Source organism: Microcebus murinus, chromosome 16, assembly GCF_040939455.1.
Source record: "Microcebus murinus isolate Inina chromosome 16, M.murinus_Inina_mat1.0, whole genome shotgun sequence".
NCBI lineage: Eukaryota > Metazoa > Chordata > Mammalia > Primates > Cheirogaleidae > Microcebus > Microcebus murinus.
Window position 1 is genome coordinate 19,014,246 of NC_134119.1, and position 144,179 is coordinate 19,158,424.

Here is a 144,179-nt window from a genome sequence, read left to right on the forward strand (position 1 = left end):
GTAATTACAAGAAAAACTCATTCAAAAATAAGACTGTAGCAAAAATAAAATCATCTGCTTATCACAAATTACACCATTATGAAAATAAAAATGTAAATCATAGACTGGGAGAAACTATGTGCAATCCCTATATATAACAGAGAACTCATATCCTGAATAAATAAATAATTTCTACAAATCAATACTAAAATAAAGTGAATCCAATTAAAAGAGGCAAAATACTTGAACAAATACTTCATAAAACATAGATGAAAGGCCAAGAAACACATGAAAAAATGATCAATGTCATTAATTTATCAAAGAAGTGCAACACAACATTTTAAGGAGATATACTACACACACATATCAAAATATTCAAAAATATAAAGACTGAAAGTATTAACTGTTGACATGTGGAGGAGTAATTGGAAATCTCATATATTGTTAATGAGAGTATATATAATCACATTGGAGATTAGTTTGACAATTCTTAATAAAGTTAAAAATATGTCCACCCCCTGGCTTAGCTATTCCACTTCTAGGTGGATATCCAGGAGAAATAAATGCATGAAAAAAATGACTTCTACAGGGTTGTTCATAGCAGCTTAATACACAGTAGCATAAAATACAAAACAAAATGTATGTCCGTCAACATGCAAAAAGATAAACAAATTGCAGGAGGACAATACAATGAAATACTGCTCCGAAACAAGAAGCAACAAACTACTGAGAAATGAAATATCATTTTTGAATATATATACATATATATATTTTTTGAAAAAAGATGACACATGCAAAAGAGTATATATACTTAGAAATCCGAATAGTGATTGTCTCTGTGGAAATGTGAGGTGATTGATTAGAAAAGGAGATGAGGGAATTGCTGGACTACTAGAATATTCTATATCTTTATGTGGGTGATGGTTACAGGGGTGCATATATTTTCCAAAATTGATCGAACTATATACCAGTACATTTTTCTATATGCATATTATATCTCTCAATAAAGTAGATGTAAAAACACTGGCAATATTTGTCATACATAAAAAGGTTAATCTTTATGACATAAAAGGCCAATAGAAGTTTTTCTTTGAAATATCAGCAACACAATATTAAATTGATTGAAGACTATGAATAGGCATTTCACAAAATTAAATATAAATGGTCTATAAATTTATGGAAATTTACACAACCTCATTTGTCTTAAACAATAAAAATTAAATAAGTAACCATACTCACCTCTCAAAATAGCAACAGCTGAACAGTGATAAAAATTTAAATATTTGCCAACATACTATCTATGAGCATGTGGAAAAATCCTAGTCTCATGCTTTATTTGCAGGAGTCTAAAACTGGTAAGCTTGGCACACCCTCATTGTAGTTCATCGTAGCAATATCTTTCAGATTTTAAAAAGTCATGTTTAAAACATGAATTCCGTTTCTAGAATTTTCCTAGATGTTCTCTCATAATTGAATCCAAAGAAATATGCAAAGAAATTCACTCTCCATCACTGTATAAGAGCAAAAAATCTGGAAGCAATAAAAATAACCATCTGCAAAGGAATAAGTAAATTAACTATGGTATATCTCTAGACTTTGGAGTAACTACCACATCATTTTAAAAAGTGAGATAAAACTGTTTGTGCTAATATGGAAATCGCTCCAAGATACAGTGCTTAGTGAAAAAGTGAAGTGAAGGACAGTATGTACAATATGCTCCCATGCAGGGAGACCACCTTAGGAAATACATGCAGATGTCTTTTGAAGTTGGTTACTCTGGAGAGTAAGACTAGGAACTAGGATGGGTGAATGAAAGACTTAAGCATCATTGCATACCATTTTATTCTATTTTAACTTTGCTTAAAATAGAAGATTTACAGTAGGGCTGTAGAGCTGCTAATGAGACATTTTTATAGTATTTTCATAGACAAAAAAAAAATAGCATTGAGCATCAAGCTTGTTGTTTCAGATGGCACAGAGATTTTTTTTTAACCAATTAATAATGGTGGTTTCCACGAGTAAGATGTGCAATGTTTGGGGGATGGGCACGCTTGAAGCTCTTACTCGAGGGGGGGAGGACATGGGCAATATATGTAACCTTAACACTTCTACCCCCATAATACACTAAAATAAAAAAAAGAAGTAAATAAAAAAAAATAGTGGTTTCTAAGTTTCCTGATCTAATATTATCAACATTTTATATGTAAAAGAAAGCACTAACTATGAAAGAAGGGTTTATATTGTATATTTATATATAACTAACAGATGAAGAATGAGATCTGTGATAAAAGCAAAAATAACTGCAAATTATATCCCTCTCCCAGTTTCCTTGGCCCTTTTCAATATGATTTTGTAACTCTTCTCATCAAATCGTGATATCTATTTCATCCATTGAATCTGAAGTGGCCTTGTGACTGTTTTGGGCCAGTTGAATGCAGTAGGAGTGAAGGTATGACAATATTTATTGTAGGCTTCAAGACCCCTTGCATGCTTGAATCCTTCTCCTTGGAACCCTGCCAAGATGCTAGGTGAATAAGACCAAGATAGCTGGCTAGATGGTGAGAGACACATGGCTTGGCCCACTTGCCCCATCACTCCAGCTGTTAGACAACCCATCCAAGAGGTAGAGCTGCCTAGAGAGAACCAGCAACTGGCCACAGAATGCAGAAATGAGTCCATCAACAGGAGAACTGCCCAGCTGTTCCTAGCTCTAATTGCTAACCCACATAATTGAAAGCTAAAGTAATATTTGTTATTTTAAACCACTAAGTTTTAAGATGTTTTATTGTGCAATGAAAGCTAACCTATACAAGGTCTAAGGCATCTATATTTTAATCACTATTATTTCCTCTTTGTTCATTTGCTTCATTTCAGTTCAATGAGCACCCACATGTCTTAAACATTGAGTGAGGGTTTATGATTCCATGCTTACTCTCTAAGTGGTAGTAATTCAATTGATACCTCATAGTTGACACTAAGGAATCTAGACTCAAGTCTGTCTCTGCTGTGTAATTTGAGAAAATTTCCTAGGCTCTTACAGTCTCAGATTTTTTCATCAATAAAATAAAAATATCAATAGCATTTGCATTACTGGTTTGATATGGGGATTAAATGAGTTAATATTTACATTGCATTTGAAGCAGTGAAAAGCAATTAAATTAAAAAATTGTTAATATCTAAAAACTGGAAGAGTTTCCTTTTTTGGCCTAGAATAACTAGACACAAGTTTCCAAGCTAGACAAAGGAATTACTACTCTGAAAGGGTCTATGGATAAATAATTACTAATGAGCATTATAAGATACTCTTTGATAAAAGCAAAGCTCCAAAATGACAAATGCTGGTGTAGATGCAGAGAGAGAGAGAGATAGGAACACTCATACATTGCCGGTGGGACTGCAAACTAGTACAACCTCTATAGAAAGTAATACGGAGATACCTCAAAGAACTAAAAGTAGGACTACATTTCATCAGCAATTCCACTACTGGGTATTTACCCAAAGGAAAAAAAGACATTCTATAGAAAAACACCTGCATTTGAATGTTTATAGCTGCACAATTCACACAAAGATGTGGAAACAACCCAAGTGCCCATCAATACATGAGTGGATTATTAAAATGTGGTACATATATACCATGGAGTTCTACTCAGCCACAAAAAAAAAAAAAATGGTGAACTAAAACCTCTTGTATTCACCTGGATGGAACTGGAGAGCATTCTCCTAAGTGAAGTATCGTAAGAATGGAAAAACAAACACCACATGTACTCACCATTAAATTGAAACTAATCAACCAACATTTATGTGCACATATGGAAATAGCATTCATCAGAAATCAAACAGGTCGGGGGGAGGAGAGGATGGGTAAAATCACACCTAATGGGTACAGTGCACACAATCTGGGTGATGGGGACACTTATAATTTTGATTCAAATGGTAGAAAAGTAATTTATGTAACCAAAACATTTGTACACTGTAATATTCTGAAACTTAAAAAAAATAACAAAAAAGAAAAAAAATAAGGTACTGTTTACCTGTGGAGCTTTTGTCCCCCACTGCTGTGAGTGTTGGTTGCTTACAGCTCACCACTGTCCTCCTTATCCTGAGAATTGCCCTTGGTCTGCAGGAGTTGCCTCACTGCGAACTATCTGGGGAGTTATATGCAATTTCAGTCTGCAGCTGACTGATAAGAGGGGAAACATGCCCAGCCTTTTTGCTTCAAGGTGGGACCCAGTCTTTTCTACCCTTCATACTCCAGGGCTCCCTGTGGGACCAGGCTAAGTCCAAAGCTGAGCTCAACCCCCATCTTTTCTGGGCTCCTTCTCTGTCCTATCCTACTTCCCTCAATCTCCTTGTGGTAAGAGCACTTCCCAAATTAATCTTTTGCATGCAAGTCCCCATGTCAGCTTCCAGGGAAGCTGGCCTAAAATAAGTATGAAATGTTATTTTCTGACCTTGCATCAGCAGCCTGTCAGGGAAGTTCAGAATGATTTAGCAAACCAAATTTGAACAATGACAAGATAATAACATACTAATTATAGCAGCTACCAGGAGAGGAGATGCTCTTTACGAGACCACCAGGGAGAAGAATGAAGTGCAATGCAAATGCAGCCACTTTGTCTCACTTCTGCCTATCTGAACATTAAGTTCTGTGGCGCAAAGTACCTGTCTTCTCAGATCACCCCAGTGGGAAGGCTGGGCCTGTGGCGATTCTCAATGGACTCCTGTTTGGGCTCAAATTGGCTGCTCACTTCTTGACAGAAACCGTGATCTTGAAAGTGATAATTTTGACCCTGTAGAGTCTCATGGGCAAGGTCTTTCCCATGTGAAAGATTGAATCACAGCGGGATACCTGGTCTTATTAGTTTCCCTGATTTGAGTCATTTTTCTCATTTATCAACCATTTTTAAGTCACAAGTTCTAGGAGGCAAACAACATCGAAAGATGTCCCCGGTTTCAGATACAACCGTGTTCAAACTGGACGGGGTGTCTCACTGAGGAAAAATAGAGGCCCATCTCAGGATTCTAAGGCCATCCATCTTACTGCAATGTGCATGGAAGTGACTAGGGAATCCTGTGAGAATTCCTGTCTCCGAGCCCCACCCATTTCAATGCTGAAGCCTGAGCCTGCTCCAGAGTACAGAGGAAGCTCACACAGCAATAGCCCCCTCATCCCAGCGCCCACAAAAGCGGATCAAATAACACCACTGAGGCCTACAGAAATTAACGTAAACTTCTGGTTTTAACAAATTTGCCTAAAGGGTCTGTTCTAGTAGGTTTGGGCTGGGTCCCAAAAATCTGATCTCTATTAATAATAAGCTAAGCTCCCAAATAATGTCATAATTCAAGGAGCAAGGCTCAAGGAAAATCTTTTTTTCCAAGCCTGAGTTTCTTATTTCCCTCTGGGCCTCTTTCCCATGGGCTTTTCTTCATTGTAAGAATGAGCCCATTTATTCATTTATTTATTCACTGTAATGAACCAGGCACTTTTCTAGGCACTGGGGAATCTATCAATGAATAAAACACTCACAGTGCCTGTCCTCAGGGATTTGACATCCCAGTGAGGAGGTAGACAATAAACAGGTAAACAGGAAGCGCATGCACAGTGAGTAGCAACAAGAACTGTGTGGTCCGATAAGGCAGAGAAAGGATAGAGAGTGAAGGGGCAAGGGTGCTACTTTAAGGAGGTGTGTCAGGAAAGGAGTCTCTGATTAGGTGACATTTGAACAGAGGCTTATGTGACCTGAAGGCATGTGTTATGTTCCTGAGGGAAGAAATTTCAGAGGGCACAAACAGGGTGTGCAAAGACCCTGAGGCAGGAGCATGCTAAAGGAACAGCAGAAAGACTAGTCAGGTGATGGGAAACTTGGTAGGTGCTGAACTTAGGTGACAGAGGGCTAGATACATATGACCATAATAATTTACTTCAATTGAATTGAGGAGTCAGTAGAGAGTTTGGGACAGAGTAGAACATGACATGACTTTCGTTTTAAAAGAATCACTCTGGTTTTTTGTGCATAGACTATAAACGGAGAAAGAATGGAGAGCCACAGATCTAATGCTGTTCTTTGTGCACACTGGACTCCTAGCAGTGAAGGGCAAAAGAGGTGAGAGTCTAGATAAATCCTTCCCTTGGGGCAGCAGATTTTTCCTGTGGATTGAATGTGAGGAGTGAGAGAAAGTCAAGGACAACTCTAGAAGCTGCATGTGAGCTACTGGAAGAATGGACTTGCTATTTACTGATGTGGAAAAGACTGCAGGGGATACAGATTTGGGAGAGTAATCAAAAGTTTAATTTTGGCTGTGTTTGGTTTGAGATGCCTTTTTAGCTCTCACAGTGGATACACTGAACACACAGTTGGAAAAATGAGTCTAAATTGAGGGTGTGGGAATTTTGGGATGGGGAAGTAATTTTGAGAACCATCCAAAAATAAAGGGACTGGATGAGATCAAGTAAGGAGTATTAACAGAAAAACTGTCCTGGAGGGAGCCCTGGAAAATTCCTGCATTAGAGGTTGGCAAGATGACACAATAATGCACAGGAGAGAGAGGAGGAATAGCCAAGAGATAGGATGAGACCTAATCAAGAGTGGCGTCCATGAGCGAAGAGAAGTGATGAGGAGTTGGAAAAGTTGTAACACTCAGCCATAAAAAGGAATGAAATAATGTCATTTGTAGCAACATGGATAGAACTGGAGACCATTATCCTAAGTAAAGTATCTCAGGAATGGAAAACCAAACACCATATGTTGTCACTAATAAGTGGGAGCTAATAGATGGGCACACGCAGGCACAAGGTGATATAAAGGACATGAGAAACCAAGAAGGGAGGAGAGTAGATGGGTGGGTGTGAGATAAAACTTACCTGTTGGGTACAATGAACACTATTCAGTGATGGGCACATCAAAAGCCCTGACTTAAACATTATACAAGTAATAAACATGTAAAATATACATGTAATAAAAATACTTGTACCCCCTTAATGAATATTTTGAAATTTATAAAAAGAAATTAAACAAAAGATGTAGCAAAGCAGCATGACATAGACGAAACTTCCTTAGCTAAAAATCAACAATCCGGAGTTCTCTGCTCGAATTTATTTTCTCTACTTTTAGGAAAATGGATCCTAAAACTCAGCCAATAACAGAATAAAGATATACAAAAGACTTTGTACATAACCCAAACAAAGCACAACTCTGTGCCTGACCAGGCATCTACTTGCAGCTGAAATCCTGTATTTCTTTTATTTATTGTCACAGTATTATACAAGAATTGGCATTTAGAAAGATTGCTTCTGGGCCTCCTAGAGTACATAAATGATCAAAGATTTAATTATTTGCCCAAAATAGAGTCATGCATTTTAGAAAAGTTGTTAAATAATTAATGCTGATATTTTAAGAAGGGTTCCAAGGCATCCATTTGCTGTAATGTAGTACAATTGGGAGATGAACAGTGAATAAAGACTAAGTGCTTCTTGAATTCTTATCCCCTAATTCTCTCCATTTATTTTCTAAAGTCAGCATTTGTCTCTGTCACTCCAAAGTTAAATAAAGAAGGGAGGATTTTGAGGTGAGTTATTTTTATTGCCACAGGTAGACAAAAACAATATGTGATTTCCCTATTTTCTTTGTCTAGTGGTAGTTATAAGCTAGAAAGCAGAGAGCCACACATCAGAAATTGTGAGTCCATAAGGATATTGTTTAGACTTGAAATGACATAAAGGTTAATAAAAGTGAGCTGTAGCAGCAGCCAGTATTTATGATTATTTATTGGGGCAGTGTTGCTCTTGACTGAGCCCCCAGCTGCCCTTACACTCTGCATTCCCTCTTTTCTTTCTTGGAGAAAATGTTTTTGCTCATCTGGCTTCTCCATCCATTCTTCGGTGGAGTTGTGTTGTCCAATTCAGTGTCGAGCTAGAGTCAAGCTTCCAGACTGTAGCCTTGAAAGAAGCCTTCCTCACACCTTCACATACCCCTATTCCTCCCACTCACTCATGTGAGGTCTAGATCCACTTTCCACCAAGCCTCACTGTATACCCAATGACTCCGTCTTATCTTCACCTCTCATTTTTTTATAATGAATAAAGAGAAAAATGAATATCCAATCCACCAAAACTCAGAGAACTTTGAAGCTCCTGTGTTTTCTCCTTAGATGACCAAGTCTTCCTCATGTCATGCCAGGATGGCTCCTTTGGTTGCACAAGTTAACAGCCACCTCTGGGCTATTTCAGATTCAAAAGGTGTGGCAGAGACATTGGAAGAGGGATGCAGAATTCAGGGGGAAAGATGAGAGTGGAGAGGGAAGGATGGCGGGAAGAAGGAAAGGCGATGGGCCATTTATGTTGGGCTACTTTAAGATGGACTATTCAAAAAGGACTACTGTGGGTTGTGTTTCTGACTTTGTATGAGAAGACATAAACCAACTCTGTTGTAAAGAGCTGCAGGATAGGTTCCCCTATTTGTTGGAGATTTTATGTTGTAACTAAAAGGCAGAAGAGGGCAAAGATGAAGTGAGGATTCGGAGGAACACAAAACTTATCTGCTTAAATATTCTGAGTGAGAAACATGGGCTTTGAAAGATAAATATATGTCATGAATACTAATACAAAGCAAATGAAATAGTGGGGCAGCATCAGGTTACTATTTACATACTTCCTCTTATGCTCAGTCAGCACTTTCCCGAAACCCATCTGTCCTTGGTGTGTATAAAAGGATGATTAGTTGCTTAAATACTTTGAAGATATTAGAAGAAAGAATCTCAAGAAACAAGTTCATGTGGATAGACATAGAGTTGTTAAGGACCAGAGCATGCATCAGGACACATTTGTTCATGGAATATGCATTTAGGTAGCTATAGATTTTCATCTGACCAGTGCCTGGCATTTTATTCTTTTCCTCTCATCACTACTTCCTGCTCTTGTTTTTCTTCTTTGTAAAAGTATTCTCTACAAGCAGGATTTTCTCTCATGCACTACCATATCCCATTGCCCCTCTTTTACTCAAGGGCATGCTTTGGCAAAGATGGGTATTGCTTTTAGATAAGGGGATTAAGATTCCAGGCATGGTGGGGCAGAGAGATGGTCTGATGTAGGACCCCAGACTTGGCCACTTACTAGCCAACTCAAGCACGTATGAAGACTTGGAACTTTGATTGTGGGCTCTCAAGAAAGAAGGCGGAAATCCCAACCTCAGAACTGACCCACAACTGGTGGTCACTGAGATACAACCCTCCATCGCACAGTCTTATTTCCCACGGTCTCTTTTAGTTCTGGGAGCCTGCCCTCCTATTTCCATGCTTGACTTAATTTCTTTTCCTTTCCCATTTTCCTGCATCACTTGTAAATTTCTTTCCTCATTTGTAAAGTGAAAATGACAATGACAACCGCTCATGATTCTGAGGGGACTCAAATGAATAATTAAGTGAAAACGCTTTGTAAAATGTAAAATAAAATGCCTTGCTTGGTAGGTGTTGTAATCATTATTATTAGATAGTAAAGAGTGTGAGCCAGTTTCTGAAGTCACTTAGGAGGCAGAGGTGGAACTGAATACAGGGAGGTTGCAGATAATAGCAGTAGTTACTTAATTAGGAAGCACAGACAGATGGACACATTTTTCTGATTGTGCATCATGAAAACTCTCCAAGAATAGGACAACCTGAGAGACCCCCTGCCTCCTCTTCTTCTAGAAACTCTGTCATCCTTTAACAATCCCCCTCCTCCCAGATACAGCCTTATTGAGAGCTAAGATTTGTGTGTATATTTCCACTAAGCTAAGTGGACATTTGGCAGTTATTGCTTACTTTCCTCAATGCCTCCTGCCAAATTGAATTGGAGTAAAAATAAAAATAGCAAGGCCTGAATTATCTGATTTGATTTTTCAGAGCAGGTTTTTTTCTGAGCAGGTTTTCCTGAGCAAGTTAACTGACTATTCAAATGGAAGCTAAACACATTATGCTGCACGGACGGGCTGAAACAGGACAATAATAGGTGTTGGGATTATCTGGCTTCCTGATTATCTTTCAAACAGCAGTCTTGGAGATGGGTAGCCTCATTAACTCAACCTCATCAAGACTGGTTCAGACAAACATGCAGACTCCCCACCACCCAGACTGTGGCCCTGTGCTCTCATTTTGGTATCCATTTCTAAGTTTCATTCATGCACTAGAGCATGATAAGATTTCCTCTATACCCTCTGTGCTGGCAAAGTGTTTCTTGCTTTACGTGCTGCCATAGTGGCTCCTTTGAAGATTCCTCTGAAATAGATACTGATAAAAAGTATCAACAGATTGGTAAATCGAGGCTCATAGCTTTGGCTCAAATTTAGTTGCCTGGTAGGTGGCAGAGCTGGTGTTCCAATGCACATAGCATGAGTGTGCATTGGAACTAAACATAGCACTAAAACCAGTGCTCCTTTTATTTTACTTAAAAATTTCATGATTCTTAGTCTCTCAAAGTTCCACACCACTATGGATGATCCATGACTCTCTCTACCTCCTGATTCTTGGACTGACTTGACCCCACAGATATCCATATGCATTCTACCTCAACTTGGATCTTTTTCTTATTGATATAGCATACTTTCCACCTCTCTAATCTTGCTCTACTCCCTATCCTGGCTCTTTACTCTTTACTTGTATATGTGAGAAATCTTAGTTATTAGGTCTCTCCCTAATTAGTATGGGCACCTCCAGATGCTCATGTGTAGATTTGAGTGCACGTGTTTGTCCCCAACTAGCTGTGCAGTTCTTGTGGGTAAAAAGTGCCTCATGTCTTATCTATCACTCATACCATTTATTATAATATCATGCACATAATTTGCACTTACAGTGTATTTTTTTGAAGCCAACTAATGTAATTAAATAAACAAAGGAAGAGGAGAACGCTCTTTCTAACAAAGTGTGGTGCTAAGGGCTGCTGGCATGGAGTACGGTTGCACGCATGGCCTTCCACTAGTCATTTTTGCTCCATCACGATGGAGAAAATGTTTTACTTTCCATGACTTCAACTTTACCTATAATTCTTATTGGCCTCATTAGCCTTGTGCTGGAGTTGCTGATTTTCCATATTGACCTTTCCAAAATGAAGTTTGTGTGAGACTGCACCTTGGGAAAGTATGAATGTTATAGCTTCTTTCCACACGGAGACATGAATGATCATTGCAATTATCCTTAGGGCCCTGGCAGAAATTGAGGCTGTGTCTACACAGAATCAGGCAAGGTGGAAATTTTCACAATTTGATTTGTATTGTTTTCCTGGGATAACCATCTTGAGACTGAATTACCTGAATTGTTTGCCATTCATCTGTTTCTTCATTCAGTCTAGAAATATTTATTGAGTTCTTACGACACGGTAGGCACTGTGCCTAAAATGGGATATAGCAGTGAACAGACAGATAGGATATATTAACTCCAGTTTCCGGGCACTAATATAGTGAGGATCTGACCTCCTTGGAGGATTTAGTGGCCTACTCTTTTCCTTATGTCCTGCCTGTGAGCAGAGCAACCTAGGAATCAGCTAAGAAGGGAAGATCATCTGTGAAATTCTGTCTTCAGAGCTGCTGCCTATGGGCATAAGGCTCAGCACCCCAACAGCAAAGCTTTATTTCCCCCAGATTTTGCCTTTGAAGCACTTCTTGCATGGGGACAGTTAATATCCGAAGCATAGCCTAGATGACTTTAAACAAAGCATGATATTTCTGAGCTGAAATTCACTCTAGCTGGTTCTCCTACACGTATGTATATTGAGTGTGTGTTTGTGTATATATGTATGTATGTGTGTATTTGTGTGTTGGGAGGAGGTTAAGTGACTTTCTCAAGATCACAAGTCTGGTTAGGGGTAGAGCTGAAATTCAAACTCAACTCCCAGTTCCATTTTATTTTTATATTCTGTCTTATGTCAGACCCCTAGTTATTCAATTATATATACATTGCACCTTAATATGGACTTTTAGGAGCTTCTATGGTCCTTCGTCAAACTGTCAAGACTTTATATGAATATTTACCAACTATATCATACTTGTTATCTTTCATATCTAAGATGTGCTCCTTCTACTTTGAAAGCATGTGATGTCTTCTTCTAGATTTTGCATTATCAGTGACTGCTAGATTTCTAGGCTAGTCCTTGGAGTTATCAATAACCTTTAAAAAAACAGAATAAACATAATTCAATTATATGCCAGGAGATCAACCACTTTGCAATTTCTAAGAACCTTTTCTTTCTCCAGTCCTTATGTTCTTCCAACCTTATAGGTAAGAAGCAAGGCACTAAGAAAATAATAAACAAAAACTAATATCAACTGAGCATTACTATGTTCTAGATTTCATGCTAGCTGCTTCTGCACATGTTTATTAGCAATCCTTACAAGAACTCTGTGAGCTTCTCTTTGAAATTTATATTTTATAGATGAAGAAACAGAGGGTCAGAGAATCTAGAGCATGTATACAAAGCTTGTCTGACTCCTCTACCCATGCTCCCTTACTTTAATCTACCCTTGTGATCTATAAATGCCTCACTATGTTCAGCAACCTGCCAGAGCCAGGACTGGAATGGGGCTATATGAATAGGTAAGGTTATGATTGAATTTTGAGAAAGATCTGAAAGATTTCTGGATTATAGATAGCTTTCATTTAGCCATTTTTCATCTCCCTTCCAACTGTGTATGACTAACCCTGCAAACCAGAATGAAATTATAGGGATTAGATCAAGTAGTATAAATGGATTCTTTTGTGCTCCAGGCAAAAACAACTAACCATTCCCATGATTTGGTATTCTGGATGTATCACCTTTTCCTCCTATTCCTGAGGCATTAAAGTAAGCCTTTGTAGAGGTTCCAAGGGTGCATGCATCTCAGCTTCTGCTAGCTTAGGGTTCTAAGAATAACAGACACATGAGGATGCCCAGACAGTCTTACTGAGGCAAAGAGGGCTTGGGTGGTAGGTGTGAAGTATAATGTGGTGAATCTCTCTGACCAAACAATAGCTTATAACTGAGACTTAAATCTTCCATAACAAAGTAAACATGAAGATTGCAGAATACAATGGCATTCTGCATTGACAGAGTGCTTGCACTCTGAAAGACAATATTGTTCGAAATATAGTTTAAAGACCAGTAACATCAGCATCACTGCAGAGGGGAGGAGTGTTAAAGATGCAGAATATTAGGCTTCATCCTAGACTTAACACATTTCAGCCTCTAGGATTAGGATCAGGGAATATCTAGTAATAAGTTCATTGAATGACTCTGATGCATGCTGAAGTTGAAGAACCCTGATCTAAAGTATCAACAACCAATGGAACTGTCAAAAAATACTAGCATCTATGGCTGCCACTGAAAAGGCATCATCTCTGCTACCAGATAGCCTCCAGACTAGCAGAAGAGCTAAGACCAATACACTCAAAATAACACTAAAATCTGCAAACCACCCCCCCCCCAAAAAAACAAAAATGTGTATATAAGCCAAGCCAAGCCACAGGTCTAACTCCTCTGATGAGTCAGTTTGCTAAAAACCTCAAGCTGCAAGGCTAAGAGATTTTAGCATTTCCTTCTCTTTTTACAGTGTCAAATTATACAATTTAAAAATAAAAACAGATTTTGCAATTCCAAAAAATATAAACAAACAGAAAGGACACAAGCAGTTCTCAAATGTCATATGTCAAAAGGTTGCCTTTGCTATTTGCAAAACCGAACACTTCTTTCTTTTTTTTATTTTACTTTTTTTTTAAAATTTCAGAATATTATGGGAGTACATTTTGGTTACATAGAATGCCTTTGCCTCACCCAAGCCAGAGCTACAAACATGCCCTACCCCTATACAGTGTGCTCCACACCCATTAGTTGTGAATTTACCCACCCCCACCACCCCTCTTCCACCAGAGTGACACCCAGTGAATATTACTTCCATGTGAGCACCTTAGTGTTGATCAGTTGATACCAACTGATGGTGAGTACATGTGGTGTTTGTTTTTCCATTCTTGTGATACTTTACTTCAAAGGATGGGCTCCAGCTTTATCCAGGATAATATAAGAGGTGCTAGTTCAGCATGGTTTTTTGTATTTGAGTAGCACTCCATGATATATATATATATATATATATATATATATATATATATATATATATCACATTTTATTAATCCACTCATGATGGGCACTTGGGTTGTTGCCACATCTTTGCAAGTGTGAATTGTGCTGCTGTAAACATTAGAGCGCAGAAGTCTTTATTATAGGATGTCTTTTTTTCCTTTGGGTTGATGCCTAGTAGTGGGATTGCTGGATCAAATGGTATTTCTATTTTTAGTTCTTTGAGGTTTCTCCAAATTACTTTCCACAGAGTTTGTACTAGTTTGCAGTCCCACCAGCAGTGTAAGAGTGTTCCTATATATCCACGCCAACATGTCTGATCTCACTTTTTTTCCATTGTCAGTACTCACTATACCCTAGAGTTTTAGTTAACCCATAATATTCTCAGAGTACTAACAGCAATAGTGAGCTGAACTATGCACTCCCCTCTCTCTCCTGCCTTTGAGATCAAATCATTCAGGAACCCTTCTTGGGCTCCCATCTGCCACGTATCTGGCCCAGGGACCCTCCAGTGATGATGACTTGATGGAACAGTGTAGCAGGAACATCTGAGAGTGAGTGAGAAGCCTCAGGTTTGAAGCAATGCCTGAGACTTGTTGGTTCAGGTGAATTATTTTCTTCCAAGGACCACAGTTCATCTACCTCCCAATCTATAGTGACCGTCTATTGCTCTGTTCAGAAACATTTCTGTTCCTGCCTTCTCATGCATCAATAAAAACATTACAGACTTTCCTCTACCTTCTTGCTGTCCTGAGCTCAGCTTTAGTTTCTTTATGTCCACAATGGAGGAGATGATGGTGAAGGAAGAATGAGATCCACCAGTGATGATGGTTTTGAGTACATTACCTCAGTGGGGGAGTTGGACTCTTGCTTCAGCTTTGCTTCTGTATGAAGTGCTCAGTTTAGCATCTGGCACAAAGTAAACTGTCATGAAATTCTAAATATAGTATTGGTGCTGTAGGCAATTATGATAGTACTATGAATGGTAGCTTTTGTTTGTGTGGTAGAAGCAAATGGCAATCTCTGATGTGTAAAACTATTTGCTTTTCACAATGGAACAACAAACAGGGAGTGATACATTCATCCTATTTCCCCCCCTTTTCTCATTTCTCCTCTCAGCCCCTCTGAGAATACAGATTATCATATAGGTGTAAATGGCAATCTCTAAGTAACTGAAGAATGGCAATGTGTCTAAACTGAAGCAGGAAATAAGGTGTTGTTTCTGGAGTCCAGTCCTGGAGCTGAAGACAGCAGTGGTACCAGAGAAGGAGAAGAAAGAAAGGGATGAAGTGGAGAATAGTTAAGTATGTTCATTGAATCAAAAAGTGGGTGAATTGAGTTTTGACAGTCTTTTCCTCATTTGGTGTTTGTGAGGAGGCAGGCATTATTGTCCCCAGATTCATATGGAAGACACCTGCTGATCAAGTCAGTTGCCCAAAGTTGCACAGGTAGTAAGCACAGAGCTGCAGTTTGATCCGGGTCTGAGTGCCCCAAAGGCTGCATGCTTTTCACCTCTTCTCTCTTCCTCTTCTCCCTTGCTGCCATTGTCAGGGCCTCCCTTGGATTGTAAAGGGACCACTTAAAAAACAGAAACTCAAATAAAGTCAAGGGGATATCATAGATAGAGCTTGGATCTATTGTAGCCAAGAGAAAGTGAAAAGTAAAACAAAGAGAAATAATATGGAAGGTACAAATGGTAGATCACAAGTCAGAAATGAAATTTTCTGTGGTCAATCTGTATACATTATCCATCTCACAGAGTAGGAAAATGCAATCTCATCACTGCTCTTATAGCAAGAGTATGAACTCTGTGAAACGAAGAAGCACATAACATACCACAACAAAATGCCCTTCTTCTAGGTCATATGTGTAGAAGTAGAAGCTGACCTGGTGTTTGCTGTTATCCCAGACCCTCAGTAAAAATTCCTAAGGCTTGCAGAAGAGAAAAACAGAGTAATAAATCAGAGGCATTTGTGTAACTTTGCAGCTGCATATAGTTAAAATTTTACTATGTTTGCTCAATTTAGAAAAGAATGTAATGCAACCTTGGCTGATGTTGCTTGCTTCTGTTAACTCAGCTTGCACAAAAATTGTTAGTATTGTTAGTGTTATTATCAGGCCAGGGGGATGGAGGCTGGGCCCAGGCCCCCACGGCATGAAAAACATGATGTAATGTTACAAGATAATATTTCAACTGCTGTGAGTAAAGTCACGTAGCCCCTAACTTAGAAGGGTAAGCAAACCTCCCTGCTCCTTCGGGTAGGGCTTCTCTCTGTACCTGCCATCCTGGGGAACAGAGATGGTTGCTGGCCAGCTAATAAAGACTCACAAATCATTTCAATTCAGTCTGAGGTGGTCATTTCTTGTACTCCATACCATAGCAATATGTAGAGCTGTGAACACTCTTCCAAAGGTTTAAGGAATCATGGCCAGATCTGTGTGTGTGCTGTCTCACACGTAACAACAACCTGCACTTGTCATTGTGAATCAGTCCCTGTTGAATGAATGATACCACAGAAAAAAAAACCTGCCCCTGACAAAATGTATTGGACAAAACCAATTTAACAAGATGGCTCCAAAAGTGGACACTGCTTCCTGTTTGCTGACAGCACTGAGGACCCTGCCAAAAGATGAAACAATGAAATTTTGCAATCACCCTTGATTTGACCTAGAAATGAAAGACAACCATTATACTGTGGGCATCAGAGTCATTGTGTCTCCTCATTTTGCACCAAGGACCAATGCATTCAACTTTCTCCCTCAGTAGATGTCTGAGAGAGTGCTCATGGCACAGTTCTTTTATAACACTCAGAAACAATATATTTTCAAACTACTTTCAATTTGTGGAGTTAAAATAGATACAGAGGATTACTGTGTCCTTTATATTGACCTTGGCCTACACAAAGACGAAGTAGAAACAGAAGAAAATTGAAAGAAAAAAATGAGACAGATTCTTGCCTCTGGAATAAATGAACAAATGGCTTTCCCAATGCTACTGAAAAATATTATCAAATTTTCTCAAAGGGGTTGAGCTTCCACTTTGAGTAGAAGTTATGAGCTGCCTAAATCCAAAACAATTTCCTCTCTTCCAGGCATAGGAGAGCTGCAGAAACTTGGGATGGCATAAATGTACAATAGTTATTTGTTTCACAAATAGCTATTTTCCTTATCCAGTTCCATGTGTTCGAAGTCACCAAAACATCACTTTCTGATTTAAACCATAATTGCAATGTACATATGGAGTTGACGGCAAAATGTAAATTGTTTCTTCACCCTGAAGGCATAAATGTGCCAATAAGTTGTCATTCCTCAGGAGCTAAGTTTTTTAATAATTGTTACTTGAGTTCAGTTTTTCTAAACAATACTCTTGTTAATTTATATTTATGTAAAATATCTGTACCATCATGTGTTTTATTGAACTAGTTGAAATCCAATTTTTTTAAGCATGGTTTTCTCTTACATGTTGCTTAATGTCAACTTCTTTTTTTCTAATATTAATTAAATTAATTAACATTCAATGTTTTCAAAGTTACATATAGTCTGTTGTTATTTTTGAAGAATGACTTTCTGGTTGCCAAAAGTCGTGGTGCAGACAATGTTTCAGGGCTCAACTAGTTTTTCCAAAAGAAATCTTTAATTAATCATCAATGTTGTTGTTGATGACACTATCATATCCTGATCTCAGGTTTGATCTATTTGTAATTTCCTATAGCCACACGTCATTACAAGCTATTCTGAAATATGAAGGTACCCTCCCAGTGGAGGAAAAATGGCTTGGGTGGTTTTGCAAATCATAAATGGTGTCACCTTTACGGTGACTTCATAGGCATCAAGCCCTGTGTGTTTACTGTGGGAGTCACCAGACAGACTATCATATCCTGAAGTTAGAAAACCAGACAGAAACCAATTTGTCCACGCTAGTCTCCATGCAGGTTTGCAAAAGTAGGAGGCGGCACAGGGAGATCTAGCTAAAACTGTCTTCTAGACAGTGTCATCCTTATTGTACAAAACATCTCTTTAAATTAGATTCCTCATCACCTCCAATCAGACATACAGATAAGACCATTTAAATGAATTGTTCTGGCTGGTCACTGGTCATAAATGTGACTCCACACCTGGAGATGCATGCCACCTGCTACTCAAGTAGCTGAGAGCTTAACATCTCTTGTCAACAAGTTGCCCAGCTTGGTCATAATTATGGAAGGATGCAGAATGTTAAAATATTCTTTTTCCTATGAAAAGAAATTGACACAAATAGTAACAATTCACAGCACATCATCTGTTCTTGACAAGCCTTCATAATAGATCAAAAAATGTACATATTTTTCCAAAAAATTAGAGGATGCAGGATTGGGATGTGTGAGTAAATATGTTAACTCATTTTAAGCTGGTTGCCACATTCAAATAGCACATGCCACTCTAAAGGAAACTGAACAATAATTTAGCACAGGTCAAATAAAAGATCCTCTTGGAAAAAGATTATGATAGACCTTCTCTCCTACAACAGTCTTACTTCAATGACACATGTTAGTTTTCTCCTCTGGGTCTATGGTTTAATTATAAAATGAACTATACAAGTGCCATTCATCTCAACTAAATTTATTTCTATCTGAATTAGGTATGGCTTTAGCCAAACGTAGTGGTACAAGAAGTAATAGTATTAGTAATAAAACTAAAAATAATAACAACAGCCATAATAAAAGCTACCATTTGTTGAGTATCTTGTATTGTATACCAGGTACCACAATAAGCAGCTTGTGATATTACATAGTGTAACCCACACAGCCACCCTGAGAAGAAAGTATCATTTTTCCCATTTGAGATATGAGAAAACTGAGGTTCAGTCACACAGTTACTAGAGAAAAGAAAGGATCTCTGCTCATGTCTTTTTACCACATTTTCTCTAATAAGGCTCAGAGGCCCACATGTACTACAGACTTCATTTCACAAAGAAAATTCAGGAACTCCTTTGGTAGGTATTTGCTATTCGTTTTTATGTGTAATAAAGAAATTATATGCTGCTGATAACCCTGGTAATGTAATACCTAACCTTTCACATTCTTCCTTGATTGCCATGCAAAGGATTTAAAAAGAGATTATTTTAGAATAATTACTGATCAGTAATCATCTCCACACAACACAAATCACATTTGATTCCCCATTAAGACAGACCAGGAGAATGAGAGGTTTTCACTCCAGAATGCTTTTTTACTGCAATCAGGTTAATTCTATGTTTCCATTCCACTGGGCTTCTGAATTTAAACATGGGAAAATGGGAAAAAAAATTCTATATAGGGGATTATAATATCCCCAACCATGGGTTTTTATCCACTAGTGAAAAAGTGTTTAGCTCTTAGCTTTCCAAGTAGAGAACTATTCCATTCAGAAGTGTCACTTTCCAAGAAGAAGAAGGAGTCATTCAGCAAATAGGGGTAGGTATTTTATTACTGCAGGACAGCTGTTTACTTTGATCCATTCTAAGGCTCAGACCTTCACAAACACAATCTGTCACATAAAATAATTCATACAGAAGAACAAAGAAACAAATGTCAAGCCACCATAGTTAATCGATGTCATTTTGTAATAACTATCAGCAACCCAGCAATGTATAGAGATATATCATTTTTGATTTATAAATGTAGTAACCTTTTAAGATGATTGATATATCAATGATTCTTCTATGGCCCCACTTGCCAAGATTTAGCTTCCTGTCTTTTATTTAAGTAATACTACAGCTTCATTCAAGCATCATAATCTTAATCTAGGAGATCTATGATTTTTACCTGTAATCATCAGGTTTATCAACACTACCACTATCCAATATTCCCCTCCAAAATCTGATTTCCACTTATCTTTTTTCCATTATGAAGAGAGAGTAGCCATCTTTATGAGTGAAGAACATGTCTCTCCATCTCTGATATAGACAGAATATCTGCTCCTCAAACCTATGAGAAAGACCAACTTCTTCATGTTCTCTAATGTACCCTTTCTCCATATCTGCAATGGCCCTCCCTTTCCTGTCCTCACAAGAAAGTGTCACTTGCATGGATATTAGAGTTTAAGTCAGGTTATTACTTTGTCTAGGGCCATTTCAACTCATTACTTTTTCCTTTTTCATTTTAGCTTGATGGTAACACAAGTGGTTTAGTGATTGCACAAGTGTTTAGTTTATAATTTTCCTTAAATTGTGCAAATACTTTTTCTGTTTGCTTCATCAATTTTATAAAGAATACAGAAAAGTTCTTGCAAAAATTTAAAGACAATTGAACATTTGTGTACCTACCACATAAATCAAGAAATAAAATGTTGACAGCACCTCAAAAAACCCCTGGGTGCTCCTTGTCAATGGGATTTTTCTCCCTTCCCTTAAAGGTAGCTGATCCCCTGATTTTTGTGATAATCATTTTCTTTAAGCTTTATCTTTCACTATGCAATAAATGTCCTCATCCATGTTAAATAATTTTAAACACTCAAATCACATAGTGAAAGTTTTATAGAAACAGGTTTATATCACAGATATTTATGGTATATGGATAATATGTCAGACATTAAATAAGGAGTTAGGGGCCGGGTATGGTGGCTCATATCTGCAATTCCAGCATTTTGGGAAGATGACACCAGAGGGTTGTTTGAGGCTAGGAGTTTGAGACCAGCCTGAGCAACAATAATGAGACCCCATCTCTACAAAAAATAAAAAAATTCAGCCAGGCATGGTAGTATGCACCTGTAGTCTCAGGTACTTAGGAGGCTGAAACAGGAAGATTGCTTGAGTCCTGGAGCTTGAGGCTACAATGAGCTATGATCACACCACTGTACTCCAGCCTGGGCAGTAGAGTGAGACCTTTCCTCTTAAAAAATTTTAGCCAGGGGTATAAAAATTAGTAAGACATAGTCATACTTCCTAAAACTCATAAGGCAATTTTACTAAAGTTCGTGAGGGCAATGTTTTTGGTTCATCATAACTACAATCTAATTCACCCAAGGGGAATTGAAACCAGAGAAAAACAAGACATGGCAAGATTTTTCCTTGCTTTGTCTCAAGTCAACACATGGGCTGGTCACCGTGTTACTGAGAAAAGAGAATGATCAAGTCTTTCCCTAGAAGATGGAGTGGGCAGGCAAGAGAGGAATTGCCTCATGTAAGAATCTAAGTGCATTATCTCTCTCCAGCACCCTAAATGAGGCATTCACAGCTCATTACAAAGGCAAGAGGAAACATAGGTTCATGATATGTAAGGAAAAAAAACTTTGGGGAGAAGCTTTTTTATTAATATTCTAAGGGCCAAACAGGTATTTCATTCTTTACATTTCGTATATGGAAAATAAAGACAATTCTCAGAGAATTCACTGGGACTGTGTTTGTGGAACATTTGGCACAATGCCTGGCACCCAGGATGCTCAGAAAGTGCTAGCTCAGCCTTTAAGAGGTGTCAGTTCCATCACTGGGGCCAATCTTGAATCAAAAAGAGTAAAGTCAAGCTAATGGAGACAATAGATGAGTCAATGGCAGGATATCGTGCTAAGAAAGGCCAGCGCTCGGGCTCCTATAACTTGCTATATGTTGCAAGGACAATTTATAACATTCAATTCATTACAAAAAAAATTATGTACAAATTGAAGAGTGAAAGGTGATGAACAGTAAATTATTATTTCTGTTAAAGACAGGAAAAGTCTTCTCAAGACCCCTTTACCTGTTTCCCTGGAGTCGGCTCAGACACTATCCCAAAATCCAACAGCCATTGTTACTGTACCACAAATGCAGTATTGTGTTAAACTCATTTTCTTTTTGTACTGTGGTACTGAAATGATATTTATGTCCTTTATTATTTCCTTTTTAATGTGTTAAACAACATTTATTTTTAAATTTTCTTTCATTGATGTTAAAATTTTAGTATAACAGACCAAAATTCAGATTTGTGGTTGGACACAGTTGTGTTCAAATCCTGAATTCATTGCTTCCTAACTATACTATGTGCACAAATTCCCTATGCTCTGTGAAGGAGGTGTAATAGCAATGCCCACTTCATAGTTATGTTGGAAGAGTTAAATGTAGTAATTTATGCCGTGCATTAATAATAAGTGGTGGTTTTTGCTATTATCTCCCTGATTTCATTCTAAGCACCTTGCCTGCATAGACATGCGACATTCTTATTCAGTTATTCTCAGAGCCAAGCAGAGTTCGCTGATCGAACCCACCCAGTGGATCTTTGCTGATTGATTGCTGCAATGGTGCACTGATCCTATTCTAAGCTGCTTTCTAATATGACACTTCCTAATTTAGAGAGTCAGCTACAAACATGGCATAACAATACACAGATGGGGGAAATGGGCAGGGGACTTAGAGAAAGTGCTATGTGCTCTGGTGATTACAAAGCAAAACCATGCTGCTTATTAAATAAACGTGTCTAGTTGACAAAATGGCCATCCCTGACTTTGACAGAAATGATCGATGAAACTCATCTCCTATAGAAAAAAAATGCCCCAATGAAAGGCAAAGTCTGATCCTAATAATGTTTAGCTGGCTGAGTTCTTTGTATCTGTAATGGTTCTGTCAATTAAAGATGTTTTGGCCAAACCATCTACATAATTCCTCAGCAATGTGATCTGTCAACCCACACAGCAGGAACCCTGATCCTAAATATTCTAGTAAAAGAAGAGGGCATGGCATGATGGCTGGCCAATTGGATTTCAATGATGATGATGCAATGAAAGAGCAAATAATAAAAATATAATATTAACTGTAGATTTTGAGTTCTAGAAAACTGTGAATTATAACAAATAGGATCTACAGGGTAAGGTTGGAGCTTTGGCTTTTGGATTTTTTTTTTTTTTTTTTTTTTTTTGGAGACAGGATCTCACTCACTCTGTTGCCCAGGCTGAAGTATAATGGTATGATCATACCTCACTGCAGCCTCGTACTCCTGGGCTCGAGTGATCCTCCTGCTTCAGACTCCCAAGTAGATGGTACTACAGGGGTGCACCACCATGCCTGGATAATTATTTTGTATCAACTTTTTTAGAGTTGGGAGTCTCTCTACATTACCCAGGCTGATCTCAAATTCCTGGGGTCACACTCTCCTCCCACCTCAGGCTTTTGAGTAGCTGGGATTACAGGTGTAAGCCTTGTGCCCAGCACTTTGGCTACTGTACGAGTTGAATCACTATCGAGGAAAACAACCACAGGTTTAGAATCTTTAGAGTTTGTGATCCTAACACCTTGGAGCTGCTGTCTAGTAATTTTCATTAGGTAATCCATTGTAAATCTCATCTCATCATCTTTCAGTTGGAATTTGCTGCCAATTGTTAGAATGGAAATTGCTCTTCTTATTGCATGGAAGTACAGGTACATTTATCAGGAAAAATGATGTTCTTTAGTAAATAATTCTAAACTTCCCAGTCCCCTATGTTTTCATATTTCTAAGTGGTTCCCTTGGGATGTTATGTAAATATTTCAATTTTATTGCCATTGTCCATAAAACATTTAAAACCCCTAGGGATATGCAACTGTTGTAACTGAAATAACATAATCTTTGACTTTGGCATCAGAAGGACATGAGATCAGATCTGCCTCTGCCACATCCTAGCAAAATGGCCTACAAAAATCACAGGGTCTCCTTGACAAGTACAGAGGATAAGCTTTTGAGAGAATTTCTCTAGTGATGTTCAGAAAATATGATTATTGGAATATATCAGGTATTCTATAAATGTTAGTTTTCCCTTAATCTGGAATTGATTTTGAATAAATTTACCAGCCCTGTTGGGGAAATCAGTTTCGTTGTATTCCAATTACAAACTTGTCTTGGGGTACAAAATGTAATCACCCACCTCTGATTCTAAACTTTTTTTAATAGGCTTGGTTCCTTGTGTTTGTTAGATTTCACAGGAAAATCAAATTAACTCTCAGTAGATAAATACTAATCAAAAACAAAGATATTTGTTAAAAAAAATATGCCTAGCCCAGCACAGCTTCAGTTATGTAATAGGACCTCAATGAATGTTTATGGAAAAACTAGATCTTAGCTGAGAATTCCACTCTGAAAGATGAAATTTTCAAAGATGTTGAAGGTTGGCAGCTAACTAAAATGTGTGTATAGTTCTCCATAAGTAGAATATGCATTTATATGGTAAAGTTCTGGGGTAAACATTATTTTAAGTCACTTTAGCTTTTAGTCATGCTTTGTTTGACTACTATCCACAGATTAACTATACACAACCTTATTTCAACACAAGGGGGAGAGATGTCCCATGATATTTTAGAAAAAAACTCAGTTTGGAACCGAAGAAAATAATAATGCAAATCTTAAAAGCTTGACTCTATAGAAAAACAGTCAAATTTTCAAATCTATATTGAACAAAGCTATCTCATTAAAAATAAATGCATAATTGTATGCAATAGATGAAGTTATGTAAAAGTGTATTTGTAACCCAAATATCTCTGGAGAAAGGAGCCTTGTGCTCAGCCTTTTATTTATTCATATTGATTTGAAATTTTATTGAGCACAAACTATAATTAGTGAACCTCTCTAATTTTATGTGTTACATAACATAAAATCATATTGTTCTGTAGAAGTTCTGTATTTAAAATGTCATCTGTTAAAATCTGTATATTCAGGCATCGAGAGTTTTATTTTATCAAAACCATTTATGTCATAACCTTTCAATGCATTAGCTGTTAGCTGCATTGACATCATCCGTACCCCTCAACTCCTGGAATGAAAGCAGAGGGCTTTTCTCATTTTCTGTGTCAAAGGCTTTCAGCTTTTCTGGCTAAGGACATAAATGAAGGGTGGTAACAAGGGTGGTTTAATATTAACATCATTTAAAATCAAAAACACTTCTTTGAAAAGTTATCCTGATTTCAAAGTTTTGCAAGTAATTAAGAGCACGAACCTGCTTGGGGCTCCATGGACTGTGGTTCTAGTTTTTATCACCTTCCATCTGGAAGACAGATGAAGTCAGCCATGGGTACATAAAATTCCTGATAAATTAATTCTTGGGGAGACTTAGACCAAAGTGGGAACTGTTGTTCCATTTCTGTGGCAGTAAGAAAAATTATGTTTTTCAGTAGCATCGAAAATATGGTAAACACAGAAAATGGCATTAGTCTTATTTTTAGGCTCAGATAGACCAAGAGTTCATCTCTTTTGATAGAATTCTCTTTTACTTTCTATTCGAATACCAAATTCAATTAAAATGAATTGTGTACAGATGCCACTTTCTGATGGGTCTTATAATCAAAAGCTCTGAATGTAGTACCGTTGCAAGTATCAAATCATGAAAAACAACCCTGTTTGTGAGACACATTAGTTACCCTTGTCAATTAACCAATGCCAGAATTTCTTCTCAACTCTGATTACTTTGAACATAGATAATGAATTTTCCTTCCAATTTTTGTTCATTTCCTCCTTGCTCTATAGAAAACTATCGATTTCTATTTACGTGTTGATTTTATCCTTCATTCGATTTGGCTTTAAGTGAAACTTTTTCTGATTGTATTACAACACAGCAAAAATACTAGGAAAAAGAGGGGTCAGGGCCACTTAAGTTTATGATGTTTTGGTGTTCCACTCTTTGAATTAACCATCATGATTAGTAAAGTGAAATAGTGGACTTCTCACTGCTTTCCCCCATCCCATCCTCTCCAGCTCTTATTGTTACAAACACTCAGAAATGATCTCTGTTGCAATCAACACAGAATTGAGGTTTTTGGAAGTAGAATTTAAACTGATGATGAGAAAATTGGGTTTACTTCTACAAATGAAAACAAACCTAAAACCACAAAGCAACCCCTCACATATACTCATGTGCACGCGCACACACACATAGCATACATTCTTCAAAGTGATTTGTAAGTGAAATTATTATTTATTTTTTTATTCCATGAGGATTTTCACATGAGAAAGGGTGGTTCAAGGTGAGAAGAGACCTGTGCTATCCAGGAGTTGAAGCACCAGAGATGTGTACCAGATCTGGGATGTGATGAGGCATCCAGCCAATGGGCTTAGTCTCTTGGTCCATCCTGGTACTACACAATGTGACCCATTATAGATTCATGCATTAATGACTGCAATAGATCGTGCCTCATGCTATGATCTCAGTGCTTGTGTTCTACCAAAATTCACATGCTGATATTGAATCTTCTGGCACTTTGATCTCAGACCTTCAGCCTCCAGAACTACAAGAAATAAAGGTTTGCCATTTATAAGCCACCCAGCCTATAATATTTTGTTATAGCAGTGTGAATGGATTTAGACACCCCCTTGTGTCCACCACCCTTTGTGATGGACTTTGCCAGCCCTCCTATCAACAGGTCTATCTCCCTACATTTGAATGTGGTTTGGCCTCAAGACTTGCTCTGACTAGCAGATGGAGGTAGAAGTGATGTTATCTACCTACCAAGGATAGGCATTTGGAGACTTAGAGCTTACATTTTTGCCCTCTGGGAACCATTTCTTGAGAATATCATAGTGAGAAGCAGCCCAGGATGAAAGACCACATGGAGAGGGATCCTCAGGTGCTCCAGGTCCCAGCCAAGCCAATGCCAAGCCAACCACCAGGTAAATGCCCCTGGACACGTGAACCGAGGTGACACACAGAAGAGTCACCGCGGGAACCCCCAGAAGTGTGAGAAGAATCAATGTGTATCTTTCTTTAACTTTTATTTGGAAATATTTTAGATTTATATAAAAGATCCCAAAGTAGTATAGAACATTTCCATAAACCTCTTACCCTCTTATGGCATGGTGAAACACAACCATAGTACATCTGGGAGAAGAAACCCAAAGGCACCTAATACAGCAACACGTAGAGGTACAAAGCAGGTAATAATATATGTTAAGTAAGATGTTTTGAAGGAGTCTTAGAGATGTTCACTTTTGATAGTGCCTTGAAAGCCCAGTTCTATGCACATCACAGTTTCAGAACCTCTTGATTAGTGCTTTTCCCATGCCTTTGAATATTGCCTTGCCCCATAAGCCTGGAAGTGGATACATCAAGAGCCTTCAGCTATGGCCAACGGGGTGATACAAATTAAAGACCTGGCAGGCTATGCAAATCCACGTCCTTCCCAGCATATATGGAGAGTTAACTAGTGATTCTCTGTGTCCCTCCCCAGATTACCTTTGGTTCAGCTTCCCGGCAATGACCAGCACAGCCAGACATTGGCCAAGTCCAGTGTCTAGCTGTCCCAACATATCTTGAGCTAGGCCTTTTTTTAAAAAGTAAGTATATATAGGCACAAAATTGAATGTTATATATATGTTATCACAATAAAAATGAGAAAGAAATGCAGACACTATTGATCAGTGCCTAGCATAATTTTCCTAGCTTTAAGAAAATGATTTCAACATCATCCCATAACACTGTACAATTATTCCTTGACATGAAAATAATTCCCAAAGCTCTCTGGGCTGTGTGTGTTTGAGAAGTGGTGACCAAAATATAAGTAAGTGGAGATGTGGGACAGCTTCTACCAGTCCCTGACTGTGGCTTGCTACTTAATTTACAATGATCTAAAATAATATTTTAGAATGGCTGTTACTAGAAATTAGATTTTGATAATAAATACCATCACTAGATATATCCTTAGGTTTTGTCAACAGTGTTTTGTTGTCAATTTGAGGTCTTTAAGGAGCCATCTGTATTTTTAAAATATGTTAGAACCTTCATAAGTTATCTTCCTCTTTAAGTTTCTCAAGTAGAAAACTATTACTGCATTTGTGTTTCTGGAAAGTGTGGATAAAAGCCATAAATCATCACAGATCATTCAAGAGGGCGTCAAGAGCTTTCCAGTGGTTAATGTAAAAAGGAGATGGAACTTAGCCAAATAAGGGAGAGCTTTCTGACAGATTTGTCTAAGGAGAAAACAGGAAAACAAATTTAATAAATGTCCTGTTACTAGAGAGATTTTAGGCATAAAAATTTTTAAGAAACAAGAGCTATGTTAGCCTCTACAATGTAAATTATACTAAAAGTTCCCCAAAATAGTATATTCAGTTCTCTTTCCAGACCCTTTTGTCAACTTCCAATTGCCCAGAGGATCATTAAAAACACTCATTGATCAACAAAGCTAAGATTATTAGACTTATTGCAGTGAAGTTGAATACCACCTTCGTGGCTCTTAGTGGTGTCTCAGTAGGGGGAATTAGAGGGAAAATCTGTATGGGGTTTTAGGACTGGGGTTGGCTGATCTTAAGGTGGGTTTTGGAAGGTGGGAGACTACTGAAAACTGGGCAGAGTTTATGAAATAATAGCTTTGAATCACTGTGCAAAACTGGTGAAAATCGTGAGGAAAGTCTTGGTAAGCACGCTATTTATTAGTCATAATATTTAAGTGATTTCAGTTGCTGACAGTCTTATCTTTCTGAAAGAATTATTTTCTGGAGCAAGTAGCTATGTTATTTTGCTTGTTTTCAGTACTGTTTAACATACATAGAGAAAAATGTCCCTGGCCTCAGTATTATTTAATCCAGAGACAGGAAATTATGTTGATTTCAGTTCTCATTTCCTACCCTGCAATTCTGTATTTCTCTTCCTTGATACAGCAACATTTTTAGGAAAACGATAATAATGATCAATCTCCCTTTTGGCTTTCAAAATCATCTGTTGGTTACTTAATATAAAAAACCAAACATTTTCTTCCTTACTTTGTATTTGATTTTGTACATTATATAGTGACTAAGGACATGTGGTCATTTAGTTAATATGTTTTGAGAGCACATTCTATATCATCTGAAGGGTTAGAAAAAATAACCAAAAGAAATTTTGTGACCTAGAGTCATAAGGAAAATACTGTAAGACCCTAAAGTCTCTGGTACTCAGTTAACACATGATTTTCACAGAGTTGAGTGAGGGTGTTTTGTTTGATTGTTTATTTGCTTATTTTTAATGCGAGGCTGATTGGATAAATGAGAATCATAGAGGTGACTTCTACATGTTCCGGGCCATCTTGATTCCTGTTATGCTCAGTTTTAGCTTCAATATGTAAAAAGCTTAGAAGTTATCACTCCTGTCCTTAGAGCAAGAAAAAAAAACAAAGAAACTAAAAATCAAAGCATTTTCTTGGAAGCAGCGGGGAATTTTGGTCCCAGGTCAAACCACTTTACCAACTCTGGAAAGACAGGCAAATCCAAAGAGTTACAGCCAAGGTCTATTTACCTGCAACAGAAGTGTTTGGAAACATAAAGCGGTAGGAAGACTTAGATGGGAATGTTGACGAACTGCTGAAAGCTGAGTGTGGAATAGAGTGGGAATGAAAAACTCCTGAGGCTGTAAACTTAGGGCAGACCCTACACTTTCGTGGGTTTCACCTCCCAGAAACCCACGAAGTTCTCATGGTGAAGACTTGAGAAAGACCCCCCTCGTGGTCTGGCATGGGAGGTGGGGGAAGTAAACCTTGTGAAATACACCCAGAGCAGACTCCATGGTATGGCCTACTCTCCAGGAAAACAGACTTTGTTAGAGCCTTATCCCAGCTAGAAGGAGAGCATTTCTCCCTCTCCAGTCTTCTCCAGCCTTCTTGTCTCACCTAAGGAGGAGAGAAAAGATAAGAAACATTTATGACAGTCACAGACCAGGACACAGGTCCACTCAAAGATTGAAATTTAATTACAAAATTATAGAATGTGTCCTGTACACCACAACGCACAATGACACCAACAGCCCTCCAGTATAACAACAACGGATCACAGCAGAGGCACTGCAAGGAGCGGGTTGTCTCTGAGGAGGAGCATTTATGAAAGCCCAGAGTCAACAGAAGTGACAAAAGCAATATAGCTGCAGCAAACATTAAGCACAGCACAACTCCTACTCAGATTTTAACATAAAATCTCCCACAAAAGGCCTATTTACTTCAACTTACATTACCTGAGACTTCATACTTTCAATAAAAATTTATAAGCCATGCTAAAAGTTTATATGCATTTGTGTGTGTGTCTATATACATATACACATATACATATACATGTATATAGACACACATTTATGTTTGTGTGTGTGTATGTCTCTCTGTGTCTATCTGTCTATCTGTCTGTCTCTCTCTCTATATATATGAAAACACAAAGCAAGCATCTGAACCAGAGTCAGATATGATGGGGAATAAGAATGACTATGATTAGTATGTTAAGAGCTCTAGTGGAAAAATAGGCAATATGGAAATATTTTAAAAATATATAGATAATGTAAGTAGAGAAGACAACTCAAACAAAGAATTAAAAGGAAAATGATAGAAATCAAAAACACTGTAACAGAATGCTTCCGATAGGCTCATCAGTAACTTGGCACAGTTGAGGTAAGAACCAATGACCTTGAAGATATGTCAACAGAAACTTCCCAAACTGAAAAATGAAGAGAAAAAAGAATTAAGTAAGAAACAATAGCCAAGGACTATGGGAGAATCTCAAAAGGTATAATATATATGTAATATAATACTAGAAAAAGAAGAAAGAATGGAGCAGAATAATAATGTGTAAAAACTTTGTATAATAAGTGTATACTTTAAAGTACAGATTCAGGAAGCTCAGAGGACACAAAACGGAATAAATCCAAACAAAGCAAACCAAAAACTCTATATCTAGAAATTCCATATTAAAATTGTAGAAGCCAAAAGCTAAGAAAAAAATCTTAAGATAAGCCAGAAGGGAACAAAACCTTTCACCTACAGAGAAATAAGGATAAGAATTACATTGTACTTCTCCTTAGAAACCATATAATCAAGGAAAGAATGAAATGAAACACTTAAAGGCTTAAAAAGCAACACCACCACCACCAACCTCGAACTTGTACCCAGTGAAATTATCCTTTAAAAGTGAAGGAGAAACAAGATTTTCTCAGACAAACAAATATTGAGGTAATTTGTCAACATAGACCTTTCTTGCGAGAAATATCAAAAGAAATTCTTCAAAGAGAGGCAAATGATATAGGTCAGAACCTTGAATCTACATAAAGAATGGAGGAGCATTATTAGAGAAGGAATAAATGAGGTAAAATAAAATCTTTTTATTTTTTATTCTGAATTGACCTAACAACTGTTAGTTCTAAATAATAATAGCAACTATATATTGAATGATTATAACTATGGGTAAGTGAAATGAATCAAAGCAATGCAGCACAGGAGAGAGGAATTAGACATACTCTTCTATGAGGTACATGAACTACTCATGAAGCAAACTAGGAATGGGAGAGAAAAGAGTAACTTTACAGTGAAGAAATCTAACAAATACCGCCAGGTGATCAAGGTTAACATCAATAATGTCACATTAAATGTCTGTGCTTTTGATATGATGTGATGGGAACAGCACTTTTTCCCTGTAGTCTTCCTCCCAAACATCCATAACCCCAGTCAAATCATGAGAAAAACATCAGGCAAATCCCAATTAAGGATATTCTACAAAATACTTGACCAGTTCTCCTCAAAACTATCCAGGTCATCAAAATCAAGGGAAGTCTGAGGAATTGTCACCACCAAGTGGAGCCTAAGGAGACTTGACAACTGGATAGAAATTGGGATCCTGGATGGGAGCCTGGAACAGGAAAAAATGTTAGGAAACAAAACAAAACATTACCACCAATAACAAATAAACAACCAAGGAAATATGAATGAATTATGTACTTTAGATAATAATACTTTATCAATATTGGTTAATTATTTGTAACAAATGTATTGTACTAATATTTAAAATGTTAATAATGAGGAAAACTGAGTGTGGAGTGTATGGGAACTTTCTGTATTTTATTCCCAGCTTTTCTGTAAATCCATAACTGTTTTAACAATGTTTATTAGAGAAGCAATCCCAGTCTTTGAGAATAATTCTTTGAGTGAGCTTAGACTGGGTCCTTGGGAAAGACATACATAGTAGTGAAGTAAAAGAAAGCTACTATCATCCAGGAAGTCTGAGCAAATTTCTGTGATGTCCAGTGACTTGTACAGTTCTTTTAAAGACCAGTGACCTTGTACTAGTGAGGTACAAGGATTACACCAACATTTGGACAAGTGTGTCTGTATACCTGTCCTTCAGCTTTGGAAAGGTGCGGCCACTTGGTCACAGAAAAATAAAATCCTCTAATTCTTCAATCCTAGGTCTTCAGTTTAAATGTGGAGATGAACTTCAAATAACCTTGAAGCAGCACTACCTGGCTCATTTACAGTGGCTGTCTATTAATGCTGACATTTCCTTTGAAAGTCCATTGTCTTGCTTCAGGCAATAGGGCTACTAGAAAAAAAAAATAAGAGAGAGAGAGGCAAAAAAGGGAGCTTGAAATTTATGACCTTATTGTGCTTATGAAATTACAAAAAGGAGCCAGCCTTGTCCATACTGGCCACAGACAAGTGTAGCTATAACTAAAATTTACAGGGTATATAAAAAGAATCACATCAGCAAAGTGCTGTAAATCCTGGCTGCCCAGCCACCCCAGCAAACTCCTAATGGATCATCATGCCCTCAAGTTTAAATGGGTGTTCTTAAGAAGCAAAGGTAAGCGACAGGTTAGATACATAAGCAAACAATGATATCATTTCATTTTCTGAATTTAAAGTGGGTGGGATGGAAGGAATGATTCGGTTAGGGGAATTGAGTAGATGTCTGCAGAGAACTTTCACTCAAGTTCCTACTAGATGCCACACTTTGAACAAGGCTTATAGCATTATAGGACAGTAAGATAGAAAAACACATCCTTGGCATCAAAGAGGCCACTTTTATGTATGGAGAAAATATGATACTCCTGGCAACAAAATGAAATGACTCCTCTGGGAGAAGTAAGTCCAGTGCTGAGTGAGCCAAATAGGTGTTATATGGTACCTTGAGAAGTTTGTATTTTATGCTGAGGGAATAGGAGGTTACTGAAGACTGTAAATGATATGACCATTTTTAAAATTTAGAAATATTATTTTGTTTTCAGTGAGAAAACAAGTTAGGAGGCTATTGCAGTTATCCAGGTGAGAGGTGCATAAAAGCTTCAACTAGGTTAATGGTCATAAGGATGGAGAGGAAGGACCCATGCAATGTTGTTATCCTAGTACTTGGGCTAAAATGGGGAGAGGAGAGTCAAAAGTCATCCTCAGTTCTCTGGTTGGGGCAGCAGGATAATCTTGGTGTATTCAGTAAGTTGAGGAGTAATACTGAAACAGCAGTGTGCCTAGAACTGGGCTCTGAGATGAAGCATTGCCTGCAGAAGTTGCATGGAGAAGTGTTCTCAGGGATACATATCCAGGGAAGTGAGGAAGCCAATTATGGGTAGAAAGAGAATCTGATACACAATGTGGTTGCAACTGAGGTCTCAGCTGGTTCTCCTGAAGCTCTGAAGCTAGAATGAGCCCTTCAGAGTTGACTCTAATTGAGATAAGCAGGCCAGGTCCCTGTATACCCATATCGGCCCATCATTTGTCCCAGACTACCCCCTGGGAAGAGGCATATCTTTGAACAAATGGATTTCCTACAGTCCAGGGAAATTCCTAGTAAGTAATACAGCTGCAGATATCCCCAACAGTAGGGGGCTAGCTGTGTTGACCCTGAAAAGGGGACCTGAACAAGTATTAATACCATAGTATCTACTGCAAGGTTATATTTTTTTGGTGGGACTAAGAGTTAAGAAAGTTATTAATTTAGGGGAATACAAAGTTACTAGACTCCAAATTCAAGAATGGACAGGATTAATTGTTCTTTGAATATAGCAGCCAGTAACTACCTGAACCAGTTTTAAACTGGCCCCCATTGATACCAGTATCCAGAACCACACTTCTATATCTTGAGGTGGACTAATCTGCAAGATTTCCAGGTATAGATGCCATGTTTGTACAGATAAGCATGAGCTTGGAATAGAGATCAGAATTGGGAACAGGTCGTTGTAACCATCAGGTCATGGTCAGTAGCAGACAGTAGCTGGCGCTCTGAGAACAGAGACATTTCCCAGGAGAATCCAGGAAGTGAGAAAGAGAAAAAGGTCTGGAAACCTAAGAAGCCACCATCAATTGCAACATTATTTCTCAAGTGTTAATGTGGATAGGAATCACCTTGGGGTCTTTTTAAAATGTAAATTCTGTAACTCAGTAGATACGGTATAGGATCTGAAATTCTACATTGATTTAAAAAAGACTTCCAGGTGTTACCAATGTTACTAATCTACAGATCACCCTATGAGGAACAAGAAGTTAAAACAGGGGAAGAAGAGAAGACCAAAAATATATAGAAGGAAGGAAGATCCAAGAAGCTCAGAGGACTATTTGCTCATTGACTATTTGTTGCCAAAAGGCAGTGCTAAACCCAAGAAGCACAAGCAAGAAATGCATTTATTAAAGAATAGGTAGACATTGGAATGAGCAAGCATCTCACATACATACATACATTCATACAAAAGTGTGGAGGACAGAGTGCCTTTGTTTGGGTTCTGCTGAAGGCAGAGTGTGAGACTTGAGGGCAAGTAGTTCACTTGGGAGGTGATACCACGAAGCAGGAAGAATAAGAATAAGAAAGAAAAAATTAAAATAGTGTACATTATCAAGGTCACAACTATTGAACATGGACTTCTGAAAAGTTTAAAAAATCACTTTTAACGTGTCTACCAATCCATCCACCAGTTCACATTGGTGGAATATTATCCTCTGGAGGCGTCAACACCCTACACTTCTACCCTGCCCTCCCTAGAGGTTCAGAAGAGGCACTGAGAGAAGGGGCAGGGAGATGCTCACATTCCTGGTTGGAGATTGGATGCTGCCTGTGGAGATGAGTCTGACCCCATGTGGAAATGTCCACCACAGCTGCAGCTTTAATGAGATGTGGAAGGAGAGATGGAGGCAAGGTACTGAGGCATGGGCCACAAGGGGATATAATTTGGTGCATCTGTAGATATTTTTTGAGACTGTGCACTTCTCAGCTTCCAAGTCCAGAGGGCTAATACAAAATAGTGGTTTACTGGGGTTGCCTACTAATGGGGTTCACAAAACAGTACCCTAAAATGAAAGGCTCAGAAGCAAAAGTATTTCTTTGACTTTCTCCTGCCCTGCCTCTCAGTCCCATTCTACCCTGAGGCTAGCCATAGAAACTAGAATCCCTCTTCCTCAACACAGTTCATGAAAGCCAGAACCCCTATTCCTGAAAGCCAGCCATAAAAATCTGGCCATAAAGAAATCATCTGACCTGCCTTATTTGATTGTATATCATAAGACCCCTATTCCAGGGAGGGCTCTGCCCCACACCTGGAAGGAAGGAACGCATGCTCGAAGACACCAAGAAGAATCATCTAGATAGACAGGCTTTGCTGGGTTTCCCCACTCAGCCTGCTAGCATTAGATCATACCTTTTTGTCCAATCATATTTCTACATGGCTGCCCATACTTTGTTGAACCTAAGCACAAAAATGGACAACGTTTCCTGTATCTATGAGTCCTCATTCTGAAGGCTCCCCTGTACACATGTTAAAATAAATTTGTACGTCTCTTTCTCCAATTAATCAATCTGCTTCATGTCAGTGATTGTTTTCAACCAACCTTTATGGGGCCAATGGCCTCGGTCCCTACAGATCGGCATATTCACGGCAGGATCACAAAAGCTGCCTTTTTCTTCTGGAAAGCTGCAATGAAGAGATTCCAGGAACCTGATCTGCCAGCAAAAGGAATAATAATCTCTTACCGATCAGGCTCTGGTTTCTTCTCTCTCTCTGCAATCTGGTTGAGCAGAAGGTAAAAATCACTGTTTATCTTCTCTGCAGGGTTTTGAATGATGGCAGAAAAGGGATTTGTGTGACTAGTCTTAGGTTGTAGTGATTCTGGTATATTTTTCGGTACTTTGTGGTATGAATATTCATATTGTTTGTTCCCTTTTCACTCAGAAATAGTCTTTTGTTGTTGTTGTTGCTGTTTTCTTTTGTCTTTGTCTCTCTGTGTCACTCTGCCATAAAGAAGGGTAGAACACAAGCCCAGAACCCCTAAAAGCCCACTGTTCAAGCCAGCCCTGCAGACTATTAAGACAAACTTTGGTCCCCAAAATAACAACCAGATGAGGTTCCCCTCTGCTCTCGTCTTATGTCCTTGAGAGCTTGTCTTGTGACCAAGTGGGGGTACTTCCTCTTGGTCTCCACCGTCTGGGGGGTGCAATTTTTCAGAAGCAGGTCAGGTGGCCAGTCTGAAAAGACTGGAGTCTCAGACACATACTCAGCATACTCTTCATACTGAATGTGTCAAGCTCTCGGTGGAGTCTTTGTCTTAAAAAGTCCCAACCTCTTATCATTTTTGCTATCTTCAGTCTATTTCTGAGAGTAAAGTTTTGAGAATCATGGGACTGCCTCCTCTATGCCATCTCCAGGAACACCTCTTCCCTCTAAACCTGGAAAATTACCACCTGGGCTTTCTATAAGAAGGCTTATTGGATTAAATCACTCTTAGAATAAATACACCATTAAAAATTCTAATTATCAGTGGCCAGAAAATGGATCCTTGGAACAAGACTCCTAAATTAAAAAAAAAAAAAATGGATTTTAGAGATCTATTATTCTAAATAATTGTCTTATTTGTATTGATAGAAAAATTAAATTAAAAGGAAGACACATTATGGTGTCATGGCTAGCCTTAAACATGCTCTGTACAAAATTAAAGAGCAAAAATCTGACAAAGAAAAAAAATCCTTTGTATGCTAACCCTGTAGGAATAACTGCCTCTGTGAGAGCAGTAGCAAAGGCCAGCCTTCCTTGGGGTCTAGTGGGTAAAACTCTGTGCTTTCATTGCAACATCCTGGGTTCAATTCTTGGTCACAGAGCAACTCTGTTTTAGTAATTTTTGAGGTACTAATTTATTATTGATCCTTTTCCCTTCCTTGGACAGCCATTGATTTCCTATTGTCTTCCATCTGTGGGAGGCATATGACACTTTTGGGCCTTTATGAGAAGCTGGTCAGCTGAGAAGCTGAGACCCCAGGGAATATGGCTGGACAAAAACGTGAGTTGTATCTCGTTTGTGGCTAGTGAAACTTTCCTTTCTTAGAGCTGTCTTTGCGGTATTTCTGCATCTTGTGAAAACTGCTCTCCACCTCTTTGGAGACACCTCGTGTGTCCTTGGCTCATGTGCCACAACATTGGTTAAGCTTAATTTTAAAGGCACATTTAATTAAAAAAAAATAATAATAAATGTTCAAAAGTCAGAAATACCAGCTAAAATCTGCTCCTATTTACTTTTACTCCTCTCTACTCCTTCTTCCTTTTCATCATCTTTGGTGACACATGAAAAAACCTAGAGGGGGTCTTCTACTTTCATTGTGATGTCTAAAGAGTGTTCACAGATTCCTCTGTGGTATAAAACTCTGCTCTCTTTTATATTATGTTATCTGATTTCTGTGGCTTACGGGGAAACCGGAAAATTACTTTGTATTGTGAGAAAATTTGACCTTGGTGTGTGTCCCGGCTAAACAAGGATAACAGTGTTACCAGCTACTGACTATACTACAGGGAGCTTCTGATTTCTTTGCACAACAAAAAAGGGTGTGGTTTAAACACTTAGAGAAATGTCTTTGCAATGAAATGCACTCACTATAAAAGCCAAGATGTGACCTTCCACATTCAGCTGATTATTTTAGAGATTATTTCAAAACTTCCTCTAAACTAATCTTTGTATCACTTTATAAAATCTTATAATAAATTCTTAATATTTCAGGTTACTTTGGAGTTCATTTCTAATCTTCTTCTTGCACACCCAAACCACTTCTTAAAAGAAAGTTTAGATTCTCTCTCTCTTTGTGCTTTGAGATGTAAATTTGCTGTCTGCTTTCTCTAAAGCCCAGTGAGGGCTTCTCCTGATAAAATATAACTTTCTCCATTCACAATGGTATAGTTTAAATCCAATTGTCCTTTTAAGCTAGTGAATTTTGCCTGTTTTATGGCTAAAATTCTAAAATCAAAACTATAAATAATTCTTTGTGTATACATCTAAATGCATTGTGTCTACATAGATTGCATATGTCTACACATAAGTTTATGTATTGTCTACACATGGTACCAAATTAACTTAACAAAAGAGCACTAACAAATTAAGCAACTAGCCCAAATGCCTCTCAAGTTCACATGACTTTAGTAATAATCTTTGCTGAAGATAGTTGTAAAATTATTGGTAAAATAAAATAAAACATCTTTTGAATTTAATTTAGACATTTTCTGTGAGACTATTGGTCAGACAGGTTTTAGGCAATTTTTGCTAGATGTCTTAAAGTTATAAAGTTATTACTTCTATAATTTTTTTGATAATTGTTTGACTGGTTTGTGAGCTTAAGTTTTAGAGCCATTGAATTCTAAGCTCTAAACAAATGACCATGTAACCTGGGGACATGCAGAATTCTCAGTGACCCACCTGTGGCTCCTGGTGAGGCTGGGAAGGGTTGGACCTTATCTCCACAGCTTTCAACCCAGTCCTAAACTCTACACTTGATATACAAATTCAGGACCCAGATGGGCTCTGCATTCACACCCATGCTTGGTTGTCACATGGCTACTTAGGACCCAGGATGACTGAGGAAGACATTAGTGAGTGTACTTATGTCATAGTTTCAAGATTCTTTTCAGTAATTTAAAACATTAAAGCCACGCTATGTTCAGTTAAGTAACAGATAATCATAAAATGCCTGAGTCATTTTTAGGTAAATTAAAATACTGAAATAATCATGAAATGTCAGTTTAAGCTTGTATACTTCAGCATCTTATTTTAATATAATATAGGAAGCTAAATATATTTATATCTGCTAATAAAAAATAAGTAGGGACTAATAACAGTTCAAGGTTTAACTTCCTAGTTTTTTTTCACTGAGAATAAGGGGTACTTAGTGTTAGGGTGGTAAGTCTAGGTATTCATGGCATGCGTGGAGAAACAATTCTCATGCCAAAATTGAGATACATCAAAGTTAAAAAGTTTATTTTACCTTCTTAGAAGAATAGAGAGAATGAGAGAGTGAAAGAGAGGGGGAAAAGGGTGGGAGGAAGAGAGGAAGGAAATAGCGTGGCATCCCAAAGAAAGAGAAGGGTACCAGCAGTGAGGCCAAGTGGTTTGCTGATTTTAAGGGAGATGAAGAGAAAAACATAATGATGGCTGTCAGTTGATAACAAAAGTGCCAGCAGGATGTCAAAGTCCAAGAGTTGGTTCTCTGGCCTTTCCTTGGAGAGGGATTATCACAGGAGATGGGACTCTGTCCCCAAGCTATGGTTGAGGCTGTAGCTTGTTCTCCTGCTGTTTACTCAGGAACTCTGTAAAAGCAGATTCTCAAAAAACAATTTTGAAAGAGAGAGATTTACATCTCTTTCCTCTCTTTTCTGTCCATTCAGCTCCTTTCAGAAGTTGTGCAGAACAGAACTCCTGCAGGGTACCTATTAGTGAGAGAACTCATAGGATTGATCTTTAAATGTAACTCGGAAATTGTGGGATTAGGTATTTTCCTGTTATTTTTGCAAGGCTGCCCCTTTCACTAGGTGTTAACATTATAATTAATATATGTAATTAAAACTACTAGATATAAGAGAATTTTATGTGCAAAATATATGAGAAAATAGGATGTATTTTTTCGTTTTTTAAAAAATGTTATGGAAAAGCATAAGAATATGTTTTTTCTTAAAGAAAAAGTCATCTTGCCCAGTTTAGAAGTTTTAAGGATTGTTTTAAATTAAAATAATTTGAAAAATGGATAAAACCAAACAGACATAAAAGTTGTTAAAACATGATAAAAATTGTAAAAAATTATAAAAGCTTATAAAAATCTTATCCAGTGGCAAAACTGATTAAGATTAGATAGATTGGTTTATAAGGTTTTATTAAAATTAACTTTTAGCATTAATAATACACAAATGCAGAGATAAAATTTGGTTTGAACAAGATTTTCACATAATATTAATAGAGATAGGACAAAATTTTTTGTTCAACTTTTGAATAAACTGCAAAAAAAAGACAGAGAAAAAGACAAATTCAGTTTGCCTTATGCTGTCTTTAGTAGGACTTATGATTGAGAAACTGAGTCTCCTCTCTATCAGAGAGTAAAAGGTTTTGCTAACTATTATTTTATAATGACCTGTGGTTCTATTTTGTGACAGCAAGTGTTTTAAACCATTGATAGCTAACAAATTCCCCCCCCCCAAATTTTCTAAATTCAGCCTTTTTGACCTCATCTTATGAGAAGCATTGTCAAGCATGAAATGGTATTTAACTTTCTTTGGATTATATTTATATAAATTTGTTATGAATATATAGTTCAAAATTGTATAGAATTTCTAAGAATTCTATGTCTTGATATATGTTATCAGTAATAATTATGATTATTATATTAAACTGTTATCTGCCACAGAAATAACTGAATTTCCTTGTCAATTTTGTCTTTATTCATGAATATTTTGAGACTTTTTGCTATCCATAGAAAATTATTGTTTTACCTTGGTTTTTCTCAAAAAAAAGCAGTTTTTAACTGGCTACAGTCCAAAATTTGCTTCTTCCTTAAGCAAATTTATAAAAAGAACTCTGACAATTACTCTGAAGCACAGGTTTCTGATAACTTCGGATATTATATTAATACCACTGGACTAACACAAGCTTCCAGGACTTTAATTAAGAAGCGGATGTGTTCATGTGGATTGCCAGCCCAACCTCGAGCAGACCAAAAATTAATACATAGGACTTAATGTAGAGAGGCCCAGAATAATTTTGATGACTCTTTTTGTTTGAAACATTGCTGATTCTTTATGTTTTGTTTTCTAGAAATCAAGAAAACATTTTTTCCTTCTTTTGAGTTATTTATAGCTTACAATAAACTGAAGTATATTTTTGTGAGCAAAATCTGAAGCATTTATCTTTATCTCTCTACTGGATCTGTCCAGCATTTGAAAACTGTTTATGACATCTTTCTTTTATAGGAAGACACAATTGGAGACTGGTTATTTTACCAAGGCTTTGATTGGAATGGCATATTTTCAGATATGCCCAGACTGCTTTGAAGAATTAAAGTTGACTTTATAGAGCTGATAAAAAGCCCTTTGGAAAGACTGAACAGGTACCTTGTCCTTTACAAGGTTTCCTGATCTGCAGGTAAGTAAAGAATGCCACTTTCTGACAAGCCCAGGAACTCGAAGTTATTTGGGGACCTCAAAAAAACAGGACTTTGCTTAGTTCATACAAGTAGTGCAGAAAGTCTGATGGCAAATCCTTGGTTTGGCTTTCCAAAAGCAAAATTCTAAGTCTGAGAGTCCTTATTAAAAAGTTTCAGCAAAGCCAATTTTAACAGAGCCAATAATTATTCTTATTGCATTTTATGCAAATAATCAGGCCAAGTATAATGAGACTAAAATTTATTTTGCAAATAAATTGATTGTAGTATGATTTGCCTTTGGCAGAAATGGAGGTCTGGAGAGAGAAAAATTATGTTTCAGAAGAAAACAATAGTCCACTTGTTATTAGATTCCAGTCTTATTCATTGTTTTTGAGTTTTTTAATTTTTTACCTACAATTTGGTCTGAATCCTAAATTCTTTTCTCGCTACAAGTCTCCAAACATTTTCAATTTTTTTCCCATTTTTTTCTGACCTATAATCACTAGAAATTAAAACTGTGCTTTTCTTAAAGCTCTGCAAGCTGAAACTAGACAGCTTAGACTTAGGGAGAAGTAACAGCAACTTTGTATATATGAATGGCCCTGGTCCTTGCTAACATGTAGACTTCTCATAAAATTCACTGGAACACTTATTGCAAACTGCAAAACAGAAGAAATCTGATTTCCTCTATTTGTTCTCACTTCATCTACAGCTACGTTGAGCCCAGCATGTAAAAATCTTTTCACTGACTGCCCTCTGGACCCAAAAACTTAACAATTCACCTTTTCATTTGTTTCCATAGAAATGCCTCTTACTAAATATCTGATTACTCAAGTAATATAGAGGCCTGGCTTTGGTGGAAGCCCATATGCGATACCACTGCCTGAAATGAAAACCGTTTAACTGGGCTGGCCTAGTCTCAGGACTGAGAGACTGGTTCAATGGCTTATAAGAAAATCCACCAACTCAATTTCTGGACTGTGAAACTTCTTGGGGAAGTGTCATACTGGGAAATGGTGGAGCTTAGGAAATAGTACCCCAAAATGAAGGTTTTAGAAGCAAAAGCTTTTCTTTGACCTTCTCCTGTCCTCCTGCCTCTCAGTCCCATTCTCCCCTGAGGTTAGCCATAGAAGGGGTCATAAGACCCCTATTCCAAGGAGTGCTCTGCCCCACACTCAGAAGGAAGAAATGCATGCTTAGAGAGGCCAAGAAGAATCATCTATATGCAGGCCTTGCTGGGTTTCCTCACTCAGTCTATTGGCATTAGATTATACCCTTTTTGTCCAATCATATTTCTGAATACCTGCCCATACTTTGTTGAACCTAAGCATAAAAATGGACAATTTCTCCTGTATCTTTAAGTCCTCATTTTTACCTTGGTTTTTGTTGTTGTTTTTGTTGTTGTTGAGACAGAGTGTCACTCGGTGTCCCTAGGTAGAGTGCAATGATTGTAGGTCACCACAAGCTTCAGCTCCTGGACTGTTAGCCATCCTTGTGCCTCAGCCTCCAGGGTGGCTGGGACTACAGGCACGCGCCACAATGCCTGGCCGGGTTTTGTGGTCTTTGAGTCGTGTGTGTGTGTGTGTGTGTGTGTGTGTGTGTGTGTTTCTTGTTTCTAGGGTATAGAGATGGGGTTTCACTGTGCTCAGACTGGTGTTGAAGTCCTGACCTGCAGCTATCCTCCCTCCTCTGCCTCCTAGAAAGCTAGGATTACAGGCGTGAGCCACTATGCCTGGCCAAGTCCTCATTTTTTAAAGCTATCATGTATACACATTAAAATAAATGTGTACATCTTTTTCTTCAATTAATCAAACTGTCTCTTGTCAGTGATTTTTCAGTGAACCTTTATGGGACCAAGGGTCTTGTTCCCTATAACACTAAGAGCCAAAACAGTCTAAAAACGACTACCAGCCTGTTATCTCCATGCAAATAGAGGCTCTGTAAATACTTCCCTGGCATTCTGTTCTTCCTAATTAATCGGCCAAGCTAAACCTTTGTAAGCAGCATTAAAAGAGGTAAACTTCAGCTTGGTCCCTGCCAAAATCATCACAAGTCCTGAATTAGTCGGATGTGAATTAATGAGCTTTTAGCGGAGCTTGGTTTTTGTCAGACATATTGATCCTGGAGTGAAACAGCCCATTAAAGGCTATAATTAAGATGCAGTTTCTGTTTGAAGATGGAGGGCCTGGGCAGGGACAAATTGTGAGATGCTTGCTCCTGTGAGGCTGACAGGTGATCAGGGGATGAACATGTATTCGGAGTTTCTCTTGTTTTCCTCCTGACAACAAATGACAGCCACATTTCCAACGAACCAAACGTAATTTACACAATTATTTAGACCCTAAAAGCAAGAGGAGCTCCACTTCACAAATTACTGGCAGAAGTAGTTTTTCTACCAAGCAAAAGGATGCTGTTTTGTATTAACTCACCTTGCCTCCCACTTGCCTGCTTTCCTACTATAAATGAGGGTGGGAGATTTTTTTTTTTTTAATCAGACCTTCTATCAAGAGTGAATTGCATTTGTTAGAAAGAAACACTTTAATAAGTATTTGGAGTGTTAGCATAATAGAGGCCAGGGAGAGACTCTGAGGCTGTGGTGGAAGAGAGCTATGGGCTAGGGCTGGGAGGGAAATTTCTGGAACTGCAGTTGTGGGAGGGGTTTGGAGAAAATTCCTGGTTGGGTGGCTAGAAAAAACTGTGGACACTGCTGCACAAGATTCAGAAAATGTCCTACTTTTCTTTACCATATTTGGCACAAGTGAATTTTTTTTTTCTTATTTGAAGAAGGTGAGGGAGTCCCAAGGACCAGGTGAAATGGGTCCAAGATAAAGACAGATGGCAAACAGAGATCCTAATACAACAGCCTGACACCAGGACTTGGCACAAAGGAGAACTTTTAAAAGAGGTGTTTGGAAAAAGAAAACACACAAACCTACCTCTGCACAGGAGAGAGGGGAGGAAGGAGGAGGAGGAGCAAGGATTTAAGGATCCAGGTGTAGTACAAGGTTCCTTTTTGTCTTATAGTGTTGAGCCCTCACTAAAATTTTTAGGGATGGGGCAGAGGTGGATTGGTTTTATTCCCATTTCAGAGATGAGAAGACTGAATCTCAATGAAGTTAAATGACTTGGTCAAGGTTAGCTATAAAGTAAAAGGACCAAAATCTAAACATGTTTGACATCTAAGTGCTCTCCCCCTCCTAAAATTGGTCTACAACAATGTTTTCTGGTGTTTTATAAATGTATGTGGTCATGTACATGTGCCAAAACTTGTAGGTAAGTTTAACAGGCACAGATAAAAGGCAACTTGCATGGATATCTCATGGATGAGCCACCAACACAATTAAAGCACTTCATCTGATGTGAACGAAAAGCCACATGAAATTTAGACACACATGTCAAGTGCAAAGTCAGCATAATTTAATGAGAATATCACCTAAGACCCATGATCCTTGATGCACAGTAGACTAGAACTCTCCTTACAGCAGGTAGCAGAAAGGATATTTCTGAACCTTAGGCTCCCAGGGATTGATTCCCTGTGGGCAGCTTCAGTGAGGACAGCAGAGGTGAACTGTGGTTCTGATTAGCATTTACAATCATAAGATGCTGATGGGAAAGTGGACAAGGATTTGGTATACTAATTTTTGGCACCAATCAAAGTTTTAGAATGTTTCATTTTCCTTTATTGGTACTCTAGTAGCAGTACACAAGCTCCATGCTGAACTTCTTGAACCTGCATCACTCTATCTACAACGGGAGCCCACTTCTCCCTCCAACTATTTATCCATTTCTTGCTCACCTACACAGCAAAAGTCTCTGTGTTCTTGTCTGTCCTTGCTAACCCAAATTACATCCTTCCAAACTAGTTTGAACACACTCCAATCAGGTTTTCTCCTCTCCACTTTCTTTCACATGTGATCTCTCCATTATTAAACCCGATGGTTAAGTCTTAACTTGATCTGTCAGCTAATCATTTTGTATTCCTTGACAATTTCTTTTTTCTTTTATATATAGCTTCCATGACACCACTCACACCTGCTTTTCTTCTTACCTTCCTGGCTTCTCTTTCTCACTCTCCCTTCCTGGTTTCTCCCTTCCTCCTTTACCTCTAAATGCTATAATGTCTCAGAATTCAGTCCTTGGGACTTTGCCCTTTTCTATTCAGAGTCACTCCCTGTGTGATTCCAAAGAGCCCCACCCTTCACACATGATCTATTGCAGACAATTCCTGATTAATATCAGCAGGTACTCCTCACTGCCTGCCCCCCCCTTCCGGCTTTAGATGTTAGTATCCAAATTCCCACTTAAAACCTCTCCTTGGATGTCTAGTAGGCATTTCAAACTTAGCACTTTTAAAAATGGCTCTTATTATTGCCTGCCCTAAGCTCTACCTGCTATGTTCCCCTTCTCAGTTAATGGCAACACCAACCTTGCAGTTATTAAGGCCAAAACCTTTTGTGTCAACCTGACTCACTTCTTTGTTTTGTAGTTCACATCCAATCTATCATTAAATCTTGAAGAATTTAGTATTAAAATAGATATCCAGACTTTGACCACTTTTTACTACCCTTACTGCTATCACCTGTTCACGCCATCATTACTTCTTATCTGAATTAGCTAGGGATTGGTATCCTTGATCAACAGTGATCCAGTTAGAATTTAAGTTAGACCATGCCACACCTCTACTCAAAACCACACAAAGGTTTCCTGTCTCATTCAGAATCAAAACAGAAGTCCTTAATAAACCACTGAGACCTTATATGAACTGGATCACCCCTTTATTTGTTTGACCTTACTCCCTCTCTTTCTTTCATGCTCAGAACACACTGAGCTTCTCACTGTTCTTCGATCACATCATGGATGCTTCCTTCTTAGGGCTTTTGCATATGCTCTTCCCTCTGCTTAACATGCTTCTTCCATGGACATAGCTATGGCTCACTGCCTTCACTCATTATATCTTCTTGAAAAGTCACCTTCTTGGTAAGGGTTTTCTTAAGTACCCTGATACTTCATATTCCCTCTCTTGCTTTATTAACTACTCACAATATATTTAACAAACCAAACATATATAGCCATAACATTATGCTTTCACTTATTTAGCTTGTTTATTTTCTACTATCCCTCATTAGAATGCAAGCTCCAAGAAGGTGGTAACATTGGTCTACTCTGGTCAATGTGTAGGCCAGTAACAAAAACTGTGTTTGACACATAGTGGGTGCTCACTAAATGTTTTTAACAGCTTCATTGAGGTATAATTGATACGAAAACCTGCACATGGTTAATGGAACAATCTGATGAGTTTGGACATATGCATACAGGCATGATACTATCACCACCACCGAGATAATAAACATACCTAACACCTCTAAAAGTTTGCTTGTGTCTCTTCTTTGTTTTGCTTTGTTTTTCAGGGCAGGAACAACTTAACATGAGATTTATCATTTTAACAAAGTTTAAGTGCACATTAACATATTGTTAACTATAGGTACTATGTTGTACACCAGATCTCTAGACCTTATTTATCTTGTATAATTGAAACTTTATACCCATACAGTAAGAACTCCCCATATTCCCCTGTCTCCTGCCTCTGGAAAACCACCATTCTATGTTTCTACGACTTTGACTATTTTAGATGCCTCTTTATTAGTGAAATCAATCAGTATTTGTCTTTCATGACTGGCTTATTTCACTTAGCATAATGTCCTCCAGGTTCATCCATGTTGTTCTTTTTTTATGCTGAATAATGATTCATTGTATGTATATACCACATATTTTAAAAAATCCATTTATCTGTCAATGGATATTTGAGTTGTTTCCATATCTTGGCTATTGTGAATAATGCTGCAATGAATGTAGAAGTGCAGATATCTTTTGGGGATCTCAATTTCAGTTCTCTTGAATAAATACCCAGAAGGGAGAATTACTAGATCACATGGTAGTTCTATTTTTAATTTTTTGAGGAACATCCATACTGGGTTCTGTAGTGGCTATACCATTTTATATTCCCACCAACAGTGTGCAAGTGTTCCAGTTTCTCAAGATCCTTGCCAACACTGATTATCTTTGGATATTAGCCATCCACATATGGTCAACTTGTCTTAGACAAGAGTGCTGAAAATACACAATGGGAAAAGGATAGTTTCTTCAATACATGATGTTGGGAAACTCAATATCCAGAATAAAATTACTGTGCCATACACAAAACTCAACTCAAAATGGATGAAAGAGTTAAAGGTAAGACCTGAAACTATAAATTCCTAGAAGGGGAAAAGTTTCTTACCATTGGCATGGGCAATGATTTCTTGGGTATGGCACCAAAAACAACAAAAGCAAAAATAGACAAGTGGGGCTACATCAAACTAAAAAGCTTCTGCATAGAAAAGGAAATAATACTAGGAAAAGGTAACCTATGAAATGGGAGAAAATATTAGCAAATCATTTGTTTGTTAACATATAAAATATATAAGAATATGCTACAACTCAATAGCAATAGTAATAACAATAATAATAATAATAAACTTGTTTAGAAAATCAGCAAAGGATTTGAGTAGACCTTTCCCCAAAGAAGATGTACAAATGGCCACCAGGTATATGAAAAGGTGCTCCACATTACTAACCATAGAAAAATGCAAATAAAACCACAACAAGGTCTCACTTCACATCTGTTAGGATGGCTATTATCAATAAATGTTTTGTGTATGAATAAATGAATAAATGCATATCTTTGAAATTGTTGAATGTCAAGACAGGATGAGGAATGAGTGGTTTGGGCAAAATGTGGAATATAAAAGGTGCGAATCACATGTTCACACTAACACATCTCAGTAAGGGGCAGCATTCTTCTTAACCACAGCATCTTCTCATTTTCTAAAAACTTACCTGTATCTGAAAGAGCCTGCAGTTTTAATTCTCTGATTTTTCTTTTAAATTATAAAAGCTACATTACTTTAATTAATAGATTTGAGTACCTAAAATAAAATATATTTGGCTTTCCATTTTTAAATGGTGACAATTAGTAAAATTAGCAAATATGATTGTTTATTACATTTTCTGATTGTGCTTAAATGATTAGATATTTGCTAGAATGAAATTGCCAAACTTTTTATATCGGTATACCATTTAATGATTATTCAGCATTTATATGTACCAAAATTTTTAGTAAGTTTTAAAAAGTTCTTCATAATTTTATATATAAATAAAAACCATTTAACATAAATAATTTTAAATTTAATAATAATTTCTTCATATTGCTTAGGGTAGCACAATTTCTTGCAAAATTTTACCAACATTTTTACATTTAGCTTAATGATAGATAACCTGAGAAGTAGGCTTTTATTCATCAACTTGGTTCTCTTTTAAACAAAATTAGAAAACTACAACAATCATGTGTCATGAAGGATGGTGGCACATGTTTGGCTTGATAATTTAATTTAATTTGAACATACAATGTTGGGTCTTGATGAAGTTAACTTTCAGCACTGTTGTGTGCTTAATCAATACTTACATCCCCTTCAAAATCGGCAAGATTGCATATTTCATCTTAAAAATTGAAAATGGAATGCATTCTTTATTCATTTCTTTATTTTCCTTTTTTTTTTTTTTTTTACACAGAGCCTTACTCCGTTGCCCCACGGAGAGTACAATGGCATCATCATAGCTCACTGCCACCTCCAACTCCTCTGAGCTCATGCAATCCTCCTGCCTCACCCTCCCAAGTAGCTGGGACTACAGGCAAGTGCCACCACTCCCAGTCAATTTTTGGGTAGAGACGGGGTCTCGCTCTTGCTCAGACTGGTCTCAGACTCCTGGCCTCAAGCATTCCTCCCACCTTGGCCTCCCATTCATTCTTACACTGGTTGCTTTCAGATCTCAAAAGCATTTCTTATTTTCCTTGTTTTCATCTTCTCTCGCATCACTTGGGCCATCAAATTCTTTCACAAAAAGTAAATAAATTTATGAAGTTAGAAAAAAGGCAAATTTATTATGTATAATTTAAATATCAATTTCCTTCTTAAGCAGTCAAGAAAATTATTAAGTCTTGTAGAAAATGTATAGTTTTAATAATTGAGCCATTGTACCAAAATGTGGACTTTCTAAGAAATCCTGATACTTCCTAATTTTCAATTTTAAAATTTTGGGCTTTTGTACTTGGGTTGACATGTTTATGCTCCTAAAGGCCCTAATATTTCTGAGATAGTACACTAGAAGGAAGCCACTGAAAATCACAGAGATGATTTCTTTGTGATGGTCTAGGTTATGAAGAAATATTTTCATCTCAACCCTCTTTTGAAAGATTCACAGGCTTACCATCTCTTGTGAAAGTTAACAGACTTCAGTGTCAAAAAGTAGCCTTGTTTTCTCTGTATTCACTCATTACAATTTAGTCACGTTCACAATTTTTACTTTTTATTCCACGCTGACTTGAGATTAGGAGGCAAATTGTTGGCTTCTAACTGTTCTCAGTGAGTAAATCACAATACAGCTGAGGATACAGGTGGAGTCTCTTTCATCTGCACAGCAACACTAAGATTTACTGAACATTGGTGGGTCCTAGTATTAGCATTTATATGAATGTATATTTTCTAGTCTACATTAATGCTCATAAAACAATGATCAATTAAACAGAAACCATCACCTTTTCCAGTTTGAGTTTTTAGCATAAAACAAAACAAAAAGGTTTTCATGAATTTCTTCCCCCGGTCAGACTACGTATCCTGTACTAAGAACTTACTCACATATGACACATTTCTGACTTCATCCCATTGTAAAATGCAACACTTGTTAGCACACTCACAATAAAGAATAAATATAAAGAGGCAGAGGGCGATGAACAATAAAATACACCATAATCTTCAATTGAAGTAATATTCTAAAATAAAAAATAGACATAACCAAATAAAGAAAATTGGCTTTTGCCTTGAATGAAATATTAAAAATACAGGTGAAAGACAGATCAGCCTAATCCCAGTTGGTGTCTATAAAATAAACTTTACAAAAAGAAGCATATGATTCTTGCATAGTTTTGATCAGAAAAAGTATAATACAATTTGCACACATTTGGAAATAACTAGCATTGTAGTTACCTCCAAGAAAGAACTGAGCTGATGAAGACAAGCTTATCCAGGTTATTGAACCATTCCTGAAATAAATGACTTTGTGATTCTAGGAGGAGGATGAATGCACAAAATGTGGCATGGAAGTCAGCCTGAGGATGAGGCTAGAAGGAATCCTTTGGCAATGCTTTTGAATCAGGTTAGGATTGTATTAATCATAATGGCCTACTGCTATAAAGGAATATCCAATAATATTAATGGATACAGGAATTTTGGTAATGGCTTGTTTTGGTAATGGCTTTTACCAGCTTTCTTTCTGTGCTTTTTACTTGCCATTAATTTTATGGTTACTTTTTCAAGCACTTTGGCAAAAATAGTATCTATATTAGTTTTTAGTATAAAAGGGAAATTTTTCAATAGTACATTTCTCATGTTTTTCTCTTCTTTGACTTTAAAGATAAAATTTTCCATTTGGTCCTGATACACGTTTCATTTATGAATTTAAAAATGATGTGGAAACCTAGATGACTTCATAAAATAGTTTTTAAAGTCTCATAGAAGGCATATTTGGAAAAGAAAGCTTAACCAATCCAATATGATTTTAATTTTTGACTTTAACAATTATATTTATATTTCGTGTTTGCCCTTTTAATTTTTAGCTACATGTGTGAAATTGTCAGTACATACACATTTTTTTACATTCTGTATATTTATCATAATCTCTTCTGAGTATAATTCTTTTATTTGTTTTTAATAACACTATTGTCTTCAATGAAGTATTTCTGAGACATACCTCCATTTTTATCAATTGGGGATATAACAGCATACTCTAGTAAGAACAAAGACAATTTAACAAATGAAAACAATACATAAGCAACTGCTTTTATTGTCTGAATATTGAAAATACCATTACTAAGACAAACCACTCATTAATGTAATATTAGTCAAAGTGAACTCAGCAACCCAGTTCTTTAGCATATGAAGAGCCTTTGAGAAAAATATTAAATACATAAAATATTCCCATGAAAATTAAAAAGAATCTAAGATTTCAAACTTATGAACTGTGTATAAACCAAACAATTATGTCAGTTTTCTTATGAACTTGCCAAACTTCTTCTAGATCATTTGATAGACCCCTGGGGCCTACCTAGCATCCTATTACTGTACACTGGAGAAACATTATTTGAGGGGGTATTCAAAGGTTCATGAAAAATGCATATTATGAAAAAGCTACTGCATGGATTTCAACATTTGTTGCACCATAATAAACTTGTACTAATTTGTTATAATAGGTCTGAACAGGATCTAGCTGGAGGCATTAAGAAGAACAAGACATCAGTTTGAAAAGAGCTACTACCATTCAGAGCAACATGAATTGTGCTAAAATTAATGTAAGAACAAACAAAAAAACATGGTGAAGCTTTATGACATAAAGCATTATTGATGCTTTATGACAAGATTATGGGGAAAATACCCTAAAGAAATCAGCAGATGACAATTGAAAACTCATTTTAAGAAAGGAAGAGATGATGTTAAAGATGAAGCCTGTAGCAGCAGACCATCCACATCAATTTGCAAGGGAAAGTTTAACCTTGCCCAAGCCCTAATTGAAGAGGATCTATGACTAACAGCATGAACAACAGCCAACACCATAGATAGCTCAATTGATTCAGCTTACATAATTCTGACTGAAAAATTAAAGTTGAGCAAACTTTCCACCCAATGGGTGCCAAAGCCTATGTCCAGATTAGTTGCAGATAAGAGCAGAGCTTTCAGTGAAAGTGTTAAATAAATGGCATCAAGATCCTGAAACATTTCTTTGAAGAATTACAACAGGAGAGGAAACATGGCTCTACCAAAATGATCCTGAAAACAAAGCACAATCAAAGCAATGGCTACCAAGAGGTGGAAGTGGTACAGTCATAGCAAAAACAGACTAGTCAAGAGCAAAAGTCATGGTGACAGTTTTTTTTGGATGATCAAGGCATTTTACTTGTTGACTTTCTGGAATACCAAATAATGATATTATAGCATCTATTTATAGTGAGAGTATTTTGAGAAAGTTAGCCAAAGCTTTAGCAGAAAAATGTCCAATAATCCTCCACCATGACCATGCTCCTGCTCATTCCTCTCATCAAACAAGAGCAATGTTGTGATAGTGTTGATGGTAAATCATTAAGCACCCACCTTACAGTCCTGATTTGGCTCTTCTGACTTCTTTTTGTTTCGTAATTTTTAAAAAATCTGTGAAGGTGACCTGTTTTCTTTCAGTTAATAATGTAAAAAGACAGCACTGACATGGTTAAATTCTCAGGATCCTCAGTTCTTTAGGGATGGACCAAATGGGTGGTATCATTGCTTACAAAAGTGTCTTGAACTCAATGGAGTTTATATTGACAAATAAAGTTTATATTTATATTTTTTTAATTCTATATTTTCTTAAAGTTTTTGAAGTCCCTTTGTATTAAACAAATCTCAACTTGCACATTCCCAGCCTCCCTGAAGTGCTGAGTTGGACAAAGAGGCACCCAAAGCACAAGGCTCTCCTTTAACTACCGAGAAGGAGCTATATAAAAGTTCTAGATGTCTTTCGTCTCATCTGTAAGTCCTAATAAGTGGAGAAAAGCAGGAGAGCAATTACATTTCACATTAGTAGGAATAATTCAACTTACTCCTACCCCTTCACACTCATGGCAGAAGCAAGCATGTATCTCTATCTATCTACTTACCTATTCATCTATCTATATATTTACATACACACAAATGCATAAAATATCAAATTGAGCTCTTAATTTTCCATTGTTTCTGTTGCTTTAATAAATTATAGACAAGCAACAACTACAAATTTGTTTTATATAACCATGCATTCAAATATTTTCAAAAATGTTTTTATCATGTTTGTTTCTTGGTTTTTACCTTAGATTCCAATGATTTGGCTTAAAATCTTTTCCCACTTGAACAGGGCTCACTAATGAACTCTGGCACCAGGAAAGTAGACTTACCTTTGTTCTGAGGATGCCTTTCAAGCAGGTACTAACATTTATACTAAGACCATCACAATCCAATCACAGCAGGACCCAATAATTTTATTCACCTAATTCAGTGAAGTTTCTTAATATTGTGTGAAAATTAAGATTTGTTTCCAGGATTATATTTTATCTCTCAAGGATGTTAGGTATTATTGCGATAATGTATAAAATAAGAAAATAATTTATGATACTTTTAGGATATACTATCTATCATCATGAAGCCCTGATATCCCAACATTCAACATACAATTTTTTGTTGTCAAAATCTCTAAATAATGGCATCCACTATTGGGATAAATAGATAACTTTAAACATTTTTTTTCCAATTTTTTAATACAAAATAAATTTTACATGAGAATTTTTATTTCTATCTTTTCTCCTTCTCTTTTTCTCCTTTCCTGGTAGAGGAGAAAGGGCTAACTTGAATCTTTATCTCTGCCTTGAACTGCTATATCCATATATCACTCAGCCATTTTCAAGCAATGAAAGGCATTTTATACTATCTTTTCATATTTACTTTTCTTTTGAGGTCAGCATAAATTTCCCTTTGAAGCCTATAGGGATCAAACCTCATCACTGGCCCCCTGTGAACCCAGTTACAAGTACATTTCAGGGGGCTCCAAATTTATGTCACAGGTCTTCTCCCTTCTTACTTCATCCTAAATAAAAACAATACCATCATCATTCTAATAGACTCTTTACTTTGTGTCTAACAGCTCTTCTTACACAGAGAAACAACAAGAATATAATTCACTTAATAAATAGATAAACAGCTAACAGAGGTCTAGACCTCACTTTTATGATAGTGAAAAGTAACTGAAGCATCTATAAAACACATGTGCATGTCCTCAGTCAACTTCAGCACAATTCAGCATGGGGCTGCCTATAATTGGCTAGCCTCTCCTCTTGTTCCTCCAAAACGGGTTTTCTCAGTCTTTTTCCAGAGGAGATTGGAGTTGGTTGTTAGAAGGATCTGCAGGAAGTTAGACAGGCTTTCATTCCAAACACACTATGGCAGATGAATAATGGCTGTTACATAAGAAAATGGCTCCAGTGAAGGGCTTCATGCATCAAGAGAGCCAGCTACAAAGTGACCAATCCTCAAGTCTCCTGAACTTGCAGGCTGTTGATGGCTCTGCTGTCTGGTTCAAACTGCCTCCCACCCCCATCCCTCAACACACACACACACACACATACACACACACAGTGCATGAGCACAGCCTGCCATTAACTGCAGGATCTGGACACTGGGTGCTCCCTTGCTTGGATGAAGGGTTCTGCTGAGGGAGCCCACCATTTACCCTTCTATGAAGAGGATACCCATATCCTGAGTCCTTATTTTGCACCAAGCCTGCTTAGACTACTGAACATATATTATCTCCTCACATATTTTCTATGGGTATTAGATGGGGGAAGATTAATGCTCAGAATGGCTAAATAACTTGCAAAAAGCATAACACGGTAAAGAGCAAAGACAAAATTTGAACCTATGTCTTTTGATACCAAATCCAGGCTCTTTCTGCTATAACAGGACAATAAAAATAGCCTAACCAAAAAAAAAAATTTTTTTAAAGATACGTTCCACAAATACCACTTTTCTCTATAATAGATTATAAAAGATTATCTCAATTTGTTTTCATTTGACTTAATTTTTTAAAAAAATCTTATGTACTCTTTGAGCACTCAAGGCTATATGTTTAAAAATAATTCCTTTGGGAACAAGAAATGCTGTATGCTATTAAAAGCTTTTCATTATAAGGACATGTTTAGTAAAACATATGCTTCATGATAGCAGTGATTTTATTTTGTTCACCAAAATATCCCCAGCACTTAGAAAGGCGCCAGTACATAGCAACTGGACAATGAATATTTATTGAATAAATAAAGAGCTAACAGAGATCTAGAGCTCAAAAAATAGCATCAATTTTGTTAAGTGCTGGTGAGAGGGCACCAGTTGTTTCTGCTTCTCAGTCTTGACAATGTTACATGTAAGTACATCCTTCAGTGATGATGAGGAGAAACTCATTACAGAGTCTAGGGTAGAACACAGAACAAAACAGAAAGGAGGGACATGGGAGGATACTCTAGAAACAATGTCAGGCCGCATGAGGCCCTGAGCTAGAGAAGATATCAGGGCAAGTGGAAGGCCTAGGTCTGGGGTAGAAATCTCAGTGAAAAATTAACACTTGGCAGCATCCATGACCAATCCTCTTCAGGGGATCCCTCTAATGGTTGCAGAATTGCAAGGGCAGGGGTGGCCTCTGCTCATGGTGTGTGCCATTAGTACAGTAGGAGCAGGTCACTTCTGGGACCCAACAGTCAAAGAGGGGAAACTACCGAATAAGGTAGTTAATTGAAAGTGTAACCTTTAGATTGCAGCATAGTAGGCTAAAAGGACCCTACATTGTCATGCAAGACACAAGTTGCATAACTACTGATGAATAATAGTCCAGAGCACATTAAAATCCTTCATCATAGTCTTATTCTGCAATAGATAATATAAGGATGGGTAGTCACATCGGTTAGTAGAACTCATTACAGGAACACTAAATTATGCATTGAAGAACTACTATAGAATGCAGAGGTCATTCAGTTGCCTGATGTAACCTGAATTCTGTCCAGGCCTACGCTGATAGGCATTCCTTTTATGCTGTATGTATTTGTAGGTATTATGCTGATAGGTAAGGGTATTCTTTTTCTTGATGCTTCATGAACATTTAAAGGTATTGGTCAAAGGTCAAAATGCTTATCTAATTAATGAGCTCTCTTCCTTTTTTCTCGTCTACCTCCTCATTATTAACATCATTATAAAAGTAATCTATGCATATTGTAAGAGATTAAAATAGTACTAGAGGATATAAAATGAAAAATGAGATTCACCTCCTCCAGCTCTTACTTCCAATAGGATTTCAGTTATCAGTTTCTTTTCTATTTCTATAATTACAAAATGGGTGGAAAAAGTCTAAAAAAAATCCTTCATTTAGCATGTTCTTCAGTGAGATAAAGGAAGATATGATATCCAGTGAAAGGGAACAGAACACTAAATAAAAAAGAATTATCAGAAAAAATTATAGAGTCTTTGAAATTTAAAAATATGATAGCAGAAATTAAAAAAAAAAACAAAAACTTATTCAAAGACTAGAGAAGAAAATTCAAGAATAATCCCATAAAGTAAAGCCAGAAGAAAAAGACAAAAAATGTTTCTTTAAAAGACAAGAAAATTAGTGGATCAGACCAGGAAGGTCAACATATAAACAATAGTAGTTTCCAAGAAGAGAGAACAACAACAACAATAAAACAGTAGGAATAAAATTTTTAAAGAAATAATCAGTTAATTCAATAAATTGATACTGAGATTTTACCATGTTCCAGACACTGTTTCTAGGTGTTTGGAATACATCAGCAAACAAAACTGATAAAAATGACTGCTCTTTCTGAAATTTACATTCTGGTAGAGGTAGACAAGCAAACACAAGCAATAGTCAGGTAATTTACATAATATGGTACAAGGTGGTAAGTGCTATCAGAAACAAACAAGCAAAAGCAAGGAATGGGGGATCCAGAAAGGATATGGGAACTGTTTGCTAATTTAGAATGATTATGGGTGATTAGGACAGACATCATTTATTCAAGGTAAGATTTTAGCCAGGACGATATCTCCCAGATGGGGAAAGATTCTTCCAGAGGAAGCAGGAAAGGGCAAAAGTCCTAAGATATGAGGATACCCGCATCTGGCTAAAATGGAGTGAGCATATGGCATAGAGCCTCTTAGACCATTGCAAGAACTTTGGGTTTTACTGAGATCTATTGGGGAGATCTGGTATAAGAGATACCTAATCTGTTTTACATTTTAAAGGGATCACTCTGGCTTTGTATTGAGAACAGACTGGATTTTGGTCTGTCATTGTGTGGTTCTGTGTGTTATTTTTACACCCCCCCTCCCTTTTTTTTTGGAGGAGGGTGGCATAAATATTATCCTAAGGAAAAAATATCTGGAAACCTTTCTTGTTTTTATATTCTATGAAACAGCTTAAATAAAATGGATTTAAATATTACTTGAAATATTGACAAAATTGAACCTTTGAAACTATCAGGACCTGGCATTTTTTTCCCCCAGGGGCATATTATAAATAGTTTCACAATCATTTAACTTTAACCTGTGGCTGCTGGTCTACTTAAGGTTTTCTATCTTGAGTAAATTTGTAATAATTCATATTCTCCATTTCAATCAGGCTTTCAAATTTATTTGTATAATTGAGCAAATTCTCCCTTTATGATCTTCTTAATGTCTTCTGATTTTTGACTAATTTCTTGTTCTTATATCCAATATGGATTATGTTTGTTTTTTTTTTCATTTTCCCTGTTTTGTGTTTGTACTTTATATATCTAATTGATGTGTTCAAAGAAACAATCTTTGAATACATGTATTTGGCACATTTTCTATTTCTTAATGAATTGAGTTCTATGTTCTTTGTTTCTTCCTTATTTTTCAGTTTTATTTGGTCTCATCACATGATGGTTAAATGTGCAGACTTTTAAATTGTATGATCTAGAGTCTAATATTGGTTTTTCCAATAGTAATCATAATCTTCCAATATGTAAATATTTATCTTAAATGTTCTGCTAGCCAAATTATTTGATCCTTTGACATATGTTCCTATAACTGATTTTTTAGAAAAATCTTTCTTTCCTTCTTCTTTAATGTGTTCGTTTCTGTAACTGTGGTGCATTTACTCATACGTGCCCTCTTGAAATTTTTCTACTGATTCTACTTATGGGAATGCCATTTGTTTCAACACAATTTTGACAATGTCTTAGAAGTGAGGTGGAGAATCTAACAATCTCACCTTTCAGCATTCAGCAATTACCCCCTCTGGGTAAGAAAATCACAAAAATTCATGTCTCACAATAAAATTCTGTAGTTCATAAACCTTTATTTTGGTGAATTACTGTTTGTTTACTTTTGCTCAGTGGACTGTACTCAGTAGCTGCAGAGTTGTTTTCAGTTTTCCTGTCTTCTTCACTCTAACCCATATCTAGGATGCTCTTGCTAGGAATTTTTAGAGAAACTGACAATCTGTTTGAAATCTCCATATTAGCATTCTTCATTGCAATTACTTAGCTTTACCATATATGCACATTTTATCTCTGTTTTTCCTAGTATTATTGTAGATGTTTATCTCTTTTTAAAAAGTTTCTTTGGTACATTTTGAGGCTCAAGGTGCATATTAGGGTTGGTGGTAGAGAAACCATGCCTGTTTAATCTGTTTCTTATTGAGAGTAACAAAGAAAAGACACTCGAACAAAATGATGGTAAAGATATGCAAAATGTAGACTCTTACAACTAGGGAACTCATATGGTAGATTGATGCTATATTATTAAGCAGTTAATATAGACCCTTTCATTAATGGGTGCCCCACTGGAATCACCTGGGGAGGTTTTTGAATACTGGTTCTCAGATCCCACCTGAGGGAATGGGATGGACCTGGGCATAGAAATTTTTTAAAGTTCTTCAGGTGATTCTAAAGAATAGTCAACGTAGATTTCTGCCTTATTTGGGCCAGCTTATTTGGGCTATCTTTAATCTTTCACAAGTGGGAACTAGAGGTAAAAGATTACTTAAGTGGTTGGTTTTATTTTTCCACACTAGGTGATTTCTCATCATTTCTACCCAATGGGACAGGGAGGAAATACCATCACCCACAATTTTTCCTTTGGGACTTTTCTCTTTTTTTTTTTTTGCTTGTAAAAATCTGACCACTTCATGACTATTATAACACAGTATTTCTGCTCATTAAACTGCAGAATATCTTATAGGGAGCGATGTTAGCATATGAACCAAAGCATTAGCCAGTCTCTTCTTAGGCCCTCGCTATTTCTTGTCCAAGCCAAGAATGATTGTGCTCACTTTTTTCGGTTGGTGAGAAAGAAAATTCCTCCCTGGATGAGCTCAGATCTATCATTAGTTGTAGGTATTAGAGGGTCCAAATTTTCTTACATTCATCCAGACTTCAACCAGTGGCTTCCCTCAATCCATTCTGTCATAAATGCCAATTTAGTCACCCTAGCTTAGGTACACTGTCCAGGCCAATGTCCTTGGCCTTATCTCAACTCTGGACTGCACACAACTGATGATTTTATGAAGCTCTTTTAAGTAGAAACCACTCTAGACAGAATCCTGTTTTCTCTTCATTCTTCATTTATCCCACATATGCTAATGCTGTTTACATTTCTTTCCATTTCCCGATACACACATCTGTATCTTCCTGGGTTTTTTCCCCGAGTCACACACCCTAAAGCTCATAGCCACCAGGTGTGCATTTTTCTGCTTCACCTCTAGCCATTGCTAGCAGAGCTAGAAATCACACCTGAAAACAAAAAGGTAAAGCACATTCGTGAAGACGATTTGTACATTTAGTCTTATTCCTTTATGGCCACACCTTTTAAATCTTAAAACTTCATCTCTAGGAAGACTCCCTGTGTCATTTTTTATTAGTCAATGGAAATTATATAACCTGCTGTGTTTCCATTGTTCCCCTGGGTGCCAGGAAGCTTAGAGCTAATTTAATGCTCAGCCATAATTAACATCTAACCAAGGAGGCTGCTATATTTGCTTCCTCTTCTTTCTATAATTCCTTTCAGTTTTTAATTTGAAATTTTATTTTTAGGTTTATTGTAAATCACTGCCAATCCAATTGGAAGCTTGAAAGTTATAATTATGAATAGAGTTTTAAAATATGGATTTGGGGAAGAGGGGTTTTCCATGTGAGCGCCTTTCTGAGGCCTCAGTCTGGGGTCAGGCAATAAGTATTCCTGGATCTATAACAAGTCTGCAGTGTGGCAATTTTGTTGTTGCCTCCAGATAATCAAAACTCTCTGTTAACATACCTTATTTCTTTAATTAATCCATCAGAGTCTGATCAAACATTTGATTCTTCCTTCTTAGTAAAGTGTGGGCTATAGGAGCGAAATGGTAATGAGGAAATAGCAACACATTTGAGCCCTTATTATGTGTGAGCTGTTTGCATATACAGTACATCTAATTTTCCATACACCTTAAGAATTGGACACAGACATCCTGATGAAGTAAAGGCTCACAGAGGCTGTTAACTTACAGGCCTAGGTCTCATAGTAGCAAGTAAGGGGGGTGGGGAGAAAAGAAAGGAGAATTCAGGTGCCTGAAATAAGGCCCAGATTCTATCCACTTCACATCATCTTGTCACAACTTTCTCACTTGTGGCTGCTTTTGTATTTTCTTTAACTTTTCAAGAATGCACACCTGTTATTCTCTAGTAGATTATACAGGGTATCAAGATGGGAATTCTTGTTATTATACTTTTGTACATCTTTCATAGCCCATATGTATTTCTGGTCAAAAGGTAGGTGGTCCATTTATAGTTATGAAAATAATGAATTTTTTAAAATGTTATCGAGCGTTTGACTTCATGTCTAAAATTGTTAGTCTCCCTAGGCTGGTTCTGCTCAGGGAGTGTAACACTCTCATTCATTCCTCACATATCTCCAAGTTACTCTGCTGGCTGCAAAGCCTGGTTCCTCTAGCTTTAATTCTTTGCAATAAGACCCAAACATGAGGATGTATAAAAGTATTCATCTGAGCTATCGTCCTCATCAATAGATTCTGAGGCTGTGGATTATAATAAACATCTGACATAAATCATATTAATGGAGACTTTCCTGGAGCTTATTTAGAAAGATCCTGTTTTACTGCTGGCCCCACTAGAGCCTGTCTAACAGAAAAGGAGCGGATTCTATGCCTCCATGGATCACTCCAGAGCCCTGTCATCTGTCTGATCTCCTAGCCTGCTGCCTTTCTAAACCCCAGAGAAATCTTCGCGTTCTGCAAGAGCCAGGAGTGGAAATGAATCATGCTCCAGAAGGAACGACAGAGGAAGTAGGAACTCTCATTTTATTACATATGTCTTTTTATAGCAGTCGGCAGGATGCTGTCTTTAACAGAGAACATAGCCCATCCCGGACACGACCGACAAAGAGGGGGGAACGAGATCAAACAGCATCTTACGATTCAGTGTCACCGGCTCTGCACATTTTGTTTTCATGACAGAGCATCTACACCTTGATGAATGTTTCCTTTAGTGTCTTTGCATCTTCCCAGCAACCCTGTTTTATTACTGAGAGGTGGGAGGGAATCTTTTCTCTGGCAAATTCGAAGCTGAATTATCACAAGACAACAGCTTTTCATCAGTATCTGGAGAAGTAAACAACCACTCCCTGCAGTTGGCCTGTGCTGTTTTCTGACAATGCAGGAAATTTATGGCCGCTCAAATGCAAGAGAGTTTGAAAGTTGCTTTCTTTTCTGTCGGAAGGGAACAGCTAATCCATACAGCATTCTTGTGTTGATTAATCAGTCTGAGATGGACTCAGCACTGAGTGAGAAATTGAGTTTATATATAAGGACATTTCTATGACGGAAGAGAGGAACATCTGCAAGAAAAAAAAAAAACAACTAGGTGTTAGCTGGACTTATTTAATTTCCTGGTTTTCTGTCAAATCCTTATGAGTAAGGTTGGTGTCATCTAATTGAATAGCTCTCAAAAAACTTCAGTTTTCTTTTCTTTTTTTCTAACAAAGAAAGATAGCTGCTCGTATATACGGTTAGAGATGTCACACAGATACTAGAAATAGGGATGTTTCTATGTATATACTTTTATAACCTAGCTCCATTCTCAAACAGACCTGATCACATCACACCTATTTAGCCCTTTCTGTATATAGGACACACACACCAGGGTATCACTTAGGCCCTGCCTTTTCAGAGTTTATAACCCATAATGACTGTATTAGTTCCTATGGCTGCCATAGCACAGTACTACAAACTCAGTGGCTTAAAGCAACAGCAGTTTATCCTCTTACACTTCTGAAGGTCAAAAGTCCAAAATCAAAGTGTTGACAAAGACTGTAGGGGAAAGTCTGTCCCTGGCCTCTTCTGGCTTCTGGGGTCTGCTGGCATTCCTGGCCTGGGGGCTGCATCACTCCAATCTCTGCCCTTCTTAGTCACATTGCCTCCTCTTCTCTCTGTCTGTGACTCTCAAAGGTACACCATCATAGGGCAATATAAGATGATTTCATCTTGAGATCCTTAGCTTAATTACATCTGCAATCTGCAAAGACTTTTTTTTTCCCCAAATAAGTTCACAGTCACAGGTTCTGGGGATTAAGATGTAGACATATCTTTGGGGGGGACATTATTCAATCCATCATAAAAATTAATGTGTCAATAAGATCGACTGAAATGTGGCTTCCCCTGTTTCCCTAATTGACAACTCTTCTGCTTATTGCTTTGGGTGAGAACTGAATTGCAGATCAAAGTTGCGCAAGCAAGCGACAAAGTGTAGGGAATGAGCTAGCTTGAGGATATGCCTGGAGAACATTTTACAAGGAGGAAAAATATAGAAGAGTTGGGAAAATTTTAGGTAATTACTTCCCATCATTTGTCTGTTGGAGGAGGAAAGTCTATTAGCATCACAGGGAGATGGAAATGGGGGGAGACAAAGGAGTGGCTGTTTCAGGACTGGGTCATTCCATTTACAAAGGCATTGAAAATGACTTTTGCTAGCTCTGGGAGTTGAAAGCCTTTGATGATTAGAAACAAGTCACTCTTTTCCAATTTTCATATTTTCTGAAGGAAACTCTTTTCAAATTACTTCTAAGCTAGTTAAAATGTGCTTATAAAATGTGGCAAAGCTTTAGGTATTTAGTCTCTGGGATGGCATCCTGCCCCAGTACCACCCACCCCAGCCTTCCTCCAGCATCTGTTCAGCTGACAGGTGAGAGGTAAGATGTGGAAAGCCAGGGTGAGATGCCAAGGAAATGGTGAAAACTCTTTTCCTAGGGGAATTAGACTCTGCCTTACATCATACCTCCCTGACGTTTCTTCCAGGCCTTTGCCTACAGAATACAGTTCCCTTCTGTTCTGCATATGTTGCTTACTGAATGCTTGGATTCAACTTGAGACACGCTCTGTGGGGAGCTGCTTTTAAAGTCTCCAGTCTTCATGGTGCTCAAGCGTGCCTGATAGCCTCCTTTTGGATTTATTAGATCATATGCTTATCATTTTTGTCTCTGACCCTCCAGGGAGGGTGTCCCACCTGTGCTGCTCACTACCAAGCTCCTCAGCACCCAGCACAGAGCCTGACACTCAAATATGCAGTTGATAAAAATGACAATCCCAGGTGTCTTTGGCAGCAATGTACGAGGATGTATATTCAGCCGCCCTTCAGATGTTGTTGCTTAAAATTAAAAGCCAATGTAAGAGGAATAAATTAAATGTGTAAATGCTACTTTAAAAATAGTTTGAACATGTATTCTCTTTGGAATTCTATTCTCCTATACATATCTTCTACACAAAAGAGAGGAAGAGATAGGGAAAGATGTCTTCCTTCCACCATTGTTGCTACGAGTCTTCCTTTTTGTTGTTCTTGTTGCCTCTGCTGGTTTTGAATACCAGTGCCAGATAACCAAATTGTAAACAAGGAGAAGGATGTGAGTTGTGGTGGCAGTTCTCCCTTTCCCACAGGTAAGGACAGTGCCTGGGACATATAAGAGGGTAGAACACTGGCTGGAGGCATGAATCAGAAATGAGTGGATAGTCTGCATCTGCCGGGTGTCTCATAATGTGATGTTTCTTTCATGACAGGGAAAAAAATTAGAGTTGTTGAAAGGGATTTGGTTTTGTTAAAATAAACATCAAAGTGTTATTCAATTATCCAATTGGCAAGATCCCATATCCCATGACACAGTCCATATTAAAATACTTTTAGGTACCGCAAACATATTTAATGGTATGGCCGAAGTCCAAGTGCCTCTGCAGAGCCAGGTCTCCCTGGTGAAAGCAGATAACTCATGTGCCAATTCAGGGATCATGCCAAATACCATTCAATATTAAACTGTTATACCAGGGCAAAGATATCCAGATGTCTGTCCCTGCAGCTGATGTTCCACCAAGTCCTCTTGGTTCCAGCCAGCCAGTCTTGGTGCATATGTTTCCCAGACTTTTCTCTAGTTACTGGAGACGTGGTTTGGGTTGGCCTGTAGTTGGGTTTCCAGCATAACTGCTGTGTGAATTTAGGCAAAACGTCTCAGATTCTGTTTTCAGGGAGTCGCTGCATGGCATGAAGGCCATGTGGCTCCTTGGAAAATACAAGAGGGAAGGTCATCCCCTTCAGGCACCCACAGCAGAGTCTGTGCCTGGGAGGATGTATGGTTGAATTGGGGCTGGGGGCTGAGAGGTGGGATACAGGGTCGAGTTGGGGCCGAGGAACAGAGAAAAGGCACAACAATTTCTCAGATGCAGAGGAACTATGAGGCCACTAAGGGAACTCATGCTAGGGAAGGTGAGGCAGCAGCCAGCTGGACCTCATGGTAGAGTCTGCAGGGCCACAGAGCCCTGCCCACATAAGCACCCAGAGGAGAAAATGGTTCTGGGTAGAAGAACAGCCCTAAGAAACTCTGTGAAACACTGAGGCAAGCAGAATTGAACCTAGGAGGGGAAGAATGATTTCCTGAACGATTTTACAGGAGAAACAGGGCTATAAGCAGCTTGGGACAACAGAGCCAGGTCATTGGTGGAGATGGAATCCATCAGTGGTTCACTATAGAGCCCTAGGGGATCGAGAGAGAAGATGGGGGAGCAGCTGAGATGAGTAACATATGTGATACAGGCCCATGCCGTTAGCATTGTGGGTCCCCCTAGGGCCCCCAGTACTTGTGGAAAGGGGATAATATTCTGCCATAATTGAAGTGAAGACACACCAGTTTGCAAAAATTGGAAATACAGATTAATTTGATCTCATACATACCCATATGTGGTTACCTTCAGATTGCTTCTTAAATTCATTTAATGGACATTTTAAAATAATGTCCCTAACTTTGAACAAATATATATGCACATACACAGAGGCACACTCATATATATGTGTGTATGTGTGTGTGTGTATAACATTCTTAAAGGAAATTGGACTGGAAGCAAATGTATAAACAAAACAAAACTCAACCTAAAGAGTGTAAGACAATCAAGTTATCTGAAAAACTATGACATACAAAATGAAAAACAGTGAGGAGAAAAATAAATTAAGCTTTCCTTAAACCTAATGAAGTTATGCTTCCCCTCCCATCGTTTTTAAAATTTGCTTATCTCAAAATAGAGTTTTTAATTAACTTAATTTTAACTCAATTATTGTGTCATTAAAAATAAGCCTCAGAGCATATAAGTCCCAAATAAAATTTTATCAATATATTAAGCTTGATATCATCCATCAATTTACCTACAAAATAATTTACCTACATAAATCATTGGAAGGTTCCCTCCTGGGGAAAATTAAAACCTTGCTGCTCTGAATTTCTTATCAGTGGACATTCTTAAAATGTGTGTAATGATACACATACTCTGAAATAAAGATCAATATCTGTATACCCAATATTATAAGTCTTTGCTGTTTTGAAAAATAAATAGAAAAAATACATTATGCTATATTCACAACTCTGTGAATTTACTAAAACTGAATTATATACTTCAAATAGATGAATTTTATGGTATATGAATTATACCTTGTTAAAACTGTTATTAAAAAAAGGAAATAGAAATTCTAATATAAAACTTGACGATGTTATTAAACAACTATAGAGCATATAGTAATTATTAAACAATTCAGTTGTTTTGAATTATTCACCATTCAAATCTTTCAAAAATAAAACTAATATTAACTCAGTGGAATTGTAGGTAGTATCAGAAGGACACATTTAAAAGTGATCCACTTTACACTTACTTGCTAATTATAAAGTGACCTCTGGTATTTGGATTACCAGCCCTACAATGTTAAATTACTTCTAAAGTATTTTGAGGATTAGAGGATTTCAAAAGATAATATTAATAGTTATCTAAAAATTATCCCTAAAATCAAGGCATATACATGAACTTCATTTAAAGTTCTGTGCATTTGAAATTTTAAGTCTTGGGTGTTTTTTCATTAGTTCAATTACTCCATCAATTGTTGTTAAAATTTGGAAAGTGGTGCCAATGTTTTCATCTAAGTGAAGTCAAGGGAATTCAAAGATTCACATGTGTATATGAATGTTTGCATGGATGTGTACTTCAATTCATTCACTTGCTTGGCAAATATTACTCCCACTGTGGTATATACATTTTCTCACTAAGTTACTTTGGAATATATAGTTATTGTTCTTAAGAAATATGTTATTTATGTTAACATAATAGATGCATTATGACATTTATATGAATTAATAAATATTCCAGATGTCTAAGTTTTAATTTCTAACATGGTTAGTATCAACAGATATAAGTCATAGCTAAAGAAACAAGTTATTTTGTATTACAATCAATAAATTTTAAGTGTAAAAAAGGCCCTAAGATGAAAAAAGAGAGATAGAGAGACAGAGAACTGAGAGATAACAGCAACCCTATGACATAGGCACAATCATTTCTATTTTCAATGTTCAGTATCTTACAAATATTAAGTGACAGAGCACCCAACTCTTGAGAATATGCTATTAAAATGGCCCCTATAACATTCTGTGTCTTTACTGGGAGTCATTTGCAAATGGCATTTCTCTTCCAAAGGACATATGTGCCTTTTAGGTCCTCTCCCCAGGGCAACCTGCTTATCCAGGTGGGGCAGAGCAATGGCAGGACATGGCAGACAATGTTGTCACCTCACACACCCCCACTCTTTCCTGAGAAGCCATCAGACATAAAGTCTTATTCAATGTGCTAGAGAAAGACTCAAAGAGAACAGCAGGATGTATTGTCAGAGACACTGTGTAGAGCTGAGCTCTTGTCCCTACCTAGAACACTTTTGCTTTCCTGGTTTCCATAAAATCTACTGCCTGTCTCAATGCATGTAGGCAGTTGTGTATCATGTTGCAAGAAGTACAACTGCAGAGTCAGTCAGCCTTGGCTTTGAGTCTATCCTCCACCACTTAACAAGCTCTTCCATTTGGGTCAAGCCTTAGTGGTCCCCTCCTCTGTAAGATGCAATGATATTCTTCACATGGTAAAGGGCTGGGAGGATGTAGGAAGCTAACACAATTAAAGTGCTCACAGCAAAGTAAGCAAGGAGGAAAGTTAGGCAACCTGGTTTCACATGTCCCTAGATTTGTTTTCTTCTAAATGGTCTTCTCTCTTTTCCCTGGGTGTATGGTCAAAAGAGACCAGGAGAGCCCTGCAATTTTGTGGCTGTTGTTTCTGTATTTTCTACTTATTTTGGAGGGAAGAAAGAGGAGGTTTACAGTCACTTGACAAGTGTTTTTATGGGTGTCTAAGAAGTGTCCTGCTTCTTTGATGTATAAAGTGTAAAATACTTCTGTTATCTCATTTTCCCTCAAGCCAACTCTTTAAAGTAGGAAGAATGTGTCCTTGTTTTGTAATTGGGAAGCAATGCCCGGCATAATAGAGACATTTGCCTGGGGCTGGCTGGATCCTAAATTCAGACCATCACCTCTTCCTTTTCTTTGCTCTTTTTCCTCATTACAGACCTCATGCCACTTCCATAGACTGTTTCAATGCTGCTCCTTTCTGTCTCTTAACTGTTTCCTTTGTAGTTGAACAGAAAATAAAGTGACAAAGAACAGACTGTTTACATACATTAGGCAGTTTTTAAAAATTTCCCTTGAATCTCTAGCCACAGCAAATAAAGTTTGAACCATGTGAAATTTCTCATAGTCAACCATTTTTGACCTACAAAAATGGCAATTTCAATAATTATCAGGCACAGGAATCTTTCATAGGTTAAGAGAGGCTGGCAACTTCAAGATAGTTTTTCACGCTAATAAGGAAAAGTTTAGGTCAAATGGTTTTCCAGAAAATAATATAGTAGAATATGAGGAACAGGAGGAAGATCTACATACATCAGTCAGAAATAATACCTAAGAACAGCATTCATAGAAGAGACATTGTCATTTCAATTGTCATTTTAAACAGGGTAAAAATGAAGAAGAACTTATCCCTCTTTGGGTCTGTTGATCTTTCCAAAGGAGTTAGAGCCAAGAAGAAGGAAATAGAGGAGGATTGAATGACTGTGCCCATCTCTCTCTGTGAGGACTGCATTAAAATTAGTGAGACTAGAAGCCCTCCAGCTTAGACATTTTCCTTTTTATCAGCAATGACTAGTGCTGAAGGAAGCTTCATTTGGGATAATTTACTCCTTAAGCCTTCATGAGAAACAAGCAAAATATTTCAGCTTTATCGTTCTTCCTGCATCACAACCCAATAGCAATTTAACTTGAAAAACACCATGCTTTGGGAGACTGAATCCCCTTTGAATAAAAGGAAAGAGTTCCTTGTCATGAGAGAAAGAATATAATGGAACTCCCATGGCAGAGGATTGGACAATATACTGCAACTACATTTTAAAAGTTCTTTATTCTACCACCAAATCTACGAAGCACTATGCAAAACACAACCAAATAAATACCCCTTCCCCAACTTTTCCCTTGTGAAGAGAGTTTCTGGAAATACAGCTTTGTAAATATTAAATGTTCGTGCCTATTATGACAGGGCTGCTATCTTCAGTGTATTTTTACCTTTGGAGGAATTAGAAGTGCAGGGACTAATACAGTAATTTGCTCTTTATAATGAGGTTAGGAAATTGCATAGGTGAGAATCAAGCCAGGAGAGGCATGAGCCAGAGGAGAGGTGGGCAATATTACCCCTTTCAGGGGGATGGTGTTCACGTGGACTTGCAGAAAATGGACTTGGCATCTGACTTTGGGAGCCTTGATATTTCTAAGAGGAGAGCTGAAACTGATGTCACACCCAGGCCTTTTATGAATAAGTCCACTACTTATATCAAGGTTATCCCTACAAGCCATTATCAGCATGGAAGTCAGCTAATATGAGTCGCCAAGCGCAATTAATAAATGCCAATTAAACGAGACTTTTTTTCTTTCAACAATCACAGGCAGAGATCCCAAGAGAACCTTGTGTTAAGCTTGATTTTGATTACATTGTATGGCTCCTCTCCATTAATTAGAGAAACTCATGAAACACACACTTGTCTGCTGCTGGAAGGTCAACATCTGGACCCCCCAACTCACAACTTTCCAAGTGGCCATCCATGTCACAAAGCAACTCAGAGCTTCTGCCAAGAATAATCCAGAAAAATGCCCAGGACATAAAGAAACAGTGACTCTAAAAGACCTCATTCCAGAGAGTTTGAACATGAAGCCTGTTTCAGTAAGGATGGACAAGGTTATACAGTTATAAAAGTCACCCCAAACTTTCAGTAGTTTCAGCGTAACAGGCAGTTATTTCTCCCTCATTTTAAATGGACCATGAGTCAGAAGCAGGCTGCATCAATCTTGTGGCTCCTCCTTGTCAACCAGCGCAGGGGATGAGAGGATGCAAGAACCAAGCATCAGCAACTAAGTGCTGCATCCTTCAAGTCACACACAGCATTTCTGCACACATGTCATTGGCCCAACAAGTCTCATGGCCATGCCTAATGCGAAGGAGATGGAAAGATGAGATCATCCCATGTGCCTAAACAGGGAAGGGGACTTGAAATATTGGTGAGCCATGATACTAGCAGAGGCAAAGTCTGCATTAAAAAATTGAAGACTTGGCCTGCATTTAAAGCCATAGGATAGAAAATTACCAGAACAAATCTATCATCAGAAAAGGGAAGCTTAGAAATTCTCTAATTCAACCAAATTTAAGCCCTTCTTTCATAAAACAATCTTTATGCTACTCCTCATATAACTTCTGTATTTGAATTATGCTTATTGGTTCAACTGATTTGCTGATTCTGTGGAGTCTATATATCCCTATCACAAGACATCCCCTAGGAAGTGAGGGGACATTCCCAGTGATCTGGGATGAATGCTATTTCTAAACATCATTCATTGTACTTCACTCATGGTACCTCATTTATCTCTCAAAAATAAAACTCTATTGAAAACTATACTTAGATTTTCTGACTTTCTAAGGCTTTTCTCCAAGGGCATAGCACACCATTAATAGTTAACATGCTATTTTTATTAAGAAAAATATAAGGTCTCTTCCCCAGTGCTGCTCAAGTAAAGTTCCATAAAAATTGGCCTTGGAGCACTCAGCAAATTTCATCACCCTCGTAATTCCTTCTCTGAGTGATACCTGAGCATCCCATGTTATCTTGGTTCAAGGACAAGCCGCTAATAGGCATAAGTTGATTCAATTTATTTAAAATAAGCTGCATGAGTGACCTGAATGAGATGTCCTATTTATTGAAGGAGAGCCTTGCTACATTTCTCTGCTCACAGAACCGCACAGAGGGAGCTGTTGTCGGGAAGGTGGGGACCAGGGCAGGGAAAGGTGGAGAGAAAATGAGTTAATGCCACAGCCAATGGCCTAAAAAAGCCTCCTGGTTTGAAACTGATAACATAGGGTGAGATCAGTTGAAGGATTTTAGTACACTGTGCAAAGGGGCACTAAAAAGAGGTCAGGCCAAAGCAATCAGTAGAATTTACTCAAACATCTGTAGCTTCTTAGGGCATTTAATGAGAATTTCCATATTAACATTTGATTTTTGCCAGGGTACTGCATAATTTTCTACTCAATTTACCCCCTGACAGTTTACTGACATAAAGGCATTCTTATCAAAATGACTTTCCATAACATAGAAAGGCACAGAAGTTTTATGATGTTCTTTGCAGAGTAAGGAAGAGAGGATCAGAGAGGGAATAACTTTAAGGCAAGGAAACCAAAACCAGGCTCCTTTAAATATGTATCATACTTTTTATTTTTTTCATGAATTTTTTATATTCATCAAAAATGCATTAACAGTTCTGTTTCACTTCAGCCTGGGGATCATTTACAAAATAGACAATAGTGTTCAGATTCAAACAGTGGAAAGTTTCTGCCTCAGCAGCAGAAATTAATTGGGTTTAGGAAAGATAGCCATGAGCTCACTTATAAACTGAAGGTGTGAATTCAAGTTCTGGAAGTTTTCTTGCCAAAAAGAATTTAGAGGAAATTCAGGAATCACCCAAAGAATGGGGCATTGTAGCACTGAGTCAAAATGGAGGACCCTGAGTTCTTAGATTCTACCAACTAACTTTGGATTTTTAATTACCAAAGAATTTATTTAAAAATATTATGAAACCTTTGCAGTGGGACCAGGAATTGTCATTGGTACTGGCTTCCTAAAGGAAGATGGAACCATACTGATAAGCAAGGTCTGTGCTATATGCTCCACTACACTCACTGTTGATAGAGTTCCACCCAACATGTCTGAATGGAAAATGCTTAGCTGAGCGTCCCCAATGAGCCAGTCCATTGAACTCCTTGTTTCTAGAGTTGGGAAATAATGTATCGTAGGTGGAATCTCTACTTGCAAAGGTTGTTCTTTCTCTCTCAAGTAGATCTGGTTCAATTTGTCTTTTCTTTCTTTCTTTCTTTCTTCTTTCTTTCTTTCTTTCTTTCTCTTTTTGTTTGTTTTTTAGAGACAGGGTCTTGCTCTGTCACCCAGGCTGAAGTACAGTGGTGGGATCACAGCTCTCTGCAGCCTCCAAGTCCTGAACTTAAGCAATCCTCCTGCTTCAGCCTCCCTAGTAGCTGGGACCTACAGGTGCACACCACTACACCTGGCTAAATTTTTTTTACATTTTTGTAAAGACAGGGTCTGGCCATATTACCTAGGCTGGTTTCAAACTCTTGGCCTCAAGTGATCCTCCTGCCTCAGTCTCACAAAGTGCTGGAATTACAGTCTTGAGGCACTGTGCCCAAACCATGAATATTTTGATTTGAAATAACCTATCCTGAAGTTCCATCTACAGAAATTCTGACTTAATTGGTTTGAGGATGATCCTCAAAATTGGGAATAAATATATGTAATTATTTTGTCAAGAAGAGCAAGAAAAGTAGAAGTAATTGACAACTCAAAGATACACAGAACAAAAATTTCTCCACACATAATGTTTTAAAAGTGTTAAACAAAAATTAGGTGTGAGTTTAATCACATGATGGCATGATCAACATGAGAATCGCTTGACCTTGGTGGCTGGCACTTTCTTCTTCAAGTGATCCAAGAGGTCATCACATTAGACGTGCAGTCCTTGCTACCACTTGGCCTGGTACAGAACAATATTTTGATGGTCAAAGTTAGGAAGAAAAGTCTCTGATAATTTCCAACTTTTAAGATTAATATATGGAGAAAGCACAGAAAACTCAATGTTGGTTTAAGAAGAGACAGCAAATAATGCTGAGCTTGACAACATAAAGGCAAATATATACCTGACAGAAAATGAAACAGAAAAGAAGAAAGCTATGGTGGGCGGATGTAGTGCTAATGTTGATATAAATAGAGCTATGATAAAGGCAAGCAATAGCGCTGAAACAATAAAACAAACATCCACAAAAAATGGGGAGTACCATAACAGTGACAGACTTCACGTAAAGTTAATAAATCAAAAAAAAATAATAGTTGTGTTATGTAAAATGAAGGAGGTAACCAACAGAGGAAAAGAAAGTAGAAAAAGAGAGGAACAAGAAACGGAGGAAATGTGTCATAAGCTCTTAAGCATGCTTCAAATTTTAAAGCCATGTGCTTGTAATTTTTGAAAAAAACAAACTGTAAAGACACAAGTAAAGAATTGATTAGGAAACGTGCATTGCGTTGATTTGCAGCACAGCCAACAACAGAGAACATCCATTTATAACTCTGACAGTGCAAGAGAGCAGTGGATGGAGAGAAGGGTTTCATAAACACCAATTGCCAACCCACACTGGGACTGCAGAAATGAGAAGGGGTCAGGGATGGACTGGTGTAGATTGAAGAAGGGTCTGAGCCTGAAACCCTGGATTTGCCTTTGCAGTTAAGAGCTTTGACCTCCACAAGGAGGGCATTTGCAACACCAGCATTTAAAAACCCAGACAGATAACACTCAGAGTTTACCTTGGCGCAGCTGTGTTCTGTTCAGGTTAATTCTGCATAATCAAAAAGACATGAATTACACATGCAAATCAAGTAATTCATGTAATTAAAGAAAAATGAGCTAGGAATAAACAAGAGGGAGGGCCCTCCTAAGGGTGTGAACAAGCGTCCAATGTCAGTGGTTTCACTGGGTGGAACCCACATAGCAGGGATCCCCAACCTAAGGCGAGTAGTATAATTATTTCATTATATATATTACAATGTAGTAATAATAATAGAAATAAAGTGCACAATAAAGGCAATGTGCTTTAATCATCCTGAAACCATCACCTCCTCCCTGGTCCATGGAAAAATTGGTTTCCATGAAAACGGTTCCTGGTGCCAAAAAGGTTGGGGACCAATGCACAGGATTGCTAGGAAGAGTGAAGCCAGCAGAGAAGATGGAGGTTGGAAGAAGACCAGGAACTTTCTCATCTAGGGGTTTCTAACATGGATAGAATGCAGGCACCCATAATACCAGGATGGGAAAAATAAACGAATAGATAAAAACTTTGTCTTTATTTTCATTAACCTCTGCCTGAAATTTAGCATTTCCCTCCATTATGAAAAAAGTAACCACCTATAAAAAGTGCTAGCAGTCATGTGATATTGACACCCATAGAAATGGCAGGTAATTTTATTTTCCATGGTTGTTACTGCTGCTATCTCAGAATGTGGTTTGCATGCCTTAGTCTTCTATAATACAGCAGTTCTTAGATCTACCACTAGATCGTATTATTTAATATGCTAACAAATAAGTACGTATGCTACTTTAACCCAGATATAATTTTTAATATTTAAGCTATTACAATAAAATCAATTTTCTTTGAAACCCTATGTATTTTACTTTAAGCATTTAAAAATTAATTCTGAACAGAAGTTTGTAGGCTTCACTAGACTTCCCAAGTGGTCCATGGCACAAAAAAAATTAAGAATCTGTCAACAGAAAAGAGCCCAAACTTCGTAAAATAATTTAAAGAGTTTTATTCTGAGCTGAAAATATACAACCAGGGCCTGGAGAGCCATGACCAAGAAGCCTTGAGCAAGCGGTCTCTCCCTGGTTGGGTTACGGTTTGGTTTTATACATTTCAGGGAGACAGGAATTACACGTAAAGTCATAAATCAATACAGAGAAGGTGTATGTCGATTTGGCCTGAAAAGGCAGGATATCTCAAAGCAGGGGATTATGGGTTATAGGTGGGTTTAAAGATTCTTTTATAAGTGATTGGTTAAAGAAATGAAGTTTTGTCTAAAGGCTTGGAATGTTTTAAATTAAGGAAGTCTTGTTAAGCAGAGACAAGCCAGCGGGCATATAACAGATATATACCCAGGCTCAAGTGATCTGTTAAGTAAATGGATGACCTGCAGGTATGATTTAAGCTTTGCCTTGCATAGCCTTTGACCTCTAATGAGTTATAAAGGATATCTCCAAGAAGGGAGGAGGGCAATGACAAGGCATGTCTGACCTCCCTTTTCTTGGCTGGCAACTCAACTTTAGGGTATTTCTGGGGTCCCCTTGAACAAGAGGAGTCCATTCAGTCCACTCAAGGGCCTAATATTTTATTTTAGTTTGCAAATCTCTAGTGTCCCATTGCATAATTGTATGTTTTCTATTGCTGCATAAAAATCTACCACAAACTTTGTGCCTAAAACACAACCATTACTTACTTCCCAGTTTCTGGGGGTCAGGAGTTAAAACACAATGTAGCTGGCTCCTCTGCTCAGGGTGTCATGAGGCTGAAATCAAGAAGTTGGCTGAGCTAGGGTTCTCAGCTGGAGCCTAGGGTCCTCTGCCAAGTTTGCTCAGGTTGTCAGCAGAATTTAGTTTCTTGTGCCTGCTGTAGGACTGAGGCTCTCAGCTCCTGGAGGCTGCACAGTATTCCTCTGCATGTCATGGTCCACTCCACAGCATGGTAGCTTGCTTCCTCCCAGCCCAGAGCAAGCATCGGACTTCGCTCTAACTTCTTCTATGTCTGACCTTTAAATCCTCTTATAAGAGCTCAATTGATTTGGCCAGGTCCCTCCAAAATAATTTTTTTAATTTTAAAATTATTAACTGAAAGCTGATTAGGAACCTTAATTGCATTTGCAAAATTTCTTCACCCTTGCTTATAACACAGCCTAATCATGGGTTATACCCCATGATAGCCACAGATCCTGAAGGGGTGGAGATTATGCAAGGTGTGTGCACCAGGAGTGGGCATCCTAGGTGGCACCTTAGAGTTCTGCCTCCAATACTACCTGTCTCATTAGAGATGAGGACACAGGGCCTAGAGGTGTCAGTGCTGATGGCAAGCGGGCTATCTCCCCCAGGCCTCCCCTGCCAGTTCCCTTTCATTCTAACAAAGGTTCTAATCCTGAAGGGGCTCTTATGAAACCATTGTTCTACAAGGGTAGTTAATGACGCACTTCGCCTAGAAGCCATGGTGTCTGGTATTCAACCTCTGTCAACATCTTTGTGTTGGTTCATGCATTCATTTAACAAGTAGGAATTGAACTTCCCTGAGGAAGTTCTACTTGAGCTACATGTGCAGCAAATGTTCTAGTTACCTAGAGGATTGAGGGATGGTGCAGGATTTGCAGAGGCCTGAGGCAGAGAGAGCCAGGGCAGGGGGGCTGAAATAAGGCTGAAGTTCTGGGACCTAGGACAAATCAGACACCCTCATAAGATGGCATCTAATCCTTGCTTTGAAAAGAAAAATAAGCAGCAAAGTGAGAGGGAATGGAGAAGACAGGATTGGAAACCAGTTACCCAGGGAGCTGGGAAGAGGCCATAACAGTATTCATATAGCACTGTGCAATGGAATATTCGGGATGGTAACAACATACTGCATTTGCATAGTTCAATAGAGAAGACAATAACCACAAGTGGCCATGGAGCACTAACATGTGGCTAGTACTGATGAACAACTGAACTTTAAATTGTCTTTAACTATAATTATTTAAATGTGAATTGCCACATGAGCCTAGTGGCTACCATCTTGGACAGTGCAAAGTTAGAAGGAAAGTGGTGGCAGCTTGGGTGAGTTGGGAGAGGGTATGAAGAACCTGGTGTGGCTTTGTAGAAGTTTAGAGAGTGAAGGGGGCAGGGCTTTGTCTGCGATGGGGATGGGAGTGAGGGAAAGTGGGTTGGCCAGCAGAGCTTCTGGGTCCTGCTATGTACCTTCAGTAGCTCACTGTAAGCATTTAACCCATTAAGATTCCTGCTTCTTGTTAGCTGATGTCAGCTGGCATATCCCCTGCGAAGGGCGCATTGCCCTGCTAGCTCAGTGTGAGAAAGCATGCCAGCCACAGGGGAGGGCTGCAGCAACACGCAGGCACAGAGTACTCCAGGAAGAGGGAGGCCGCAAGGTTGGAGACCTTGAAAAGCAGAGCCGGGGCTTGTACCTGTAGAGGTTGCCTACTGAGCAGTTGTACCTAAGGCTTGTCCTTGGCTCTGGTTTGCTTCCCGAAATATGCTGGGCCCGGAGGCTGATTTTCAGTGGATTTGGCCGCTCCGCACTGTGATGACTCAGCATCTGAAACAGCCAGTTTCAGACAACAGAAGCAGAGCTGCAGGAGGACGGGCTACCCATCTGACAGCTGGTGGGCTTGAGCGAGGTGACAGTACCCATATTCTCACAACAAGGGAAACCACCCTCCCTTCAAACTGCTTGCACATCCAAAAGAAGAGTTTTGGCATTTCCTTTGCAGCAAATCTTAATTTGACTGTCATTGCTGCAGTTAAAAAAAAAAAAAGAACCTGAATTTAGACTGGAAAAACTAAGAGTACAAACAGTACAATCACATTAAACCTCCGCTCATGAATCAAGTTGGTGTACCCAACCCTCACATGTGTTAAATATTCACTCTAAGTAGGGCAAGCCCCTCCAAACTCTGCCATGAGCCCAATGCTCCCCTGCCTCAGCTTTTCCCCAGCAAGGAGAAAGCACAGTGAGTTCAGAATGATTCCAGTTTGTTTCATCAGGAGATGACACATCATTTAAACCAGCTTCTGTCCTGGTGGAATTGAAAAGGTGGTTCTATATTTAGAACCTGTCCTAAAGATTCAGGATTTATAAGAGCTCAAATAAAGTGCTGCCTTTTTTTAGCAGCCTTCATGGTGTGATCTGACTTTAAGTTATACATATTTTTAAAATCTCATCCTCATTCTAAAATATAATGACTCTATCAGCACATCGAGCCTTGGCTAAGTGAGCTCCCTCCTCATCAGAAGTAGTTTGCTGAGTTTCAAGTTTCACGGGCATATTGGGAAAGAGGACTGTTCAGCAAATGACATCCCATCCAGGGTCCTGTTGAGGAGGAAGAGATGAGAAGACTTGGGCTGTGGTTAAACAAGGGAGAGAGAAAAAAAAGCTAGAGTGTAGAGAATTAATAGGTGAATTTCAAGTTTTTATCCTTTGCTGTCCCTGGTACCCTGCTGGCAGTCGGATGGGCCAGTGGGCCCTTCCTCAGGCAAATGTTGGTAAATGTGCAAAGTAAAATGCACGGGAGTACAAAGTCAAAACTGAATTATAGTGATATTTACTAACCCAAATATTAAAAAGCATAAATTGGTAATATTGGTAATATAATGTTTGTGCTTCTTTATTAGCACATTAAATAATGAGAACTCATGGAAAGTCTAATAGTACAATTTAAAAGTAAGGATTAGAATAAATGACGTTTTAAGATAACTGGAACAATTGTATCATGATATTAAAATAACAGTGATTTATACTGATGCTAGAGTCTAGATACCGCTTGTACTATTGTAATTGGTTGCCTATATACATTATTGAAGGGAATGCTAAGTTCTAGTGAAATAAAGATATTTCCAATTTTTTCCCCCTACAAGTTCATGGTACCCTCTCTCAACTACTCCACCTGGGTAGTGGACACTAGGTCCAGAACAATGAAATTTATCTGATCACTGTCAGTTAAATAATGCAGGTCAAGAAAGTCCATTCTTCAGTCTCATTAGCTAGATTAAGCTGATAATTGCTAAGTTTCATTATATTTTCTGCAATTTCAAAGAGTGTGAGAAGAGTAAAGGAGAATGGAATTTTCTGTAGAATTTTAAAACCATACTAGACTAGTGAAAGTGTAGTCAACCATCTTTAATTTTAATTTTGCCTCTATGGAGTTAAGAATATGTAGAATATGCAAATGTATGCAACTAGTTTTTGAATTAGCATATTGACCCAGGAGCATTGGCACTAGAAACAAAACAAAAATAAAAATCAGAGCATAGTTTTAAAGCATCAAGAGGAAAGAGGATGTTGGCTTTATGCCTAGAGCTCAGAATATACCTCCTACAATTTGCCTATGACATGGGAACAGATTTGTTGCCCCTGACCCGCTGTTGCTTGCCAAGCAAAGCCCCTTTTCTCCAGAAGGAATTTGTAGTTAAATTCCCACATGGAAAAGATTCAGGTTATAGTTTTCTCTGAATGATTAAGTCTATTTCATCTTATCATGCTTAAGAAAACCCCCAAATGCAAAAACACACATTTTAATTGCATTTGAAATACAGCTTATCATTCCTACTGAAGAAGATACTTTGCTTTATGAAATCATTTCCTGTAGGGTTATGAATGCCATCAACTCAATGAGTGGCCACCTTGTGCCAGGTACTCTGCCAGGTGGTGAAGGTGTGAGTATGTATATGAAAGATACCTTCTCCTAGAAGGGCAATTTGGTGGAGACTCCTAAAAATTAGAGTTCACCTGTGCTCATTACCTTTTTACAGTTCTTCAAGCTTAATAGAGAGGTTGTGCTCCTGAAGAAGGAGAACTTGAAGGCAGAGCTTTAGAAGTTATTGTTAATTTTAGAAAGTGATTAGATATGAATATAAAGCCTCGTAGTATTCTAAGGGTATAGGGAAGAAAGCAAGACTATTGTTTTCCAAGACAGCAGTGATAGCAGACAGCTGAAGCCATGCCCCTAAGGTCATCTTTTGGGACAGGGGTTTTGGAAGGCACATAGAGCCACAAGGAATCTCTAAGAGGAAAAAGTGGAACAAGAATGAAGCCAGGGAGATGGCGGTCCTGTCTTCCCTCCCTAAAGGATGGTGAGTCTAAAATGCTCAATACATTTGATATGACTAGATTTCTTCTAGAAGCTGAAGAAAGAATCACATTTTGCATCCAGACAAGGAAGGGCCAAACTGACCTGCTTAAATAGTCACAGAATGAGAAATACAGGGGGTCGCACCAATGTGAGAAAATGAATAAAGAAGAGAAAGCGGGAAGGAGTGTTGGGTGGGGATGAAAACATGTGCCCTTCAGAAGCTGTGATTATTCTGAGGACTTGGGGAAAGATGCAGTGCAGTTAGCACCTGAGAAAGGTTCAGACCTCTAAAATAGACTCCCTATTTCTCGTTCCCTTTAACACATTTTTGTGACTTGTGCACCAGCAGGGAGACATTGAAAACATTTTTATTATCCACATGGTATGAATCAGCTATTTCTTGAATGCCTATGTGTCAGCTACAGCTAGAATGATCCTATATCCTGTGTGCCTAGAACAGTCCCATTCTACCCCTGGGGTTCTGGCTTAATTCTTGAAATTTCATCCTTTCACTCTCAATAGAGGCCTTGTTTAGTCAATATGGTTACCTGAGCTATGGGCAAGGAGTGCTCTTTTGCATAGGCACTTTCAATACTGCAGTTTCCCAGTTCTGCTACCTTATACCATCTCTCCTATATTTATGCCTGGAGGCCTTCCCCCAGGGTCTCTTCTCCTACTTGGGCACACAGCCAGACAATATTTGCCAGGCTCCCGTGCACATGTGTCTGAGTTCTGTTTAATGGAATGTGGTAGAAGCAAAGTCACCACTTCCAGGAGTTGGCCATAAAATCAGCCTTAGTGTGAGCCTCCCTGTCTTTCCTCTGAGTAGAGAGGACATTGAGAATGTAGAGAAAGGAGGAGCCACAAGTTGGAAGGAGGCTGGGTCTTTGAATGATTGCCTGATGCCTACAAAAGCACATTGAACTAAATTGAACAAAATATAGTTTGTTATCATTTTAAGCCAGTGATATTTGGAGTTAATTGCTACATCAGTTAGATTCTACAACTAATATACTCTCTCCTAGATCAAAATCTGCAGTCTTGGGCTGGCTTTCCTAGAAGCAGAGCCTGAGCAGAGATTCAAGTGTACATGGTTTACTGAGGACAAGTTCTCAGAAGAATAAGTAAAGCAGAATATTGCAGGGGAAGAAAGTGTTGGTCTCCAGTTGAGTCTATACTTGGCTTTGATCCATGAGGGCTCTGAAGCACTATTGAGTCATCCCTTCTTGAGGCATAGGGATTGGCCTTTCTACCCCCATATTAGTTAGTCATTAGCTATGAGTTGCCTCCTAGTGGGCTGGAAGACAGAGGAGGCATAAGTGTCTCTGAGTGCTGAAGATAATTCCTTAGGTGGGGGTCATGGATGGGGGTAAGCCATGAGGCCTTAGTGGCCAGTACATATAGCATCTGGGGACAGGTGCATCTGCTTGGTTTAGGGGCTCTGATTGGAGCACTACTGCTTCTCATTCATTCACACTTAAAGACCATTGTGAACCTATGTCAAGAGGGCTTTAATTTCCAACTTGGTCTCAGAAAACTAAATATTTGGACTAAAAATTAAGAAAATCTAAGTAGATTACAGGAAAACATTTTTAAATCAATAAGGCTCTTGGTTGCAATCAACTAAAAATTATTCTGGTTAACTTAGCTGAAGAGAGATTTATTAGCAAAGGGGATTATTATTAGCAAGAGGGATTTTATTATAAAATTGCTCCAAGAACTGCTAGGAAGGCTGGAAAATCTAGCTTGCACAAATGGCATGAATCAAGAAAGGATGAACAAAAAGAAACACAACCAAGTTCATGACATCTAAACAGAAGGCTACTGCTGGCACCAGAGCACTGGGCACCCTATAGTGGCTGTTATCCATTACCTTTTACTTAATATATGTGGAAAATGCCTTTTATAGCATTCCACTCATTTGAATTTATGAGTGACAATAATAGAAATAGTTCTATGCTTAGCAAAAAAAAAAAGAGCAGAATTATCCAAAAGCTAGGTAGAGTACACTATTCAAATGCATGAACACCTCTGCCTGTCCTTCCATCATGACTTTTCGTCTTTGACACTTGAATACTTTGGAATGTCAACAGACCCTTCTAAAAATGGAAATATCCTTAACATCTTTTCTTAACACCTTTGCTATCAACTAGCACCACAGTTATGACTATGTTCAGGTTGGCAGAAGACAAGGCAGTGAAGACTTGGTGTGTTACAGGTCTAAAAGGAAAAGGAAATGCTGACAGAGGAAGATGTATCTGGCTTTAGGTAGAGTTTTTTGGGGAGCATTCATTGATTATGCTAGTTTTCCTTGATTAAACCTTTATTGTCTCCAAACTAATAACACACTTCAGCAGAAAGAGGTCTTATTTCAGAAGCAATAACCCATCATCCTCCCCAGAAAGCAATGCATTCACCCTATATAGCAAAATGGGGCCCTGATTCTGACTCCAGCACAAAGTCCACATTAGTTTATGGATTTCAACACCTGGAGACTCAACTGATGGGCTTATTTTGTACATGTAGATTTCTAAAATAAATTAGATTTTAGCTGGTGTAGTCGATTGGCTATATTGCAAAAAATGATCTCCTTGTATCCAGGCCCCTTGCAGTATTATTTTCCAGCTCATCTCATCAAGACATGAACTTTTATTTCCCTCTCCTTGAATCTTCATGACTCTGAGACTTTCTTTGATCAATAGAACGTGGCAGAAGTGACAATACATCAGTTCTAAATTTTGGTCTTAAACAAATTTATAGGCTTCTCTTTTTTCCTGGAACTCTGCCCTGGCTAATCTACTGGATGGTAAGAGACATTTGGAGCAGAAATGAACGATATCAGTAGAGGTTATTTTGAAATAGCCATCCCCCAGGCAACCTGGCTACTGACCACAAATAGGTGATCCCTGCCAAATCCAGAAGAACCACCCAGCTGAGCCCAGTTCAGATTGCCAACCAAACTGCAGAAACATGAGCTAACTAAATGGTTGCTATTTTAAGCCACTAAGAAAAGGGGTGCTAGGTTGAGCCACACAAACTAACTGCTACAGCATGAATTTAGCTATTGCCAGATGGGCAGGGACAGAAAATGAAGATATCCAATGCCTATCACACTTATATGTGTCTTCCTAGAGATTTTCTCTCTGTTTAATATTCTTTATACAGCAAGGCTGTGGAGAGACATCTGAGCCTCAGCCATTTGACAGGCATTAATTATTTGACCATGTATCACTGCCATTTCCAGGAGAACTTAATAATACCCAACAGCTGCTCACTTCCAATTCCAAGAGAGCTAAAAGAAGGGAAACAAAAAATGAGCCTCAATACATTTGTAGTAATCACTGACTGCATAATTAAAATAGAAATATGTTATCTACAACTAGGGGTAAGGCAGGTAAAATAAAACATAAACTGCCATAAAAATAATTAAAAACTAGACTTTTGTCAAACAACCCCATTAAAAAGTGGGCAAAAGGCATGAACAGAAGCTTCTCAAAAAAATATAGACAAATGGCCCATAAACATGAAAAAATGCTCAACCTCACTAATCATCAGGAAAATGCAAATCAAAACCACAATGAGATATCACCTAACCCCAGTCAGAATGGCTTTTATTAAAAAGTCAAAAAACAATAGATGCTGGCATGGATGCAGAGGTAAAGGAATGCTCATACACAGTTAGTGGGACTGCAAATTAGCATAACCTCTCTGGAAAACAGAGAGATTATGGAGATTCCTCAAATGGAGATTCCTCAAAGACTAAAAGTCAACCTACCATTTGATTCAGCATTCCCAATACTGGATATTTACCCAAAGGAAAATATACCAGTTAATCAAAAAGACACCTGTGCTACTTATTGTAACACAATTCACAATTGCAAAGATGTGGAATCAACCCAAATACCCATCAATTCATGAGTGGATTAACAAAATGTGGTATATGTATACAATGGGATACTACTCAGCCATAAAGAAGGATGGCTTAATGCTTTTTGTAATAATTTGGATGGAACTGGGGACCTTTGTCCTAAGTGAAGTACTGTAAAAATGGAAAAACAAATACCACATGTATTCCCTATTAAAATGGAACTAAATGATGAGCACATATGTGCATAGAGGGAAGTAAAACTCAATGGAAATCAAGCAAAGGTTCTAGGGGAAGAAGGGATGGGTGAAAATCTACCTAATGGGTACAATGAACACTGTCTGGGTGACGGGCACACTTTTAACCCTGACTTGAGCATTACAAAAGCAATCCATGAAACCAAAAACATTTGTATTCCCATAATAGTTTAGAATTTTAAAAACCTAGACTTTTAAATTAAATGATTTCTTTTCATAATTAGTTCACATGTGCTATTGTCTTAAACAGGCTTGCTGTTAACCTTTGACACTTTGCTCATGCAGTCCTTTCTTAAGCAAATTTTAATTATTCTTGGAGAGAAGTGAAAAAATTACCTATTCATTTATTTATTATAAGTGGGTCTTCAAGGGATACCAAAAAGAATAGGAAAGTCTTAGCTCTCAAAGATATGATAATGCAGAAGGGGAGATAAGTGCCCACAAATATCACTTGATTGTTGGATTTTAATTAATTGGCATAAGGAACAGTTCTTTCAAAGAGTTGGCATCTTAACTACTTGACGATGAAAGAATCTGAGTATCGAGATAAAGGGGAAGAGGTTGGATCTAGAACACATGAAGGCCATACACAGCTGTAAGCACAAAGCAGCTGACAAGGATCTTCCAAAGTATGCCCTCAACAGTGGACTGGGTTCTACCACTCTCAGGAAAGGGCTTCTGAAGCAACCCCCATTTCTCCCCATACAGGTCTAATAGAGTTTCCTCAAGCAAATAAACTTCCTTCTTAGAATCACAGACTCTAGGAACAAAGGAATATGAATCTAAGCACCAAGTGACTCTAGTATGAAAGAGCTTCTACAGGAAGACCAGGAATTTGCCTTTTCATAATCTCAGTTGTTCCAAGTCACAAAAAATATCTTCAAGTTGTTGCTATAAATGTTCTTGTTATGAATGTCTTTGATGACTTCTCTCGGTTCCTTTGTTTCTCCCTGTGTAGACTGTTTCAAATACACTGTGCATGTGTTTGGCATTATAGAACCAGTATGGCTATAAGAAGGTACTTGATTGGGACTACCTCTGATGAAGGTTAAATGACTAACTTTAGATAATGGACAAATGCTTTCCTCCTGAGAACAGAAGCACCAAAAGATATTTCCACCATCTCCTACCTGATCCTACCAGCACTTCTCCCACCTACCTGCCTTCCTTTTTGCCCATATGGATGAAAGGTCCATGTTCCTAGATGAAGCACACTCCTCTCTTTCTGCACAGAACCTACCCTTCTCACCACTCAACCACTCAAGACCATCAATCCAGGAATTTTTCACTCTCTTCTGTATCATAATCTTTTATTGCTCTAATGAGTCTTATCATAATATTCTTCCCAGCTATAGAGAAAATTATTCTCCCTTAATTCCCCATAAGCTTCCAGAAAACAAACAAAAAAACTTTTACTGTCTTCTTTAATAAAATTCCTTGAAAGAGTGAGGTATACTCACTGTCACAAATTTCTCCTGCTCCATTCTCTATGAAACCCATTCTGACAAAGCTTTCACCCCATTGTTCCAACTAACCTGTTCTTGCAAGATCATCAATGGCCTCCACCTTGCTCAACCTAACAGTTGTCTTACTTGACCTGTCAGTACCACTGGACACAGGTGAAACCTTCCTCCTCTTTTAAAATGTTTCTTCCCTAGATTTCTATCACACAACACTCTGATCATTTATCTTTTAGACTCAGCCATTTAATCTAAGTCTCTCTTGCTGGTTCTTAGATGTGGAAATTAGAAGTGCCCCATGGTTCAGGCCTTGGCTTTTGTCACTGTTTTATCTAAACTCACTCCCTTGGTGATCTCCTCTAGTCTCCCGACATTGAATAGCTTCAAACACACATGCCAGCATACAAAAATGCGAGGGCTTCCAAAAGTACCCCTCCAGCCTGGACCCTCTCCTCTACTGATCTCACTTACTTTGCAGCCTAATTGATACTTCCACTTGAATGACTAACAGACACCTTGAACATAGTAGGTCCTACATAGAATTCTGGAACTTCCTTTCTCACATGCTCCTCACAGAGTTTGCCCCATCTCAGGAAATTACAACTCTTCTTAAAAATGTTTTCCCAGTTGTTCAGACCAAAAGCCTTGCCATCATTTCTGACATCATACTGAAAATTTGATCTGTCAACAAACCTGCTTGGCTCAAACTCCAAAGTATTTCCAGAGTACAACCAATTCAATGATTTATCACCACACCCACTGTTATGACACTTGCCTAAGCTACCATTATCTTTCCCCTATAATATTGTGATGGTCTCTTCATTTATCTGTTTTCTTCCCTGCTACCAATCCATCCCCAAAAGGTTAGCAGATCAGTCCAGTAAAAGGTATATGCAGATCATATGATTCCTTTTCTGGAAATACTCCCATGGACTTGCACCTCATTCAGAGTTAAAATACAAAATGTTTCATGAAACCCAAAGAATCTGAGCTCATCTCTGCCTCTCCACATTGACTTGTCTCAGCCTCATAGATTTTCTGCTCCTCAAGTGTGCCAGGTAGACCCTACCATCAGCCTTTGCAGTTGCTTGCTTCTTTCTGATTTTCTTCAGATATCTTCATGGCTATCTCTGTGACCTCCTTTAAAAATATTTTAAATTTTCATTTGTTTTCTTTCCTGGCCATTCTTCTAAAATGTCAACCACTCTCCTCATTATTATTCTTCCTAACCCCCTTCTTTGCTTTACTTTATTCTCTTTAGTAGTTATATCCATCTAAATTTTCACATATTTTACTTAACAATCTTTTTTTCTAAAGAATATGAGTTACACAAAGTTAAGAATTTCAGTATGATCACTGCTCACATTGCCTGCAACTTCACCTTTTCTGAATCTCTGCATTTTGTCATGTGTTCTGCAGTTTGTCCCTAGAGAGGTGGATTATACTCTTCTGTCCCTTTTGCAGTTGGGCTTGGGATTGAGGCTTGCTTTGATCAATGGAATGTAGGCAGACATGACATTGTGAAAGTTCCAAGCCTAGGTTTTAGGAGACATGGTGTGTTTGCACTTGCCCTTCTCATGCTGTTCTCAGCCACTGCTACCAGAAAGATATCGGCTGTGTGTCATTAAACCATACAACCTGTACAAGTTATAGTTTGTAGTCTTGCTCAGCTGAGCCCAAGCTAGGTCAGGGAGACCCCAGCCACCAGACACATACACAAAAGAAAAATAAGTGGCATTTTTCACTGAGATTCTGCTATTGTTATGCATTAATAGTTGACTAATATGCTGTTACATTCACATAACAAGTACCAAATAAATAATTGGTGGATAAATTATGGGATAAAAGAGGCCTAAATTATGGTATTTGTGGGAGTAATTAGTGTTTGCCAAATATTCTGTCATTGCATTTTTTAAGGGCAACATGACTAGTTCTAATCAATAAATTATGAGCTGAAGTGGCAATGTGTCACTTCCAGTCTGGAGCATTTAATTGCTAGATATTCCAGAGCTCTATTTCTCCCTTTGGTATGGTGAAAAGCAATGTTTGCAATGGTGGCTGCTTCATGTGTAACAGTAATGAGAAGAAGCTCCTGCTGACCTGCAGTAGACATATAACATGCATGAAAAACAAACTATTGGTGCTTCAAATCACTGACATTTGAGGTTTGTTTGTTATTGTAGCATCACCTAACCTATATCTTTTTTTCTACAAATCTATACACAAATCAGACATACATTTAGCATCACCTTCAACAATTTAAGTGATATGGAGTGTTGTTCTTATGTTCTTGTTTTATGAGATAGAGAGCATTTATCCAACACTTTTTTTTTGCATTAAATGAACTTGGGTCAAGGCCTGGATATAGCAACATAGTAGATGAGTGACATTAGGTAAATCATTAAGACACTCTAAGACTATTTCCTTATTTGACAAATAGGAATAGTGATATCCTTCTCAGAAGATTGTTACTGTTATTGATTTATACACCTAGCATTTATTGAGAATGTACTGAGCTTAGATCTAAAGCTCAAGAAACTGAATGTCCAGGAAGGAGCAAACCATAGACCATATTTCTACATTATAAGGGACTGCATGTGGTAGATGTGAGGAGAGGCTCAGAACAAGAGTGTAAGAAGCTGAAGAACAGATATGACATTGGTCAAAAGAGCAGGAAGACATTATGTGTGACTCAATACAGACCATCAAAGCTCCTTGCAGCTCTCCTTCATTGAGGTCCTTATAATCTTCAGTGTTTAATTCTGTGGTTATTTAAGCATCAATCACTTCACTCAATAAATTGTATGTCCCATGAGAACAAAGTGTATATTTTATACTCAGTAGCATAGCACAGTGTTGGACATACACTCATGGACATACACTGGGACACACACATGTAGGAGCTCAATAAACAATTGGCAAATGAATGAATGAATGGATGACAGGCCTCCCATCTCTACAGTGTCACTCTACCCAGTCAACACTAAAGTTAGATTTAAAAATGTTTGTTAAATATGAATGCTTAGAAAGAAAAATGATCTAAATAAAGTAAACTTACCTAAAGCATATCCCAAACCTTCCTACTTAAAAATGTTTACATCTTAAAAGAGGATCTATAAAAAGCAAGCCATCTAAGCCAAATGAAAGACTATCTAATGGTGGAGTTTATAACTAGAGAGATATTTAATAGAAAAAGGACAACAAAGTATTGTGAAGCGTTTTCACATGCATTATCATGCTGCTCTTCAAATTACACCATCTGTGCAATTGTTTACTAATAAGGCCGAGCAGGATTAAGAGATGAGAAAGGCAAAGGAGTGTTTGAAAAAAAATACATATTTTTTTCTAAATCAAGATAACTTTTATTCATTCCACCCTCATTAAAAGTGAGTAACTAATTGAATTAGTTATTAGTGTGTCCTAGAAATTATAATAACTATCCTTTGAAATGTAAATGTTTAGATGTATGGAGAACAATTAAAGAAGCGGTTCCGGAAAAAGAGTCTTTAATGCATTGTGATATAGCCAGACATTTTAGGTTGTGCTTTTCACGTCACTCTGTTTGGAAATGCTTCACCATAATGTGACATACCAAAATAACTTAGGCAAGAATATCGCTCTTTTTTTTCTTTTAGCAAGAATGAACTGTAAAACATTATGTGCTTGGATATAAAACTGGAATCATAGGACTCACAAAGTAATTCCTCATCATACATTCTAACTCTATAAAGAGTAGAAGAGTAACAAGCCTGTAATGAGTGTGGGTTTCTATCTGAATGTTGGGATGCTGAACCAAATTATATAAATACTTGGTTTGGATTGGAAACCAACTCATTTAGCACTGTGTCAATAGCTCTAGAAACTGCATGTTTCTTATTTTATACATATCATCTGCTCAATTTGCCTTTAATTTACTGTATAAGTAGTGTGACCTCATTTCATGGAGATGAAGAAAACCTCGGATTCATTCAGAAGCAATAATTATGGATTGCAGAAGGATAACATAATGAGAAGATCCCGTTTGCATAAAATTGCTATTCGAGTGTTGGATGCCAATGTTGGCTGTATCAGGGTTTGACACATCTGCCAGACTCAGCTATGGCTCCAATGGGAAGCAAACATTTAATGCGAGTGCTGAAAATGTTGAATCCTATATGATTTATAGAAACGGGTGTCTCAGCTGATGTAACAAGTTGTCTGTCTGTGTAATATCATTATCATGTGCTGCCAACTTCCTAAGCACTTATGAGGATTATTTCATTTCAGATTTAAAATGACCCTCTGAGGCCAGTATTATTATTATAATTCCCATTTGAGAGATGAAGACAGGAACTTGCCTAAAGCTATACAGTGGCAGAACTCACTCAATCCACTAGATCTGAATATAGAGCCTAAACTCCTAACCTTCTTATTATCTCTTCTCTAATTATCTTTTATCCATGTATTTATCCATCCATCATTCCCTTTCTCTCACTTCCCATCTCTCTCTCCATCTGCCCATCCAACCATGTTCTTTCTCTGCCTAGCTATGCATCTCCATGGGACTCTCTGTCTCTGTCTTTCTCTGTTTACTCTTTCTATCTCTCTTTCTTTGACTCTGTCTCAGTTTTTGTGTGTTTCTACCCATCTCCCAGTTTTTTCCTGTGTTTCTGTCTTTCATTCCCTTCTTTTCTCTTGCTCATTTATCTTCCTATTCATATAATTTTTATGTAACTGTCTGTCATCCATGTATCTTTCTTTACATCTCCATCGACCCATCCATCTACCTACCCATCCATGCTTTCCATATTTCCACATCCTTTTCTGAATCACTTTCTTTCCCTTCTACCTCCACCACCATTCTCTTCTCTCTCTCTCTCTCTCTCTCTCTCTCTCTCTCTCTCTCTCTCTCTCTTTCTGTGTCTGAAAGTTTATGCTTTGCTAAGGCAGTAAAACATCTGTGTATGAGTCAACCCAAGATCAACTCTGTCACTACCTGGTGAAAAATGAAGTATTGAAAGAAAATTATTTATGGGTCTCTTGCACTTCTGCACATCTTGTGAGTGAACTGCTCTTTGTTCTAGATCATCTTTTTAAGAACATTTGTATACAAAGCAGCCTTGGAAGTCAAAGATAGTATCTTCGTCTGAAGTCCAGTGTAGGTTTGCTAACATTCCTGAAAGACAGAGACAGTAACTCCTCCATGAAGAAAGGGCAGGCATCCTTATTATCCAGGAAAATAAAGATATTGTCTTCCTCTGAGCAAAGAGAGGATTTACCTGCCCAATATACAAGATTTGGATTCCTTAAGCTCATGGTTTCTCTACTGAAATGCAGCCTTCTGCATGTGCAGGCATCCGTCCATCTGCATAGTCCCTATTAGACTTGAGGATGAACAGAGCTGACAGAAATATAAAGTTCATGCTGCTTGGTATGCCCTGAGTTGTAAAGTCCCTTTTCTCTGACACAGGAATATCCTGTATTCCTCTGGCATCTATGAAGAAAATCCTTATCAACCACGTGTCCCCAAGACTTGATTTGGTATGACTGGGAGAGTTCAAGCTTTATTGCCTTTCAAAGCCAATGCAACAGAAGGCTTCACATGTCAGTGTGGCCTAAAAGGGCTGAACCTGTGGGAGTATGGCTGTGTCAGAGGTCCTCAGTGCCCCAGATCACATCCTCTCAGCCCCACCTCTGATCCCAGATATGGCTTCAGCAGGCAGGTCCTTCCAGACTCAGACTTCCTGCACAACCACTATGTCTCATCTCAATTTATTTTCTGTGATTCTTTCCCTTCTATTCTGGGGCTACTCTGATACTCCAAAAACAGTCTACTTCTCAGGCATGAATGAACTTTCTAGAAATGTAGGACTTATAGTGTTCCCAGGGACAGCCATCAAACATTAGGGGACGGATAATTATTTCCCCTTATTGATTCGCAGGTGGAAAATTCTAAGAGACGTCTATAAGCTGTTTAGAAAGCCCTGGAAATGTTCAAATCCAATTTCCCACAGCAGTGACCTCAACAAAATGCTCCTCGTATTGACTCATCCGCCTTCCCTCACTTTCTTTTGTTTGTCTCTTCTAATCTATATGGATCACCTCACAAATACACTGCCTGCACACAAGTCCTTGTCTCTGGTTCTCCTTGTGGGGAAAATGCAAGCTAGTCCAATGGTGGAGTGAAAAGACCAAGGTCTCTGGAATCAGACAGAACTTGGGTCTGTACGTCAGCTCTGCTGCTTTCTACCTCAGAGACCTTGAACAAATTACTCAAGCTTTCTGAGATTTAGTTTCTTCATTTGTAAGATGAGAAAAATAATACTTACTTTGTAGGGTCACATATGGGATATTGATTATGGATAAAAAGTATTCAGTCCTTAGTATAGGGCCATTTACAACACCAGTGCTCAACAAATAGAAGCAATTATTGTTATTACACCCTGAGCAAATCCCAGGGGCACCCTGGAAACTGGAGGTGCAGAAATTGTCATGTTGTGACTCCAGTGGCTGCCCAGGGATTCGAAGCTGTAGAACTTAATCACTTTAAGGACCCTAAACCACATCAATTATTTATAAATTGCTGTTTATAGAAATGATTGCATCATAAATATCATCTGGATCCTATAAATGCATTTATGCATATGTGGAGAGAGAGAAAATTTAAAATATTAAGTCATTTTTAAACATTTTTTTTAGAAAATTGATTTCTTCTACCCCTTGGACTTTCCCTCTGTCCAGGCAGCTAGTCACTGAATATTTGAAGCCTCAGGGAAGGGATGTTATGGAAAAAATGTAGAAGTGAAAAAAAAATTAATATCTTGCGTTTTTTGTTTTGTTTTGTTTTGTTTTGAAAAATCTAGGGCAGAGACCATAGTTTTAGGAGAAAGTCTCTTTTTCGCCTTAAATAGGAAGGATTTCCCAGAGCGTAAAGAATGTTAGGCGGACTTGAAGGTTCAGAAGCAGAGAGAGGTGAAACCACATGGGGAAGAATGGAGGCAGGAATGGGGAGCAGTGGCCTCCCAGGAGAGCCCTATCGCTTGCCCCTAGACCCCAGGAATTGACCACATTAGGAGTCAGGGCCCCCACAGAGAGCAGTGCATGGCAGTAAGCGCTATGTTGGCTCTGATGGGGACGTAAGTTGTTCTGCCCCTTGTCCTCTGTTGAAGGCCTCCCTTCAGCAGCAGTTGGTCCCCAAATGGTCCTCTACAACTGCTCATTCAGAAGTCAACTTACTCCACGTGGAAAATTCCCTTTGCTGCTTTCAAAGTCTTCCACAGCTGACCACAATAGCACCTTTCCCACAGGTGTCAGCCTCCCTCCTGCAGGAGCACGCTGGGGGAGCCCAAGACCACGAGAGTTGGTGGACCAGTGCCTCAGTCTCCCACCTTCCCAGTGGGACAGTGCTCCGAGCACCCCAGCGGATGAAACCCACAGCGGTGACTAGCGCCATGCTAAGCCCTGCTGGAGCCCGAGGCAAAAGGAAGTATATATGCTTCTATATCCCTGTTTTTATGTATTTTTAAATAGTTAATGGCTTTTATAAAAATATTATTCATGAGGCTGCTTCCATGAAAACCAATAAAGTAAAATTTTAACTAAATGTTTTTGATATAAAGTGCTTAAATTTAAATTAATGGCATGAGTTTTAATACACCTACTCTTCAATTTTATAATATTTTCTCAGTACTTTAATGTTTGCTATTAAAAAATACATAAAAAAGGCATTTTTGCATATTTTCCTTTTGCCTCAGGCTCTAATATGGCCCAGCACAGTATTTTTCAGATCCTGTCGTCTTTATTTGAAATTTTGGTAGTTTGTTTATCATAGACATTTTTTGTGTTAATTATGATGCTCTAGAAAATATTTTGTTATAATATTGTTTATTTTGCTTTCCCAGTGTTTGGCACTCCCTTAAATTCTGCATCCTAGACAAGTGCCACCCTAGCATCACCCTTGTCCTATCCCAGGGGTAGTCTTCCCACTTGGGCTTCTTGCATTGGGTTTCCTCCCTTCCCTGCCTCCCTTTCCACTCCCCTCACCCCATTTCTTGTGATTATTTCTCAAAAAGCTTATCATCTTTATTGTGGGATCAACTCTTAAAAAGAATCCAAATTAATACATCCTTTGTGGTATAGCAGTGACTGACAGTCCCAGAAACACTGCCACCACTGTCCCTCAAACCTACACCCAACCAATTGAAGGTGTTTTCTAGTCCTACCTTGATTAACTATAATAACATATGTGAAACCCTTTATCAAATTGTAAGTGTGACATAATAAGAAATATATTTCATTGTTGTCCCCAGTTCTTGGCACAGAGCTCCTTGGAATTTCCTGAATGACTGGAGTGTCTATTGTTATTTATAAGGAGCTCTTTTTGATCATACCTAAGTTTATGCTAATGAGGTGACTTAACGTAGGGCCCCTAGATAGTCTCAGGATGGGGCTGGCCACCAGAAAGACCACATGATTAGAGGATTGAAACTTTCATCCCCATCCACTGAACTCTGGGCAGGGAACAGGGGAGCTGAAGGTTAAGTTTTATAAATACTCTTGAACAATAAGATTTGATGAGCTTTTGGGTTGGCAAGTACATCCACGCGCTGGGAGAGCGGCACACCCCAAGTCCGTGAGAACAGAAGCCTCCTGCACTGGGGACCCTCCCAGCCCTGGACACATGTACTTCTTTGCCTGGCTATTCATTTGTAATCTTCATAATATCCTTTATAATAAACTGGCAAATGTAAGTAAAGTATCACCCTGAGTTCTGTAAGCTGTTATATCAAATTGTCAAACCTGAAGAGGGTGTTGTGAGCATCTCCAATTTGTAGCCAAGCCAGACAGAAGCAGCACAGGTAACTGGGGACCAATACTTGTAATTGGCATCTGAGGTGGGAGTGTCGTCTTGTAGGACTGAGCCTTGGATCGCTGGACCTTCACTAACTCAAGGTAGTTAGGGTCAGAATTAAAAAAAAAAAATTGCAGATAATAGTTGGTATCTGCAGAGAATTAGAAAATTGCTTGGTGTAGAAAACCAACCCATTTGATGTCAAAACTGTTGTGAGTAAAAAGCAGATCTTAGGAAAGAGCAACTGTTATTAGCTTCCTGTTTGTCCATGAAATTGTCTTCCTAGAATTTCTTTATTCTGTGTTCACCAGTTGAAAAAGTATTCATGCCACTACCTCCATGAAGGCATGTTCTCACATCTCCTTATTCAGATGTATTCCTTTTCTCGCTGTTCCTCGATCTTACAGGCAATTCAAACGACAACCTCTATCCCATGCACCTATATCCTGGGCATTCTAATACCTCCTATCACCTCTATCAGACTGATAGCCTCCAAAAATGGGGGCAGCATCTTGCTCAACTTTCTAAGCAGCCATAGCCACTCTACATTGCAGGGGTGAGTTGCTGATTAAATGTCTGATGAATCAAATTAAATGAAGAATTTATTAAATTCAAAACCAACACATTCAACAACAGACCCTTCACTTGGGTGAACAGAGCAGGTGGAAACACACACAAATACATTCAAAGCAGAGCTATCAGGGAACACAATGTACCAGATTAGTTGGCTTGATTTGCTGCCTGGGCGGTAGGTTCGGGAACATGCCTGCCCAGCAATCTGGAGGTAGATTTGGCAAGCAGGGCTTCATAGAAGCCTTTTGCCTCACCCACCAACACAAGGCTCTACCTTTGGTGTTACCAAACTCTGCCTGACGGTGTTGCTGGCCTCAATAGGCATCAGGTGACAAATGTTCCTAACAGGTGTCCCCAGTCAAGTCCAGAATTGGGCTAGGAGAAAAAAATAGCTGGTATCTGCTATGATCCTGATGATAGGGTTGATTTAAGCCCTGGAAAGCTCTTTTCAAAACCACCTGGCAGAACATCTGGACACACCCACATACACCATTCAGTCAGCATTTAGAGGACTTCCATAAATCACCAGGTTCTCCAAACTGCTCTATGGACAGCTGGGTTTTCCTTGGCCATGATTAAACCATTCATGCCATCTTCCCCCCACCTTGTCAGCAATACAAGGGGTTCAAGGCCCCCCCAAAATAACATTCTATATTTCCACTCCACAGCTTTTCTTTGCTATTTAAGATGTATCAAGTTGCTCAACACAATGTTATTGATACTAGAAAATTGGGAAGAAACACAAGTCACAGGGGAATGGTTAAGCAAATTACCTGTATTACATTTTCACAGGATTGTTTACGGAAAAAATTTTACTAATAGTAATATCTACTACTAATATTAATAATAATAATTTGGATTATGCAAATATGGATGATTATTTTTTCATTTCAATTCATAATTCATTTTAATGCACTATGAATATGTATTCCTTTAATAATCACATGAAATAATGATACGTTTTATACATTCTTTAAAAAATAACTGTACGGACATCCTAGATTGGACAATAAATCACAAGAAAAGGGTGTTTGGGAGAGGAACGTTCTTGTCCCATTCTTTGCCTTGACAACAAAGGCATTTATAAATTCTGAGTGACTCTGTGTGTATGTGTTACCCAACAGTAATGCTCTTAAATGTTTAACAACTGGCTACAATAAAAATCCAGATTTGTAACATTTGCTGATTTCTATGGTGTAAATATTCTCACTATAGCCAGTTTCAAACCATAGATTGATGTCACTGAACACAGGGTTGGGCTGAGATTGCATGATTGATCTCTCAAGGCTTTAGGAGCTGAGCCAGCCCCAAGATACCACTGGGCTTGGTTTTCCCACTAAGTGTCTCCCTGAGCCAGTACTTAACCACCTAACGTTGGCTCCTGGAAAACAATTATCCATCATCAATTTGCAGCTCTTCTCCCAAGATCACAGCTCCCTAATTAAACAAACCTACCAAGACACAAGCAAGAAGGAGCAAATGCATATCACCTTAGCTAATCTGTCCACTCTCCTCAAGTCCTTTTCTGCATCCTTGATGACCAGCACTTTAATTTTAAGGCACAAATATCAGATAGAAAACTATGTGCTGGGCTTTTATAAAGGGAATAGTCAAGTTACGAAAAACATTAAATGTGAAAAACAACATATATAAAGAACAGAAGTGAGCATAATTTGAGATTTGTCAGTAAAGATAAAAAAATCAAAATATTTAAAAATTGATCAAGGAACTGCAGTGCTAGTGGGGGCCTTGATGAATATCTAAACTAATAGTTCATTTTAAAGAAAAGAAAACTGAGTTCCAGAGAATTTAAGTGACTGGTTCAAAATCAGTGTCAGATTTCAATTCAATGTGCTTGGATGCCAAATAAATTGCTTTTGCTATTAATTTGGCATGACATAAAAATTCATGTGAGCTCAAATTTTAGTAGGATTAATATAATATGATATTTTATGACAACAAGAATGCTAAGGATTTTTCTTTTACATTTTTTCCAGTAAGAAGTATAGTTTGGAGGGTTTTTTTTAATATCTTCAATAAGTATATATTCTAAAGAGAAAAATTTTTGACACCTAACAGGAAGGCATTGATGTTCATTGTAAATAAAACTCTCTCCTGTGCTTTTCTGTTCCCTGGTACAAAACAGAAGCGAGGCTGTCCTGTTTGCCTCTTTCCATTTCATCAAAGTGAAGGTGTCCTAAACACACACTGCAAGGAAGCCTCGTCTTTGACTTTGCTGCTGATGTTCGTCTTTGGGGAATGAAATCTGCAAATGACTCCCTCAGAAGGGGAGCCTGGCAGCTTGTTCTTGCTATTACTGCCAGTAAGCTGCATCTTGTCACAAGTGACTACATTTCTGAGTGAAAACCTGAATGCTCTGAAACCTCGTAAAACTATCCAGTTAAAAATAAAACAGTGGAGAGTCACATTTATATTCATCTTTATATTCTCATCATCATGTTTATTAATTTTATGAGCATGTCTTGGGATGTGCAAACCAACCCAGACACATCAGACACACTACAAAGGTTTTTTGATTTGTCCACATAACTCAGGTTAGGATTTCAACGGAGAGTTTCTCATTAGGAGCATGCAAATGTACATTAATATTCTGTGTCACTAGCTGGAATACTGATTCAGTCTCAGGATGAAAATTAGTAATTTATGCTACAATACAAGTAGTTTAAAAGAAAATAACTGGTTTGACAATTCTAAAAAAAAAATGTTAGTAACACAACCAATTGTTCATGTGCCATAAATTTAGGGAAAAAACTACAAAGCATAATTCTCTGGCTGATATGCAACATGAGAAAGCTCACGATACTCTAGGTTTCTTCTGGATCATTTTGGATGTAGATTAGGAGGTATCCAATAGGCAAATAATAATTTTTTGAAAAAAAAGAACACAAACAAAAAAGAAGGACCATTACTCCAATGGGTGGGTGTGAAATTGTAAAAGATCCACGCAGGTGCCACTGCACATTCATGTGATGATTGATGGAATTTGGACTTCAGCATCCTAATTCATAGAACTCATCAGAGTGGTTTAACAGTAATATTTATTTACTAACTTACATCTAGAACTAGAAGGCTGCTTGGGGAGAATGACCCAGCCATTAGCTACCCAGAGTGTGGTCCCTAGACTCATATCTCTGCATCACCTAAAAAGATGTTATAAGTGCAGGATCTCAGTCTTCACCCCCAGACCTACTGATTTATTACTAGAGCTTTAACAAATCCCAGGGGATTCAAATGCACATTAAAGTTCAAGAATCACTGGTCTAGGCTTATTTCATCCATGAAGCTACTGAGAAATCGTTCTAAGTTTTCATAGCTGGTTAATTGATGATCAAAACTCAAGCCCAGGGTTCTTACATTCTAGCATATGACTTCCTCCAGCTTTGCTTTCTTCCCTTTGGCACACTTTTAGGCAATAGAGGCAACTCCTTCTATACAACCACTTAATATGAATTCAATAGCTATAAATGTTCATCAGTAATGCCAATGCCAGCTTTGGCTGGATCTATTCTCCTCAATGATTTAAATTTTGACATCCTTTTATGTTGAACATGGTCCCCACTTAGACACCAGTATGATGGTTGGCAAAGTCAAGTGAAATGTATTTGTATCCTTTGGCAAAGATAAATCTACTCAGGAAGACTGAACAAGGGTCTTTGGAGTATTTGTCAGTTCACCAATAAGTTAGGAAGCTCTCCATGACCCTCCTCCACTGATGTTCAAATCATAAAGAAGCAAATGTAGGCCCTGAAATAGCCTGCATTTTCCTAGAACCCATAAAGTAAATGGAACCTCATTTCAAAAGGATGACTAAGTACAAACCAACTGAGGGAAAAAGCTTCAACTGATAACTTTCTGTAAAGGGGAGACTCACAGCTGGGAAGAGTGATTTCGAAGCAGATCATAGGAAAAATAGTTTATTTTCTATCACCCTAAGAAGAATGAATTAGAGAATATGGCTTGCTTGTTCCAGTCTCTTAAATCATATCAGTGAAAAACAACAGCCGTGACACAGCAGGAAAGAGAGGAGGAAGGGGACAGCACCAAAGCTATGTCGATGCGAAGAGGCAATGATCCACTCAACGTTCCAGTTGAGAGTTTGAAAACTAACACAATAGATTTGCAGTTGACTGCAATGACACAATATTCTCCAAATCTGCATGCTCTATTGAGATTCTTTTACATTATTAAAGTCAAAACGGAACATGAGAAGTCATTGCCATTTTATATATAGAGAGAATATGAGGCTCACATGAGCTAAACAATACTCTCAAGGTCAGGGACAAAACCGGGATGAAGATCCTGTATTTCTTATTCTCCCTCCAGTGCTTTGGCAAAATATCTACATTTCCTGCCTAAAATTCATGCTGGGTTCCCCAAATGGAAGCAATCTAGCTTATTTTTTTGTTGTTGCTATTTAACACATTCCTGTAAGAGACTTCAATAAAATAGAACAAAAATTCGAGATCTTAGGGAAATAACAAAAGCATGTGGGTTCATTTTAGAGGGATCTATTATCTGGAATTTAAAATATTGATGTCTTTCTATGTTAATAATATCCAGACTGAGAGATCTGGGTCAAGTGTGGGGAAGGTCAGGAGAAATGTTTGCATCAGTTGGCAAAGAATAATGCATTTAGGACTGGACAGGGGTCCTTGAAGTCTTTGGGGCTTAATTAATATCTCAGTAGTATGTGTGGGTTTTGGTACAGATCCTACTTCTGTTTCCTAACTTTAGGGAATGAGAATTTGGCCTCAAAGCTACAGACAGCTGTGAAATTGAATGCTCTATTGGAGCATTTTTAATAGCACATTTGGCCCGTTGGAGGTAACTAAATGGGTTTCACTTCTACAGATTTATAGAACTTGTTCTTTTTGCCCAAATTTCTACCTCTTCCGCTGACTCACTCCAAGCTCTTTTGAATTGAGCCCTTCATTACTCTCGCTCCCCACAAGGAGTAAGGTCAGCTGGGATTGAATTCACACAAGGCTGGCAACACTTACTTCCTTTCAGATGCTAGAATTTTATCCATCTCTTTTCCTACCATGGCGACATACCAGAAAGTACAAATTGCAGGTCGTCTAGTCTTGCAATATAAGACCGAAGGTCTGAGAAATGGGTTTCAACCTCAGCTGCATATTAGAATCTTCTGGGGAGCTTCAGGTAATTCCTATCTCAGGCAGCTTCCTGCTCCTATTTCATCAGAACCAGCTGAGTGAGATCCAGGCTTTGACACGGTTTAAGCAACTCCTCAGGTGGGTCCAGTGTTTGGGTAAGGCTGAGAACCAGTAGTTTAAAACAGCTATTCTCAGACTTTAGTGAGCATCAGTCTCCCGTGGAGGATTTTTATCACAAACTTCTGGGCCTAATCCAACCACCAGTCAGCAGATGACTGCCTCAGCGCTCCTCAGACTGTGGGCAGTCTTTTTCTAGTCTCTCCAATCATATCAATGCAACACAACAACCATTACACAGAAGGAAAGAAAGGAGGAAGGGGACAGCGCCAAAGCTTTATCTTTGCAAAGAGGCAAAGATAGCATTTGTTAGAAATGCAGGTTCTCAGGTGCCACCCGAGACCAAATCCCTGGAGGTTAGAGAGCTCCTGAATCATCAGGGACAGTAGCTCTCCAAGTGATGCTGATGTTCACTGAAGTTTGAGCACCGTTGGCCTACAGAAGCTATTAAGAATGCTACAATAGTGATAACAGCTGAAAATAATTCTGACAATGCTGATCTTCCGGTCATCCATTAACCTCTTGTGCCATCATTTGATGCCACAGGAGCCTGATAACTAGAGAAGTCCGGATTAAATCCATTTGTGAGCTGCTTCCTTCTCCTGCCTTGTTCATCTGGATGAACCTTGCAGATCCTCTCCCAGGCAGTACATGAATGCTGAGGTCCTCTCAGAAGGGGAGACCATTTACTGCTAGGCTAAGCCTCCATGAAAATTAATGGCGATATGTCTGCCAAGGACCCAGATTCTCATTTTTGATCAAGGCAGAAGGAGTGGAGTTTAATTAGAAAGCAAAGCCTACAACATCACCTGGGGAAAAAAAAATGCCCTAGAGAGAAATATAGGTGGGAAACCTACCAACCTACCATATTGCTGCTACTTCAGTGAGGAACGATGTTCTCGCTCAAGCCTCTAGCCTGCTTCATGGGGTCTGAGCAGGCTCCAGACACAAAGCACACAGAAGGAAGAGCTTCTACCTGGACACAAAATCCAATCCCATTCTTCAGCTACTCTTTCTTCTACACACTTCCCTAGGTATAACATCTGTGCCCTTCTCTTGACCACTGTCACCCACCAGGTGTCTTGAGGTAACTGAGTCCCAGCATTTGTTTTATTTTCTTCTGTTCAGCCATTATATCCTGTAGGGTAAAAATTTTAGTACAGCTGAAACAGAACATCAGAGTCACTAGCAATTCCAGGCTTACGTTCAGTATTATCTTTAGCCGTGAGCATTATCTTTAGTGTTATAAAGCTCCGCTGAACTAGCCCCTTTAACCAATGGAATTCCAGTCATCTGATGTTTCTTTGCATCTCATATTTTGTAGGACTCCCATGTGTACGTATGTAATTAAAATATTTTTTCCTGTTAATCTGCTTTGTGTCAATTTAATTTGCAGCCCAGCAAAAGAATGTAGAAGGGTCGTGGGAAGCCGTTTTCCACTCCCCTGAAAGGCTCAGACGTTCTGATCATTGATACACAAATCATGACTTCCAGGCCTCTATCTCTGAGCTCAGTCACAAAAGCTTTGACTATAATTTTTGAGCACAAGTCAAGTTTTTTTCCTTGCCTAATTAAAATGCTACCTCACTTCACAGAACGCAGTGAAAACAATCACTAATGTTTCAGACACTTGATCGACATCAGGGAAATACACTTGAAAATCAGACTAAATATTTTCTCATTGAGAATTTGAGTGACAGGACCAGGAATTTGCCTTTTTCTAATAAAAGAAAGAAAGATAATTCAAGATGAAGCTGACCTAAGTCAAAACTCCCCACAGAGAGCAGCAAGTTTGCTATGCTGGATGTGGGTTGTGCATAATATTTCAGTATTTCCCACCCATCCTGGCTTACAAACGTGCCCGAGAGTAGCAGGATGTCCAGAATCAGATAATATATGCAGATTAAATAATTGCAAAAGAGCCTTAGATAATTGCTGGTCTCCAGCTTGGGTGGCTCTTTGTTATGAGTTTAATATAGCAGCCTTCCCCCTTAAAATTATATTTAAAAAATTGGGATCACTTTGCACATTGATGTACCTCCTCCGTAGGAAGGTGTTCTGTAACTAGGAAGTGGAATGCTAATGCAGGGGTTGCTATGGTAAGCAATCTTTTCTATTGAGCAGGAGAATAAATAGTTCCATGAATTCCTAAATCAATAGGGAAGACTGAACAGGATACAACCAGGTATTTTAGATTCTAAATACAGGTATGAAGCTAGAAGATAATGTCTTCTCTATAAAGTCCTAACATAATTATAGATGCTTCGGTAAATTTTGTGTTCACCTCTTGAAGCACTGTTGATTTTTTTTTAGAGTTTTTACATAACCCTCTAACATTTGTTTAAAAAAACTTATTTCAGCCAGATAAAAGCATTAAAGAAAAAGAAAAAAAAAAACTGCTGATTTTCATAGCTGGTAAAAAGAGCATGCAGAATTGGACCTTAATTAATGAATGCTTAATGAGCCAGAAGTGTTTAATGAACATTAAATAATAACAGTACAATAAGTATACGTTTTTTATAAAAAGAACATGATCTAAATCAAGAGCTATGCTTCATTTCTTGAAAAATATAACTATTATCCATATGATGGAACTTCCTCCCTTGCCCTTCTATCCCTTTTTCACTTGGGAGCAAGGGAGGCTTGTCTTCATGGGCTGATTCAATGGGCCTTTCTTGGCTTCCAGGTGATTCATCCAGTGGGAGATACAAGAGAAGATTAGAAGGGGGTGGGAAAGCCAGATTTGGCTCCCTCCTGTCAGGTTGCTGCACCTGGGCTGAGATCCTCCACCTACAGCCACAGCTCCTCGGTGCTGGTTGCTGTTTCCTCCCCCAGCCCAGTTTGCCCCTCACTATTGCTAGCCCCAAAAGCTTCATAACTTCTCACTGGTTCTTCTTACTCCTGCCCACAACTTTGTAAGCATATTCTTTTACCTTTCCTCAATTTCCCCATTTGAGTATACACCTGATTCCTTCTGGGATCTTGGCTACTACTCTTAGAGAATCCATTTTCCATTAAGATAAAAAAAAATACATTAAAAACCATAATTAAATATCTACTTAAACATCTATTTTTAAGCATATACTTAAGGATATAGTTATACCATTGGGCTATTTCACTGCCAAATTTGCCACCTCTCTGTTGACATAATTTGTAAAGTCAAAAATACTTTCTTATAATTTTATGAATCACTCTGCTTTACAATGTGTATCTTATTGACATCCTGTTTCCTGAATATTTTTCATATCTCCTCTACCAAAGTAAAAACTCTGTGAAGGAAGCTCCTCAAATGGTTTTTGTATTCACCTAGGGACAAAGACAACAGCATTAAGAGCATAGAAACTCAACCTGCTATCAAATAAGATGCTATGAAGTTTTCCTCTGTGCATTTAGTCTCCTCTTGGTCACTTTTGTCTGATAGATAATGCCTTTGGAGGGTGACCTCCAACTCAACATATGTCCTCTCTCTAGATTCTCTTGGATAAATCTATCCGTTTTGACTAATGAGTAGACACTGAGCAAACAGTCTCTTTGGCTCTCATAGTGGATAGGTACTTTATCTCAGAGCCATGAGGAATAATGAAGTATGACCTTCAGATAGAATTAGGAGTGTCTATCTCCTCTCTCTGTCTCTTCCCTCCAAAGGCTCTTCCTCCTTCAAATCCTAAATCCTAAGACTCTGCCTCTCTCCACAAAAAGGAGGGCATGCAAATATCAGGAAGAAGGCAATGCCCCCCCCTCTCTTGCCCTGGCAGAGCTTCATCTCCTTAGCATGGCTCTTGAACAAGACCTGGCCCTCTTTGCAGCATCATTAGGACCCTCAAAGGATGATAATTTTCCAGACCACATCATCCATTCCCAGGAGAATATAGGATGATGGTGTATTAGGGTATTTCCTCTGTGCATGACACTGTTAGTGTTGAGGACCTCTACCTCTCACCAACCTATGAGTAATACACTGGATAAAGCCCCAGGGAGATGAAGAAGTCAGTGCACCTTTCAAAACTGCCTAATTTTAAACCAAAGAATAACTTAAGCTCAGAGAGAAATAGGCTTGTTAAGTTTTAAGTGGAAAATCACAAAGTTATAAGCGAAGTGTAGCCACATGCACCTATGATTATGTCTACACCACATTCTGATCAAAATTAAAATTAGACTTTTAAAACAGAAGGTGAAAGTACTTACTAAACCTGAACACACACAAATCTTATGACCCAGTGATTACACTCATAGGTGTACACCAAAAAAAAAAAATCCATAAATTAAGAAAAGATACATAGTAGAATTTTCATAGTGGAACTATTCCTAGTGGCTAAAAACTAGAAGCTTTCAACTCATTCACATCTGTATAGAATATACACATAAAGAAATACTACATGTAATAAGAAGTAATAATCTACAATTAAATGCAAAAATATGAATGAATCTCATAAATATAATGTTAAGTGAAAAAAGCAAAATGCAAGAGTACATACTATATGACTCCATTAATCAAAAGCACAGTAACAGGTAAAACTAACCTATATTAACTGAAGTCAAGACATAAGGACAGGAGGTGAGACTGAAGGGGTGTTTCCATCATTCTGGAAATATTTGGTTACTTGACTGGGGTAAGCTTATAGTTCAGTACATTTTCTCAAAGTTAACAATACACCTCACAGAAGGAAAGGGTGGCTAGGAGTCCACCTGATTTAATGTGCAATCATTAATCTATTAGCTAGGAGCCTTTAATCTTTCCTTAGAATAGGAACAGAGCTGGATTAATGGGCGGGCCAACCAGGGAGCTGTCTGAGGTGCCCTTTCTTAAGGAACGCTAAGGCCTGTCTAGTGATAGAAGATATAGAAAATTGTACTTGCAGAATTCCTTCCATAAATGTCATTGCATGTGTTTAAAACTGATCCTTTGACAGTCAGTTAAATTTGGCAGAATATCCTCGAAAACAATTTCAAAGGCCCTTCTTACATATTGTTTAAGAAGAGTAGCTGGTTAAATAAAATGGCCACGATTCATTAATAACTTCTGTGACAGTTTGGTTTAGTGTTTAGCAATTATTCTCTTCCCTCTCTTTTCCTCTGTGGGCAGAGAATGTGTCGAGGCATTGGTACTGGGCTTGGCCGCATGACCTGCTTTAGCTAATGGAATGTTAACAGACCTGAATTATAATCTGCATTTGTAAAAAGAACATGAATTGCTTGTCCAGTGATGCAAACAATGAAAAGTGGAAGGACACTAAATATACAAGGAAGCTATTATCTTCTCTGTTTTATAGGTTGAAACTCCAGATTCTTTATTTTTAACAAGCTCCCAGGCAGTAATGATGCTAGTCAATGTCCTACAGGTTGAAACCAGGTGGTAAATTGCAATGCCTTCATCTACAAAATGGGTTCCTTAATACTCACTCAGAATGTTGTTTGGAGGCCAATTCAAATGCTCGTCTAAGTCCCTTAACACTATGCACAACAAACGGTCCTTTCTTTTATTACTTCCTACTCCATCTCAGAAAGTAAAAGAGAAGAGCAAATACATGTGCTAAGTTTTGTGTAAAAAGTAAAGGATATACAATAAGAGGATTCAAGTTCAATACCACTTCGGTTACTGGGTGTGCAAATTTGGATAAGTCAATTAGCTTCCATGAATCTCAGTGTTCTCATTTGCAAAAGAAGATTAATGATGTACATTTCTAAAGATACTGAAGATTAAATAAGGCCTGATCCTAGCATATGATAGGCTCTTTGCAATTTGTTGGTTGAATACAAATGTAGCTAATAATTAAGTGTATCTAAGGACTCTTTGACACTCAAAGGTACTAGATAGTGGCATTGAGGGACATTGTCCTGTGAGTCTCCACTGAGCAGCTACTGCACCTGTCACAGAGCAACTTGGTAGGATGCTGGTAAATGCCTGAAACTAGCAGGGCACTTAGAGAATAGGATTCCTTTAGAAAAACAAATCTGTTCACCTTACCTCCCTGCTCAAAACCCTTCAAATTCATCCCATCACACTTAAAATGAAATGCCAAGTTCTCAACAAGTCCTGCACAGCTTAGCAAATGGCCATTGCTCCAAATGCATCCCACTATCTGGCCACTCTCCACTTTGCTCACTCTCTTCCAGCCCCCTTTCCCTTCTTTCAAAACACCAAGCACTTTCTGCTCCAGGGCCTTTGCACGTGCTGTTTCTCATCATGGAACTCTCATAACCCAGACACCTGTGTGGCTCATTCTTTCACTTCACTTTGGTCTTAGCTGATCTCATCTCATGAGATGGGCCTACCTGAGTATTCAATTTTAACTATCACTCCCACCCCTACCACATCAATCTATAACATGCTCATCCTGTTTAGTTTATCCCAGGGCTCTCATCACTAACTGATATCCTATTATACACATTTCTGTTGCATATTTTCTGACTCCACCATGAGAATCTAAGATTCATGGGAAGGGCTTTTGTCCCTTTAATTCACTGATGTATCCTTAGCAGACACATAATAGATGCTTAATAAATATCATTGAGTGGGTAAATGAAAAAAATGTTATATGAGGAGGTTCCTATCTGACTTATAAGAAGGACTGTGTAGATATGTTGATTGTCAACACGGAGGGTTTGCATACAGAGGTTGTGTTTGCATTTATGTTCCTTCATAAGTCAAATATATATTAGGAAACTTCTTGCAGCCATATACTCTTGTAGGTGCTTGGAATACATTGGTCCATGTTGCAAGTTGGGTTTCCTGGGAAATAGACTCTGAAATAGAGGTTAGTGGGGCAGAAAGCTTTGGAGACATGTTCTTAGGATTGACACCTGTGAAAATGACAGAACTAAGACTCCATCGACAGGGAGAGAAAGTATATTTTTTAAAAAGTGGCCACTCTCTTGGCTGACTATTGTCCGTCTTTGGCCCATTCTGAGAAATTGGTTGCTAATCTTATTGAGGATCCTTCATGTGACAAGTCACTTCTCTCTTGCTGCTTTCCAGGTTTTATCTTTCTTTGTCTTTCAACGGTTTGATTTTAATGTGTGTTGTGTGTATCTCTTTGAATTTTTCTTGCTCAGTTTGTTGAACTTCTTGTATGTACAGGCTTATGTATGGCATCAAATTTGGGAGAGTTTTTAATTATTTTTTTTTAAATATTCTTTCTGCCTCTTTCTCTCTCACTCTCTTCCTTTTGTAACTCCTATAAAGTTTATGTGTTTATGTTGGTATGCTTGATGGTGTCCCTTAACTCCCTCAGATTCTGTTCATTTTTCTTCATTCTTTTTTTTACTTTCTGCTTCTCAGGCTGGGTAATTCCAATTGCCCTATCTTCAAGTTCACTGATTCTTTTGTCTGCTCAAATCTGCTGTTGAACTCTTCAGTAAATTTTCCCTTTCAGCTATTATATTTCTCAATGTAGAATTTCCATTCAGTTCCATTTTATAATTTCTATTTCTTTGTTTTATTTCTTACTTGTTCAGGGACTGTTCTCCTTGTTGCCTTCAGTTCTTTGTGATTTCCTTCAGGTCTTTCAGCATATTTAAGACAGGTCATTTAAAGTTTTTGTCTAGTGAGTCCAATGCCTTCTTGAATGGTTGCTATTAATTTCTTTTTTTCCTGAGAATGAGCTATACTTTCCTGTTTTGTGTGTTCTTGTGGTTTGCAATTTTTTTTGTTGGGAACTTGATATTTTAAACATTGTAGTGTATATAGTAACTCTGGAAAACAGATTCTCCCCTCTCCCTTGTGATCGCTCTTATTTCTTATTGAGAGCTCTAATCATCTGTTTCTTTAGTGACTTCCCCAAATTATTTTCCCAAAGATTATATTCCCTGTTATCTTTATGGACAGCTAGTAACTTGACTGAATTTCCTTAAGGGCCTGAATCCAATAAGAGAGAAGCAGAGAGAAAGAAATGTGTCTGCCTCTTTTAGTTTCTTCTATAAACACTGCCTGGAAAGCCACTAATGAGTTTGAAACAATGACCGACCTCTTTGCTGGTCTCTTAATGACCCACCAGGCAGATCAAAATGCACAACTCCAATTTTTAGAGAGCAAGGTTTTGTTCCCCATTCTGGCACCAGCAAGTCCCAGGAATGTAGGCTGATGACCCCGTGGCTATCTGCCACAGGACTGGGAGACGGGGGATGATAGCTGCTGTGCACAGCACTGAAACTGAAGTTGACCACATTCTGTTTTTACCATGCACTCCATCAGACACTGTAAGTGTTTCGCTAGACTATAGACTTTCAAAATAGTTGATTCTCATAGTGCTTGCCAGCTCAGTAGTTGTTTTGGTAGAGAGACTGATTCCTAGAGCTTCCTACTCCACCATTTCTGTGATGTCACTCAATATATTTTAATATTTGGTAAAACAAATTCTGTATGCTTCCTCTATTGTCAGTTCTTTCTAGCCTCTTTTGCATATTTATTTTTCAGATAATTAAAATTATCTTCATCGACTCTTACACAGAAATAAAAACAAAGTCCTAATGGGATTGTCTTTGTAAATTGAATTGAATATATTGGTTAATTTTAGAAAAATTGACTTCTTTCCAATACTATTTCATCTAGCCACATAAGATATTATTCTCTATTTATTCAAGTCTTCTTCTAAGTCCTTGTGTAGAGTTTCATTGTTTTTATATGATTGCTCATTTATTGTGGTATTTGCTTTTTAATATTTTTATTTGTGAAATATTAATATCAGTATTTACAATATTGTTATTGTGAATGCAATCATTTTCTGCATTACACCTTCTGAAGAACTATTATAAGAAAATTATATTTAATTATTTTGTGATTTGCTCAACTACTGAATTCTCTCATTAATTCTAATTGTTGTTGCTTTTCTTAAGATTTTTCAAATGTATAATCACACAATTTGCAAATAACAATAATTATTTCTCTTCTACTTCCTATATTTATATCTGATATATTTTTAGAACAATTATAAATAATAGTGATGATTGTAATTGTCTTTTCCTTGTTCCTAATTTAAATGAGAAAGTGCCTAGTGTTTTAATATTAATCATGATGCTGGCTACTATTGTGTGCCACAAAGATATATATATATATATATATATATATATATATATATATGTATATATGTATATACACACATATATAGTATATTACACATATATTGAAACTACATTATAATAAATATTATTATAGCACTACATTATTAAAACTTTTATGTGCCTTACATACATTTTGAATTGTATTATATGCCTTTTGGGAATATATTGAGATAATTGTAATTTCCAGTGTTTTTCTTCTTTGATTTATTAGTATAGTAAATCTCTTAGTAGATTTCTGAAAATTTAAGCTTTCTGGCACTTTTAGGATTAACCTCACTTGACCACTGTAATTTATATCATCTATCTATATTTCACAAATTTATTGAGTATAATTTAAATTTGTCAGTATTTTTTATTACTCCTCTGCTACTTTGTCATGATTTGGTTTCAATAATAACTGCATTTTTTTTAGTTCACTAGAAAACTTTTGTTCTCTTTTTTAATTTTAAAATTATATAAAATACAGACATTTATGGGTTTTTGATGTTTGTAAGTATTAATAATGAAAACATATATTGTTTTCCTTTGGGGCAAGAGGTGCTTAATTACTGCATTTTCCATATGATTAGTGTATTATTTAGACTGTAAATTTGGTAGTTTAAATTTTCTTAGAAAAGCATCCATTTCCTTCAAGTTACAAATTTATCATAAAGCTATGTAAATACTTTGATAATACTTTAAATTTTTCTGGTATTGAATATTTTCCTTTGCTAATGATTTATTTAGTAAATTCATTTTGTTGCTACATGTATGTGTGTTTATTTATATACATTTATGATCATTATAATTATATTTAGTTATATATTATACAGATATTTATTAGTATTATGTTCTTTTGCCTCTCAATACTTTTCATTTTAGTTTTTTGTTTTATAGTTTATCTATTACTATTTTTAATCTATATTAAAAATTAAATGATTTCTCAGACATGTCATCAAAAGTATAATCTATTAATATTTTAAAAATCACTGAGTTAAACTTTATCAAAATTTAAAAATTTTGTTTTGTAAAATACTCCGTTGAAATGACAAAAAGACAAGGCATAGATTCATAGAAATTATTTTCTAATCACATATCTGACAAAAGAATTGGATAGAAAATATATCAAGATTTTGTTAACTGAAGAGTAAAAAATAATCCAAAGAAAACGGACAAAAATTTTAAGGTTTCACAAGAAATGATATAGGGATAACAGATAAGCAATGAAAAGATGTCCAAGATCACTAGCCAGTAGTGAAATTTAAGACTATAATGAGTTCTACTACACATTTATTAGAATAACTAAATTTTTTTAAAAAATTTTGTTAGTGCTAAGTGCTGGGCAAGGATGTAGAACTACTGGATTCTTAAACATTGTTAGTAAAATGATACAGCTAAATGGTACAGTAAAATGTACCATAAAATGGTACAACCACTCTGAAATCTGCTTACCTGAAGAAAAGCCACTAGAACCACACAATGGTAGGGGCTGATAAACATTAGTTTTCATGAATTGCTGAAGGCTGAGGCTGGACCACACGACTGTGACAAATTATTGGGGTCCTCAGTGTTAGGGATCCTACCCGTTTTTTAGTGGGCTTTACCTGAGGAACTCCACTAAGATCCCTGACAGATCTCTTCATGGCTCTGGTGGGAGGATTATTTTGAAATACTTCCAGAACTTTCTTTCTAGTGAAGACCTATGTTCCAGGGTAAAAGATGGCCAAAGCCTTATCCCACCTGAGAGAAGGGCATTCCTCCCATAGCTTTGCATTCTCACTGGAGGGGGAAAGGATGCACAGGCGACAGGGAACAGGGCTTCAAGAGCATGGACTGGGAAGGCTGCCACCAGGGAAAAGAGTAGGGAGCAAGGAGGGGAAAAGAAGCTGTACGTCTGGAGAAACACTTGTGAAGGTCACAGCCCAGAGGCACAGACCCACTAAAAGACTGACATTTCGTCGTTACAGAACACCTCCCCTCCACCACACCTTCACGGCACCACCCTGGCTCCAGAGTAACAGCTGAAAGAGCTGACGCAGACTCTCTGAGGAGGAACACTTGGGGAAACCCAAAGCCAACAGGGGAGACAAAAATAAAGACACTAAAGGAATTTAAGGACTTTAGCAACTATTTTTAGAGCTATTAAACATAGCCTGACTCTTAGATTAACATAAAACTTCACTCTAAATACCTATTACTTCTGCTATCCTACTATCTGATACAATGTTGCCATTCAACAAAAAATTACAAGATGTGCCAATAGGCAATACACAGCCTGAAGAGAGAAAGCGGGGTCAGAACCAGACTCAGATAGGAAATAGATGTTAGAGTTGTCAGACAGGACATTCAAAATAACTGTCATTCATATGTTAAGGACTATCATGTAAAAAGTAAAAATGTAAGAACAGGCACACAATGTAAGCAGAGAGACGGAAACTCTAAGAAAGATTCAAAAGGAAATGCTAAAAATTAGAAAATATGAAGATTGCTTTTAACAGCTCACTGGTAGACTCAGTGTGGCCAAGGAAGGAATCATGAGCCTGAAATAGGTCAAAATAAACTTCTCAAATGGAAATATAAAGAGAGAAAAAAGGCAAAATAACCATAACAAAACATCTAAGAATTATGAAAGAATTTCAAAAAATGTAAAAATAAATGTTTATATCTTCTGAATGCTTGAAGTTTAATCATAAATTTAATATGTTTCAGTATTAGTGATTCTTTATTCACTTTTCATGAAATAGGAAAAACCCTGGAAACATTTAAAATATTTTTTTGTTTGTTTGAGAAGTCTTTTTTTCCCCCTCTATAGTATCATAGTCTTTTTACCTGTTTCATTTCTATATCATTTACTTTTTCTCAAATTATTTGCTTTGTTCTTTTCCTCTGCATTATGGTGATTTTCACAATCCTACTCTCTAAGTCATTATTTTTAACATATTTTGAGGGTCTCACATAGGTTATTTTCCCCTCAACTCTTATTCTTAGTTCTGCCAGCTCTGTTTATTCTGATTCTATTTACTTGTCTTAACTTTGATCACTAAAGTTTTCTTTTCCTTCCTGAGCTAAATTTTCTTTCACAGTCCATTCTTCATCTGTCTTTTACATGTTCTGTTGTTTCCTCATTTATGTATGTGTGATATGTGGGTATGTGGGATGGCAGGATAAATTCAAAAGCCATCACTTTTATTTTTCTCCTTGGGCGCCATGTTATTGTTTATTCCTATTGGCTCATCTTTTACCAAGTTATATCTGAATCCCCGCCCTCAATCCTTTCAGCAAAGGCTCAAAGTCTTGGTGTTGCTAATTTTTATTCTTTTTTGGTGAGTTTTTTGGGTTTTTTTAAATCTTCCTCGGTGGACTGATGCTTACAGTTAATTTGGGGCAACTGTTGTAAGAAAATTTTGGTTTCATTCACTCATATTCATTCCAGCTTTATTAAAATTCCTACATTGGGCCCATACCATCAGGATGAAAGTGGTCAGTCTAATGGGCTTTAAATTTTGCATCAAAGAGGACCAGTCACTTTGGTGTGAAATCATTACTGTTGAAGGTTTTTGAGTTTGTGGGTCTATGTATCTATTTCTTCTCACTTGCACTAAGATTTTCTGCCTCCACTACAAGTGTAAGCCACGCTGCATGCTTCTTCATAGGCTATTCCTGTCTCCCTCCTGTATTTGGAATGGCCAAAGAAAAATAGATGAAACTTAGCAGCTTTTCTGGTTTATTTTCATCCAAGTTTTCAGCATGTAACTCCACATGAGATATCTATATTTACATGGTTCTTACTTATCTAGGTTTTCCATCCATAAGAGGTTGTGTGTGTATGTGGTGTGTGCATCTGTTGGATGGATAGCCAATGAGATCTATAAATTTTCTACTACTACCTTTTACAATTCCATGCTGTTTTATATACTATACTAGGAGAGTTGTATTATTTTAGAATAGAAAATTATTCCCACTCCACTCCCTCAACATACTAGGACTATACATCCACACCCTTTGCCATTTGGCTTTGCAAAGCTTCCTAGCAAGCATAGCAGGAAGACTACTCTTCCTTGCCCCATTGACCATGTGACTTGCTTTGGCAATGGAATGTGATCACATCTAATCTGAGTAGAGGCTTTAAATGTGCTTGTGTGGTTTGGTCTGTTATTTTTCTTTTATTTTTTTTCTCTATCTTCCAGGAGTAGCATATGTCCTATGCTGCCTCTTCCTCTTCAGCCTGGGTCCTAATATGAGAGACACGTGGAGCTGATGCGAACCCGAGCCAAGCCAAGACACCTGGGAACCCACAAACAAGCTATAGATACTTGTTTTTTGCATACAATTGATATTTTGGAGCTGTTTGTTATGCAGCATTCTACTGTAGCAAACTGACTAATAAAAGAAGCTATCTTCTTTAAATATGATCCATATTATTCTATGTCTACTTTATGGCATGTGAAGATATTTACGGCATTGGGCTGAAATCCCAGAGTGGTAGTAAATGAGTTCTACAACCCATCATTGAGTTTGCCATGAGGTCACACCTCCCAAGACTGCTCCCAGCCAATGCCTGAGCAGATCATGGATCATACTAAGGCTGGTCCAATTCTGGGAGATCCAGGATGACTCTGCCGACAGACTTCAACTCAAGAATACCCAATAGCTTTGCAGAAACTTCGTTAGACTGCAAAGTGGTCTAGGATGCTCTCATCCCATCTTCCTTCTTTCCTGTTTTCTTTTTTTTTTTTTTTTTTTGAGACAAAGTCTCACTTTGTTGCCCAGGCTAGAGTGAGTGCCGTGGCGTCAGCCTAGCTCACAGCAACCTCAATCTCCGGGGCTCAGCGATCCTACTGCCTCAGCCTCCCGAGTAGCTGGGACTACAGGCATGCGCCACCATGCCCGGCTAATTTTTTTGTATATATATATTTTTAGTTGGTCAATTAATTTATTTCTATTTTTGGTAGAGACGGGGTCTCGCTCAGGCTGGTTTCGAACTCCTGACCTTGAGCAATCCGCCCGCCTCGGCCTCCCAAAGTGCTAGGATTACAGGCGTGAGCCACCGCGCCCGGCCTTCTTTCCTGTTTTCTATCCACGTCAGATATACATTGCATTGCAGTCTGACAGTTCTATATTTTCCCAGTTCCTTCCCCATTTTATCTCATGGAGTTTTCTCCTAAAACTTCCCTTTATATTCAATCTTTTCCTGGTATCTGCTTCTCAGAGGACCTGGACTAGCAGTCTTACACCCACTCACTATTCCAGACTTATAATCAGATATATATAGATAAATGTTGTCTCTATTTTTAAATTTACTTTTTCAGGGAAATTTAAAAAAATCAGAGAACTTCTTTGCATACTCTGTCAGAGTTTGTTTTTAATCTCTTGAGTTTTAAGCTGGAATATCATTTTTGGAACAAATGCCATATTCTGTAATGCAAACTGGCATCATAATAAAAAGAAAAGGCTAGAATTAAGAAACACAGAGTCTGTCCAAAAGATTTTATATGATAGCCACACACTTCATGGATCCTTAAACAAGGCAGGCAAGATGAGCTTTCATTTTTTAAACTTAATTATAAATCTCAAACACACTGAGGCTTTGTGGACCCATGGCCCCTGAATTAGCTCATGAAGTGACTGAGTTAATAGGACACAGTTGGATCTTTGCAATTATATAGCTATGGCCTTGGTTTTATTTCCCTAAGGTCTGAGGGATTTAGGATCTAGTAACAGATTTTAAATAGATTAAGCAGGGGAGGGAGTAGGTAGTATTGTGTGTGTATGTGTTAAGTAGGCCAGTTGTGTAGCCTTAACTTTTGCAACAGTGTATGCAATGTATGGTTGAATAATTGTCTCTTGTGTACTCAGTTGCAAACTTTGCACCTTTACTAAACCCACAAAGGAGATGGAACTGTAATTTCCTCGAAGCTATTAAATACTTATAGAAAAGGGCTGATGCATTGAATCCTGTTCGCAGCTTGAGACTCATTGGCAGTTTCGCCTTCTCAGGGGAAGTTAAGATAATTTTTAGTGTCGTATGTCCAAAAAAAACCTTGAAGTCAAACACTTGGGTCAAGATGGTGGCAGTGGAGTAGAAAGAACACAACATCTCTAAACAAATAAATTACCCAAAACATCATTTGAATTCTCTGTGGGCAAATGAATCAAAGTTGTTCTGTGTGTCACCACTTAGGCACCCAACACAACTGAAAAACACCTGGCTGAGAAGCCACCAGTCCATACTGGTTGTTCTCATGGGTGCAACGCATCCACTGTAAGACCTATTAAATCAAGCTGCAGATAACAGGCTATTCATCAAGACTGCTATGAAGAAGAAAAGTCCACTGCAAAATGACTAAGCCATTTTTTCTGTATACAAAAAAAAAAAAAAAAAAAACCTTAGTTGGAAAAATAGAAGACATTTTGGAAAAGAAAGTATCTGTACAATCAATGACTTGTAAGAAGCAAAAGATTCTTATCAAAATGAGTCTTTGCACCAATACCAAAACCTTGCAATACATTCTTTTCTCAAAAAGGAGTGTCCGTTTAGTCCGAATTCAATTTTACATTTTCTTGCTTAATAGATGGAAGGAATTCCAATTCTCTATTTATTTTGTAATGCCTGGCATGTAAAGCTTTAGCCGGCTAAAGTAGTTCTGATGAAATGCAGGACAATGACACCTTGAAAGGTGGTGACAGTATATCCACTCTAAAAGTAATTGCTCCTGGCTTCACGCACAGTAACTTCAAGATGGAAAATACATTCAGAATAGCAAATGCCAAGAATGCTTCTATTCTAATCCAACTTATCCCCCCTTATCATTTTAGGGAAGCAGGTAAGATAAAAACATGAGCCAAAAGTATTATCCATCATATCAACATTTAGTGCTTGTTAAGTGTTCTGTATTCTCTGTCTCTGTCTTTGTCCCTCCCTTCTTTCCTCAATCCTTGAAGTAACCATGGCTCTAAATCTTGTTTGCATAATCTGTTTGACATTTTCATAATTAGTTTGTCTACTTGATATTTGCATAATTAGTTTGTTTCTTATGTATACATATGTACATAGGAAACAGTCCTAAACAACATATTGTTTAGATTTGAGTTTATTAAAAGGGTTTTATACTATACATAGTATTTGTGTTACTGTCTTTTTTCACTCAATATGATTCTTAGTTTTTAATTTATCCATTTGTTGCAAGACCTGGGCCCCACTGATTTTGACTATTGTCTATTATTCTATTTTCAAAATACATTACAATTCATTATGCTGTCCTTGTGTTGAGGGACCAAATATGACACATGCTGCAAATATCTTCTAGTTCATAGGGTGTCATTTCATTTTCCCTAAGGTATCTTTGATAACCAGACTTTTTCATTTTAATTCATCCAAAATTATCCATCTCTTTTTTATGTTTATCACATTGTGACTAATTTAAGAGAATCTTTTTTCTACAAAGTTATAAAGATATTCTTCTATTTATTTGCCTTTTACATTTAAGTGTTTAATCTTTTAGAAATATATTTTTGTGGAGGTTATTCCATTAGGTGCCTACAAGGTTAGAATTTTATTATTTTCCTGTTTTAATTTTTTTATCATTATACAAAGATATTTTCAATCTCTATCTTAGTTTTTTTGTCTTAAAGTATTTTTGATTCATTTTAATATAATTATACCAGACCTCTTTTGGTTAATATTTTCCTTGTAAATTTTTTCCCATATCTTCACATTCAAATGTTCTACATTCTCATGTTTTGGGTATATCTCTAATAAAAAGCATATAAATGGATTTGTTTTAATACAGTCTAACCATAATTCAGTAATTGGAAAACGTCAATGAATTCTTAAACTTTCAGCAATAACTTTCTCTTTTTTTTAATTTTATATAAGTAAAGGTGCAGAAGATGCGACCTTATAAAATTAACAAATTGTTTTTTTGTCACACAATGACTACCATTAAGATACATCAGCAGCTTTGAAAGAAGTTCATTTATCTCCACCCTGATATCCTTTGAGAACAACTTGTGTGGATATAGTCACCCAAAACAAAAGTGTTTCTTGGATTATCTCAATTGTTATGAAGGAAAATCTTCCACAGAGAAACAAAATGGATCAAATTATATTAAACATTTAACAATATGTCACAGTGGGGAGTTATTTAAGGAAGGTGAATTACCTATTTATTGAACCACTGTTTTTTATTGCATTTGGCAATTTAGGAAAATGCTCAGGTATAAGCAGAGAGGGCTTTGCAAGATGCACCTCCCCCCAGCTCCCAACACACATGGGGTTGTTTGTTCTTGTTGAGAAGATTGTTCAAGCTGCAGTTACAGTTCTGAATTTATAGGCCTGCAGAGGAAAGTAAAAGATAATCCAAAGGTAACAAAGGTGTCATGCTTGTAGATTGTAGAAGAGGTCTTTGGTCTTGGTTGGGTTGATCACATGAGTAGGTATCACTGGCTATCAGCTGGGTTGACTGCCATCTGCTCTACATGTCATGCTCCAGCAGGCTTTCTTGACACGTTCACATAGACACTACAGAGAACAAGAAGAGCAACCTTGATACACAACAATTTTTCAGCCTTTCCTTGCATCACCTTTGCTAACATACCATAGGCCAAATTAAGTGCATAATTGAGCTTAGAGTCAAAGCTGGGAGACACTAGAATGCTACAGGGCAGAGGGTGAGCATAACTGGTAGGGGTCAAGTGCTGGGGCCATTAATTCAATCAATCTGCCACAGAGACCAACTTTCTTTTCTGACTGAGAAATGTGGGATATGCACACACTAATAAACCTTTTTTTTTTTTTTTCTTCTGAAGAGGGCTGACAGGGAACCATTGTTCCCAGGGAAAAGCAAGTTTCAGCTGAGGCACAACCTCTCTGAAAGACAAACTTGCCCTTTGGTCTAGGCCCCTTACCAACATTGCATGCTTTTTGAATAGCTGGAGCTGCTAATTGTTTGGAATCAATTTCAACAAGGAGAGAGAAGCAACCAATAAAAAGCGGAGTCCTTGCTCTAACATTGCATGTATGGTAGGAAACAAGCTGATAAAGTGACAATATTCATAGAGGAATGGTGTATTTCTTGCCTGGGATAGAGAGCATTTTTTTGGAAAAAAGGTCCCTCGGTAACTGCTGTTAGGGAAATGTTGATCCTTGATTTGCATAATCTGTGGGCATCTCATCTGAATCTTAGCAAAATTGCAAACTGACAAGTACAGAAACATGGATAGGGAATGGCTAGATTTCTGAGGGACAATAACAAAATACCAAAGAGCTTCGATTTGGGATAATAGAATGTTATTTGTGATTTCTATATTTAATATTTGGAGACATTCTCTTTATTATTTGAGTGTATATGTGCATATTTGAGACAGTCACACAGCAAACTTCATGTGTAATTTTAGTTTGTTTAGGATGATTCCAGTGTTATATTGATGCATGTTTTTGCATTTGCTGTTGGAAAGCAGGGCAGTAAATCTGAGGAGATTCAGACTTAATCTGTGTTGCCATAGCAGAATGAAAAGCTAGAATTTCTGCACATATTTTAAGCTGCCTCCTACTTTAATGCATTGTGTCATGTTCTTAGCAGTTTCTCCCATAGATGATAGGCTTTCAGTGTGCATGTCAGCTTGGGGGAAATCATGGTCCTGTGTATTAACTGCTGACTCCTCTAATCCTGTTAGAATTTAATTTCCCTTGATTGAATGTGTTGTTATCACCAGGTGCTGAGTGGTCCTTTCCTATCAGTACCTATAAATCCTTTTAGTCCTTCCCAGACTCCGGATGTTCCAGAGTCTTCTGAGGTCAGGCTATTCTAAAAGGGCATTTGCTCTCAGGATCATCTGACAAAGAGAGTGAAAGTTAAACTTTCGGACAAAGATGTCTTCTTTGGGGCTAGCTGAGTTGTGGAACTGTGGGCTGCATTAAGTAACAAGTTTAAGGACTTTTTTGAAAGTCTTAAATTAAAATGTAAAATGTTCTTCATTGATTAGCAAGGTGGTTGCCCAATAAAAATCTGTGTGCTTTTCAAATCTTCCAATATTACTAAACAAAGCATGTCCTTTTTTTTTTTTTTAATATGTGTAACCTGCTTTAACTGCTTGTCCCAGGAAAGTCTTTCCAGCAATTATTGGGATTTGTAATGAAATCAATTCCTAGGGATCTGAGGTCTTTGATTCCCTCTGAGAGATCCTTTGTGCTCTCAGCTTCCTCTTACTGCCCCTCATCTGTTGGCCATTTCCTGCTAATTATCTTCCTTCGCCAAACAAAAGAAAGCCAATTCTGTTCACAGTCAGTTTTGCTACTTGTTAGCACCTCTAATATTGTTTTTCCAAAAGTTTGCTTTAAGAAGAAATTATTGGATAAAATTGTGTCCCTGGCATCTGTGGATTTCAGGTATTAATTAAAATAAATCCACTTTATTACTATCAAGAGGTCAGTGTATATACTGATAATTTTTTAAAGCTTTAATTTAACCATTTCACTGTCATGAATTTGGTAACCAAATATAATCTAAACATTCTGCAGCATGTTGTGATTTAAAGATAACTAAGATAAAGTACTTTCTCTCAAAGCAATAAATGTTTGCTATCAGATTTTTTTTTTTAAGGATCTCAAACTCAAAAGCATTCTGGACAATTTTATTTAGTGTGTGTGTGTATATATATATATATATATATATATATATATATATATATATATACATATACATATATATAAAATTGGGTCAGGTGGCAACATGCAGGACCCAGGCCCTATCTAAAAAGCAGGAAACCAGCTGTGTTAAGCACAGCCATCGTTTCTCTGTAGGAATATTATTTACTGCTGCCAGGATTTCTGAACTTTCAAGAGAAGATGGAATTTGAGGTTTTTATGCAATGTTTCCTAATTTACAAATGTTGGTAAACATTTCAATTAAAAAGGCATTTTGAAGTTATGGACTAGGTTTAAACTTCTGTTATACCCTTTTGCAAAGAAGAATTGTCTATCCAATGATCACTGACTGCAGTTGACAGGACACTTCTTACTGGCTACTCCAGGATTGATGGGCTATATTCTGTGTTCCATTGTCCATGTAGTGTACTAGACATGTTTGACCATACTTAACCAGAAACTTAATACTAAACACCTGGCTTAAATGAGATAAGTTGATCAACCCAGAGGAGAGCAACAAGGGGATATAAAAAAGCCAGAGCCAACTGATGAGAGAGGGATGTTGGAAACCATGTTAGGCTGTTGTTAGCTCAACTCTCCTAAGTTCTTATCTGGAATGAACCCCTGTAACAAAAGGCAGAGTAACAAGGGGAAAACAAACAGATGTTTATTAGCATGTTTATTTCATACATACACAGACAATACCTATGCAATGAGTAATTCTCAAAGAGGTGGCTTTGAATTCCCTCTTATATAGCATCTTCAACAAAGCACAATAAAGTTTTAGAGATGTGACAAGAAAATTACTTTGAATCACTAGGGATGGGGCAAGGTTGAGAAATAACTGGCAGATAAATGCTACAAAGTTTGTTCATATAGATTCCTTTGGTGGCATCTCTAGGCACTAACGGGTCTAAATGTTGTCTTCAGTGGTGAACTTCTGTTCTCCCTGGCTGAAGAAGAGATGAGATAGCTTTAATCTTTGTAAATGTATGTCCTAATTTTAGACAAATAGAGGGGGTCAGAGAGCTTTCCTATGTCTGCTTCTTCTTAGTCTTCAGCTCCACAATCCTCATGCCAAAGGGACATATTTTGGCATGGCATGTTAGGTCTCACACACTCTAAACAGGATAAGAAAGTTGAAAGGAAGGTTACGGAAATAATGGGTGCAACAAAAAGCAGAGATGAGGAAATATGAACCCTTGGAGGGGAAGATCCTCAAATCTCAATAGTTTTCTAGTTCTTAGATTTTTTTCCACTGAAGCTAGGGGTATATTTCTTGCACTAAGGTTTTATTATTTTCCATGCCCTTTAGTAATTGTCCTCCTTTTATACAACAAAAGATACAAAAAGATATATGAAAAATATGTAAGGCAAATATTAACCAAAAGAAATCTGGTATAATTATATTAAAATGAATCGAAAAGACTTTAAGACAACAATCAAGGTTAGAGTTAGATATTTTGTACAATGATAAAAACGTTTTAAACAGGGAAATAATATAATACAATTCTAAATCCTAAATCCTAAATTAAAATACTGATTGAAGCTGAAGTCTTGGTACAGATGGCAGGGAATCACAAGTTCATCTAGCTCATGAGGAAAAAAATGGGAGACTTAGGATTCAGATATTCAGATATCCAGATAAGCTGACTTTGGTTTCCCTATTTAGTTTTTTTGTGTGTGTGTATGTGTGTGTGTATGTGAGACAGAGTCTCATTCTGTTGCCCAGGCTAGAGTACAGTGGCATCAGCCTAGCTCACAGCAACCTCAAACTCCTGGGCTCAAGTGATCCTTCTGCCTCAGCCTCCCAAGTAGCTGGGACTACAGGCATATGCCACCATGCCAGGCTAATTCCTTTTTTCTCTTTCTTTCTTTCTTTTCTTTTCTTTTCTCTTAGCAGAGATGGGTTTTTGCTCTTGCTCAGGCTGGTCTTGAACTCTTGAGCTGGAACGATCCTCCCACCTCGGCCACCCAGAGTGCTGGGATTACCGGTGTGAGCCACTGTGCCCAGCTTCCCCATTTAGTTGTAACGTGACATATTATAGTTTTATATGTTTCTTGTTACATTGATTTATGGATTTTATTTTCTGAAAACATCAAAATCTTATACTTATCAAACTTTGTAATTAATGGTTTGTAACCTGGTACCTAATAATGCCGCTTCAAGATATATATAAAGCACAATATGATTGAAGTAAAAGGGCAAATAGACTAATGTACACTCATTGCAGGAGATTTTAATACAACTCTGTCAGTACATGATAAAATAAGCAGACAAATAATTAGTAAGGCTATAGCAAAAGTAAATGATATGGTTAATAAATCTGACCTAGTTGGCATATTTACAATACTGCACCCAGCAACACCTTAATTAATATTATTTTCAAGTGCACACAAAACATTTACCAAAATGGATCTCATACTTGGCAAATCTAAACAAATTTCACAGGATTGAAATACACATAGTGTGCTCAAAGTGGAATTCAGTAGAAATTAATAATGAAAAAAAAATAGGAAATTCTTGTATGTGTGAAAATTAAACAACATACTCCTAAGTTACCATGGATAAATAAAAAACACAAAGTAGTTTAAAATGAATGATAATAAGAACAAGACAAATAAAAATTTATGGTCAATCTATGATTAGAAGAAACTTAATTTATAGCCACATGTTTGCAGAAGAGAAGATAAACTGAAAATCAATTATCTAAGCATCCATCTCAAAAAGTTTGAAGATAATGGCAAATTAATTATAAAACAGAGAAGGAAGAAAATAAAGATTGGGGAAAAATTAGTGAAATGGAAAATTATATAAAATAGAGAGTATCAACAAAACCAAAATTTGCATTTTTGAAAAAACTAGTGAGATTGATAAACCTCTAGCAAGACAGATCGAGAAAAAAAGAATGAGGAACAGATCACCAATGTGTAGGATGAAACCTGAGTCACCACTATAAATAAAAGTTATTGAATATCAGGAGAATATTATGACAAACTTTTCTGGTAAAATAAAAATAAAGAAAATGTAGATATAATGGGTAAACTCCTGAAAGAATAAATCTCACCAAATCTGATCCAAGAAAAAAACAATAGAAAATTTAATGATGCTGATAGCTATCTAAAAGTTTAATAGAAAAGAACCTTTCTACACACACAATAACAATTCAAACACCAAACTTCCTCACTTTTGATTGCTACCAAATGCTTAAAAAAGAAATAGGACCAATGGCACACCAATTATTCCAGAAAATAGAAAGAAACTGAGCCTCTTTTTATATAGCCACATAACCTTGGTACTAAAACATAATGAGGACATTACAAGAAAGAAAAATTGTAGGTCGATGTTTTTCATGAACATTAATGTAAACAACAACAAAATCAAAATAACAATCAAAACCTAGCAATGCAGAACTAGAATAATAATACATCACGAAAAAATTCTTGTTTTAAGAATTAATGAGTTGTACAAATTCAAAGCTTACAGTAATTCACCACAGAGAAAGCATAAAAAAGGATAGAGCATCTCAAAAGATGCTTAGAAAGCATTTAAAAAAATTCAATATTCACTATAAAAACTCATAGCCAGCTAGGAATAGAAAGAAACATTCTTAATCTGATAAAGATTTATCTAAACAAGCTTTCCCAGTGATATCAGGAATGAGTCAATGGTAGCTCCTATAGTAACTTCTAATCATCGAGGCCTACTCAGTGCAGTAGGAAAGGAAAAAAAAAAAAAAAAGGTGAAAGAATTGGAAAGAAAAAATAAAATTGTCATTATTTGAAGATGAAATGGTTATATAAATAAAAATTCCAAAATATTCCATAAACTATTTGTATTAATAAGTGGATATTACAAGATCGCTGAATGCTAAGTGGATTTGGACAATCATGTCAATGCTGTATTCTATCAAGAAACAATTAGAAAATGATTCTTAATTGATACCTTTCACTAGACAGTGACAATCCTGCATAATTTCTGCTAGATTAGCTTCCTCTCCATGATAGAAGGGATCATAAGATTGATGCTGTGAACACTGTTCACACTCTTTAAGTTTTTAATCATATGCATATACTTTTTTGTTATTTTCCAAAAGTGCAGGTATTTTTACTCAAGTCCTCACAAACACTGTAATTTAAACAGTTTAAAAAGGATACCATGTATAATAGCTTTACAAATACCTATTAAATATCTAATGAAAGATTTTGAAAACCTCTGCGTAGAAAAAATCTAAAGAAATTAAAGAAATCCTTTAAAAAATAGAGATATACTATTTTCGTATATTGAAATATTCAACATACTTTAAGATGTTAATATTCCTCAAATTAACCTATCAATCCAATGAAATCCCTTTAGAAACTGCCACAATTTTTGAGGAAATTAACAAGCTGAGACTAAAATTTATATGTAAGTAGAGGCAAGTGATTTGGGACAAGAATAAATGAAACAATTTGAAAGATCAACCTTCTGGACATGAAGGCTTATACTACCTGTTATCAAGGTAAAACTTCAATAAGTAAATCAGAGTAGGACTCTCTGAAAGATGCATAAATAGACCCAGATAACAGAATATAGAATTCAAAAATAGACTCATGCATGGCATACAGTTGATTTATAACAAAAGTGACACTACAAAGCTTTTTCGATTGCTGGTGTTGGGTCAATTGAATATCCATATGGAAAAATACAAATTTTCCTTACCATCCTCTACAGAAAATCAATTCCAGGCTGAATCATGATTGTAGAACAAAATATAGGTGGTAAAACAATGAAGCTTCCAGGAAAAAATATAGGAGAAGGCCTTTGTGACTGGGTTAGGAAAAGATTTCTTTAACAAAAAGCACCAACCATAAGAAATAGATGAATAAATGGGAATTAATTAAAATTAGAAATTTTCGTTCAACAAAACTCATAATTAAAAGATTGAAAAGGCAAGCAAGAAAGTGGGTCAAGACATTTGCAATAAATTCTATCCACAAAGGACTTACATTTAGAAAATATAGACATTCTTATAAATTAATAAGAAAAAGGTAAATAATCCAATGGAAAAATGGAAAAAATTCTGTATGGTTATTTCACAATAAGGAGGCTATCCAAAAGCTATTCATTAAACAAATGAAAAAATGCATAAGTTCATTAGTCATTGTGGAAACATAAATTAAAACCACATTGAGATATCTATCATTACACACCCACTAATTTTAGATTGCCTAAAAATTATCCAGGTGACAATATCAGGTGTTGATAGATATATGGTGCAACTGGATCTCTCACACATTGCTGGGCAAAGTATAAAATGGTACATCTACTTTGAAAACTGTTTGGCAGTTGTAAAATTAAGCATAGATTTACCATATAAACCAACAATTACATTCCTAGGTGTATACTCAACAGAAATGCAGGCATAAAATGCATGAAAAACATGTATAAAAATGGTTACAGCAACATTATTTTTAATATCCCCAAACTTGAAACAAGCCACATGCCTATCAATATTGAAATATCATTTGAGTCATATATTCATATATCCAGGCACTGCCTGGCAATGAAAGTGAATGAACTATCATTGCTTATAACAGCCTGGGATGAACCAGACAAACAGATAGTTGAACAAAAGAAACGAAGCACAAAGGAGAACATGTTGTATGATCCCCTTTACATAAAGATCAAAAACATTATTAGAAGATATTCTCTTTGGAAAAGACTGAGGGCATAGCTACCATTAAGGTCAGAAAACTAGGTTATGGAATGTAGAAATGTTCTTTTCTTTTGCCTAGGTAGATTTACTTTGTAAATAATGCATTGAACTATATACATATGATTTGCCCACTTTTTAAATGTATGATATACTTCAAAAATTATTCAAAAAAGTATTTATATAAATAAAATTATGTGCTGAATTGAGATTAAAACTTTAAAGTTGTCCTATTACAAGTGTTAAGTCAAGGTTTTCAGAAATAATGAGGAATATTCAATCTCATTATTGTCACGAAAAATATTTCTGTGATTGTACTATTCATAAATAAAATAAACAATATATAATAATAGTGACATATAATACAACAGCACAGAAAACATAATTGTTTAAAAATATATATATCACATTTTCTCAGTATATACATTTCTATTAATATTTTGTCTGAGCTTTATAATGTGCAATCTACTGCAGCAGGTCATACCATATATTTAATTAAAAGTGTAAGCATAAATGTAATAATATATATTTATATATAATAAAATTTTTAATCACAGAAATCCTCACAGGTCTACCACATTCAAGAGTTTGCTGTCAAGTACTTTAAAAATCTTTATAAGAAAGCACCATTTTAAATTAAAATTTTCCTCAAGTAGTGAATGTTGTATTTGTTTTAGAGGTAACACCATACTATTTAAAAAATCAATTTAGTCAGAAAGACTCACGCTGAAATTATGATTCTGTATTTACTGGTTGCTTGACTGTGTTCAAGTTTTTAATCTCTCTTCTCCTTATGTCTTGATCTATAAAAATTGGCAATAATTATGACTAATTACTGATATTGTGAGGAATGTATTAACCATCATCAGAGCTGATAGTACTTAGCACATGCTGGGCACATAATAGTTGATCAATAAAAGTTACCTGTTTTATCCAGCCTTTTGTTTGTTATTCTGAATTATTGTCACCTAGAGTGGTAGGTAATGCTGTGTGAACTCTCCAGGCTTGAGTATGAAAGAAAAATTCTCAACATCCAGAAAATGCAATGTACTTCCCCATCACAACCTCCTACAAATATAAATAACATTCTCTGGTCATTTACATGCCAGGGCACACATTGATTTGGACCCTATTTAATAAAAGTATCTATTTTAGAATTCTAATATTCACCAGGGTTAACTCAGCAACATAGATCTACAATATGCAATGTACTTTCAAATTTCTTCCTTCCCTATTTACAATATAAATAGCATCCATGAGATCTGTGGCTGATATTGTTATTTTCTAACTACTGGTGACATTTTGGAGATAGTAAATATTGACATATCCCTATTGCCAACTTGCATTACTATTTATTGCATTACGACATTATAAACCTATAAGAATAACATCATGGCGATCGTCACACATTTTATATCCACTTCCTGTCCATTTCCTCCCGGTTGCATTTAATATGCCTGTAAATTCTTTGCCTAGAAGAAGCCAATACATCTTTCCAAATTATTCACTAGAGTCAATTCTGTATTCAAATTGCCTTTTCATCTTTCTTAAATTTTACAAAAGGAGTTTGGCTTCTTTCTGTTTCAATTTCCCTATAGCATTACCATTCAATTTTTGCATTTGACAGCCCTATACTGGGTCTGGATTAATAGCCAGCATGATTTTCCTGTGTTCTCCAGGCCTACTGCTCTTGATTGTAAAATTATAGTGTGTGTGTGTTTATATACAAGGGAAATAGAATGTGGATAGTTGATCAAATGACACATACACGCAGATAAATGAAAAGTTAAGCTACCTTATGTTACATCATAAACCTCTGTTCTCTGGTAATAGTATTAATACTTTAATGCAGTCAATATATGTCAGTTGAAATGAACCAAAAATAAAATTTCACTTACATAGGAAATCACCTCACCCCCAAATAGCAATATTACTTATGCTTACTTTATGAACCATGACTCAATAGACGATGAATAGACGATGAGGAAGGCCATAGGATAATCATAGCATGAGTCCTTCAGCCTGAAGGGCTGCTGTTGGGAAGTGACCACTCCCCACTCCCACCTCAAAATGTTCCCCAGCTACTTCTCAGAGTTTTCCATGACACCGCATCATGGGCATCAAACAACTTCATGTTCTTGCACTGGCCTGCCTTACTTTTCCATCTAGCAGTTTTCTCTCTTTCCAGAATTCCTCACAGAATAACCTCCACACTCAGATATCAGCCACCTCCTAAGGTTGATATTGCCCCTAGAAGTCTGAGACGCAGACATTTGTATCTCTTCAGCCCAAGGGTGGGCACAGGCCCTGTCCTGATTCCTCAGGACACACAGAGGCCAGGCTGTAACTTTTAACAGGGCTCTCCTGAAGATTGAAGGAGCACAACCCAAATACTATTTAACAGCAACAATGCAAGCACAGCTCCATCTAAAATTTCAACTTTCCCAGACACTAGTTTACCGTAGCCTATACTACCAGAACCATTTGAGGCCTCTCCAAATTCTAGAGTCAGAGCCAAAGAAACACATTGTGATTTTTAGAGAAAGGAAGATTCTCATACATTCTTCTTTAAAATTTTTGTAGTGGACTGAATGGTGGCCCCCCAAAAGATATGTCCACATCCTAATTCCCAGAACCTATCAATGTTATGTTATATAGCAAAAGAGTGACTATTGCTTCCCCACAGCAGAAGATGTGATGATGTGAAAGATTCTGCATTATCTGTTCGTTGGCTGGAAATGTGTTCACATTTATTGTTACACGATGGCATCGGAGGAAGTTTGAGACAGACACACAGAGAGGACACGCAGAAGAGGAGAAGGCAACGTGGCCAATGAAAGTGGAGACTGGAGTGATACAGTCCTAGGTCAACCAACACCACCACCCACCCCAAGCTGGAAGAACAAAGGAACATACTCTCCTTCAAAGACTCTGCAGGGAGTAGGGCACCGCAGACACCTTAATCTCAGACTTCTGGCCTCCAGAAATAGGAGAGAATAAATTTCTGTTGCTTCAGGCCAATAATGGCCAATATGGTAATTTGTTATAGGAGTTCTAGGAAATTAATCTTTGTCTACCTCTTAATCTCCCTCCCCAAATTTTCATTCCTTTCCCAAGTTTAACCCATTCTGTTCCAGGGAGAGACTTCAAGATATCCTGGAAAAGGGTTAGGCTCTTTCCTACGAACTAAGAAATGTTAATATTTAATTAGACCCTGAATTGGTGTGGCTGGGGCTTGGATCTTCAGAGTGTTACAAAATAGTAGAAATGTCGGTGTTATTTCTTTTATCTACAAAATAAAATAAGCTTTCATATAGGTAGTGGTAAGAACCATGCACTGAAACATCAGCATCTTGGTAATGTTGATTCCACTGGGTACCTGCAGAGAAACTGAAAGTCAACTTCTGTGAGAGAGTAGAGGCCTGAGGAGACATGGACAGAAAGCCCTGCCTGCCTTTCCATCCATCAGAGCGCCGTGGCTTGGCATTGCTTTACATGAAACTAGACCCTCATCCCATTCTTTCCACGATTTCATGCCTGCCAATATCATTCCTTCACATCAGAAGAACAGAAAACTAGATATATCAATGCTGCGCAAAACAAACTATCACCTTCCATGTAGGAAAAAAAAAAAAAAAAACTTTACACAAAGCAAAAACAAAAAGGCCCAGGCATGGATCAATCTTCATGAATTTATGATTAAAAGAGACGTTGATTTTATTTCTTATAGATTTAATGCACAGAGGAAAGGGAGAGTGAAGCCTTTACATGGATGGTTACCAGGTTGATTGATTAAGGAAACATCAGTCCCCTTCAGGAGAAACCCAACGTCCATGGCTCTGACAAGAGACTCGGAGAAATGCTCACCTCTGATACATTTGCTCCACTCTTGGTTTCATTGTCCTATCTGATGCCACTTTGTTGCATATGATCTGGGATTAGCACTGGAGCTGAATATGTGCTCACCTCGCTCTGGGTCTAAGGTTTTCACACATTGAAAATCTGGAAAAACAAGCACCACATGTACTCACCAGCAAATTGGTATTAACGGATCAACACCTAAGTGGACATGTAGGAGTAACATTTATCGGGTGTCGGGAGGGTGGGAGGAGGGAGGAGGGGATGGATATATACAACCACAATGAGTAAGATGTGCAATGTTTGGGGGATGGACATGCTTGAAGCTCTTACTCGAGGGGGGAGGGGGGCATGGGCAATATACGTAACCTTGACACTTGTACCCCCATAATATGCTAAAATAAAAAAAATCAAAAAGAAAAAAAGAAAGAAAATCTGAATTTGAAACCTCTTGTATACTGGGTAGTGGCTGGAATGAGACAGATGTGGGTTCAAATTTAGATTTAGCCACTTCTTAGTCATGAGGGCTTAGGAAAGTTATTAATTATTTACTTTCTCTAGTCTACAATAGCTTAAATTTCTAATAGAGGAAACAAGCATTCTGTAAGAAATAAATACGAAGATGTGTGTAACACTGCTTCTTCCCACATAGGTGCATGTATCATGATAGGAGCATAATGCCCTGCACTTTACCATGTATGCACAATAAGAATTATAAAGGGTGGTAATTAAGGATGATACTTCTTGTAGACCTGAGGTCAGCAAACTTTTCTGATAAAGGACCCAATAGTAAATATCTTAGGCTTTCCTGGCAATGTTGTCTCTGTCACAAACCCTCAACTGGCTCTTGTTGTGTGAAATCAGCCAAAGACAATACTTAATTAATGCACTGTGGCTGTGTTACAAACAAATGTTTTTAATAAAACATGCACCATCCCAGAGTTGGCCTATGGGGCATAGGTTGCTGGTCCTTGCTATAGACTTTCCGTAATCATAACAACAGGGGAATTTAGTTTGAAAACCTAACTGTCCCCTATGTTGCCAACCTTAAACATTAAGCAATAATTTCTGAATTCCAAATTTTTAATGATTCTGTACGTGAATGAATTTATTCATAATTTCAGCTGCTATATACTTACTGGTATTAACTAAAGATAATGAGTTAGGATTTTACTATTTAATATACACATTACTAATTCTTCCATTTGTTACTAGTATGTTTTTCAAATTTTAAAGAACCTTGCTTTATTTTAGTGGGCTTACCAATTATAAAAATAGCATCTATTTGGCATTATCTTCCTAGATGACTGCCTTTTAAAATATATAAATGTGATAGATGTCTTGTGAACATTCAAATCCCTTTCCAGGATCAACAAATCCTTTCCTTTGGGACTCTCCCCATTTTTCAAATTGGTTTTTAAGAATAACATACATACAGTAAAGTCCATGAATCTTAAATCTCAATGATTTTTTACATACACATCTACCTTTGTAACTACCCCCCACATCACTATCTGGCATGTTTCCAGCCCTGCAGTAGGTTGCCCTATGTCCCTCTCGATCAGTCTCACCTGAAGGGTAACCAGTATTCTGTTAAAGGATGTTAAAATTCAAGTAACTACTATTAACGAATTCTTTCTTACCTTCTTATCTTCTAAAAGGAATAGATAAGTCGATTAGGCATAGCTTTCTCCTAAAAAAAAAAAAAAATTCTCACCTCCAAATGTTCTGTTCAGTGAAACATGTGATGAACCAACCTTTCTGCAGAAAACCCACCAGCTTGCCAGGTGTGCAGACATGGCTCACTCTCTGTTGTTGCCAGGGTCATTCTCCTTGGAAAGGTTTCCCGTGGTTGAAGGACATATTGGCAGGACTCCAGTGCACAATCCAGTACACACTCCCACCAGCCCAGTGATTTCATATTTTCTGCCAAACATTTTTCCCAATTTTGCCCTTGAAACTGCAGTAGCAGTTTCTTAACATATATGTTTTGAGCTATTTGTGCAAATTGAATTTTATATCTTTTTAAAATGAAGTATTTATAACAAAAACTGAATGCAATTTTTTTTAAAAAGCAAAGAAACTGCACTTGGAAGGCAGGAATTTAATGACGACTCTCTATGAAAAATGAGAAAATTACTTAAGTAACTTTTTAACTCTCAATGTCCTCATATATCCTGTTTGTTTTTAAGCAAACTGCACCTATAACGTGGATGATAATAAATCATGTTAAGAATCCCTACATCTTACTTCAAAAAGACATAATTTCTGTTACTGTTATATTTTTTGAAAAAATATACTCGAGGTAGGGAAACATAACATTGTATTAAGTATTTAGACTGTATCGTAAAGAATTAGCATGTCTATGCTATGCTAATTACCTGCAGAGACATAGTTATTAATAATGGCTAATGTTGATTGGAGTCTAGCACATTTATATACCTATTTGTAAACATACAGTATCACCTAGCCATTGATGCATAATGAACCATCCAAAACATAGCTATTTAAAACAAATAACAATTAACTCATAATTCTATGGGTCAACTAAGTATTTCTGCCAATCTGGCAGGGATTGGCTGTCCTTAACAGGGCTTACCTATGCATCTACAGTCAGATGAAGTGTAGCTGAAGACTCACTGCACTAAACAGGTCTCAGCTGGGGTTGCTGCTCTCTGTACCACATGATTTCTGATATTCCAGCAAAGTCCTGTGTTGAGTTCCTATAGACAGCAGAATTTTGTAAGGCCTCTTTATAGGCCTGGGTGTAGAACTGGCTTCAGTGTCATTTTTGCTATATTCTGTTGGCCGAAGAAAACAAAAAGGATGGCCCTGATTCAAAGGGTGGGGAAATACATACCACCTCCCAGTAGAAGGAGCTACAAAGTCATTTGTAAAGCAGTGGGATGGGATAAGGTAAAGAACTGTGGTGTTTATTTCAATTATTCTCTCAAAATGTATATATGTGTGTGTATGTTTAAATATTTTTCACATATTTTATATAATATAAAAACACAAATTGTGGTATTATGTATTTATTATATACAATCATTTACTCCAATGATACATTTTCAAACACACACTCTGAGAGATATTTCACCATCTCTCAGAGTGTGCCTGTATTTTCAAAACTGTCTCAAAGGAAATAAAAACTAACTAATTTGGACTTCCAATTCTAGCCATGATGGAATAATAGGGACAAGATTTATATTATCACCTGAAACAATTTTTAAAAATCAGAAAAAATTATATGAAACATAATTCAAGAAATTGAAAATTAGGCAAAAAAGAAAAAAAAAAAACATTGATCTATGAGCGATAGAAAACAAATAAGGTTAGCCCTAATATTGTCACAACTTCCTGGAGAGTTACAAGTCCATGATACAAGGAATGGCAACACATGATGAGACCAATAGATTTTCTGAGTTGAGAAGACAGAGATTAATCTTGGGAGATGAATGCAATTAGAGTTTATTATGACAGAGAAAAGACAGCTGAATATAGAAGAAACTTGAGAAATAAAGAGAAGGTTCTGTTAGCAAACTTCAAGTGGAGTTTTTTCCAGGTTCTTGGTGATCATCAAGGATATGATCAGGAGAAAAGAATTTCAGGATGCACCATGTAAGCCAACCAAGCAGCAGCTTTTTCTTTTTTTTAATTGAAAGTGAAAGTACACTTTTAAGAGAAAGAGAGCCAGCAGGATCTAAAAGAGCAGATGCACTAGGAGGAAGTGGTTTTTGGTCTCTTGAAATCTTATTAATTGAGAGGAGGAATATTCAAGGCTAAGGGGTTGGCTTTTACTATGAACTTAGTATTTCCTAGAATTGGGTTTCTACCCATTTTCGTACTTTATATGGTTGTTTCAGAAATGCCATGGTGATTTTAAGGGCACAGAAGTTTTAAAAACACAATGTGAATGATATTACAATTAGTCAAAGTTCATGTAAGGTGGTATAGATAGCTGACAAGCCAGTTGTTTTGCCTGCAGTTATCAGCCCCTCTAATTAGTCTGAGGGTTGTTTACTTTAACACCTGCACCCACTCTGTGAGCCCCTGCATCTGGTTTCAGCACTGTCTCCTACTCTCAAAGTTACACTTTAATTTTGCTATGTCCTGACCAGTGTATTATGTGAAGAAATATCTAAAGATTAAAACTACAATGTCTGAAAATAAAATTACACTAGATACACTCAAGAGCAGATTAGATATGCAGAAGTAGGGTGACTATAGTTAACAATAATTTAGTGTATATTTCAAAGTAGCCAGATTTAAAATGTTCTCAACAAAAAGAACATTTACCATGTAAATGTTTGAGATGATGGATATCCTAATTACCCTGTGATCATTATACATTATATTCTTGTATGAAAATATCATATGTAATCCACAAATATGTACAATTTTTATGTGTCAATAAAAAAGAGGGAAGCACAAACATGATTTAACTTGGAGTGATAGGTTCATGAGCAATTTAATTGTCTTTTGTTTTGAACTCCACTGGAGGTCTTACAAAGTTGTGCAATAAAAAAATGGCTAAACAAACACACACAAAAATTAGTAACCTTGGATATAAAGCAATAGAAATAAGGCAAAATGGAACAGACATAAAAGGATAATAACAATAGCAACAGAAATAGCATCAGTGAACTCTGGAATATCTTCAAGTGACCATGTATATATATATATATATACATATATGTGTGTATGTGTGTGTGAGGGGGGGTGGAGAGAGAGAGAAAGAAAGAGCGAGAGAGAGAGAGAGAGAGAGAGAGAGAATATTACCGAAAGAGAGAAGAAAAGGGGAGCCAGAAAATAATTATTCAAGCCATAATGGCTGAAATTTTTCTAAATTTTATGAAAATCCAAAGATCTGAGTAGCTCAAAGAACCCAAGCTCAATACCAAGAAGTAGATAAGGTTAAAACATATTATAATCAAATCCCTCAAAAATCAGTGAAAAAAATAAAATGCTAAAAGAACTAGGAAAAAAAGACACATTTTACATATAGAAGAAAAAAGGTATAGATGACCAACAATATACAAAAAATAACACATCATTACCATGTAAAGTTTATCTCAGGAATGCAAAGTTGGCTTAATACTGCAAAATCAATGTATGTCACCATATTAGAAAACTAAGTAAAAAAATGGCATATGACCATCTTAATAGATGTAGAAGAAAACATTTAACAAAATTTAATTTTTTTCTTTTTTTCATAATTTTTTTCCAGGTGCAGAGTACACACTGAGGGGCATTGGCTCCCACCCCCTAACAAAATTTAATATCCATTCCTGATACAAATTCTCAACAAAGTTGGAATAGAAGGGAACATCCTTAACCAGATGGAGCACATCTGTCAACAATCTCCAGCTAACATCATACTTAATAAAGACTAAATGCTTTTCCCTTAGATCAGAAAAAAAGGCCAGGGTATTTGTTCTTAGCATTTCTATTCAACATTGCATTTAGAAAATCTTATGAAATATTTAAAAAGAATAACTAAAACTAATAAGTGAATTTATCAATATTTCAGGATACAAAATCAATATCCAAAAAGAAAGAGTGAAAGGAAGGATTACCAAGGGACACAACAAAACTTTTGGAAGCAATAGGTGTGTTCATTATCTTTGTGCTAGTGACAGTTTCATGGATTTTTATGTATATCAAAATTTATCAAATTTCAAAATGTGCTGTTTATTTTCTGTCAATAGTATCTCAATAAAGCCATTTAAAAAAGGAAATTGTGCTCTCATGATATTTTTTTCCATTTTCTCTTTGGGGATTTTGTCTTCAAACTACACTGCCAAACAATGCCTATGTGAAATTAATGACAATACTCTGAATTTTAAACTCTTGACCAAAAATGTTCATTATTTTTTATAATTCAGAGGAGCACCAAGGGTAATTTTCTATGAGAAAATAAGCACTTGAGAATACTAAATGAAGAAATACTACCCTCTCATTCTGATTGCTCCTGAGATGCCTTTACTTAAGAGAATCCATGGGATTCACCCACTTCTACCAGTGTAATATGTTTCCTACAGTGTTTGAACCGTAGATTCAAAGTGTTAGAGAATTGAAAGGATTCCGTAGGTTGGTGGTTTTCAATTTCTCTAAACATTTTGGAAATATGTGGAAGTATTCTGGCTTCTCAAATATTTCTTTTAAAATATTTTAAATACCTTTTTACATGGTTAAAGAAAACCACACATATTAAAATGCATTGAATACATTGAGGATAATCAATGTCCTAATTTATGCTTTGTGGGTAATTTATTTTTGTGCAACTTCCTAAATAAAAGTCTCCCTGCTGTCCTAGCTTAATTACAGTGTATCCTGAGTTTGCAAAGGATTTAGGGTTTTGTATAAATGTGTTGTGGATAGGAAAAGTTGCTGTTCAGGCCTGTGCATGTTCATTTAATAAAAATTGTACAAGAAAATTCAAATCTACAGAACAAGAACAATATGCTCTATTAAACACAAGCAAGACCTGGGCATATTGGCTTAGCATACCTTCCCATTGTGAAATCCCAGTTGACTATATATTCACAGAGAGAATATAATTAATACTCCAATAGAGTACAAATACTTTATGAAAAATTTTGTATTTATTATATATTTAATGTGGTTCTTATCTGTTACATTTCAATACATTTTTTTTCTTTTGGAAGTAAAACAAATTATTATTTAAACCAGTAATGGATTACTGATTGAAAACAAAATATTTCAAATGAAAATTTGATGACACGAGTAGAAAATTTGATGGTTCAAGATCAAAAATGGTCAAGGTGAAACTACAAATCTTGTTATATCCGCCCACTGATAACAGTATATGAAAGCACATACATGCAAAAATAATGCTCATATTGTCACTGATAACTAAAAAATAACTAAAGCCCTAATACAGCAAGTATGAATCATACTTGAATTCATACTAAACATGGCAGGGATTAAGAATCATTTTTTTTTTCCTAAATTAAATTTAATCTGACTCTAAGCCATGGTTGGTGATGTTTTCCATATTTCCTATCACTCTTTTGACAATACTCTATTCCCCTAAATACTGATCTTCGTATTAGTCTGGACATTGATGCATAAGAGGAAGGGAGCTGTGTCCAAGCTCATTTGCACACAGCCTTGAGTACCGGAGGTCACTAGATTCTGCCCCCCAGAACCTGAAGCTTCATGACAATGACCCAGGCATGCCCTTGTTGGTCCCTGAAGTCTTGCCACCTCACAGAGTACTGCATGGGAATGGCAAACACTTTCCTACCATTAAGCCAGTCCTAGCCTTCCCACCTGCCTTAGCCCCTGAGTCTCTCATCCTTTAAGACAATCTAGCTCCATAATCCACAAAATCCAAAACTTGCAAAAAATGGAAACTGTTAATTCTCCCCTGGAGCAAAAAAAAAAAAAAAACTTAGGGCACAAAATCTCTTTAGCTATTTCCAGAACCTAAATCTTCCTCGTGATCTATTTGCATGCTCCTGTCTGGTGGGGAGCGCTAGAAGAGCTACAATGACTCCTGCATGTAAGGAGGGCATCTCTCATACTTTCTCAGATGCTTATGGGAGAAAACCAGGTTATTCTGTGACAATAATTGCAATTGTTATTATGGATCGCCTTTAAAATTTTTGCAAACTAATCCTATAGCCATTCCTATTAAGCAAGTAACGAGGTAATTTTTAAACAAAATAAAGTCAGCCTAAATATTAGTATTTCAGTTTCATTTAGTATAAATTAAACCATTGAAAGTTGTCCAAAATCTTACCAAAAAAAGACAATAATTTTATAGCTTTATTCAACATAAGTTACTGCCTTCAATTTGCATATATTTTCATATATTGAAAAAGTATTCTTTCAATACATGAAAATATGTGCAAATTGAAAGTCAGTAACTTACACATAACATATTAATAGACACATATATACACATGTATAAATGTGTATATATGTGTGTGACTTGTTGTTTGTTAAATATAAGTGTAGGATTGGCATTTTCTTCATAAATATTGCCTTTTGCACAATGCACACTTCTTTTTTTGTCTTTTCATCTCTTGATCTCTTTTTGTTTATATATGCTAGCAAAGTTTCTGCTCCCATTCCTTTATATCCTGTGAATAATGTAGGGCTGTATTTTGTAAATGAATTTAATCATCTGTGCTTTTCATGGGAGAATTCAGCCTGTTCTTACCTACAGTAACAACTGAAGTATTGATTTATTCCATTCACCTTTCTTCACATTTCTCATTTATTTTACTTAGCTTTCTGAAATTTTCATCCTTGTACCTTTGGACATTGCAGTGTCTTTTCTAATTCCTATAGTGATTATCTTCAAAATGCCAGCAGTCATAATTAAACACACAGTTCTGTATTATGTGAAAGCAAGTTAGCATTTATTTCCCCTTACAAAGAAATTCTCTTCCCCTACAACTCACATTGCAATAAAATGAGAACTTTAAACATTTTAATTTATCTTTTAAAATTTGTTTCATTCAGAAATAATTTACATTTAGTAAAGTGCACAAATCTGAAGCATTGAGTTACAGGGCTTTTACCTATGTGTGCAACCTGGTAACCACCACCCAGGTTGAGATACACAATATTTTCAGCAGTCCTCCTTCTCAGTCGGTACCCCACACACAGACCCTTACATAGCCACTTCCCTGACTATTCTTGAACTTTTTATAAAAGGAATCATAAAAGTATGTGCTCTTTTGTGCCCGACTTCTTTCGTTCAGCATAATGTTTTTGAGATTCATGTAAATATTGATTAGTAACTTTTAAAAAATTATTGTATTTTATCATATGATAAACTGCTACTTATTTATCCATCTCCCACTGATGAACACTTGGAATGTTTCTAGTGTGGTGCTATTATGAATCATATTGTTATGAACATCTGTGTGGGGGGCTTAGGTTGACCCATGCCCTCATTTTTTCCTGAGCATATATTAATACTTAGGAGCAGAATAGCTAGTCATAAGAAGGGATGCTCATGTTTAACTTTATTAAAAACTGTAAGATGGTTTTCCAAAGTCTTTTTAGCAATTTACACTCTCATATGAGAGTATGTATGGCTCTTAATTGATTACAGTACATGTTATTGATAGTCTTTTAAATTTTAGCTTTTGTAAAAATTTTGAGATAGCTATATTTCAATGTGGGCTTATTTTCAATTTCCCTGCTAACAAATGATAATGAACACCTTGAACACCTTTCCATGTTCTTATGAGCTATTCATATATATTCTTTTGTGGCATATTCTTTTCCCATTATAAAAATTAGTGATATTTTTTCTTATTGATACTTTAGGATGGTAAACTATTCATAGTACCCATATCTCTAAGAATTGATAAAAAGGCTACAGAAAGAAATCATGTGATATAATTATAAAAAGATTATGCAATATAAAATAAAGAGTTGAAATATTTGAACATGTATTTATATAGATAGCAATACACATAACCAATAAACATGAAGAGATGTCCCACCTAAAAATTTAGGAAATGAAAGTTAAAAAATTAATGAACCATCAATAGCTTTCACCAATTATGCAAAATCAAAAGTGTGACATAAGTGAGGGTTGGTGAGGATGAGAAAAATTGAGAAACTTTATAAACTACAGGTGAATATGCAAATTGGAACTACTACCAAAATCCCATCTGACAATATCTAAAAAATGTGAAAGTGCACATCACTAATACTTGGTTTCACAGTATATGTACTCTAAGAGATATATAAAAAGGTCTACATTGCAGCCTCATTTATTACAGCAACAATTTGGAAAAGCGTGAATAACCAACAACAGAGATATGGATACATAATAGTTCTAGGGTAATTAGTATAAATTAACTATATATAGATTTTGTTCACGTCCACAGATCAAGAAAACATAATTTCGAATTACAAACAAGTGATAAATTACACAGAGTATTTTAAAATGTAAGAAATAATACACACACATTATAGATATAGATATAGATATAGATATAGATATAGATTCTCTAAATCTGGTACCTGGACCAGTGGCATTAGTATTTCCTGCAAACTTCTTAGAAATGAAGATTTTGAGGCCAATCTCAGACGTACTGAATCAGAATCTCTTGAGGTAGGGCTCAGCAATCTGTTTTGACAAGCCCTGCAGTGAATTCTAATGCTTGCTAAAGCTTGAGAACTACATATTAAAGTTCTATATATTCTACTGATATGTATTTACTAAGAATATAACCTAGATAGCTCGGGGAATAAAAAGAAATTTCCTAACAGTGGTTGCCTTTGGAATTGGACCTGAACAAAAATAAATCTGAAGCAAGAAGGACAAAATGCTTATACTTTTTAATTCTTAGTGGTAGGCATGTGGTTCTTTGTTAAGCATTTTCTGCATCCTTTTGAAATTTATTAAGCATTCTCTGCTACAGAGAGCATGATGCCAATGGTGAGTAGTGTGGGGATTTCATGTGGAAGCAAAATATCTTTTCAAGTTTAATTGAAGACTATCTTGAGATTTCAAGACAAGCTCTTCAAAAAAGAAAACAACAGAACCCATGATTATAGAATCATTAACAACTGTTAAATTTACTGAATCAAACTTTTCGTGGTTTTACAACTCAAAACTACATACAGAAACAAATCAGGAAACTCAGTCGATAATAAAATGTAACTAGTATCTGTAATCTCAATTTTAGCTTTTTAATTTTTACTGCAACAGTCCCATTAATATTGTTGATTTGTCCTTGAAACATTATAATAAAAAATAGTTATTTGGGAAAAATGTGACTTTTATCGTTTATTTGTTGGAGTTGTTTAAAATTACATACAAACAAAGCATCTCATTGCTTTACAAATGGTTTGTTTTGTAAATTCCCATCTTCCTGATGGAGCTGCCCTCCAACACGCCTGATGTAGGATACTATGTTATTCAATATCTCCAGAGAACTGGATTTCCCAGCTGTTCTTTGTAAAATATTTTTTTACATCTCACAATTAAGATCTTAGGCTGTCTTGCCTAATGTTACCTTCTGCCACCTGATCATTGTGAAAGAAGAATAGACACTTCCTGTCACTTATAAGATATTCCTCCAAATAACTAAGTTCATGATTAAGCATATTTTGCTTTTCAGTACTGAGGGCTAAGCCGGCATAGGCAGCCTAGCCTGGCTGATCTTTCATTCAACAGTGACCTTTTCTGTGTAACACAAAAGAAGTATAAAAACAGCCTTGACCACTAAGGCTTAAATTTTAATTCAGGATATAAGAAATATCCACTTGCAGCACCGGGCAGAAAAACACCGCCGTAAAATAGCATTCTGTGTGGTAATCGTAAAGTGCTAAATCACCTGGGATGATACTGAATGCAGAAGGAATTTTAAAAAGAGAGATCCTAGCATGGTGGAATTATTGGCAGGAAGATTTCATGAAAGAAATGAGCTTAAAAGTTAAGACAGTGGTGTTGAAGAAAGCCATGGGCAACAGAAATATTATGGGAGGTGGGGGTTGGTACAGTTGAGAGAATGAAGGAGCCAAAATGAATAGTAAAGGCAGTTAAGGTGTGGGAGAGAAAGTACACTGCAATTAATTGTGCACCACCCAGAAATTTGAAACATGCATAGACATGGTGTACAGAACATATATTCCCTGATTAATAAAGGTGTCATTTATAAGTATACTCAACCCTTACCACAAACTATCTGGGAAACAGTGTGGAGAAAATAAGGTCCTTCCCAGTTATCATCATCATCATGAACCAGCATTAATATTTTATTGAATGACTTTGTTCAATAAGAACTCTTTGTCCTCCTCATGTTTTTAATTATAAAACTAATGTGTGCTTATTGTAGGAGGTTTTCAAAAATAACCCCAATATATGAGAAGTATCAGTTGATACTTATTGAGTGCCAGTCTAAGTGCTTTTCATTTTTAGTACCATGTGATCCTTGCAACAACCTCATTGCCTTTTTTTTTTACAAAGAGGGAAATGTTGTGCAGAGATGTTAAGTAACCAGCCCATGGTAACACAGCACATAGGCAGTGCTGTCAGGTTTTGACCACCTGAATTGAGTGGTTAAGCACACACATGCTTAACCACTCTACTGGGCATACTGCCTCTCTTACCGACTTGCCTATCTTACCCAGTATTTTACCTACTAACTTGCCCACTATCTTTCTTATGAAAACATGAGTTTGATTTCTGCATTAGAGTTCATAGCATGTCTGTACTATTAACCTTCAAAATAATCCTTAACTCTTAGATATTGTGTTTGTCTGAAATTTTTTGCTCTTGTAAATCATGCAACATTGAACGCTTGCACAGAAATCGTTACAAAAGTGTTCAATTGACTCCTTCAGATCAATTCTTATAAGTAGAACTGCTAACACAGACATAGGAAATATTTAAGACTGTTATGTTCTCAAAATATTTCCAAAAATTTCCCCATATAAGAAATGGGACCATGCCCAATGTGTAAGCAAGAGACAGATTTCCTTACATCTTTTCTAACACTAAGAATCACAATTTATTAATTAAATATTTTATTTTGAGATAATTGCAGATTCACAAATGGTTGTTAAAAATAATACTGATAAATCTCATGTACATTTTGCCTTGTGTTCTCCAATGGTAACATCTTGAAAAACTGTAGTACAATATCACAACCATGATATTGACATTGATACAGTGAAGATGCTAATATCACCATCGCCAGGAGGATTCCTTATGCTGCCTCTTTATAGCTACATTCACTTTTCTCCTGTTCTGGTGTCCTCCTTAATTCCAGAAAATCACTAATTTGTTAGCCATTGCTATAATTTTGCCATTTCAAAATGTTACATAAATGGAATCACGCAGTATGCAAACTTTGGGGCTTCCCTTTTAAACCAAGCATAATTCTTTGGGGATTCATCCAGTTTGTTGCATGTGTCAGTAGTGTTTTCTTTTATATTGCTAGGTAATAATCCTAGGCTGGCTGTGCCGGCTTAGCCCTCAGTACTGAAAAACAAGATATGCTTAATCATGAACTTAGTTATTTGGGGGCATATCCTATAAGTGACAGAAGTGTCTATTCTTCTTTCAGACAATCAGGTGGCAGAAGATAACATTAGGCAAGACAGTCTAAGATCTTAATAATAATCCATGGTAATAATATGCTACAGTTCACTTAACCATTCACTTCCTGAAACACACATGGGTTGTTTTCAGTTTGGGGCTATTACGAATAAAACTGCAATGAACATTTGTGTTCATGTTTTTGTATAAACATAATTCTCATTTCTTTGGAATAAATGCCCAAGAATGCAATTTCCAGGTCACGTGGTAGTTACATATTTATTTTTATGAGAAATCTCCAAACTGTTTTTCAGGGTGTCCGTACCATTTTCCATTCTCATCAACAATTTATGAGTGAACGACTGAACTGCTTTCTCCACATCTTTGTATTACTAGCCACTAATCGGTCCTGCCACTATTTTTTATTTTGGCCATTCTGATAGATGTGTTTTTTTTAATGAATCATGTTTATTTTTAGTTTTACTCATTGCTAATTTAACCATAAGGTGGTTTCTCATTTTAATTTGGAGGGTTTTTTAATCTTCTCAATTTTTTTGACCATTTATGTTTCTTCTATAAATTGTACTTCATGTGCTTTTTTCTATTTATAGAAAGATAAATAATTTTCTATAAATTATCTTGGTCCTGTTCAGGCTGCAGTAACAAGATGCCATAGACTGGGTGGTTTATTAGCAAAAGAAATTTGTTTTATTTTAATTCATTTGTTTGAGTTTATTTCTCATGGTTCTGGAGGCTGGAAATCAGAGATCTGGTGAAGGACTTCTGGGTTGCAAACTGCCAACTTCTCGCTGTATTCTCACATGGAAGAAAGAGCGGTAGCCAGCTCTCTGGCCTTTCTTGTAAGGGCACTAATCATATTCATGGGCAGTTCATTCTTATGACCTAATGACCATCCAAAGACCCCACCTCCTAATACTATAACACTGGGGGTTAGGACTTTAATATATGAATTTTGGGGGACACAACATTCAGTCCATTATATGTATTTTAAGGTTTTAAAAAATGTATTTCATGTGATTTTGCATACTAATGACATTGATTCTTTATTTCTTAATTCCTTTCTTTTCCTGATTGTACTGAAATTACTTGAGCAAGTAAATGTTTTAATTTTGTTATGAAGATCTGTTCTTAGATCTTGAATGGCCACTAACATTCCAATAGATGCTTTTCAAATTTGTTTCAATTCTTGATCAGCTCAGTTGGTTGAACAGAACTGAACTGATCTGAAGGGACTTTAAATTCTAAGTAGAATCTCCTCATGCACAGTATACATAAATTTACTCCTCTTCTATTAGCACTATGCTCCATATTACTCATATTACTTGTTACCAATGGATTATTCATTCTCTCTAAAGCCAGGCATTTTTTATTCCTGGTTAGTATTTTAAAATCCTCAGCCCATCTTGCATTTGAAATACAAGTACTATGCCTGGAAATGCAGCCATTTACGTCTATAACATGTAAATATGTTTCTGAGAACAGGGATTATATAAATAGTCAAAGGACTGAGTGAGCTTGAGAATTTTGTACTTGTGAATGCTCATTCTGGCTCAGTCAGGGAGTTGCTCAGTGACCTTACAAAAATTGCTCAACCCCTTGCCTTTTTCATTTCTTCTTCTGTAAACAGGGATCAAATCATTTTCTGTCCCCTTGGTCTGATCTTAGAAACTTCACTGATGAGATAAAGGCAGTGGAAAGGTTAAGACAAAAGACAGCATTCGGTCGGGAACGGATTCACTTTAATTATCCACCTAGGGAATATTTGTGTTTGCAGTAACCCCTAATATTGATTATAAGAGAGGGAGGCATATTGATGTCTGGAGCAGAAAGCACAGGGTTGGTGCTCCAGGATGTTCACCCAAAAGCCAAGGAAAGCATTAGCAGCCAGTCACAAAAACTCAAAGCACCACAAAGTCAGCCTCAGAAAGTCTTAACAAAGCCAGGGATTATTCTGAAGGGTTGCTGTCCACAGACACGTGCTCTATAGAGGAAGCCAGATAAAAGGACTCATGGCAAAGTACAAAGGCGAAACCATCTGAAGTGGGGGATGTGGAATGTGGGACAAATCTACCGCTTGGAGTCTGAGAAAGGCAAACCTTGTCAGCCCCAATCCTAATTCCCACAGGAAACAGCAAACACTCTTGGATCTTCCAGCCAGGTGAGATCCAGTGAAACATCCTTCTCTCTCTGAAAGACATTTCAGTCAGATTTGCCTATAGAAGGCAAGCCCTTCTTTCTTGGATGAAGGAAGCCACTTGTCAGAGTATACCAAGCAAGGGCAGAATTCTTACACACCCAGACCTCTGATATTTTGCTCTCATCTAGGCCAGGTGCTGGCAGACTAAGAACCACAAACCAAAAGTAACCTGCTATATGTTTCATGTGGCCTGTGAGCTAAGGATGGTTTTCATTTTTTTCCATTTTTTTTTAAATTTCAGAATATTACAGGGATACAATGTTTTGGTTACATGGATTGCTTTTGTGC